This window comes from Meles meles, chromosome X, assembly GCF_922984935.1.
Source record: "Meles meles chromosome X, mMelMel3.1 paternal haplotype, whole genome shotgun sequence".
NCBI classification, from domain to species: Eukaryota; Metazoa; Chordata; class Mammalia; order Carnivora; family Mustelidae; genus Meles; species Meles meles.
In genome coordinates, this window is record NC_060087.1 from 90,152,202 (window position 1) to 90,296,380 (window position 144,179).

General features: G+C 42.1%; 1 protein-coding gene across 4 annotated transcripts; it reads left to right on the top strand.

The window, feature by feature from the left end:
* Positions 1–22,813: 22,813 nt before the first annotated feature.
* Positions 22,814–121,076, top strand: MID2 (midline 2). 4 transcript variants are annotated; one of them, XM_045996084.1, is made up of 10 exons: positions 22,814–23,034; positions 36,006–36,721; positions 49,748–49,843; positions 91,951–92,058; positions 93,457–93,605; positions 105,434–105,561; positions 106,529–106,762; positions 113,968–114,129; positions 115,601–115,808; positions 116,187–121,076. In XM_045996084.1, exons 2-10 carry the CDS (start codon positions 36,062–36,064, stop codon positions 116,587–116,589), a joined length of 2,148 nt encoding a protein of 715 aa, XP_045852040.1. In that variant the 5' UTR covers positions 22,814–23,034; positions 36,006–36,061; the 3' UTR covers positions 116,590–121,076. The 4 variants fall into 4 exon arrangements, with proteins under 4 accessions (XP_045852040.1, XP_045852037.1, XP_045852036.1 ...); XM_045996081.1 differs by lacking the exon at positions 22,814–23,034 and adding an exon at positions 23,142–23,180; XM_045996080.1 differs by lacking the exon at positions 22,814–23,034 and adding an exon at positions 23,231–23,651.
* Positions 121,077–144,179: the final 23,103 nt, after the last annotated feature.

Consider the following 144,179-nt stretch of genomic DNA (forward strand, 5'->3'; position numbering starts at 1 on the left):
TTTGAAGAGTACGGACCAGTTATTTTGCAGAGTGGGAATGTATCTGCATTTTCTTCATGGGAGGATTCAGATTATGTGCTTGTGGAAGGAACATCACAAAAGTGTCGTGTCCTCAGTAGGCACACGATGTGGATTTGTCCCATTACTGGCCATGTTAACTTTGATCTCTTGGTTAAGACTCCACGTGCTAGGTTTCTCCACTATAAAGTTATTTTTTCCTCTTATACTAATAGATATCTAGCAGGGAGACACTTCAAGACTATAGAAATATCTTTCTGCTCAAACTTTCTTCCACTGGTTTTGGAATCCGCTGATGATTCTTGCCAAGTGGTGGCCAAATGCTTCCCCCCCGGGCCAATTTTACCAGTTCTCCTGCACTTTTTTTATTGCTGTAAAGATGAGCTTTCCCTTCTTTTCTACATGTTCATTTCTATCTGTGTGAACTTACAGATTCCTATATTTTTCAAAGGGTTATCTTTTATGACGATACTTTATTTTAATGCTCACACTTTTCAGATTTGGCCAGCAGAAGTCTCTTCATGCCAGCTCTAGTATGAACTTGACCTGCTCCTCACACTTCTGAAGTAGTTTGTTACTTTCTTGCAGAAACAAGATATTCCAGGCTCATCTCATACTTTCCTTGCCCTAGACCTGAAATCAGTCATTTCTCCAAGGAGTCCTGTTCCTTTTGGTGAAGAATGTCATTGAAGAACCGAGGTGTGGGTGCGGATTGTGTTTGTTGCCTGTAGAGCTTCACAGTGGACAGAACTATGAAATAGATGTGTGTACACACACCTATACTCATATGCATATATGTGTATACCTGCAGAAATGAACTCCTGAGAGAGACACATGTCTCTTTCAGCATCTATCTCTGTATTAAAAACAATGAAATCACAGTGATGGTCCATTTCCAATTCAACATCATAGAGTCATTCTGTCCTCCTTTCCCACATTTTAATTTTCTTCACCAACAGTAAGCTATCTGACTCCCATTATCCACAATATATTATATCACTTATTTACCTACTATACTTGGACTTTGGTTCTACCAACTCACCAGAATGATTCTTGCCAAGGGCACAAAATTTTGCAATTGCTAAATTCAAAGGTCACTCTGGTCCTAATATTCCTTGACCTCTCCTCTGTGTCTGACTGTTGAAACTGCTCCTTCTTCTTTTTTTTCTGTGTTGTGTTTTTTATTTCTTTTATTTTTTGATAGAATATATATCTAGAACATATAAGTATACATTTATATCCCTTCTTCCCACAGAGCCAATGTGCACAGAATTGGGGAAAGGTTATGAACTTGATAAAGCCACCACTTGAATTTGCTAGTAATTCAGATAATCCTGAGTCCCCCAAATTTTGGAGTGTGGAAAACCCAAAGATAGTAGTTGTATTTATAGTATTGGGGGAAAGATTCTAGGACTACAAGATGCACAGTCCATGTTATGGGAAACTCCGCTCATGGGCATCCCATTACTTTTTGGTCTCAAGGCTTCAGGGTTATATCAGGACTAGGCCAGAACTTGGGAGACTCTGTGGTTTGAAGTGTTGCTAAGTCTTCTCTCAGTTTTAAGCGAGAAGCTTCCTGGACCTAGAAGCTTCCTGGAGGAGGGCTGGTTGGCACGGGGCCTGTTTGCTTGAGAGTTGTCATCCTATGTGGGCCCGAGTGCCTGCTGAGCTGGCGAGTGTGTTGAATCATCAAAACCAAAGCCCATAATGATAAGTGATGATGAGCATCTTTTCATTTGTCTGTTGGCCATCTGTTTGTCTTCTTTGGAGAAATGTCTGTTCACGTCTTCTGCCCATTTTTAATTGGATTATTTGTTTTTTGAGTGTTGAGTAAAAAGTTAAAAATAGAACTATCTCATGTTCTAGCAATTTGGGTATTTTCACAAAGAATTCAAGAACATTAATTCAAAGGGATACACATACCCCTATGTTTATAACAGCTTTATTTATTATAGACAAGATATGGAAGGAGCCCAACTGTCCATCGGTTGATGAAGAAGTGATAGCATGCATATATATGTATGTATATGTATATATATATTCCATTATATATATAAATATAAATTTATTCAAACATAGAAAGGAATGAAATCTTGCCATTTTGCAATGACATGGATGGAGTTAGAGAGTATAATGCTAAGTGAAATAAGTCAGTCAGAGAAAGACATGATTTCACTCATATGTGGAATTTAAGAAGCAAAACAAACAAGCCAAGGGAAAAAATAAGTGAGACTGAAAGACAAAGCAAGAAACAGACTCTTAACTATAGGGAACAAACTGACAGTCACCAGAGGAAAGATGGGTGGGGGATGGGTGAACTAAGTGATGGGGATTAAGGAGTGCACTTGTGATGAACCCAGGGTGTGGAAGTGTTGAACTACTGTATTGTAGACCTGAAACTAATACATCACTGTATGTTAAAACCCAAAACCCAAAACCAAAACCAAAAATCAAAGACCTTAAGTCACTGCATTCCCACATTTTCACTCTGGCCCTGATCTTCCTTGATCTCTTCTCTGTGTCTGACTCCATTGAAAGTCCTCCTTCTTGAAACTCTCCACTTCCTTAGTGCAGTAGGTAAAATAATGGCCCACCAAGGATGTCCAAGTTCCAGTTCCTAGAATTTATGAATATGTTGCCGAATATGGGGAAAGGGCTTTGGTGTGATTGAGATAAGGATCTTGAGATGGGGATATTATCCTAGATTGTTTCAGTAGACCCAATGTAAGCAGAAAGGTCTTCATAAGAGGGAAGAAGGAGAGCCGTTAGAAAAGACGATGTGATGACAGAGGCAGAGGCAGTGAAGGACATGTGACAATACTATGCTACTGGCCTTGAAGATGGAAATGACGGTGAGCTGAGGAATGCAGGTGGTCTCTAGAAGTTGGCAAAGGCAAGCAAAGAGTTTATTCCCTAGAGCCTCTAGAAAGAACCGGCCCTGTGGACACCTTGACTTTAGCCTGTGAGACCTCTTTTTGATTTCAAACCTCCAGGAATATAAGGTAATAAATGTGTGTTGTTCAAAGGCACAAAGTTTGTGGTAGTTTGATAACTAATAGAATAAAAATAGAAATATGGTAGTCCCTCCTTATCTGCAGGGGATATGTTCCAAGACTCCCAGTGGATGCCTGAAACCACAGATAGTACTGAATCTTACATATACTATGTTTTTTTTTCCCTATACCCACATCCCTAGGGGAAGGTTTAATTTATAAATGAGGCACAGTGAGAGTTACGACAATAATAATGAAACAGAACAATTATAGCAATATACTGTAATAAAAATTAAGGGAATGTGGTCTCTCAAAATATCTTAGTGTTCTTTCTTTTTTAAGATTTTATTTGTCAGAGAGAGAGAGTAAAAACAGGGGGAGAAGCACAGGGAGAGGGAGAAGCAGACTCCTTGATGAGCAGGAAGCCCGAGGTGGGGCTTAATACTGGGACTTTGGGATCATGACCTTAGCTGAAGGCAGACGCTTAATTGACTAAACCACCCAGGCACCCCTATCTTAGTGTTCTGTATGCAACCTTCATCTTGTGATGATGTGAGAAGATAAAATGCCTATGTGATGTGATGAAGTGAGGGGAATGACAGAAGCTTTGTGACATAGTATTAGGTTACTAATGACCTCACTGTATGTCAGAAAGGGGACTGTCTGCTTCTGGACCGCAGTGGACAGTGGGTAACTGAAATGGTGAAAGCAAAACCATGAATCAGGGAGGACTCCCGTACCACACAACAGCAATAGAAAACTAATACACTTAGCTCCACAACACTACGCTGTCCTGCTTTTCCTACTTCTCTAGCTGCTCCTCTTCCCTTCTTCCTGGGCTCCTTCCAGGGTTCCTCTTCTTCTGCCACCCCTTAATTGTTGATGTCCCCCCACTCCCGGGGCTCTGCTGTTCTCAGTCCGTCTGTCATCTTACTTGGTCTTTCTTCCACTGCACATGCTCATGATTTCCACGTCTGTGTCTTCAGTCTTTAACTCTCTTCTGAACTCCTCATCCACACATCCATTTGTCTCCTCAAGTATTTTGCTTCATTATTCTATAGACTCCACAAACTCAGCATGTCCCAGACTGATCTCATTATTCTTCCCCCATATTACCCCATCCTCATTTCTCCCAAAAGTCTTCTCCTTTTTCTACATCCCCTACCCCATATAGTGTCACCACCATCCCCATGTACCCCATCAGATTGACCTAACTCATCCTTTCTCTTTCCTTATTTGGTCGCAAAGTTCTATTCAAAGTTCTCAATCTCTTTTATGTTTGTGTTCTCTCTTTTTTAAAAAGATTTTATTCATTTTTTTGGCAGAGAGAGACACAATGAGAGCAGGAACACAAGCAGGGGGAGTGGGAGAGGTAGAGCAGTCTTCCTGCTGAGCAGGGAGCCCGATGTTGGGCTCGATCCCAGGAGCCTGGGGTCAAGTCCTGAGCTGAAGGCAGACACTGAACAACTGAGCCCCCCAGGTGCCCCTATTTGTGTTCTCTTTATCTTCCTTAATATACTGCAATTGTTTCCCAACAGCTGTTCTCCCTCATTCTCCAACCCCTCAAATCCAGCCTTCTCATAGCTACCTGACTAACTTTTCTAAAATAGAAATTTCATCAAGGCACTCCCCTATTTCCAACCACTCTGAGATGGCTCACGGCTTCTGGATAATGTCCATGTTCTTCGGAATGTCACATAGAGTACTTTGTGATCCATTCTTGGATAATTTCATCAGCCTCTCTTTATTCGACTCTACACTCAACATATCTGCCTACAATATTACCCATTCATTGCCATTACCATATTCTCTTTGGCCTCTGTGCCATTGTGCGGGCTGTGCCACCTTTCTGAAATGCCTTTGTCCCCCGAATACCTTCTACACTGCTTTCAAGACTCATCTTTCCCTGACTACCCTCCTCCCACTTCCACTGCCCATTAGGGTGCATCCTACATGCTTTGTAGCAGCTTGTATTGATCACATCTCAAGGCTTTGTGACACTTTATTATAATTGTTTGCTCACCTGTATTTCCCCTATTAGACTGCGGACTCCTTGAGGACAAGGACTCGGTATACATCAAAAAATAAACTCTCGGGGTGCCTGAGTGACTCAGTTGGTTAGACATCTGACTCTTGGTTTGGGCTCAAGTTATGATCTCAGGGTTTTGGAATTGAGCCCCACGTTGGGCTCCATGCTCAGCAGAGTCTGCTTGAGATTCTTTCCCTCTCCCTTTGCCCCTCTCCCACTCTTGTTCTCTCTCTCAAATAATTAAATACATCTTAATAAACTATCAGCCATAAAAAAATGAAATCTTGCCATTTGTGACAACATGGATGGACCTAGAGGACATTATGTTAAGTGAAATAAGTGAGAGAGAAAGACAACTATCATATGCTTTCATTTACATATGGAATCTTAAAAACAATGAAAATGGGCAAATAGATGAACAAAACAGACTCTTAGGTACAGGGAATAGACTGGTGGTTGCCGGAAAGGAGGTGGGTAGGGGGATGGGCAAAATAGATGAAGGCGATTAAGAGGTACAGAATTCCAGTTTTAAAATAAATAAGTCGGGCGCCTGGGTGGCTCAGTGGGTTAGGCCGCTGCCTTTGGCTCGGGTCATGATCTCAGGGTCCTGGGATCGAGTCCCGCGTCGGGCTCTCTGCTCAGCAGGGAGCCTGCTTCCCTCTCTCTCTGCCTGCCTCTCTATCTACTTGTGATCTCTGTCTGCCAAATAAATAAAAAAAAAATTTAAAATAAATAAGTCATGGAGATGAAAAGTACAGCATAGGGAATACAGTCAATAATATTGTAATAATGAACTGGCCGGTTAGCTCAGTTGGTTAGAGCGTGGTGCTAATAATATTGTAATAATGTTGTGTGGTGACAGATGGTGATTACACTTGACCACGGTGACCACCAAGTAATAGACAGAATTGTGGAATCAATACATTGTATGCTTGAAACTATCATCACATTGTATATTAATTATACTTCAAAAATAAAGGAAAAAACAGACTCTAGTGTAATGATTTGACTTACATATGACACCAATGGAAACCAAGCAAATTGCTTTGTGATCCCAGGCTTGTATCTTATTTTATTATATATGGATACATTGACAATTCCTTGAAATAAAACATAAGATTTATATATTAATTGTCATGCATTGTTGTGTAGTTGCTAATCCTCTCACTCTGTCCATCAGGACTTCATTTTCATTCTCTGAAGCTTACATTTCCTCAGAAGAAAACTTCAAGTCCCTTTCAAATGACTATCTTCAATGAACAGGCAAGTAATTTTCCACAGTTGCACATAACTGAGCTCTTCATTCTCTCCTGCAAACTTATCAGGAATTGGAGAATATGAGAGCCAAAGAAGGTTTTTAGAGGTTTCATTTTCCAGTGCTTCCCAACCCTGATAACTCATCCAAGGGATCCTGTAAATAAACAGATTGGCAGGTCCCGCTCCAGAGGTACAATACTGTATAATCTGAAATGGGTATAGAACTCTTGATGGGGTCTAATCACTCTGCCATTCTTCCTAAACTTGAATGTGGAATGTCAGTTGGTGGGTCTGGGTAGGGGTCCTGAGGTTCTGCTTGTCTAGGAAATTTTCCTGTAATACTATACTGCTGGCCCTTGGTCCACACTGAATAGCAAGTGTATTAAAAGCACAGAAGGGTGGAGTCAAAGAAACCTGGGTTCAAGTTCTACTTTTGCCACTAAGTTGTTAGGCAACCTTGGGCCCTTTGCTTCACTTTCCCAATCTTCAGTTTCCTCATTTAGAAAATTGATACAATAAGGCCTCATTGAGCTGTTGTGGAGATTTTTTTTTATGTGTACAGATTGACACAGATAGATTCTTTTGAAAATTCAAGCAATCTAAACAAATTGAGCCTTCTCTTCATCTTGATTATGCAGACTGATTGGAGAGAACATCTTTAATGGTACTGTGCCTTCCTATACAAGAATATGTCACTTTTTATTTAGGTCTTTTTTTTAATGTGTTATGAGACATTAAATGAGATAATGCTTTAAAAACACTTAGCGTGGTTCCTGGATGTTGGAAGTGCTCAATACTTGGTGACTTGTAGTTGTTGTTTTTTTTTTTTTTTTTAACATTTGCTTATGGAAAATTTCAAGCACATACAAAGTAGAGAGGATAATATAAATGACCCTCCATGTATCCATCACCTGGTTCCACCAATTATCAACACGTGGCCAATCATGTTTTTGTATACACAAACTCATCTCTTCCTCCTGGATTATGTTATTTTATTTTATTTTAAAGATTTTATTTATTTATTTATTTATTTATTTATTTATTTGAGAGAGAGAGAATGTGAGCAGGGGGAGGAACAGAGGGAGAGGGAGAAGGACAAGCAGATTATGCTGATTGTGGAGCCCAACCCAGGTCTGGATCCAAGGACCCAGAGATCATGACCTGAGCCAAAACCAAGAGTCAGACACTCTACTGACTGAGCCACCCAGGCACCCCTCCTGGATTATTTTAAAGCAGATCCTAAACACCGGTATCATTTCCTCTGTAAACACTTCAGTATGTATCGCCAAAAGACAAGACCTCCTTCTCTCTCTCAGTATGACCATTATGCCACTATTTTCACCTAACACTTTAACATCAAATCCTTAATATAATCAAATATCCACTCAGCATTCAAATAGCTCCACTTATCTCATAAGCATCTCTTTGAAGTTGTCTTGTTCAAATAAGGATATGAATGGAAGTTGTATTGTTGTTAGTATCATTTCTAGTATCATTATTTCTATCACACAAATATCCATCCTGGACACCCCACCCCCAGTGATGGGGAGCTTATCAGCTCCCACGGCAGCTCATTTTATCTTTGGATAGCATAACTACAAGTTTTCCGTTCAATATAAGGAAGAATTTCTGTATCCCCGTATCTTCCATCCACTGGGTCTTATGCAGGACAAATCTTTTCTTTCTTTTTTTTTTAAAGATTTTATTTATTTATTTGACAGATGGAGAGCACAAGTAGGCAGAGTGGCAGGCAGAGGGAGAAGGAGAATCAGGCTCTCTGCTCAGCAGGGATGTGGGGCTCAATCCCAGGACCCTGGGATCATGACCTGAGCTGAAGGCAGCTGCTTAACCGATTGAGCCACCCAGGCTCCCCTGCAAGACAAGTCTATTCTCTCTGACAGCCTGTATTAGTTACCTATGGCTGATGTGATAAAATACCACAAACCGGTAGCTTTAAACAACAGAAATTTATTGACTCTATTCTGGAGACTTGATGTCTGAAATCAAGGTGCTGGTGGGACTGTTTTCTTTGAAGACTCTGATGTCGAATGCTTCCTGGTCTCTTCCAGCTTCTGGGGGCTCCTGTTCTTTGGCCTGTGCCAGTGCAACTCTAATCTCTAGCTCCGTCTTCACAGGGCCATCTTCCCTCTGTGTCCATGGCCAGATTTCCCTCTTCTTATAAGAACATCTGTTGGATTGGACTAAGCAACTCACGCCATGCCAATATGACCTCATCTGAGCTAGTAGCATCTGCAAAGACTCCATTTGAAAATAAGGCTACATTCTGACATCCCAGGGATTAGGACTTCAACGAACCTTTTTTGAGGGGACACAATTCAAACCATAACAGAGCATTTCCAATATTTGAAGAAAAGCATCAACTCCCTTATAGTTTTCCCTTAATCCAGGTTACATCTCCCCATTCCTTCAACCCTTCCTGAGGTTTGGCTTTATTCTTTCCAAACCACTGGCATTTATTGAATTATCCGATTTGGCTCACAGATTGAAATGTTGTTGGGGCATAGTTTGACCATGCTGAATAGGCCTGCACTCTCTCTTTGCTGGCTCCATGTACTCTATTTCTATCACTGCAGCCTAGGTTTGAATTAGTACACCTCCCCCCGCCATCTCAGACCATATTAGGTGTCCCCCTTCTGTTCTTTGCACTTACCGCACTACATGACAGTTATTTGCGTGGAGAAGTGTTAAGGGTGTTGTAAGTCAACATTATGCGTCAACAGCGTATTATGGTCATAAAATAGCTGATCTGTCAAACGTTAATTGAGATTTTACCAAGTGCCAGACACTGTAATGGTGTGATGGATACAATTTTGAATAAAGCATGGTCTTTGCCCTCAGGAAACTCACAGGCTAGGGAAGGATACAAGCCTGGGAACACACATATTAGTACAAGAGTTGCAACAGAGACCAGTTCAGGACTCTTTGAAAGCATGAAAGACAGACTTTTAGTCCAGCCCAGGGTGGGGCATGTTAAGGGAAGCTTTCCTTGGGAACATCATGCCCTGGGATGAGTCTGAGGGGATGACAAGGAGTCTACCAGGAAAACGGGGCGAGCATCAGTGGGAATGGGCATCAAAGCAGAGGCTGCCATGTGGTCAAAGGCATAGAAGTATTTGGAGAATGTCAAGTTTGCAAGCTGTTTGGTATTGTTGAAACTTAAGCTGTGCATGAGACATAGTGGGGGATAGCTGGCAAGTTTGAGGAGATTTGAGTGGTCCTAAAGTAGCTTGGACTCCATATTGTAGGCAATGGAGTGTTACATGATAGTATTTGCACTTGAAGCTAATTCTGGTGGCTGTGTGGAGATGTGGACATGGTTAAAACTAGCAGCAGGGAGACTGGCTGCAAGTTTGTGACAGCTACTAGGTGTGTGATGAGTTGAGAAATATTTGAGAAGTTAAACTGTCAAGATTGGGTCAGAGTTTAGCTCTGTGGAGAGTGAGAGAGAGAGTGAAGAGGCAGAAATGACTTTGAGGTCTCTGGCATGGGGATGACTCCCTTCTGCCATCATTTGATACAGGGAATATAAAACATTGACAAGGCTTGAGGAAGAGATACTGGGTCTGGTTTTGGACATGTTAAACTTGAGGTACCTGTGGGATATTTTTAAGGCTCAGGGTAAGTTCTGTCCTGGAGATGTAGATTTGGGTGTCATCAGAACAAAGGTAAAAATAGAAACAATGGGAAAGGATGGGGCCATCAGGGAGAATCTGGAAAGTGGGAAGAACCAAGGATCGAGAATGAGATACTGGTCAACACCTACATGTTGATGGAGAAGGAGGATCATGCCAAGGACAAAGTAAGAATAGTTATAGAGGTGTGAAGGGAACTAGGAAAGTATGGTGTCGTGGAAACCCAAAAAAGAAAGAAGAGAGCAGCAGTGTTAAATGACACTAAAGGATTGAGTAAAGTAAGGGTTCCAGGAAAGACCTTGTTTAATGCTTTTCTAAAAATGAAGGAAATGCAAAGTTCTATTCCCATTTCCTTGTTCTCTCTACTGATTAGCCTCATCAAAGAAGGAAATCAGGTTCAGTTAACTCATTCTTAGTGACAACTGCCTCGCTTTAATAATCTGAGCATTCCAGAATGTTCATTAAGCAAATACTTATGGAGCACTTGCTGTACACCAGGCATTGTTCTAGACTCTGTTCCAGGTTTATCATTGGTAAACGAGACAGACAAAAATTGCTGCCCTCATGGAGCTTATAATTGAGGTGCACCATAGCTATGATTCTGACTCCAGTTCCAATGGGTGGAAGTTTTCCCCCACACCATCAAGTGATTCTTTGACATTAGCTGTGTATCCTACATTCAATGCAATTCTGACACTGTCTACCTGGACATAGTGTCAGAATCTACTGGTGAAGGGCTCAGTCCTACAAGATTGCCCTCTTCTGCACTTCAGATGCCAATCACAAGTCCAGGTTGTCTCCTGTGCTTCTGACCCATGGCTAGAGATGGAGGGTTCCAGGAACCCCCTTCTTTGGTTCATTTGCTCAGAACTCAAAGAAACATTTTACTTACTAGATTACCAGTTTATTATAAAAAGATATAATTTTGGGGGGGGGAGAATGCCTAGATGACCCAGTCAGTTAAGCATATGACTCTTGATTTCGGCTCAGTTCACGATCTTGGGATCGTGGGATTGAGCCCTGCATTGGGTTCTGTGCTTAGCATGGAGTCTGCTGGAGTTTCTCTCCCTCTGCCCCTCCTCCTGCTCACATTTGTGCATGTACTCTCTCTCTCTCTAAAATAAATAATAAATCTTTTTAAAGAAGATACAATTTAGGAATAGCTAGATGGAAGAGAAGCATAGGACAAAGTACAGGGGAAGCAGCACAGAATTTCTATGCCCTCTTCCATAGCCCAATCTCCCACATCAGCATGTGATCACCAGCCTGGATGCTCCCCAACCTGGTCTTTTTGCCTTCATATATAGGCATGATTGATTAAATAACTGCCCTTTGCTGATTGATTCAACCTCCAGCCCTTTCCCTCCCAGGAGGTCAGGGGTGGGGGAGGAGGAACTGAAAGTTCCAGCCCTCTAATCACAGGGCTGGCTGTCTTGGCAAGCAGCCCCCATCTTTAGGTGTGGTTCAAAAGTCATCTCATTAACATAACAAAAGACATATTTTCCTGCTCCCCTCACTTCGGAAATTCCAAAGAGTTTTAGAAGCTCTGTGCTGGACGCAGGAACAAAGACCAAATATTTATTTCTTATATTAAATCCCAGTATTCCAATAACATAATGCTTATGAGCTGGTTCTAGATCCTGGAATCACTACCTGCTAAACAATGTGACCACGTGGGCAAATTACTTAATTTCAGCCTTAGTTTCTTCATCTATAAAATGGGGACATGGAGAATTATTGTCAGGAGGTTATTATTAAAATTGAAAGAGCTAATACATGTAAAATGCTTTAAACAGTGCCAGGTGCAGAGTAAGAGCTCAAAAGAAAGTGTCTGTTATTATCCTGGTATGTGTGGGTGTGGGGAGACAAGTCAACACAAGAAAATATGTTAGTGATAACTGCAATGGAAAGAATTAAAATAGGGCAATTTGAAAGCAAGTAAATTCATAGTTTGATTTGAATCGTTTACTGGGAGACAATGATATCTGAGCTGAATTCTGTATTTTGTTAGCTATGTTCACAGTCCTGGCAAAATACACTCCACGTTGAGCACCTGTGGCCCTAGGGCCAAATCCGGCCCACAGCCTGTTTTTGTAAATAAAGTTTTACTGTTTATGCATTATCTATGGCTGCCTTTGCAAGGAGCTGAGCCATTGTGACAGAGATCAGATGGCCAGACAAAGCCTAAAATATTTAGTATATGACTCCACAGAAAAAGTTTGCCCACCTGTGCTTTTTAGGCAGAGGAAACTGCCAATGCAAAGGCCCTAGACAGAAAGATGCATAGGTATGAGGAAACAGGTAAGAGGAAGAAGAGACCAGTGGCCCGACAAATCCTAAAATATTTACTGTTTGGCTCTGCAGAAAAAGTTTGCCCACCCGTGCTTTAGGCAGAAGAAACGGCTAATGCAAAAGCCGTAGACAGAAAGATGCATAGGTGAGAAGAAACAGGTAAGAGGAAGAAGAGTGATATGAATCTTGTCTGTAATTTGCAAAATCTACTTTCTTGCTCCATTTGAAAGTAGTTCATCTCTAGTCTTGGAGGGTCTGGTACTGGCACTTCTCCTGTGTGTCCGATGATTTCCGGGTGACAGTAGTTCATTGATCTTAGTTGCAAGTTCTCAATAGCCTCAGGGAGTGACTAAGTCAGGCCAGAAGGTTTGAACTACTTTAGAGCAGCACTCTTTTTTTTTTTTTAATATTTATTTTTATTTGTTTATTTACAGCATAACAGTGTTCATTGTTTTGGCATCACACCCAGTGCTCCATGCAGTACGTGCCCTCCCTATTACCCACCACCTGGTTCCTCAACCTCCCACCCCACCCCCATCCCCCTGCCGCCCCTTCATAACCCTCTGGTTGTTTTTCAGAGTCCATAGTCTCTCATGGTTCATCTCCCCTTCCAGTTTCCCTCAACTCCCTCTCCTCTCCATCTCCCCATGTCCTCAATGTTATTTGTTATGCTCCACAAATAAGTGAGACCATATGATACTTGACTCTCTCTGCTTGACTTATTTCGCTCAGCATAATTTCTTCCAGTCCCGTCCATGTTGCTACAAAAGTTGGGTATTCGTCCTTTCTGATGGAGGCATAATACTCCATTGTGTATATGGACCACATCTTCCTTATCCATTCGTCCGTTGAAGGCATCTTGGTTCTTTCCACAGTTTGGCGACCGTGGCCATTGCTGCAATAAACATTGGGGTACAAATGGCCCTTCTTTTCACTACATCTGTATCTTTGGGGTAAATACCCAGCAGTGCAATTGCAGGGTCATAGGGAAGCTCTATTTTTAATTTCTTCAGGAATCTCCACACTGTTCTCCAAAGTGGCTGCACTAACTTGCATTCCCACCAACAGTGTAAGAGGGTTCCCCTTTCTCCACATCCTCTCCAACACACGTTGTTTCCTGTCTTGCTAATTTTGGCCATTCTAACTGGTGTTAGGTGGTATCTCAATGTTGTTTGAATTTGAATCTCCCTGATGGCTAGTGATGATGAACATTTTTTCATGTGTCTGATAGCCATTTGTATGTCTTCATTGGAGAAGTGTCTGTTCATATCTTCTGCCCATTTTTTGATATGATTATCTGTTTTGTGTGTGTTGAGTTTGAGAAGTTCTTTATAGATCCTGGATATCAACCTTTTGTCTGTACTGTCTTTTGCAAATATCTTCTCCCATTCCGTGGGTTGCCTCTTTGTTTTGTTGACTGTTTCCTTTGCTGTGCAGAAGCTTTTGATCTTGATGAAGTCCCAAAAGTTCATTTTTGCTTTTGTTTCCTTGGCCTTTGGAGACATATCTTGAAAGAAGTTGCTGTGGCTGATATCGAAGAGGTTACTGCCTATGTTCTCCTCTAGGATTCTGATAGATTCCTGTCTCACGTTGAGGTCTTTTATCCATTTCGAGTTTATCTTTGTGTACGGTGTAAGAGAATGGTCGAGTTTCATTCTTCTACATATCGCTGTCCAGTTTTCCCAGCACCATTTATTGAAGAGACTGTCTTTTTTCCATTGAATATTTTTTCCTGTTTTGTCGAAGATTATTTGACCATAGAGTTGAGGGTCCATATCTGGGCTCTCCACTCTGTTCCACTGTTCTATGTGTCTGTTTTTATGCCAGTACCACGCTGTCTTGGTGATCACAGCTTTGTAGTAAAGCTTGAAATCGGGTAACGTGATGCCGCCAGTTTTGTTTTTGTTTTTCAACATTTCCTTAGCAATTCGGGGTCTCTTCTGGCTCCATACAAATTTTAGGATTATTTGCTCCAGCTCTTTGAAAAATATCGGTGGAATTTTGATCGGAATGGCATTAAAAGTATAGATTGCTCTAGGCAGTATAGACATTTTAACAATGTTTATTCTTCCAATCCAAGAGCATGGAACAGTCTTCCATCTTTTTGTGTCTTCTTCAGTTTCTTTCATGAGTGTTCTGTAGTTCCTTGAGTACAGGTCCTTTACTTCTTTGGTTAGGTTTATGCCCAGGTATCTTATGGTTCTTGGTGCTATAGTAAATGGAATCGATTCTCTAATTTCCCTTTCTGTATTTTCATTGTTGGTGTATAAGAAAGCCACTGATTAGAGCAGCACTCTTAACCCCTCACAGGACAGTGCCTTCCTAATAGGTCTATATCAACAGAAGGCACTACCCCCATTAATGCCTTGTTTAAAATTTGAATCCCAGGAGCACCTGGGTGGCTCAGTTGGTTAAGCGTCCACCTTAGGCTCAGGTCATGTTCCCAGGGTCCTGGGATCTAGCCCCATGTTGGGCTTCCTGCTAAGCAGGGAGCCTGCTTCTCCCTCCTCCTCCCTGCTCCCTGTTTTCTCTCTCAAATAAATAAATAAAATCTTTAAAAAAATAAAAATAAAATTTGAATCCCACTCAACCTCATTTAACGGATATCTTTGAGTTGGAACTTATGGTCATGGATCTTAAGTAAACTCTCATTCATGTCTATTATACAGGTTATTCTTGGTTTTTGAAAGTACCCCATTTTGCATTCATGAAAGACCTACATTAGCCTCTGTTTTCACTAGCCAAAAAAACCAAACCAAAACAAAACAAAACCAAAAAACAAAAAACAAAACCTGAAGAGATGAAAATCAAAAATAGCGCTCAGGGCACCTAGGTGTCTCAGTCGGTTGGGTGTCTGCCTTCGGCTCAGGTCATGATCCCAGGATCCTGGAATTAAGCCCTGCATGGGGCTCCTTGCTCGACAGGGAACCTGCTTCTCCCTCTCCCTCTATTTGCTGCTCCCCCTGTTTGTGCTCTTTCTCTCTGTCAAATAAATCAATACAATCTTTAAAAAAAAGAAAAAAGAAAATAGTGCTCAGTGTTTCAAAACGAACCCTTATAGAGGCAGCATATATTCCCACACAGCAAGAGGGACACCGCCCAGCTCCTTCCCCTGGACCAACCCTCAGCATCTTAGCGCCAAGCCACCATAACTTTGAACCACGTCGTTGAACATCTGTGATTTATCTTGACTTATTTTGTGTGTCTGTTAGCAAGATGTGTCCTAGGATATCAGAAACACCTATGAGAGGTTATTTTTGGGGGCCTCTAAAAATTTTCCATATAATTTTGTGGTTGTTTCTTTGCCATTGCCCCTTGTTTGCCATTGCCATTTTGGGTTAAGAAAGGTTTTATAGGAGTGCTGTGCTTTCGGGGAGCAGGGGAGACCTATACATATCTATGGACCAAATATCGATGCCTATATATCTACAGCGATGGTATTTCCAAAACCACATTTTGAGAGATGTTAGTGTCCTACGAGATATTCATAAAAGTTCCATGGTCAAACATATTTGGGAAATGCTAAATAAAGCTAAGATAGGTTTTATGTCTGGCATTAATTCTTAAAGTCTTGATATGCTAACGGGTGCTGTTCACTGCTGTAGGATTTCCTAAACTTCTTTGTCTAAATCCTTTTTTTTCCCTTAGAATGCCTGTTACTATCTTGAGGGGCACTAGAGTTTCTTGAGTCAGTTTGAAAATTGCTGGCGGGTAGGTACTCGAGGCCCCGAGTAATGTGTCTGGTCTCCCAGCATGAATCTGCTACAAATGCACTAGTTCCGCCAAAAAGTCTTTCCATGTGTTGGATTCTCACTGCAGATTGAAGACTGGGGTAAATCTGTATTGGGCATGTAAGGGTGGTCTCTGGAGCACTATCTTTCTTGGTTACTGCCATTCATCCAGCAAACATTAGTACTTACCATGAGCCAGCTTCTGTTCCAGGGGTTGGAGATACCACACGAGTGATAGAGACAGACAAGGTTCTTGTTCTTGTGGAATATATGTGCTCATGTGCTCGTGTATGGAGGAGGACATATAATAGACACAGACGGTAATTTTAGCTAATGATAAGTGCCCTGAAGGAAAGAAATAGAATGTTGTGTTAGAGAATAATGTGAAAGGGTTACTTTAGATAAAGTGGTCAGGGAAGGCTTCTCTAAGGTCCTAAGAGAAGGACTTAGACAGCCATGTGGTGAGTAGAAGGAGTATCCAGCAGATGGAAGGGAACATGCAAAGTCCCTGGGGTCGCCAAGAGCTTGTGGTTCAAGGCATGTCAGAAGGCCACTGTGCTTGGATTGCAGTAAGAGCGAAAGCAGAACAGGGTAAGGTTGGAGAGGTAGGCAGGGGCCAGCTAATGCCATGTCTTAAGAGAGCGCATTAAGCAACCTGAATTTGATGCTAATGGCAGTGAGAAGAAGGAGTAAAATATCGTATTTCCATTTTAAAAAGATCACTTTGGGGGTCCCTAGGGGGCTCAGTTGGTTAAGCATCTGACTCTTGATTTCAGCTCAGGGCATGATCTCAGGGCGGTGAGATTGAGCCCCACCTCGGGCTCTGAGCTGAGTGTGGAGCCTGCTTCAGATTCTCTTTCTCCCTCTCCCTCTGCCCCTCCCCCTTGCTCGTGTGCTTTTTCTATCTCTCTCTCTCTCCAAAAAGTATATACATAAAAATAAATAAAAAGATTGCTCTGGCCACAGTACTGACTACAAAGTGTCAAAAGTGGAAGCAGGGAGACCCAAACAAGACTCAATGGGTTGAACGTTGGATGTTGGGGAGAGGAGAGGAGAGGGTGGCAAGGATGACATCCCGGTATCTGATTTGAACAGCCAGGTGGTGCCGTTTAATGAGATGGGGAAGAGTGGAAACCAAGAGCTCTCCTTCAGTCACATTAAGCTACAGCCGTCTGTGAGGTCTCCAGATGGAAATGTAAAATAGCCAGGTGGCTATGCACATAGGGACTCGGGAGAGATCTGAGGTGGAGGGATAAAATGGAGATTGTACTTAAAGCCGTGGGAGCAGAGAAGGTCACCCAGGGAAGGAGTGAGTGGAGATGGAGAACAGAGCCAAGAACTGAGTCTAGGGACACACCAACCTTTGGAGACAGAAGAGCAGGAGGAGGAAAGAACAGAACCTGAGGAACAGGCAGTGAGATGTAGAAAAACTATGGAGAATGTGGTATGAGGCCAGAAGCTAAGTGACCTGGGGCACTGGTTAAGAAGGCATGGCCAGGGGCGCCTGGGTGGCTCAGTGGTTTAAGCCGCTGCCTTCGGCTCAGGTCATGATCTCAGGGTCCTGGGATCAAGTCTCACATCGGGCTCTCTGCTTGGCAGGGAGCCTGCTTCCCTCTCACTCTCTCTACCTGCCTCTCTGTCTACTTGTGATCTCTCTCTGTCAAATAAATAAATAAAATCTTTAAAAAAAAAAAAGAAGGCATGGCCAGTAGGAACGTTTAGACTCGGGCCTGAAGACTAATTAGAACTCCAGGAAAGGGGCATCTGGGTGCCTCAGTCGGTTAAGTGTCGCCCTTAGGCTCAGGTCATGATCCCAGTGTCATGGGATCACGCCCCACCTCCGGCTCCCTGCTCAGCGGGGAGTCTGCTTTTGCCTTTCCCTCCTGCTCCTGAGTGCACTCTCTCTCTCTCTCTCTCAAATAAATAAATAAATAATCTTTAAAAAATTCCAGGAAACTATTTACCGACGTAATATAAACATGAAAGAATATGCGGGCCTTGTAACGAACAATTCAGATAAATTAAAAATTAATAAAAAGCAGTACCAAAATATAGATCAAAGGAGGATAAGAAAATATCAGGAACGTGCCATTTCTCCATACCGGGAACATATTTATTTTGAACCACTGTCTCTTAAGCCATGAAATGGCCGGTTCACAAGTAGTTTTAGAACAATGTCCTATTGATGAGCCTATGCCAAAGTACCTTTCTTCTCACCATCCTGTTAAGAGCCTCCTGGTTAGAAAAGCCCTTGGCAAACCTCTGGATTTCAGACAACTAGCTGTTTCTTTAGAGAGCAGTATGAAGGTTCCCTTCTGCAGAAGCCACAATTCTCTTCTGCAACAAAATCTCCCTTCTGTGATTTTTTTCCTTCTGAAACAGACGGAGCTCTGTGCTTCTCTCTGTAGAAAGTATCTAGAGTCATTCCCCCTCTCCTCCTCTCCAATTCTTAGCTGGAAAAAAAAGAGAGCCCATGAGCTGTCCCTTTCATGCTCTAGACAGTGGTGTGGTGAGTCAACTTCGGATTAATTCAATTCAACACCTCAAGCAGAATGTGTCAAACATCTTTTTCCCCCCATGGATCTGATTTATTTTAATAATAGGATCAACACATGTTCTATACCAAGGTAACCATTAAATAATTATAAACAAATAATTTCATCACATACTCCCAGCCCATTTTGCATCTCTTGCCAGATACGAAACATTTACTTTCATACATTTACAGCGATAATTTGCATAAAACCACTGAACATGGGGATATTTTCAAAGCCTCTGCTATGTGATGTGATTAGCAAAATCTCCCCCACCCCTCCAATCCCCACCCACACACACTATTAGTCATTCCTTTGAGTTAATACATTGAAGGCCTTTGTTAAAATTAAAACATTATCTACCAATAAAGAGACAAATGGAGTTATTAACATTTTGCTCAAATTAGTTGACTGAAATCCTTAATTAAGTAAGGTCTTTTGTGAAACGGACCCAGAAGTGGTTTTAAGTTTTGTTGAGGGAAAGGAAAGGTCCTGAATATGGGCTGGTATCTGGGGAGGGAAGGTGGGGTTCCAGCACTCTGCATGGGACTCTGGCCAGGGATGAGCTTGAAAGCACTGGAAACTCAGGTGGAGGAATGGGATGCCTGGGTGGCTCAGTTGGTTGAGTGTCTGCCTTGGGCTCAGGTCATGATCCCAGAGTTCTAGGATGGAGTCTCCCATCAGGCTCCCCGGTCCGTGGGGAGTCTGCTTCTGCCTCTGCCTGCCACTCTCTCTCTCTGATAAATAAAATCTTTTTTAAAAACTCAGGTGGAGGGGAGACTGCTAAAAAGTGAAGGAGAGGGTGGTATCTGAAGGATGGTAAAGGCCTTTAAAAGCAAATGTCCTCTGAAGGACTGTGCTGCCAAGAGCTAGCAAGCTTGGCTCGGTTGTCTGTGACCAAAGGGGTCACGTCTTCATGTTTTTGAAAATTCTCCAGCTCTCTGCAGAGATCATATCCAGTGAGGATAAAGAATTCTAAGGGATCAATTGACTTCTGACTCAACTTGGGGTTTTTCTGAGACATAACTTAAAACAATGTTTAACTACAAAAGAAATTCTCATTGCAGGATATTCAAACAGTTATAAAATATATAGACTCAAACCCAAAAAAATCCTCTCAATACCCACCATAATTCCAGGCTCCCACTATTTTTTGATGTGCTCCCACATTCTTTTCTGTGCATTTACTTGCATTTACATAGGTTAATGGTTGAACAACACAGAGGTTAGAGGTCCAGACCCCTGTGCACTTGAAAATCCATGTATAAATTCTGACTTCCCAAAAATGTAACTAATAGCTTAACATTGAGCAGAAGTCTTACTGCTAACACAGTTGATTAACATGTATTTTGTATGTTATATGCATTATATACCATATTCTTTTTTTTCTACATTTTTATTAAGTTTTTCTTTTAATTCCAGTATAGTTAACATACAGTGTTATATTAGTTTCAGGTGTACAATAAAGCCGGATTTCTTAAAGAGTATTTATTTGAGAGACAGAGCACTAGTGGAGGTGGGAGGAGCGGAGGGAAAGGGAAAGAATCTCAAGCAGACTCCCCACTGAGCACAGAGCCCAGTCATGGGGCTTGATCTCATGATGCTGAGATCATGACCCAAGCAGAAATCAAGAGCCTGACACTCAACCAACTGAGCCACCCAGGCACTCTGGAAATACAGCTGTATTCTCAGAGTAAGCTAGAGAAAAGAAAATGTAATTAAGGAAATCATGAGGAAAATATGTTACAGTACTGTACTATAAAAAATATCTGTGCATAAGGGGACCCACGTGGTTCAAGGTCAACTGTATATTTGTTTTCTTACACAAATACAATGATCTCTACCTGTTCTGTATATGTCCTTGTTCTTTTAATTTAAAAAGAAATTTTATTATGGTAAAATAGACATCACATCAAATTTACCATTCTAACCATTTTTGAGTGGCAATCAGTATATTCACAAGGTTGCGTTAAGTCCCACCACTATCTAGTTCTAGCACTTTGTCATTATTCCAAACAGAAACTCTGTAGCCACTGAACAGTTAACTCCATATTCTCCTCTCCCTTCAGTCCCTGGTATCCTCTGTTCTATTTTCCTTCTCTATGCTCCTTGTTCTTTTAAAATTGTTTTTGAAAAGGTAATACAGGGACATTATAAAAAATGCAAGCAGTACAGAAGGGCGTATACGATGTTAAATACTTCCTCCTATGCTTGACCCTCAGGCAACCAATGTAATCAGCTTTTCACAGTTGTAGCAAACCATACAACACTTGCTGTTTTCATTTAACAACCCTTGAGAGAGATAGGTATAAGACATACATATAATTCGTCTTTATTCACTTCTCCGTTATGCTAAGATCAGTTTCCTTCTGACTCAGCTTTTGAAAAAATTAATTTTTTTCTTGTGGCAAAAACCCACATGACATAAAATCCACCCTCTCCACCGTTTCTTAGTGTACAGTGCAATACTGTCAGCTACGTGCACATTGTTGTGCAATGGATTCCCCGGAAATCTACCCCCATCACGCCCCACCACACATACACCCCAGTCCTACATGACGGAAACTCCACATCCATAGAACAACACCTCCCCACTGCACCCACCATTCGATTTTCTGTGTCTATGAGTTCGACTATTTTAGATACCTCCTATAAGTGGAATCATGCAGTATTTGTCCTCCTGTGACTGGCTTGTTTCACTCGGCATATGATCCTCGAGGTTCATCCATGTCCTAGCATATGCCAAGATTTCCTTCCTTTTCCAAGGCTGACATGTACATGCCTCATTGTACTGGATGTATATGCCACATTTTCTTTATCCTTTAATCTGCCCCAGGGCATGTAGGTTGCTCCGACCTTGTGTCTCGTGTTAGTAGTGCTGCAATGAAGGTGAAGGTGCAAATCTGTCTTTGAGATTTTGCTTTCAACTCTTTTGGCTATAGTTCCAGAAGAGGGATTGCTGGATCATATGGTAGTTCTATTTTTAATTTTTTGAGGAACTTCCATACTGTTTTCCGGAGCAGTTGTATCATTTCACACTCCCAGCAACAGTGTACAAGGGCTCCAGTTTCTCTAGATCCTCGCCAACACTTTTTACTTTCTGTTTGTTGGGTTGTTTTTAAAATAATAGCCATCCTAACTGGTGTGAGGTGATACCTCATTGTGGTTCTGATTGGCAATTTGCTGATGATTAGTGATATTTCGCATCTTTTCAAATGCTTGGCCATTTGTCTATCTCCTTGGAAGAAATGTCTATTCAAGTCCTTTGGCTGTTTTTTAGTTGGGTTATTTGTTTTGTTATTGGGTTATGGGAGCTCTTTATATATTTTGGATACTAACCCCTTATCAGACATGTGGTTTGTCAACAGTTTCTCCCTATTTGCATCTTTTCATGGTTAATTCTTCTGCCATGCAGAAGTTTTTAAGTCTGATGTAGTCCTACTTGTCTCTTTCTGCTTTCATTTGCCTGTGTTTTTGTGTGACTCATTAACTTTTATTTCTTTTAGGGTCAGATTTTTCATCAGGATAGCCTGGTTGTGATTTTTGTCTTCGTTTCCACCTCAGTGCTCTCTAGCACATTGTTTAACAGGGGTGTTGGCTAATTGCTATTGGTTCCCTGATGGGATACTCCCAGAGCTACCTTAATTTTTTTGGACTACTTCCCATGCACAGTAATGGGAGGCTTATGTGTGTGTGTGGTGGGGGAAGGTGTTTCCTTCATTTTCTCCCTTTATCTCCCCCCTTTTATCCCATGTTAGGTGTAGAATCTCCTCAGGGGCATCGTCCTTCTTTCCTCTCCCATCCTTTTTGTGAGTGGGGTGGTGGTCTCTGAGCCAATAACAGGTCAGCTGACAGGCTAACTCCAGACCAATGAGGCTTCTGGGTTCCAGATGGACCAATTAACTTTTTAGGGACATCATACCTGGATAGCTGGCATCTGCCCCATTGTCCTCTTTAAGCACCCTCTTGTTTTGCCTATCAAGGATTTGAATATGCAAACGAAAAACTACTTTCTTGTGTTTCGTTTTATTTTGTTTTTAAATTTTGGTGGCTTTAATCCATCCCCACAACTTCTGCCCAAGGCCAATAAAGCACAGGCATTCTCCCTTTGTAAAAAGAAAGAGGGGTTGGGTTTCCTTCAATTGTCTGCCCTTTTCTGTCTCCTCCACTATTTTTGTTTTACTCTGTAGTTAACTTTGCCTTAAAGAAGCTTCATCTGAGGACCAGTGCAGTGGACCCAGGCACTCTCTTCTCATTGCCAGTTGCAATGGCCTTTTCCTTGTTCTAACCTGGTGGCTTGTGGGACCAGGGGGCTGGCGGGTGGGAGAAGAGTTTGGCCACAGTCTTCCTTCAGCATTTCACACACATTCTGCGCTCGCTCGCTCTCGCTCTCTCTCTCTCTCTTTTGCGCGCGCACACACACACACACACACACACACACACACACACACGCCCGCTCGGACCCCTCTCGGCGTGTCTTCCTTCAAGATGACAGGGCGCTGGAGAAAAGGCTGCTGGAATCAGCTGGTAGGTACAGTAGTAACCCGAACCCCACCCACCCGCTGCCTTTGCTTGCTCAGGTTTCTCCGGTCACTCCAGCCAAGGGAGAAAACATGTAAACGCGCCTCCGCGGGAGGGGCTGGGGGAGCTGGGAGCCGCGGGGGCGGCGGAAGGTGAGCCCGGGAAGGTGGCCGAGCGCCCCTGCTGCCGGGGACCCTTCCCAGTGGTCCCTCGGGGCGCCAGCTCCATCCCTGTTTGCCCCCCACCCCCCTTTTCGTAGGGATCGCCTTTTTTTTTTTTTTTTCCTCTGCGGCGGCGGAAATGACAGTGTGGTGCTGCCGCGGTGTCATGGTGCTGCCCCTGGACTAAAGGGTGAAAACTCTTAAGTTTGGCTCGGGAGACCCAGCTGCGGTAGCGTCGCGGCCGCCGTGCTGTCCCTGGCGGGGCGCGCAGGCGGGCGGATCCCGGCTGCTGCGCGGCGGCGGCGAAGGCGAAGGCGGGCGGCGGCCTAGAGCAGCAGCGTCGGCGGCGCGGCGGCCCCAGGAGCTGGCGCCGGAGCCCGAGCCAGCTCCCGGCGGAGGCAGGCGAGCGCTGGGCGCCCTCGGGTGCGCGGAGGAGATGGCTGGCACCCCAGAACGCTATGGGTAAAACGCGCCCCCTCGCCGCGGCCGCGGGAGCCAAGCGCCACTGCCCGCGCGAAGCACGGCCCGAGCTCCGGCTTCGGCTCTGGCCGCCTCTCAGGTGCCGCCGGGGCCCGACGCGGGCCAAGGGCTCCGGGGCCCGGAGGGGCGGGGTGACGGGGCCCGCGAGGTTCGAGGTGGCGGCAGCGGCGGGGCGGGGGCCGCGGGGGCCATCCCTGGCCTGGCCCGGGCGCCCGTCGCTGCCCTCTTGGGACAGAGTTTGCACTCCGGGGTGCGGGGCGGGGGCGGCCCGAGGCCTCCAGCGCCCTGACCGGCCCGGCGCAGGGCAGTGGGGCCGCTCCCCCGGCGCCGGGGCGCGAGTCTGGGAAAGGGCACCGCCGCCTTCCCACGCTCCGGCGGCCCGCAGCCTCCGCGGCCCGGGCGGCGCCCCGCGGCCGGCCCTCCACCCCGCGGCGGCAGCTGCAGCAGCGGGGAGATGCTGCGGACACCCTGCTGGCGGGGAGGCCCGGAGAAACTTAATCCCTTTTCTGCCAGGGAAGCGATCCTCCAGTCTTGGTCTGGGTGGTTCCTTATTTCTGGCCTAGCTGTGAAAGCAGCCCGGTGGGGGAGAGGGAAAACTTACATATGTCCAGAGGACAGACTGCGACCGAACAGGGCAGAGGTGGGGTTTTTCCATTCCTGGCTCGTAAGAATTAAGTAAATAACGGCGGAGTGGATTTACAGAAACATTTTTTAGTGACGTTAAGGTTTAGGTTACTTAGTACTTTGTAGAGCGTTAGTTCTTGGAGGCGTAGTTGTTGTTGTTGTTGTGTGTGTGTGTTTTGGTTTCGCAGAGCAGGAAATTGGGATCCTGGTGTCCTTAGTTTCTTCACTTTCTCTCTTGCACACTCCCCTACCCGCCTTCGCGCTCAGCTCACTTGCCTTCTTCCTGCGTCATCACACACCTACCTGCCCACCCAGATGTCCCACCAGAACCCATCTGTCCCCCGTACTGCCCCCCCACCAACCTGTGCACTCTGCCTGCCGCCCGCCCAGCCCTGCAGCCTCATGCTTCTCAACCGGTTTGCCTTTTTGACGATTTCTGAGTGTGTGGCCAGTGGATAGTGATGGTTGTGTGTCGGTGAGGAGGAGCCCTATACAGGAATATATGGAGACTGTGTAAATAGACAAATGTGTGTGGGTTGATTCCTTGGGTTCTGGAGTTGGGCCATAAAGGACTGCCTTTAACCCTATTCTGTTCCCTCCCAGTACTCTAATCACTTCTCTGGCCATGTTCCAATAGAATGGGAATGCGGAATAGGGAGCTTCCCTTCCCTCCTTCTGTCTTAATCCCAGCTGATTACCCCAACCCTCAGGTCCCCCTTTTCACCCCTCTTCACTCATGCTAATTGCCCTAAGGGGGAGACAGTCTTGGCTATTTTTATATATTCCTGCCCAATCAATTAACTTAATACAGATATATAATGTGAATTAGATTTTTCCTGATTGTTCCTCACAACTTGATTTATGTGGTTGAAATACAGGTCTAGGAGTCAGGACGATAAAAGAGTTTGTCCCAAATCTGATGTTACATTGGCTTTATGGCCTTAGGACATCCCTATGACCTTTCTTTCATAGTTGATGCACTTGTGTAAAAGGCATAATATTGTGTGCTGGGTATTGTGAGTCTCAGCTTGGTCCTTTGAAGACGAAAGGGTTCTATAAACCCTCAGCATTACGCTTTTCAAATAAAGTACTTCATTTACCTTTTATTGGGATAATAGATTGACTGTGTGTAAGGAGGAACCCTAGTTTACTGGAAAACTTAACTTTCCATTATTAGCCCCCCTGGGAGCCAAATCTGTCACCGTACTCAGGACTCCTTTTTTGTTGTTGTTGCTCCTAAGGCCTGTACAGCTGAATGAAAACATGCATAAAACTAGGCATGCAGAGTAATGGTGATTATTTTAAGTTGAGGTTTGAATCATATCTAATGTACTCTAACCTAACAGTTCGAGTCAGACTCATTTGAAAACATAACCTCACCCATTTTTAGCTTATATGGGGGCAGTTAGTTAATTTCTACTGAAAAGCAGCATAAGTAATTTTAGGCATCCAATATAAGCATGATTAGCATCTAGCAACGTGAGTCAACAATATTTATTAAGCACCTACAATGTACAGAGTTCCCTGCTGTGTAGGCTGAGGCCCCAGTCTTGGCCTAGAATTTTGGCCCTTCTGCTTATTTGAGGCCTGCTTCCTTACTTGCAGCTCCAGGAGTAGGACAGGGAGGAGCAAGGCAGGGGGAGAGGCTAGGGACATGAAGGTGCGATTGTTTCCCTCCCTCTTTCATGACCACTAGACTTCTCATTTAGCATGTTCTACCTTGCAAGGCCACCGCTGGGAAGCACTGCCACAAATCAGAGTGACTGGATTGCTTCATGAATATATCATCTGAACAGTGCAAATTGATTTAGATGAAATTGGTTTAGTTAATCCCTCTAAGTGCAGGGCAACTTGCTCCAACTTGCAGATCCTAAAGCCAGTGGAGTCTCATAATTGCATCCAAAAATTGCTCTGGGTAGTGCGCCCGTCTGTTCCCTCCTCCCTCCTCCCATAAAACCTGCTGACGCCATGGCAGTTGAGAAGAAGACTGCAGAAGGAGTAGGTCTTTACCACTCAGCAAACCTCATTGGCTTATTGAAGAGGAGAGAATGTCCTCTTCATACTCTGTCTCTTAGCCCTCAGATTCTCTCTTTCCCATCCAGGGCACAGAGCCCTAAACAGGATGTGAGGGCAGGGCTGAGGCACAGAATGTGTCTTGAATGGCCATTTCCAGAGGCACCTGCTTGGCCTCTTGTGTGTCTGTCATCCAGTCTTTATGGATCTTGGCAACTCCCTAGCTGTTAGGCTATGTGACTCCGCTGCTAGAAGAGGCCAGGGGGTGCTCCATTTCCATTTAACGTTTGTTTGTTTGTTTTGGTCTTCTGTGCAAAGGGGAAGGCACTGTATTTGTGAAACGCCTCCTTACATCAGCTGGCGATCTTGACTTAGAGCATTGCATCGTCAAAATAGGACGTGGAACGGGTCAATCCTGGATATACGACAGTTCAAGGAGAGTTGCCCGTTGTCCAATTTTTGATGACTGCAACACTGGTACCCAGGTGGCATTACTGTAATCTCTGTACTTCAGGTCTCTCAAAAACCACTGGGTTCATCACCGCGCAGTGTAGAGCAGAGACTAGAAAAGTATTTCTCAGCTGGCATAATGGATCACGCTAACAAGTGAGAAGACCGGATGAGTGATGTTGAGACCAGAAATTCCAGCTCCTGTTATCCTCCCTGTGCAGACTGCTTGCTGGTCCCCTTTTCATTTCCCCTCTCTCCCAAGGATCGATATGTTTTTCCATTTCCATGAATGAAAACTCTGCTCAAAGTCTTCTGTCGGCCCCAGAGGTCGGTAGATTTTTACCACCGTTTCTCTTTTTATATCTTCACCTTCTCCATGACCATAGGCAGACATAATCTTTTCGATAGTCCATCTCCCAGCTCCTGTATTTCCCCTAGAAATCCTGTGAGCTGCTCAGGCTGCTAGATGGGTTACAATGTGGGTGGTGGAGGGGTTTTGAGCAATGTTCCAACACCCCGTCACTCCCTTCTTCACGCGGGGTTCACCTGAGTGCATGCTAGGGTGTTGGTTCAGTCTAAGTGGGTTAGCGAAGTATCATTAGTAAGACTTGTCCTACCTGGGTTCTTGTCTCCCCACAGAGCTCTGACTGCTTGACCTCGGGCTTTGTCTCAGCCTCTTTCCTGCAGGTCAGACTCCTCTGGTTGATGAACAGCGTCTCCAGTCTTTGGATCTTTTCTCTAACAGAGACCAAATGATCTGATAACAAACTCATTATGTAAACTCAAATCCTCCTGAAACCAAAAATCACAGGATTTATAATTCACCCGGTTAGGAGCATAACGTCTGGCCTGGGAGATGATGCTAATGTAGGATGGTGATGTGTGTGAATGTATACAGCTTAGAGATAGAAAAATGGTTTACGGTCCAGAATCCTCAATTGCTTTGTCTGTAGCCCTTTGTTTGGTGTTGCTAGGCTCCATGTGATTCCCCAGGGAGCAGAAGCTTGATTTCAAATAGGCTTCTGTTCTCTGTCCCTTGTCTCTGACCTGAACTTGGGGTGCTCTCAGCCTAACATTCAACAGTATGCCCTACATACACATATTGCCAGTTTTATTCTGTAGGAGTGGGGAGGGCTGCCCGTCCAGGTGTGTCCCTGAACATTTAAACATTTACAAACATTGCTCAGGGTAAGAGAGCTTGGGAAAAGCAGTCCTAGAACAGATGGAAAGCTGTACTGCTAGCATGAGATAGATTAAGTTGGCTCTCCATTTGTTCAATGTTGTGACTGCTGGTGTATTCTGCATGAAGATAAAGGTGTTATGAATTGTACTTAGGATTCCTGTCAGTTATCCTGGGTTACCTTGGCAAATCCTCCTCTTGGTTCCTGAGATTAGTCTTTTGCCTTTGTAGCCAACGTAGGACTTTGAGTTCTGCTATTGTTATATTCACTGTAATGTTTATGGTGACTCTATTATATAAAATGGCCAATGGTTGGCTTTAGGAGCTAATGATTGTAAAGAAAACATCATTAAATCCACATGCTATAAAATATTAAGTAGGCTTTAATGATCTTTTAGACAGAAACTGGCACTGATGCTCTCTGTCAGTTAGTCATCAGCCTCCAGTTCTCAGCTGTCCTTGTGCGTGATAAAAGCTGAAAAGAAGAGAGACAGTTCTTCCCTTTGGGGGGACTCCAGTCTAACAGGGGAGACATATGAGCATAAGAAAGACCACAGACACATGGTCCTCCAGAAAACTTGCGGGGCAGTGTGACTGTTCTCCGTCATACCAACCGCATGTTTGGGAACAAATTTCCAAATGTTTGGGAACGAATTTCCAAGCATTTGCTGCTTTCCTCAATAGCTCGCTTTGTATCTGTCTGTCTGTGAGTGAATGATGAGAATGTCTCCCTATTTGTAAAGCAAGTTAATAATTTTATTTTATCTTCATGTGCTCCTCATAAGAGCCTGTGAGCTGGGGTAGAGCCAGTGTTTCTCAATCTACAGATAAGGAGGCTGTGGCCCAGACACTTTAAATGTATACCTAGGATCACTCAGCTAATTCAGCTTAGAGTCAGGCTATAACCAGGCCCTGTTTTGAGGATCAAGTGAGATAATGGCTTTGGAACCATTTTGAAACTATCACATGGTACACAAATATAAGATGGCTATTATTAGTTATGCTTACTGACCACCTAGCCTCTTTTTTCCTGGGTTTCTGTTTTTAGTCTATGTCCTTTTAGGGTAAGAATTCTATGCATTGGTTGCCTTTTGTGATCCCAAATGATCTTTTTTCCGCCCAGCTTTAGAGGGGTCCTTTCCTACTAAGATCATTCCAGGATTTGGTTGTCTTCCTTTTCAGTTCCAAAAGATGTTCTTGTTAATTCGTACCCCCCCACCCCCGTACTCCTCTCCCCCTCTGTTGTCCTGTAGGAACACCCATTATATGTTCCTTGAGGTACAACAGGCAAAACCAGCCACTGTCCTTCAGCATCTTGGTGTAGCCACAGGAAAGTAAAGCGTTTTGTTCCTTTCACGATGATGCCCTTCACTGGTCAGCCTTTCTTGTCACACCAATAATAAGATTTGTGTTTTGAGCAGCGAGTTTTCAATAAAGCCTCCGTGTCTTTCCTATGTGGGAACAGAGAGCAAGAGCTCTATAACAATTGGATGTCAGAACTGGAAAGCATCTTAAAGAGATCGTGTGGTGATTCTAGTTCAACTTGTATGACATTTACAGTTAGGGAAACATCAGATTAAGCTGGGACTCATTCTCTCATCCCCTAAGGCAGGGAGATGGGTTTGTAGTGTTTTAAGGAAAAGCTCATGGGACATTTATGTTAATATCCTGAAGAATGTTTATTTTCCATTAATTTGTTTTTAAAACAAGTCCTGCAGCTCAACTCAATTCTCATTCTACAGCCCAGAGGTCAGGCTTGGTTTCACACTCTCGGGTTTTTCTGTGAAGAAGAAGGGGATGTGTGTTTGTGGGGTGGGCGGGGGGGGGGGGGGAACCATGGTTCCTTAGGGAGGTAGTGAGAGCCCAGGGCCATGCTCTGCAGACCTGGGAGATGAAAACTAGACCGAATCTAAACTGCTGAAATACAGGAGCATTTAATTATGTTCAAATAACATTTGAAATAATAGAATTCTGGCAAGTGCAGATCACAGCCTTTCTCGGTGATCGGAGTTGACGGCATGCTGGATTTGGAGGGCAATGCCGAAATCAATCTTTCATTTTATAGGTGTAGAATGCATTATTTTTATCTTAACCACCTGCACGGAAGCTCCTCTTTTGTATTTCCACTCACTCACTCACACAGCCTTCTGATACCTTCTTATCGTTCTGTCTTATCAACCTCTGTTTTTTAGGGGTCTCCACCTGAACGGGATGCAAAGTGAAGATAAGGCAGGCAGAAACAGTTATAAAGTCCAGCAAGGGCAAATGCATAAACATACTAAATGATAGAGAAGGGAACAAATCAGTGTCTTCGGATGTGGGCATTTGTTTTTTAACATGGCAATTGGTCTGCCCTCCCAGGCGTTTCATCAGTGCATTTTTGTGACAAACCATAGTGTTTTCTGGCAAAAGCTTCCTGATTACCTGTTATCAGGTGGCACTCTATCGGGTTCACATCGTGTCTTTATTTTTAGCACACTCTAATTCTGCAGAGATCAGTGATTCACAGACTTCTGGAAGTTGCGACACTTTGCCACTGTTTCATTTTTGTCCTACGGCTTCCCTCTGTCTTTCTTAAAAGTATTTAGTGATATAGGAGCCAGGTATTTTTTTTTAAGGAGTCTCATGGTTTTTATTTTATTTCACTTTTAGAAATTTTATTTGTTTGAGAGAGAGAGAGATATCAAGGGAAGGGGCAGAGGGAGAGGGAGAGAGAGAGAATCCCAATCAGACTCTGCACCGAGAGCAGAGCCCGACCAGGGGCTGGAGCCCAGGACCCTGAGATCATGACCCAAGCTGAAACCAAGAGTCAGATGCCCAACTGATTGAGCCACCCAGGCATGCTTTGTGGTTTTTAAATGAATACAAATTGGCAACTGAGAACTTTCTGACAACCATTGATCATTAGAGGTATTCTAGGGTGTTGCAAAACCTAGACAGGAACTCACTGACCTAGAAAAACAATAGAAAGAAGTAATCCAGTAGGGTTTAGAATGAGTACATAGTTACATAGATGGCAGTATAGTATAGTGGTGAAATGTTTACACTTCAGGGTCAGACCTGGGTTTGAGTCTTTCTTTTTTTTAATTCAGATGTAATTCATGTATCATAATATTCACTGTTTTAAAGTATACAATTTGGTGGATTTTAATATATTCACAAATCTGTGCAATAATCACACTGATTCCTGAACATTTTCTTTGTCTTCCCCCAAAGAAACTCTGTACCCATTAGCAGTCACCACCTTTCCCTCCCTCTCTCCAACCCTTGGCAACCACTAATCTACTTTCTGTTCTTACGGTTTTGCCTATTCTGAGCATTTCATATTAAAAGAATCATACAACTTTTGGCCTTCTGTGACTGGCTCCTTCCATGTTGTGGTATGGATCAGTACTTTATTAGTTTCTTTTGATGAATAATATTCCATTGGACGGATATACCATATTTGTTTATCCATTCATCAGTTGACAGACATTTGGGTTATTCCTACCATTTGGCTATTATGAATGATGCTGCTGTGAACATCTGTGTACAAGTTTTTGAGTGAGCACATCTTCAGTTCTTCTGGATCATATGCTAACTCCACATTTAACCATCCGAGGAATTGTCAAACTATTTCCTAAAGCAGATGCAACATGTTACATTTCCACCAGCAATGTCTGAGGGTTCCAGTTGTTCCAAATCCTTGTTGATATTTGCTATTTTTTAAAATTACCCTCATCCTAGTGGGTGTGAAGTAGTAATATAGCCATCCCAGTGAGTACGAAGTGGTATTTCCGTGTGGTTTTGATTTGGCTTTCCTTAATGGCTAATGATATTGTGTATCTTTTCATATGTTTACTGATCTTTCATTTGTATATCATCTTTGGAGAAATGTCTCTTCAGATCCTTTGCCCATTTTGGGGGGGTCTTTTTTACTGTGGAGTTTTAAGAGTTCTGTGTATTTCTAGATAGTGGACCCATATCACATCTGTGACTTGAAATTATTTTTCCCATTCTGTGAGTAGTCTTTTCACTTTCTTGATGTCATTTGCAGCACAGAAGTTTTAAATTTTGATAAAGTACAGTTTATCTATTTTTTTCTTTGGTTGCTTGTGCATTTAGTGTAATGTAAGAAACCCTTGCCTACAGGCACCTGGGTGGCTCAGTCGTTAAGTCTGCCTTTGGCTTGGGTCATGATCCCAGGGTCCTGGGATCAAGCCCTGCATTGGGTTTCCTGCTCAGTAGGAAGCCTGCTTTTCCCTCTCCCATTTCCTCTGCTTGTGTTCTTTTAAAAAAAGGAAAAGTGGGTCACCTGGGTGGCTCAGTGGGTTAAGCCTCTGCCTTCGGCTCAGGGTCCTGAGATCGAGCCCCACATCAGGCTCTCTGCTCAGCGGGGAGCCTGCTTCCTCCTCTCTCTCTGCCTGCCTCTCTGCCTACTTGTGATCTCTGTCTGTCAGATAAATAAATTAAAAAAAAAAGGAAAAGAAACCCTTGTCTAATCTAAGTTCACAAAGATTTACACCTATATTCCCTTCCAAGATTTTGTAGTTTTTGCACTTTCACTTAAGTTGTTAATTTATTTTGAGACAATTTTTTGTATATGGTGTGAGGAGGGGGGGTCTAACTTCATCACCTTTTTCTTTCTTCTTATTTTTTTTTACATGTAGATATGCAGTTGTAATACCATTTGTTGAAAAGATTGCTCTTTCCTCACTGAGTGGACTTGGAATCCTTGTCAAAACTTACTTGCCCATAAACATATGTGTATATCAGTTTATTTCTGGACTCTCAGTCTTATTCTGGATTTGAATCTTAGCTCTGCTACTTGCAAATAAATCTGATCTGGGACAAGTTATTATTATTTGGGGGGGGTAATTATACTACCTACCTATTAGAGGGTCGTTGTGAAAATGAAATGAGATAATGCCCATAAAGAGTGTTATTTAGTACCTGGCACAGAGTACATGTCAGATAAATTTGAAGGGGGAAAGGTGCTTCAATAATCAGGGAAGTAGTGTAAAAGGGAAATAGTTGAAAGGATGTTGAAATATTAGGAGTGGCCAGAACAAAGTGGCCTCATAAATGAGAGATGAGATGAACAGATGTTTGAAGAAGTTGAAAAAAAATATTCAGTTCCCCAGTCTCGGCTACCACCATTGCTAGATGATGATGAAACAGAACAGAATAGAAATAGTATAGAAAAGTTACTTACCATGAGCAACAGATTGTAACCATCTTATATTATTCTTTATAGAGCTGAAATCAGTTAAGGTGGATTATTTCAGAGCACTGGTGTTTGACTTTTTTCTGTCAAGGACTCTTCTGAGAACATTTTGAATGCTGTGGACAACCTTCTTCCCATTAGAATGCATATATGATAAACACACGACATTCTTCAGACAGTTCTAGGAGGTTCAGAAATCCCTGGTTAAAAGTCCTATCTTGACCTTATTCGAGGCAATGCTGACCCATAGCATACTTTGCCAAGCTTAATTTCATAGCGAGGTTCAAGTGTCCCACTTACTGCAGAACAGTATTTACGGTTTCAGGGGAAACTCGGAGAGCTTTTCCTCTTGTACAGAAGAATTTGTATGGCTCCCTCCTAAGATTTAGAAGAGTACCACAAATGCTCTAATTGTTTTTCTATAGGTTTCAGCACGTAGAGGTCTTTCAGCAATGCTCCTGACCATCTGTCATTTTGGAGGGAGGCCTTCCTCAGCTCTCCCAGGTAGCTCCCAACACAGACACTGAAGAATGCAGACTTCTTGTTCTGGAAGAGAGAGTAAATAAATGCAGTGTGAGGTGGAGTTGGGCCTAGAAGAAAAAGATAGGATTCTGGAAGGGACTCGGAATGAGAGGAGGTTTCTGAGAAACCCAGGAGGACACAGAGAGACAAAAATAGAAGCGGAGACATGCTGTTTAGAAACCCACTTGCAAATAGTCAAGATGAACTTCAGTGAAGGAGGTGAGATGGTTGAAAGAAAGGTGTAGGGGAAAGAGCACAGGCGCTGGCATCAGACCGACCCAGTGTGCTGGGTATGTATGTTCCTGGTTGATTTATTTAGCAATCCTGAGCCCCTGTTTCCTAACTGTAATTGGGTATGGTAGTTCCTTCCTCACAGTCTTCCTGACAGAATTTATTGAAGTGATGTGTGTAAAGGGCTTAACAGTATTCAGAATACCGGAGGTACTCAATAAACGCTAGGTCCCTTCTTCCGACTTCTACTTTAAGGGATCCTTCATTTAATAATTACTGAATACCTATGTATGTCTGAGGCACCATGCTCAGAATAAAAATGTGAAATAGTTGATGCCCTCAAGGAGCAGGGAGAGTTAGCTGGAGACACAGATCTGTAAAGGAAATAAAACAGAATGTTCTGGAAGCCATCAGTGGCTGTGGCGATAAACATGTCAATGCGCGAACTCCTAGGTTTGTAGGCATGGGTGGTGATATTCACCTGATAGGGAAGACTGGAAGAAGAGCAGGTGTTTGGGGGTTTTGTGGTGGGGATTGGGGGGGTGGGTGGAGGGGTGGCGTAAATAACAAGTCCATTTATGGACATGCTGAATTTGAGCAGCGGAGCTGTCAAAGGGTATATTCCTGCCTGGAGCAAAAGTTGGAATCCATCATCTCCAGAGTCTCTTCCAATTTTAGGATTCTGTGATATAGTCTATGGCCATACCACCCTGAACGCGCCGGATCTCGTCTGATCTCGGAAGCTAAGCAGGGTCGGGCCTGGTTAGTACTTGGATGGGAGGATTCTGTGATATATGCACATTGTAATTGTTTTACCTTTTCCTCTCTATAGGTGAGTGCTGATAGAGACTATAAGCCACATACGGCCAGCCAACAATTTAGAAGCACTTGTAAATCATAAACCAAGACTGACCACGCATCTCATGTTTGAACGAAAGTGGTCATACAAATGTCTGAACTTACCAAACCGAGAGTGGCTGTTTTACAAAAAAGACTCTTTACTTTTATAGCCTGCTTTCCTATAGATTTCCATTAGATAGCCAGTTAGTTTAGTGCACGCTTAAAGGTTTGATTTAGAAACAGCTTTTAAAGATGCATCTGTTATACTTAGTGGCAGAATCGAAATTTTAGGCCTTGGTGAGGGTCTCCAATGATAGTGAGCTGATGAACAAAAGTTACTCAAAAGCCAAAGATGGCTTTTTCTCTTTTCTATAAATAGGATTAACATTTTCTGTCGATAAGACATATTTTTCCTCAGTTAGGTCTAGCTTAGAACATTCCTGTGTGTTGATTTTAATTAACAGAGGACCCCTGGCAGTATCTATTATGTTCAGCTCAGGAATGTCTGCGGAAGAAGAGAGAGATTGACCAAGAGATTAGTTTCATGTTAATCGGGTGACTTCTTTTACTCTCTGATGGCACCTACCGAAATGAAAGTTACCAGATCTGAAAATTTCTGGCTTCTCACCTTGCTAATTTGTATCTGGGTGTTGGTTTGCATCTTGTTACGTTTTAGGATGTCTGAAAAGACACATGGGGAGGTGTGCTTTGTAGCAGGCCTGTGGCCGCTCAGTGGGTGTGTACTAATAAAACCCAGCGGAAACCACAAGATAATGCATCTTCATTATTGATCCACAGCTACTGATGAGTAAGTTGCAAAGTCACAGTCCCTTCTCATTGAGCTTGACGAGGTGCAAAGCTTGCTTGACATAAAATACAGAATGGTACTGGAAAATGGGGATGGAGAATTTCACAGGGCCTCAGGCTCATCATAGTCCAGGACCAGAGATACCAGTGGATGATATGTGAGGGATGGCCTGGTGTGGGTATTGTGAGCTGGAAAGTAGTCTTAAGCAGTCAACCAGGATTCAGAGGTGGCCACGCAGTTCTATTTATTAGCACAGGAGCCTAAACTCGGGCATTTGTCGAAAGCAAGGCTTGAAGCAGGGGGCAAAAGGGTTTTTGATTAATTTCCAGCTGGCTTTCCTCTTGCTCCAGCGTCGCTCGGGGAATCCAGTGTGCCGAGTCTCCGCTGGTGAGCGTGGAACCAACGCTCTAACCATGTTTCCTTTGGAGACGCTTAGTGACTCCTGCTTTGTATTCCTTGCAGGTGAAAGCCCAGCCTCTGTGGTTCTTAATGCCCCAGCAGGATTATTTTCACTAAAGATGGAAACACTGGAGTCCGAATTGACCTGTCCAATCTGCCTGGAGTTGTTCGAGGACCCCCTGCTGCTCCCCTGTGCCCACAGCCTCTGCTTCAGCTGTGCCCACCGCATCCTGGTCTCAAGCTGCAGCTCTGGTGAATCCATTGAACCCATTACCGCTTTCCAGTGTCCTACGTGCAGGTATGTTATCTCGCTGAACCACCGAGGCCTGGACGGCCTCAAGAGGAATGTGACTTTGCAGAACATCATCGATCGCTTCCAGAAGGCTTCCGTCAGTGGGCCCAATTCCCCAAGTGAGAGCCGCCGGGAGAGGACTTATAGGCCCAGCACGGCCATGTCTAGTGAGCGAATTGCTTGCCAGTTCTGCGAGCAGGACCCGCCAAGGGATGCAGTGAAAACATGCATCACCTGTGAGGTCTCCTACTGTGACCGTTGCCTGCGGGCCACACACCCCAACAAGAAACCTTTCACCAGCCACCGCCTGGTGGAACCAGTGCCCGACACGCATCTCCGAGGGATCACCTGCCTGGACCATGAGAATGAGAAAGTGAACATGTATTGTGTGTCTGATGACCAATTGATTTGTGCCTTATGCAAACTGGTGGGACGTCACCGAGACCATCAGGTCGCGTCCCTGAATGACCGATTTGAGAAACTCAAGGTAAGGGATCTGGGAAATATCCCTTACACAGCTTGGTCTCTTTTTTATACATAGCCGTACAGTTAGCAAGTTCCCTAACAAAGCTAGGGCCACCTTGCCTAGGTGACAAGTCCATTAACTCCCAAGGTGCTCTCGTGAGGATAGCCTACCTACTTGCAAGCTCTCACTGGAACCTGTTTCGTCAGTTGCTTAAACCTGCTTTCATTCCTTCACCTCTGGCCAGTTCTGGTCTGGATGAGTAAAGCCCTTGGCCCCGCTCACCACTCCAGTAGCCCATCCAAGGAAACGAGTCCCTCTCTCCTCTGTCAGTGACATATCGCACACTACATATCTTTGTCATGATCTTTCCACCTCTTCTTTTAAGTATGTGAGTACCTGTGTAGGTGTACTATAATTAGCATATGTGCTGATATGCACGGCTATGGGGAGAGCAGTGGGAAAGCTGGGCGTGTCTCTGTGGAGGTGTCTGAGTGTTTCTCTACGTAGGCAGGAGATTTGTGTGGAGGACAGTAGTGTCTGTGTTAGCCCGCTTGGTATGCTAAAGAAACAAAGGCCTGGCATTGGCTGCCTGCTACTAATTGCTCTCAAGCCCTTAACGTGGGGCTCATTCTAAGCCTGCCTTAAAAAACAAAACAAAACAAACAAACAAACAAAAAACCCAGAGCAGAACAGCAGACCAAAAATTTAAAAAAGGAATTTTAGTTTACCAGAAGTCAGGAGGGATAATCCAATGTCTGAACTAAAACTTTAAACTGAAGGCAATAAATCTTGAATCCAGTATCTGATTTTGTGCCTGTGCTCGTTTTTGTGGGTTGCAGACTGAAGCCCTTGGTTGCAGGCCCTGCCTTGGAAATTCCCAGTCTTTCATTTGTGTTCTGTGGACAGAGTTTTCCGAAGTTGTCATGCCACATAGTATTTATGCACAAGACTAAGTGCCTATTTTATAAAACCCTATTGCCTCACGTTGATGTTAACAAATGTCAGCTCTGGCAAATTGTTTTCTTCCCGTTGCTTGCCCGCTGTGTGGCTTAACTGCTCTTAAGAAGGGATCTATTTAGGAGAAATTCCAGGAAAAATAAAATGTTTAAATGACTAACAAGATGGTCACCCCCAAACAGGGACTGGATATAGAAGCCAAGCCGGAAGGAAGACCCAGATAGGATGGAAGGAGGGCAAGAAGGAAGCGGGGATTTTCCTTTTGCCATGCCCTGAACAAGTCCTGGTAACTTACCTAAAAGTTTCATGGGGTTGGCGATGGTAGCAATACTCTGAATAAGATATATTTTCCTTACCCATAACTTGTTGCAAGCAGTATTGAGAAGTAGTCACGCTGACAGTGGTTTCTGACTTCTTCAATTTTTATTTATACCTAATATTTACAAATTTGTATGAAATTCACCATTTATCTGTGGATTTCCTCAAGGTGATATTCTCATTCCCTTCAAAACTATAGTGAGGAATAATCTCATTGATTTCAGTTCTCAGATGCCTGAGACGCTTGGCCCTGCACTTGTTCTAGCCGAAGCCTCACACTGTAATGTGGTATAAACTAAGACCTGGCGAGGTTAAGTGATTCGGTCAAAGTCACAGAATTGGAATGGGAACTCGGCTTCTAGACCCCACGTCAAGTATCCTTTCTGCTGTGGCCTGCCGCCGCTTTGTTTTGGACCTAAGTTTTGCCCATGAAATGTGATTTGCAACTTAACTTTATGCTCTGGCAATTGCACATTTCATGGGTCACAGATAAATGATTAACAGCATCAAGGAAAGGACATACTGTAGAGACGTACAGCTTCGTAATGGCAAGAGGTGGGGGGTGGGGATGCAGGAAAGGGGGGATATGGAGAGGATGGAGCAGTTTCTGCCAAATATTTGCAGGTGTTGGAACTATAATAAGGCATTGGCCTTGAGAAACACTCCAAACAGAAAACTCTGTATCCATATGTACAATGGAGATAACAAAAGACTGGATAGAATAAGCCTGTATCTGCAGAACTCCAGCTTTTTGAAAACATCCGAAAACACGAAAACACTGGATGATTGATTAGCTATTTGGCACCACACAGCCATAGCCCTAGTCCCCAGGGCTGGATGGAGCACAAAAGTATTTTACCAAAAGATACTTTGGTCTGTAACTAATCAGTAATCTTTGGAGAAAGAAAGGCCAGATTTTTGAATTGTTCCCCTTTAATTTTTTTAGGAAACGTGCAGAAAATTCTGATTATAAATTAAGTGGAAACTTTTTTTTTTGGCTCATTTTTGGACGGAGAGTGGAAACATATGAATCATTCCCAACCGCGTGGTTTGTTATGTTGTCTGGAACATCTTGGACTTCGGGGCGGGAGAGAGTATGTGTGAGTGTATATGTGTGTGCGCGTGAGTGTGTTGGATGTGTGGGGATCATTTTGGTTTGGTTTCCAAATGTAAAGGCTATGAGTTCTCCACATGAAGCAGAGAGGTCTGACTTTTAGTATCTCTGTATTTTCACTTCTTTGGGTTCATTTTAATTTAAAAGCATTTAGGATTATCCCCTTAATCTGCCAGATTCTTTCCCAGGGAGAAAGGGGAAAATTGATTGTCAGAAGCTATGGGGGAGATGGCCTGGAGCTTACTCCACTGGCCCTGAGAGGAGGATGGCAGTCCTACAGGAGAAGGGGAAGGAGGATACTACATATACCTACGGGTTTTACTTTCCAACCAGTAAGTGAAATAGTGTTTATTTGTTCTTTTAGGATCTGGAGCTTCCCCGTTGACCTTTATAACTACCCTTTCTGTACTAACCTCCCTGAGTAAGATTAGTGGTTTCTAGAATTTATTCATTCAATAAAGAATAAACACACTGGTATGTTATAAGATGAAAGGTCAGAATAACCAGAAGCCAGCCTGTCTTCTTAACATGTGCTCAAACTGGATGACAGGGTTTGGGATACTTACTATGGTTTATTGTCCTTATTTAGTTGTCCATTCTAACTACATGTCCTTCCGAAGGCCACTAGTGGTTCAATTAATTCTTCAATTCCAAATAATAATTTTCTTCACAGTAGAAAGGCCTATCAGAGTCATTATTTCCTCCGTCCCTTCTCTTTCCATGTGCTAGTCCCAATATATATACTTTTTTTAAAAAGATTTTATTTATTTATTTGACAGAAAGAGATCACAAGTAGGCGGAGAGGCAGGCAGAGAGAGAAGGGGGGGAAGCAGGCTCCCCGCCAAGCAGGGAGCCCAATGCGGGGCTTGATCCAAGGACCCTGAGATCTGATCTGAGCCGAAAGCAGAGGCTTAACCCACTGAGCCACCCAGACGCCCCGATCCCAATATATATTCTTAACTTGTGATATTGTGCTGCATTTCTATAAAAATGCTTCACATGTTAGAGTTTTCATCGGCCCACAAGTTCCTCTCCTTCAAAGAGATCGATACTGTTGCATTAATAAGTGTTGGCTTTATAAAAAGAGGTCACATTTCAATGGTCTGTATTGATGACAGATCTCAACTCCACATTCTAAATCCTGTACAACTTGATTCGTGTGCTGCCCATCTGTCTTTCCCTGCTACCACTCTCAGACATGCTACCTTCATCTGCCCAGACTAGCCTCTTAACCGTCTCCTAAACACACCACTCCTTCTTTTGGGTGACTCCTAACTTTGACCCACGCTCTTTTCTTGACCCACTTAGGAGTCCTACCCATTCTTTAGTCCCTAGCTAAAACCCCATAAGGTCCACTCTAAAACACCCCAACTATCCCATGAATTCTTTGAGGCCAGGCACAGTGTCTTTTATTTCTTCAGTATCCTCCTTCGTGCCTTGCATACACAGTATATGCTCAAGGCATCCAAGTGGACGGAATCTTTATAACCGATCTGCGGGAAGTATACCACCGGTGTCTATAGCTTGCTTTAGCTCTCATCTTGTAAGATATCAATCTGTTTCGCCATTGTGACTACTTCAGAGGTCTGGAAAAAAAAATCTCCCACGGACTACTGATAATGTTAAAAAACTGAGTGCTTGCAAAAGTATGGCATGTCCTTATTTTAAGTGCCTATTCATTTGGATTGCTGGATTTTCCAACTGCCTAACCCTATGGTGACATCTGTATAAATCAGATGCGATTATTATAATTCTCTTTGAGAGTGATGTCTTCACATTTCCATGCCCATAGCCTGCCAAAAATATAGCTGATGAAAACCAGGGGGAATAGAGGAATTTCCTGAAAGGAATAAACAAGCACATTTTCTTTTTTTCATTACATTTCCACAAATTCATTACTACAAATAATTCTTAAATGCAGTTACATTTACATATCAGGGATCTTGTTGTTATAAAATATTACTTGGCACCAGAATAAGCTTTTTGTTATGGGAAAATAAAGTGTGCATGCGTGCACACACACTCACCACCCCCCCACACTCACGGAAAGAGAGGCTGAGACGGAGAGAGCTAAAGATTGCTAGACAAAGAGAAGGGAGATATGAGACTTGGAGAATGTTCAAAGGAAAGTCACAACGAGAGTTAAAAGGTTGGAAAATATGATATTCTAGAATCTTATCAGAGTTGATTACTTGCCTTTCTTCCTACTCAGTCACTCTGTCATCCACCCACCCATTCTCACTCAGCCATCACCTTCTCCCAGTCATTTGTCTGCTCACCCACTCGACACCCACTTCTGTCTGCCAAGACAGATACCCTCTCAACTTATCTACCACTGGGCATTTGACTGTTTCAGAACCAGCATGACTATTAATATAAGAGAAAGAAAGAAATATCTTTATGAAAGCCTGGGTTGAGAGGAAGTATATTTGCATACATATGTATGTGTCACCATATATGAGTGTGTGTATTTCTGCGTGGCTAAGCAGCTGAGAATGCCTCTGTTTGTTTGTCTATGTGTTTCACTGTGTGTGAGGAGGAGAGAGCATCTGTGTTCATCTTCTGTGGGTGTATCTGTAGAGAGGTTGGGTATGAGGATGCCATGAGCATAAGGCCATAAGCATGGTCCCCCTAAGAAGGGTCATGGCCTCAATAGAATCTATCCTGAGACTAAGGATCTCCCTAATAAATGAGCCATGTCATAAATTCTCATGATAAGAAGCTTCAGTGAAGCCAGGCTGGGTTACTGTAGGTGAGGGAGCAGAAAAAGTTACTTCTCCATTTCACCCACTTAGGTATTGAACCACAGTAGCAAAATATCATATAAACAAAGTGTTTGGGTCCAGATTGGCACTCTCTATGATATGGTGGTGGACACATAGGTATGGGGTTGAGGGTAATTAATATCTGGCATGGAGTTTCTAAACTAGCTAAACTAGCCTTCAGCTCATGATCATAAGATCAGTCTTGCTTATGGATCTGGCTTCTCTGTGCTCTTTCCACAACGTGCTCCCCACTACTTTAATATGTATCAAATCTCTACTCATTTTGTGGGGGTGGGAGATAAATGCATTTTATTCCATCTCTGCTCCAACTGTGTGCTAAGACTTATCTGAACTCCTGTTTTTTTCCATCTAATAATTATATGGAGTCTCTGGCTGTGTTCTCACATAGTATTAATGTGTCAGATGTTTTCTATTGTTTTTTTTTAATTGGTTTGAGAGCAGGCTTAGCAAGTGGATACTCCTATTATCTGTGCTCCCATCTCTCTGTTTTTGTCATTTCTCTTGTTCTAAGTCTTCTCCTCACCAACATCTGCAAGGAGCTAACAGTTGTCAGTCCGAGCACAATTTACAAAATGTTGACTCAGAGATTGCTTCCTTGGTGGATGAAAATCCTCTCTATTCTTATTGGGAAAAGAAACATATTCCAGAAGTATAATATAGGTGAGGAGGGATGAAGGAAAGAATAATTATTAAGCCCAAAGAAGCAAAGTTGAAAGGGGGAAAATGTGATAATAACACACAAGTTCTCGAATGGTTGATGTAATGAGGTAATGTCTTGTTCTTTATCTCCCCTGAAGACAGGACAGATAGAAACTTAAACTGTAGCACCAGGGATCAAGGCCAAGGATTCATTCATTCATTTAACAAACAATTCATGAGCACTCACTTTGTTTACTGAACACTGTTCAAGTCATAGCGGTAGGAGCTGGGGACACAGGAAATCAGGCACAGTCACTGCCCTTGTAGAGTTTTGAACTTGGTAAGAGAGACAGATAAGTACATCAGACATTCCAAAGCAGTATGGTAAGTGCCATGACAGAGGTGTGTGCAGGATGGTAAGAAGCGCAAAGGAAGACTCAGGGAAAGGGAGTCATGGAGCTCAAAAGAGGGAATCATGAATGAATTTGTTGGAGAGAAGGGTCAAACTGGAGACCGGGAAGAACGATGGACGGGACTTGGTGAATGGCTGACTGTATGGTTACAGATGTTGGAGAGTTAAAAAATGACTTTGGAGTAGGAGATGACTTGAAGAATAGTGGTACTGGGGATAGAAATAGGGAAATTTGGAAGGGGCTAACTGTTTGGGTGGGATGATTTGACTTTAGCCTTCAGTTTGTTATAATCATGGGTCATTCAGCATTCATTCATTCATCAAATGTTTACCAAACACCTATTAGATGCCAAGTACCAGAAGGGATGTTGGGGTTACATTGATAAAAGAGCTCAGTCCCAACCCTGGTGGAGTTTTCAGCTCAGTGTGGGGAGAATGATAGTCAAGGACACAGTTAGAAGACACTGTGGTGAGTTCTGTGACAATGGGAGCACAAGGAACAGAGAGAGAGCATGGGAGGGACATCTATCAGAAGAGACTTTGGGCGGGTTTTAGGATGCCCAGTTGGGGAACGGGGATGGAGTAAGGGGCAGGAAGGGCTCTAGCAGAAAGAAAATAATTTGCTCAAATATCTGGAGGAGGGAAAACATGGTATTCTCAGAACTGCAAGGGCAAATGTTCTAGAAGGAGTTGAAATTCAGGCCTTTGTGGTGGTTGAAAGATCAGGGCTAAAGATGTAGACTGAGTGCCTTCAGCGTGGAGGCAGTCATTCAGTGGTGAGCTGAGTGAGGGCCTAGGATTTATCCTTGCAGCACACTCAGGGTCTAGAATGAAGACACAAAGGAAGAGCATGGGAAGGAGGAAGGAGAGGGTGTGCACAAGGGGCAGGAACAGAAGAGGAATAGCTCAGGTAAAATACAACATTGAGGACTCCAGGAAAGGAGAGTCAGCTTTGGTTCACTATTCTGTTACCCAAATAATACCACTGGATTTAGGTTTTTAGTACAGGTTTTCTTTTAGAAGGTCCAAATAAAAATTTACACATTTAAGCTAGAGATTTAACCATGCAATGCCCCTGAGGAGAAGGGAAAACAAAAACACATGAAAAAACGCAGGATGGTTTGTGTAGCATTCCTGATAAGGGCACTAGGGGAGGCATGGGTGTTTATGGAATGGTGTCAGAACATTCTGGAAAGAAGAGCGATGGCCACCTGGTTCACCTGGCTTGAGGACCAGTCTGGCTATTCTCTAATGAACTTCAAGTATTGTAGACCTTGTGGATCCAGTATATCACCTGTATCTCATTTTGGGACATAGCCCGTGTCTACACAACAGCAAATAAATGTTTGGGGAAGGAACACACTCTGACAGAAGGGTGTGGGCTTCAGTTGGTAGACCAGATGGTGTGTTCTGCTGTTGAAAGGCCATATGTAATTGATACATAAAGTGACAGACTGAAGCAAAAGCAAAGTAAGTATTTTAAGAGAAGCAGTTAAAAAAGGAAAGCAGAATGTGACCCCAAAAGTGTGCTAAGATTTTTGGTTACTGGCTTTTGGAAGAGCTAGGAACATCAGTGAACAGACAGCATGTCAGAAAAAAAGAGCATGTCGAGAAATAGTAATGGGGTCACTGGCTCAGATCATTTTTAAAGATGAAGCTGTCTTCTGTGAGTTGGGAAGGCTCAAGGTTTGGGGTATATTGGCCTTTTTTCCCTTCCCTTCTCTTCCTGCATCCCCCAAAGGTCAATTCCCACATCAAAAAAATTGGGATCTTGTGTAGATTTAAATACTGTTCTCTCGTGCCTTTTAGAAAGCGAAAGAGTTTGCAGGCATTCGGTGGCACTTCGACAGGTTTAAATAGCACAGTCAGGTGTCACCCCTTTTTAGGCTTCAAGACGAGTGGTGTCAGGTAGGGGTGTGTCAGTGTGCTCACCTATGTGTGAATACACGTGCCTTCATGGGGCATGACAGATGGCAATAGTGGTCGAGAGCATGTGCCGTCAGGGGAACCTCTAGCTTTAATGACGAGGCAATGTTTTGACGGATAGCTTGGTTTCTTGAGGGAGCCAGTGAGAAAGTTATCTGAAACCACCTGTGTCTAGAGACATGGAAAAAAAAATAATAAAAACCAGCAATTGAAAAAAACAAACAAACAAAACAAAACAAAAAAACCCCAGCAATTGGGGCGACTGGGTGGTTCAGTTGGCGAAGCCTCTGCCTTCTACTCAGGTCACGATCCCGGGGTCTGGGAATCGAGCCCTGCATTGGGCTCCCTGCTTAGTGGGGAATCTGCTTCTCCCTCTGCCCCTCCCTCATGCTTGTGCTCTTGCTCTCTCTCTCTCAGATGCATAAATTAAAAAATCTTAAAAAACAAACACCCCAGCAATTATTTGACAGGGTTAAAGAAGCCATTTCTTTTTATGGGATGCTGTCTGGAAGACTAGGCCATGCCCAGTATCTCAGAAATGGCCAGCATTCTCCTCTTTGTGAAGGGTAGAACTGAGCCCAAACAGGCCAAGTCTACATGATACAACTGCAGCAGAACTTGGATGAAAAACCGGAATGGGTGTGGACCGTCAGTTTAGCTCTCTTGGGCCTTTTAAAACCTTGGTTGCGTTGCTAAGAACCGTGTACAATTCCATGGAAGCTGTAACGGTGTCGTCATCTGGAGGTGACCAGGGTCTCAGTGTCGTGGTGCAAATGGCTTCTCTGACCCTCACACAGGGGAAGCACAGAAGGATCCAGAGGTAACCTCCCGCGGCAGGAAATGGGAGCTTCATCCTGCTTCCCTGCCAACCTCTCGTCCCCCCCACCCCATTCCCCCCCCTCCCTGTTTCCTCCCAGCACATATCTTCATTCCAATCTCCCCTGCCACTCTGGCTGTCTCTTTGTCGTGTTTCAGCTGTTTTGAGAAAGCTACGCTAATGAGGCTTGGACAGAGGGAGCCGGGCCCAGGGATTCACTGGACGAAGCAAGAGAAGAACAAAACAAACCTGTGTTTCAGAACCAAACCACAGCAACACAACAACAAAAAGATGCGTTTAATTTTCTATAAGCAGACTGTGTACACACACACACACACACACACACACACACACACACACGTGTTCTCTTGGTCTACTTAGCCAGAGTACAGGCAAGAGAATTACTTGGCCAAATCAATGCAATCGTTCGAGCCTAGAGTAGCCCCAAATTTCTAGTTCTAAATGATTTGCCAGTGCCAGGCATGATAAGGAAGAGTGAGGAAACGGAATGCATAATTGCAGCAATTCTCTGCTTCCCTTTGCATATGTTCATTATCGAGAATCAATTCCAGTTTGAAGGGAGGCTTTCATTCCTTGCAAATGAAGAGGAAGTGAGTAAGTAAATGTTCTGGGTTTTCCTCAAATTATGTCTCATAATGTAAGAAAACAGTGGCAAAAAGCCATCAACAGATGGTGTTTTCATTAGCCAGAGATTTATTTTTCCAAGCATTTTCATATTAATGAAGTAAGGTTGAAATTAGAGTCATCTTGTCAGTTCTCGTTCTGCGGTGTTAAAATGGGCTGGCTTTCTGCAAATTGCTAGGGGGCCTGAGCAAAAGAAGCATTTGCCATGTTGTGACAGTAACCCCAAGGTCCATAGTCAAACCAGACCCCAAATTATGGGTTCAGCCCTAATTTTCGTTTTCGGTGGCTTTACAGAAGCTGCGAGTTTTGGTGGTGGGCCATAAATGATGAACACACAGCAGGGACCCTTAGTCTTGCTCAGCACTATGAATTATGTATAGGCTATTAGTTTCACGACAAGTGTTGCAACAGGTTGCATGGACTTGTTAGAAAACACTTTCCCCATGGAATCCTGTGCTTGAATGGAAAAGCATTACAGTTTGAAACGCAGATTACTAACGCTGTGTCTACTCTGAGTTTATCAATCTACATCACCTCTACCTTCTTGGTCCGTATCGTCAATGGTGAGACATTGATCTGGGAATCTGGACCTCTGTGCTAGCAGAAGTTTTAAACTCATGGGGCCCATTGCCAATTCCCATTGTCTAACCTAAGCTGGATCGTTTCATTGAACCATAGCTCTGTCTTAACACCCCGCCCAGCCCCAGCCCAGATTTTTTTTTAAATTTTATTTTATCTATTTTGGCAAAGAGAGATCACAAGTAGGCAGAGAGGCAGGCAGAGAGAGAAGGGGAGGCAGGCTCCCCGCCGAGCAGAGAGCCTGACGTGGGGCCTGATCCCAGGACCCTGAGACCATGACCTGAGCGGAAGGCAGAGGCTTTAATCCACTGAGCCACATGCGCCCCCCCCCCCCCCCCGCCAGATTTTTGAAGAGGAGTCCACGCTTGCCACCTCCACGTCGTCACTACTGAGGGACTCCCTGCGTCTGTTCCTTTTCGCATTTGCTTCCAAACCCCACTGAAACGCCTTTTTCAGGGGTCACTGGTGACTTGTAATTACCAAATCCAACTGCTTTTACTTAGTCCTCCTATTCCTTGTCCTCTCTGCGGAGTGGACAGTGACAAGTCCTTTCTTGAAACGTTGTTTCTCTCGATTAACCTCTCAGCTTGGCCCAGACCTGCAGTACCAACTGCCTTGTACATGACAGCTTCCTCTTAGCCAGTGTCCCTGCCCCTAGGCTCTCCTGTTTCAGTCTGCCCCACATTACTGCTGGTAGGTTGAGTTCATAAATGTGGCCCAGATTACACCATTGTCTTGCTCCAAAGGCTTTGGCAAGTCCCCACTGCTAGAAAATAAAAATAGGCATAAACTTCCTACCTAGGCTTTTGAGACCTTCAAAACAGGACCTCCAGCTGCATTTCCAACCTTGCCCCCCCCCCCCCGCTTGTACCCTCTGTTCTAGCCAAATTCAACCTCTCTTCCCTGAGCCAGTCTTTATACTTTATTCCCTCTCACTCAGGTTATTCCTTGTCCATAGAACATCCCGTCCTCCTCTTTCTCTGTTTGCTAAAATCCCCCTTGTCCTTCAAGACCCACCTTTGCTTCCCCTCCTCTTTCTCTTGGAATTCACTGCCCCCTCACCAGAGCAGGTGCTCATTACCTTTTGTTGTATTCAATCTCTGAACTTAGGCCATTTCTTTTTTTATCTCATGACATCTACTTAGCTTAGAGAGCATGTCCACATCAACAATTGCTGCCCTTCTTTCTCCTTTCTTCACTTGGTTTAACCTTGCTAAGGAGAAGGCCACGGATGGAGATGGTTGGGGAGTCAAAGAAGCCAGGGGAGACCCTGTGCCCAAGCCAAGAACAGTGGAATAAATGGGGAAAAATCACTTCCACGGGAATAAAGCCAAAGAAATCAAGGGAGATCTGGCAAGAAGGGAAGCAAAGATTAAGCTGGTTCTCATAATCCAGTTTGAGAACAAGGGAGATCAGACCGCCCATCCTAGAAATACGTATGTCTATGGGAAGACATTGTCTGGGATGGACTCATGGGCCAGTGCCAAGAATACTAAGCCACACACAGCTACTTAGTGGACAAGAAAGGGGCCAAGTACATGAGTCCTCTCCCTGTTCCCCCACTTCCCTTTGCCCCCCACCCCGCCCATTCCCCCCTATCAAAAAACATGGACTTTGCGCTATGGAGACAGCAACAAAGCAGTGTACACAACCAAGGGAAGGAATGTTTGCAGAATAAGGGCCAAGAAGATGGGGTATTACATTTGGAACAGACTTTGTGGGGGTGTTGGGGTGGTGAATAAGAGAGAAGTGGATTTTGGGACTGATTCTAGAGGAGAAGCAGCCACCAGAGCCAAAGACTTGGGAATGGGAAGGAATATAAAAGCCCATTATCAACCCAGAGTGACTAACATTCTGTTTTCTTTTTTTTTCCACATAAGGAATGGGAGGGAGTAGCTTGCTCAACGGAAAATACACTAAGAGTTCTGAGTACTGTTGTACTTCTGTTATTTTGAAGAGATTTGTAAAGTGCTTGTAATGTAGTGAAAGGATCTATGTCCCAGTAAGCAATCCTAAGCAATGGGTGTCCTACCTTGATACACCAGGCCTCAAGTTTTGAAGTCTGTCGTCTCCAGGGGCTATTCCTTAGGGCCAAAGGAGGGAAGCTGTTGAGATACAATGTTCGATTTTGATGAATCTCACAGTTAAAATACCATCTTTTTTTTTCCTGAAAGAACCTACTGATAAATCTCAAATGTTTCCAAGAAAAAAAAAAAAAAGAAAAAAGTCATGAATACTGGGACAAAGCTGTTACCAAAGCTAGAGAACTGGGTTCTAGTCTCAGCTTTGTCATCTACTAATTACAGGACAGCAAAGAACACTTTGCTCCCATTCTGAAGCTCAGTGCTCATCCGTAAAATGCTGATGTATCCTACCTCATGGATTGTTATGGTTATTAAATGAAATTGCCTAGCATAGTGTCTGCAAATACTGTTTGTTCAACAGAGTTCCCTTAGTCTCCTCATCTGTAAAAGAGAGGATAATACCTCTTCTCCTTATGTCCCTGGGTTACTGTGAAGGCAAAATGAAATACTTTGAAATACTTTAAAAAGTTAAAAATCTTGTAGAAAACATAAAGTTGTCTTAATATCATTAAATTCCTACATCCACGAAGTCATCAATGTCATCTTTCCTGCAATAACGAGCCTGGAGCAAATGCACAGTGTTATGAATTAACACCTAGGAGAGTGCTTGGCCCACAGCAAGTGCTCAGTGTCTCTTTGAAATGAGTCGGTTGATTGTCAACTGACTGAATGATCTCCACATTAATATTGGTTCTCAAGCTCACTGAACGTTTTTTATTTTTTCCCCTCTTCCCTGTTTCCCTCTGGCTTCCTACTCTCATCGATGGCAGCAAACTCTGGAGATGAACCTCACCAACCTGGTTAAGCGCAACAGTGAACTAGAAAATCAAATGGCCAAACTAATACAGATCTGCCAGCAAGTTGAGGTATGTAATGGAAACTTTTGTGATTCTTTCAGGGGACCCGGATCAGGTGATCCTTGGGGTATACTTGAGTCTTGTCAAGAGTGTAGCTCAGCCATTTGGAGTGAAGGGCTCAGTGATAGTCCTGGGAAGTCTCATTCCCTTAGGATGCTTGTTCCAAGAAAAATGGCAGATCGCTATTGTTTAAACAGAAATAGATGGGTGGGGGCGATGAACTGGGGAGACAGCAGTCCGGGGGGTAATCCATTCTCCTTTCTAAGCGGCAGGCAATATGAGAATCTAACATGCAGCATGTTTCTTCTCTCATCAAACTGGACATCTTAGCTCCCTAAAGAGATCTCTGGGGTTTCACAGTGGCAGCTGGGAATCCTGGGTCCTTGGAGTAGGGCGAGGTTTGTTCCAGGCAGTATTGTGTCTCTGAGAGTACTTATCAGGACTGCTTCTTCTGTTCCTAGCCTGTCCTCCCTTTGTCCCCATGCACCTCACTTGGTCCTCATTCATCACCATCCCACTTGGTCTTGTCAGCAACAAATGCTCTCTCTGTTCAAGTTGTCTGTGAATTGTAAAGTATCATACCAGTCTAAGGTTTTCGAAACCTGTTACCTACATCAGGGCAACATCAAAGAGCAGAGCTTCCAAGAGGAGTCAATCTTTTCATCAGTTCAGTGGATGTAATGAAAGAAAGATGTTATTTCTCTCTTTTTCTCAAGAGCACGGGACCTCAGCTATAGCATTTGGGTTTGTGTTGGTTTTGTTAGAGGTAACCGTAAGGCTTCAAGTCTAAAGTGGGTCGGATAAAATGTTATAGCATTCTTCCTGGGCAGTGATTGTATGAAAAGGTTTCTAATTCTATTTACAACCTCATGAACACTGCATCAGGGACTGATTATGTACTATACAGTGGCTAACTAAGCTTAATTTTTTTAATTAAAATTAATTAATTAGAAAAAAAGAAATGCAAGGCCTGAAGACATCCAACTAGGAGTGCTTACTGGTATAAGACAATTCTTTTTCTTACTAGAAGATTCTCATACTCCCTTATAGAAATCCTTAGGTAGGATTTACCTTGAACCACCACATTTATCTGTCATACAGGAAAGCTTAGAACTAGATCATGAGTGATTGTATGAAAAGGTTTCTAATTCTATTTACAACCTCTTGTCAAGAGTGTAGCTCAGCCATTTGGAGTGAAGGGCTCAGTGATAGTCCTGGGAAGTCATAGCACCACTCTCCTCCACAAACGGAGTGCCCAGCAGGGATTAAATTGTTACGGTAATTAACATACAATCACTGCCCAGGAAGAATGCTATAACATTTTATCCGACCCTCTTTAGACTTGAAGCCTTACAGTTACCTCTAACAAAACCAACACAAACCCAAATGCTACGGTAATTAATTAGAAAAAAAGAAATGCAAGGCCTGAAGACATCCAACTAGGAGTGCTTACTGGTATAAGACAATTCTTTTTCTTACTATGCTATGTGGAGGGGGTAGAGGACACTGTTAAACTCAGGGGCGAGATTGCAGAAATGTAGCAGGACAGTTAGAAAGAAGCCCAAGGAATGGAAAGAAAGAACCCTAGAAAGAAGCCCAAGGAATGGAAAGAAAGAACCCTGGAATGTAAGTTACAAAATACGGTTCCAGTCTTGACACTGCCATTAACCGGTGATATGAATTTGAGTAACTCACCCAGCAACTCTGCTTCAGGGTCCTTACCTGTGAAAATAAGGGATTCAACTGACTCCCTGACTTTCTATGTGTCTTCCAGATTTCACGGGTCATGATTCTGCGAGCTACATTTTTTATTCTCTTCTTTGGTCTTTGATTTCATTCTTTACTGCGTGGGGAGAAACAAAACAGAAGGCATTTCAGAGTGCTTTTTAGCTACTCAGACTCCCTCTCTGTTCCACTCTATCAAAGCTTCTGATTATGCTGTCAGATTAAAGTGTAAGAAACCCACACTGGTGGAGAGACAAGGAAGTATTGTAAGCAGGAGACAAGATAAGGGATCCCTTGGCTTAGAATTCTCATGGCGGAGGGTGGGGTAACAGCTAATAGTGAATAAAACGTTGTTAGAAATTATAATTATCACCTTCCTCATTCTCATCAAAAAAACTATTAAGTATAGTGTAAGTCGTAGTCAAATTAGCAAAGTAAGCAGTTTGTTTTCATTGCTTATTGCCCTGAGACCTCTCTGACATCTTATCATCCCAACCCTGGGAAGTTGATCACTCTGACCAGCCTCACCCAGACAGAGCCTGATTCCAGCCCTTCCCCGCCCACTGCACCCGCCAGACCTTTGTATTCAGGGCCCCACTCTTTTCAAGCAGCAAGGAGGAGCTAGTCTCATAAAACAATGCATCCTTGTGTTAATAGAGGAGGACTCATTCTGGCCCTCTAGGTAACAGGGGATGTCTTAAACAATGCCTTTCTGAAGTCGGTCCTCGGGCTCGAGCCTTGCAGGAGATGACAGCAGTGCTGCCAGGTACAAACCAAATGGGAGGGGAGAGCAGTCCCGCGATGAACCAGCCAAGGAGGGGCTTAAGAGGCTCCCTTAGAGATGCTTGTTAAATCCTTTGCGTAGGCCACTGTCTGCTCTGCCACGCAAAAGGTCACCTTTTGCCAATACTTGCTTATGCACGGCTTTGTACCAGGTACAAAGAAAACAGCACGGGCGGGCACAATATCTGCCTTCGGATGGCTTACACACTGCACAAATCCACCCCGCTACGAATATACATGTGCGGGCAATAGAGACAATGGCATAAAATTGGTAACCGACGGTTGCCAAAGAACCATGAGATCCGATGTTACACGTCAAGGGTGAGAGTGTATTTGGGGAGTTAACTCCATAGGCCCTCCAGTTTAGGATTCTGTCTTTGACAGGAAGCCCACAAGATGGTTTATGGAAGAGCATGGCTGTGTTCTATGACATCATCCCTTCTGAAAGGTTAGGGATGTGCCCTAAACTTCCCCATAATAATAGGGTGAGTCCAGGGTACTTATTATACTAATTCAGCACAGAGCCTGTGTGTCCAGCAGGCTTTGGAACAAGCCCCGGAATTAAAAGTGCAGTTAAAGAAGGGAATTGAGACTTCATAAATGCTTCTAAATACTTTACACAATGAAATAAATAGTAGGAGACGGGCTGTCATGAGAACCAGACACTAAAGGGTGATGTGAATTTGTGTGTGTGTATATGCGTGCACGCACGTGTTTGTGTGTTTGGCGTTTTATCGAATCCAGCTTTGTCTATAGGGAAAGACTCTATTCACAGTGTGAACCAGGCCTTTCACTTTGGGCGGGGGTGGAGGAGACCAGCTAAGGCACTTCTGAGAAAACTGGAATAGGCTATTTTCCTGCCAAACCTGTTCCCCTTCCTTATTGTCTGCAAATGTTTTTGTCTTAGATTGACTTTTCATAAAGGGGCTGTAAATACTGCTTCTCTCCTGGTTCTTTCTTCTTGTTCTCTATTCTCCCCAGAAAGTAAACAAAGCTGCAGTCTTCCTATTATTACAGAAACAGAGATTAGGATCACCACAGATTTTTTTAGTTGAATTCCTTAGTAAATCAGCCTGTGGAAGTTGCTGCCCAGCTTCCAGAATTCAGGGGATAGGTAGTTGGAAACTATTTTTTGGTTGGGCCTAGAGAGCATGGGAAGGAGGCAGGAGCAGAAGGAAGACTCCTTTAAATTGGGTAAGGGAGGGCCATGCTTTGACCCTCCCCCCACTCTGGCCACTTGATCTCTATATATAGTTCTTTGTCCTTTCTCATCAGGCATCCTTTGTTTACATTTCCAAAGGAAATCTCTGTTTAATGCATAGCCAAGGGAAAATGTATACCAACAGATGAATATTTCCTCTTGGCTTCCAAGACTGCGCTCTTTTGTGAATAACAAGCTTTCCTGAAAATATCGAGGGGAAGAAAAATAGTTAAGTATTTGGGGATGGGTCAATGGACAACAAAGCATTTCTTGAGCCAATACTACGTACTTAGTGTGGTGGGCAACTTGGGAACTATAAAAGAAACATATGCTGTTGCTGGCCTCCAAGAACTTTTGAGTCTAGCTCGGGAAAATACAGTTTCTAGTAAAAAAGAGGAGTATTTGGGAAGCAGCATGCAGTGTAGGGAGTGTAGCCTTTCCATTTTTACTTCTTTCGTCTCCTCGGTAAGTTTCAGGGCACCGAGCCGACGAAAGCATCTTCTTGGATATTTTGTGTGGCATCTGTTTTCAGCAGTCCAGTGGGTTAGTCCATTCTAGAAGTCCCATGGGCAGATTCATTTCTTTCTGGTCCTTCTGAAGCCTTTTAAGGAGCTGGGTGGCTTCCCTTAGTTCAGTCTTCACCTCATTTGCTTTCAGAAGTCTCACTGTAGATGACTCGGTGTTCTCCACCCTTTCTGCCCATATTGTGCGGTGACAGGGTATTTGGTTTGGGAAGGGCAAGAAGCCTGACTGCTTCTCCAAGCATTTAAAAAAATAGGTGTTTGAACAGAAATTAATTTTTAAAACCACACTTCTGTGGATTAGTTCAGCAGATGCTCCCTAAACATTTTAGAGTGGTCGAGCTAGGAGCAAGAATTAAATCGAAAGCATTAAAGCACAAATCTATTTGTTGGAAGAGTCTTCTCCAAGCCCTGAGGACATGATGAAATGAAGGAGTGAGGAGAGGGAAGTCAGTGTAATCAGGGAAAATCTCACAGAGAAAATGCATTTTAGCCAAATGTTTAGGGAGGAAAGATAAATGACTCCCTCCACGGAGACAGAGAGCAGGGAGGTATAAAAGAGCCTGTCGTATGGGCAAAATGGTATGCTGTGCCCTGGATGGACACTGGGTGGGTAGAGATAAATAGGAAACAGTCCCTGTCCTCAACTCGAGGGAACTTACCTGACAGGTAAAATGTCCAATACGAAGTGAAGTGGTAATTATTGCAACAAAGGTAAGTGTGAGATGACAGGCTAGCATGGAGAAAGAAACACCCAAGTATGCCCGAGGGACTTAGGAAAGACAGCAGAATGGAAATTAAAAAAAATTGAGTTGTCTTGAGATAAGTGTAGAATTTTGCCAACGAGAGTGAAGTTAGGTGGTGAAAGGGACCCCATGGAAGCACACAGAAGGGTCACGAGCACAGAGCTGTGTAGAGCACATCTTGGTGAAGCTAGAATGTGAGAGGGGAGACTCATTCATTGCAAGAGGTGAAGAAGTAGCTAGGGCCTAGATAATGAAGGGTCTTGTTGGCTTTGTGTAGGTATTTGAACTTGGTCCTGAAGACTCTGGGGAGCAATGGAAGGATTTAAAGCAGGGGAATAACCGGACAAGACCTGCATTTCAGGATTCCTCTGGCTGTAGCAACCCCCCCCCCCCAGTGGAACAGGGGTCAAAGATCAAAAGTGATGGCAAAGTGACCAGTTACGTGGCTTTTACTGATGCAGGGAGGGACCGAGGTAGTGTGGTAGTAGCGTTAGGGAGGAGGGGATACATTTAAAACACTCCTGTATCAGTATTACTTGGTGATCAGTTAGATGTGATGGGTGAAAGGGTGAGAGAATAGTAGGCTGATCCCCAGGTTTCTGGCTTGGGTCGCTGAATGGATGTGTGGCCTTTTAAGTAAGTCAGGAAATACAATTGGAGGTCTTCTTAGACATGAGAGGTTTGTCGCACTGTGAGCCGGATAGGTAAGAAATGCCCAGTAGGCAGCTGGCTGGATCTGGAGGTCAGGAGAGAGGTCTGGGGAAGTGAGAAAGACTTAGGACTCATCGGAACCTAAGTGGCACATAAAGCCATGGAGAAAGTTGAGAACAAGAAGGCCCAGGACAGATCAGCTCAACAACAAGCTGACCTTCCCGAGATAAGTGGAGAGTGTGGAACTTTTTATGAGATTACTGATGAATGGTGTACCTTTAAAAAATTTAAATATCAGAGGGGCAGTTGGGTGACTCAGTTGGTTATATATCTGACACCTGGTTTTGGCTTAGGTTGTGATATCAGGGTCATGAGATCGAACGCCATGCTGGGCTCTACATTCAGCAAGGAATCTGCTTGAGTTTCTCTCTCCCTCTCACTCTGCCCCTCCCACCTGTGTGCTCTTCCTTTTTCAAAATAAATAAATCTTTTTAAAAAATTTAAGGGTCGCCTGAGGCTCAGTTGGCTTAGCATCTGCCTTCAGCTCAGGTCTTGATCCTGGGGTCCTGGGATAGAACCCCCACATCAGGCTCCCTGCTCAAGGGGGAGTCTGCTTCTCCCTCTCCTTCTGCCCTTCTGCTAGTCTCATGCTCATGCTCATTCTCTCTGTCTCTCTCTCAAATAAAGAAAATCTTTTAAAAAATTTAAATATCAGAAGTAAATAATTCATTTGTGGAAATAATCAACATTTTAGAAATTGCCTTTGTACAGACTATAATAAATAACACTTAATGAAGATTTCCTATGTTCCAAGTAAGCACTTTATATATGGAAACTTATTTCATCCTTCCAACAACTCAATGAGGAAACACTATTATTACTCCTGCTTTACAGGTAAAACATTGAGATATAGGGGGATTGAAGTGATTTAGCAAGGTCATGCTGCTAGGAGGTAACCGAGTGGGGTTTGAATTCACATGCTTTCACTCCAGAGCCTGGGTTCCTGACCACCCCCCTGTGCTTCCTTTGACAAAGCCAAGGCAAACACTGCTTGATGTTTCTTGTCCATCCCCAGTGGTTCCTGGCCCATCATGAGGATAGTTTGGAGTGAGTAAGGGGTGTGAGTGAGGTATGGGAACACCAGAGGAGAGCAAAAGAGAAATGAAAAACAGAAGGGAGGAGGAGCACTGGCAAAACAGAGGATCAAAACAGCAAAGGAGGGGCGCCTGGGTGGCTCAGTGGATTAAGCCGCTGCCTTCGGCTCGGGTCATGATCTCGGGGTCCTGGGATCGAGCCCCGCATCGGGCTCTCTGCTCCGCAGGGAGCCTGCTTCCTCCTCTCTCTCTGCCTGCCTCTCTGCCTACTTGTGACCTCTCTCTCTGTCAAATAAATAAATAAAATCTTTAAAAAAAAAAAAACAGCAAAGGAGGAGAAGCCTTCAAGGTGTGGAAGGTTTGATAGAGGCTCTGCAGTAGTGGCAAAATCATACGGGGAGATACCATTAGTGACCTCTAAGAGAGAAGGCTCAGCGGAAAAGCGAGGATGGAAGACAGACTCGGAGAGGTCAAGGAGAAAGTTAAGTTTTAAGGAAATGCAGATCACCAGGAGTTTGATGACGAAGGTGAAAAAGAGAAGTAGAGTGTTGGTTATCAACCTTTTGAAGTGCAGGAGAATCCGACTCACAAACACACATGTAAGCTCTAGTCGTTTATTCTGTGACCCGGTAGCTGCTAGCAGGAGTCACCAGGTCCACTCTGACTCACACCACATGTGCCTCATTTCCCTTTCTCACTCGGCTTCCAGCCACCTTTCCAACCCAGGGCCCTCTTGCCTAGCTCCAAAGACCCAGTTTCTACAATTCTATCCTTCCAGAAATGGTACATAGGTTCTTGGATGCAGCGCGCCCTGATAGCTTTGGAACTGGACAGATGGGGGTCCTGCTCGCTGTCGTAACCTTGGGTGTGTAACTACTCCGTGTTCGGTTTCATCATCTGTAGAACCTAGACTAATCCCACCTTAAAGGGAAATGTACTACATGCAATGCCGTTGCCACGGTGCCTGGGAGAGTCAAGGCTCAATAAATGGTCGTAGTAATTGCTGTTATGGTGAGAGGAGTAGAAGTAATAGTTGGAGCAGCTGTCAGCTGTTGTAGTACTGAGTGGTATTTCTGGGCACCACTCCTTTGCCAGAGACTCCTCTCCCAGACCTCCAGACTTCTAGAGGTATTTATCTTTATTTCTGAGGGTGGGGAGGACAGTGATTCCCGAATGCTCACCACCAATTTCAAATTTAATGTACATGAACTAGAATGCTCCTCAGGAAGGGCGGTGTAGCAAATTGCAGCACTAAAAATGTCGGCGATCTCAGCCATACGACCCTATTCAATAACCCACCCGCATCTCCGCAAACGTGGCCCAGTAGAAAGGGTTCTTGCGCTCCATAAGCTGCCCGTTTTCAGTTACCAAATTAAATTTTACTTAGTGGGGAAAAAGTCCCCCGACCTTCTGCAATATTGAAGGGAGTCTTTAATTTGATACTTAAGTAAACTCACCCATTATCCTGCCCAGATCCCTCTCGATTACTGCCTCTAAGCAAAGACAAAAAGAAAAAAAAAGTTTTAGGGAGGGGACACATACTTTCCTTTCTCATGGTTTTAAAACGAGAGAGTTCTTTGGGATTTTTAAAAGGTTTAGTAGCCAAAATGTTCTGGATTTTTGTGAGAGATCACAGAGCAACTGGAGCCTACTTAACAGCTCCCGAGGATGATTTGGGCTACTAGCACCTGGTGAGAATAAAATAGCTATTTTGAAACCAATGTGGAATTATAGATGGAAAAAATGATTTCCACGAGCAATGAAAAATAAGTGCACAGTGACCTAGTCAGTCCATTCATTTATACCACTGAAATGATTAATTCAGAGTATTACGTTGAATCCTGTTAAGTATATGGTAATTGACATTTAATATAGATGAAAAACTTAAATCAACTGCAGAATCCAAGGTGTGGGCAGAGCCTATTTTTATACTAGGAAAGCAAGCGTTTTATAATTTTTCAGTCATCTAAAGTGTTCCATTCTTTTTCAAACATACTTTTTGACAATTCTTGCTAAATTCCAGCAGAATAAAAAATTCAAGGATGTGAACTGCTGCGCTTGAAACATTTGGAGAGTATGGACACATGGCAGGTTGTAAGGCTAAAATGGGTTAGATTAATATTGTTTTTCCTCTCCTCCTGCCCCACATCTGTAGGACATATAAGCTGTCTGGTGGAGTCATGTTTTCATAGTCAAAACAGTTCATAGAGGCACGCACTCTCGTTCTGTTTTTGCACTTTCTTTGGTGCAGTGAAGCTCATTTTATAGCCCCATTTCCCATCTGCTGCCTTCCTCCTCCAGTTCCCATTTCTCAGTGTGCAAATTCCAGGTTACTCACCAAATGACCAGAACACCTGCCTCATTTTGGATCCCCACTTGGCTCCGCTCTTTGCCCAGCCCACCCAGGTTCCCCATTTCCGGCATGCCCTTGGAAAGTTGGTGGAATTCTAATAATTCAAGAGAAAGTCCTGTCAAGCCCACTCTGTACCTTTAAATGTTTCCAGTTCTACCCCTACCTACCTCCATTCTTTCTTGCCTCAATGTAACCCCCCCAAAACCAAACCAAACCAAAACAAAGACAAAAAGCCACCACCATGACAACAGACATGCACATAGCCATTGAGATACCATTTCTGGGGGTGCCTGGGTGACTCAGTCGGTTGGGCATCTGCCTTCTGCTTAGGTCAGGATCTCAGGGTCCTGGGATTGAACTCCAAGTACAATACCCCAATGCCTGCAAATACACAGATTTCCTCAGAAAAAAGAGCGGGTCCATTGTCACTCTTAATGGTGGACTCCTGTCCTTTGGTGGAAATTATTGAGAAGTGCACATATGCCCAGGGAATCAGCCACACCTCAGCCCTTGCCCGCTACTCCTCTCAGATTGTATCTCCCATCCAAGTTTACCCCATTCTCAGGCAGTTCTGGAAGCTCTCATTCCTGCCAAGGGCTTGGTGTGCATTAGCTCATTTAATCCTCACAATAACCTGGTGTGGGAAGTACCGTTACGATTCTCAGTTTGCAGCTGGGCAAACTGAGGTCCGGGGCAGGTAACTAATTTGCAGAAAGTCACAGATAAGTGGCAGAGGGAGGGTTGGCATCCGGCCAGACTCTGGAGTCCCCACTCTTATAACCACATGCTGTACTGAAAGTGAAGCGAAAAAGCTGACAAGATTCGTCAGTCAGTGGCTCTATGTACCGCCTTTTGCACGTTGCTGATTATTGTGCTTAAGATCAGGGTAAGGATAGATGTCTATCTGCATAACCAGTCTTGGTGTGTTATGTGAGTGTGGGTCCATGTGGGAATGGCCTGGTGTGTATCTGGAGCAGTATGTGGGTGTGCCTTTAAAAAAATTATTTATTTATTTGAGAGAGATAGAGATAGAAAGAGAGAGAGAGAGAGAGAGAGAATGAGAATGAGTGGAGGGAGGGCAGAGGCAGAGGGAAAAACAGGCTTCCCACTGAACTAGGAGCCCGATGCAGGGCTCGATCCCAGAACCCTGGGATCCTGACCTGAGCCGAAGGCAGATGCTTAACTGACTAAGCCGCCCAGGCACCCTGGGCGTGCCTTTCTTTGTGGTGATACGCTTTCATAGAGCATGCCCATGATCTTATATGCCTTTGCACTTGTTATATGCATCTGTCTGTTTTGTAGATCTCGTGTGTGTGTGTGTGTGTGTGTGTGTTTTGGGATGATATTGTTAAGAGGGCATATGTGGAAAGAAGAACGTATGTCTAGTGAGAGAATTAGTGTTTAAACTGGGCCATGAGGTCCTCTTTGATCTCTGGTGGTTGTTGTCGTTTTTTCCCTCAGAGAGTTCTTCACAAACCCTTGGTATTTTCCACATAAAGAAGGAGAAACCTGGACACAACTGGAGGAGATTGCTTTTGTTTTCCCCAATTGGAAGTGTTGTCTCTTGTGTTCAGAGCAGGTTTCTCCTCTCCTCTCCTTTATATCCCATGCCGGTTTCCAGCTTCTCCTTAGCAACATCAAAGGCACGAGACAATCACTGGCTTTGGAATAATTTATAAACCAGTAAAGCTTTAGCTACAAAATTGCATTGGACCAATGGGAGTCCATGTCCTATAGAGCCCCAGAGTTCCACCTTTAGCTCCTCCACGCCCACTCTGTATCCAGGTAATTGCGCACTGGCACAGATCAGCGGGCAGAGGAGCACACGAGGACGTCTTCCTAGAAACATGTCAGGTGGAGAGGCAGTCACAGGACATGAGGACGATTAGAGAAGGTGAGAGGACAAGGCAGGAGAGGATCAGAAATGGGAGGTAGTAAGAGAGTATGTGAAAACGAAGGGGAAAACAATCACAGTGTGCCAGTTTACTACCGAGTGCACACACAATGGAATTCTTGCCAAATTTGTGGGGTGTTGTAGCATCCGAAGAGCTCTGAATTTTCTAGCTTCCTGGGGCTATTCTGGGATTCTGATTGCCACCCAGTCATCAGCCAAGGAATACGAACTATTTTAAGAGGATTCCATTGGCTTTAGAATGAAATGGAATCTATGTTATATTGGTAGCATAGAGAGAACATTTATATTTAAGAAGCAAAAAAGAAAAAAAAATCTGATCTCACACATGAGTAGGCAAATTGTATATTGTCTGCAAGCCAGGGAGTAGAATTAAACATCTTCATGCTTTCATACTCCATTTCTGTCAAAAACAGGGTATTGGCAGCAAACCATGTGAAGAAAATCACTGACCTCCAGTAAGTCCATGTTTAATGCTAACTCACTGTACAGCCGCTAACCCAGTAATGTGTCCTTAGCTCAGTAGGCGAAAGTAAATGACCTTCCCTGGGTTTTGGTGTTTATTATTTATGGTCTTTTAAACAGCAGCTACCCTTATAGAGAGTCAGTAAGCCCTATGTCACCTTTTCCTCTGTGAACCTTGATCAGAAGGTATTTATTAAACTCCACTGCGTGCTTAGTTAGTTTGAAGTGCTGGGGACTAGAGCAGGTACGTAAGTCACTGTCTTTGTCTTCAAGGACATTATCGAGTGTGAAATTGTGTGATACCAACTGCACGTGCTGTTAAGAGTTCAGAGGTGGGGCACCTGGGTGGCTCAGTGGGTTGAGCCTCTGCCTTCGGCTCAGGTCACAATCCTGAGGTCCTGGGATCGAGTCCCGCATCGGGCTCTCTGCTCGGCAGGGAGCCTACTTCCCCCTCTCTCTCTGCCTGCCTCTCTGCCTACTTGTGATCTCTCTCTCTCTCTCTGTGTCAAATAAATAAATAAATAATCTCAAAAGAAAAAAGAGTTCAGAGGAGCGGGAGGTTGAAGAACGCTAACATGATAGTCCCTATATCATCAGTAGCCACTATTCCCTGATACATAGTATGTGCTCTTGTGCTATGTGCTTCATAGACATTATCTCATTTCATCCTGTCAGCTACCTCTGAGATAGGTACTGTCATTATCCCCATTTATTTCAGATGAGGAAATGCAGATAACTAAGTGACTTATACAATGGATGTGATGGCACATGAGATTTAGAGAGGCAGGGAGAGACCCGATCACAAAAGACCTTAAGGCTCCTGTTAAGAAGTTTGGAATTCATCCCAAGGTTAGAGGAAAGCCAATTGAAAGTTAGTGTGAAGCCATTTCAAGCATGGGAATAGCCTGTCTTTAAAGAGATTATGCTGCCGGCTGCTGGGTTAAGACCACATGGAGAAGATTCAAGTTCAAAGATGGAGGGACCAGTTAGGTGGCTGTCATAGCACAGTGCCTGGTGTATATATAGTAGGTACTCGGTGCACATTTGTTGGGTGGATGGACAGTTAGGTGGATGGATGGGTGGATTAATTTAAGGAGATTTTAGAGGACAGAACAAGTGAAGTAACAATAAAGGATAGAAAGGGACAGATTTGACTTACATTACAGAAGTAAAATGTGTGGTATGATCCAATGATCCTTCATTGGATATAGGGGATGAGAAAGGGGAGTTAAGAACGATGTCCAGGATTTCTGAGGGGCCAGCTGTGCCATTCATTCATTTAAAGGACATTAGAGAAGAATCGCATCTAAAGGAGAAAGATATGGGAAGGAGTTTAGGATGGAAATAAGGATAAGCAAGGCAAATAGGGATCTTTTGGGGGTGACAGAATTATCCTAAAGTTGGATTGGGGTAGTGATTACATGATTCTGTAAATTTCCACCAAATCATTGAATCTTCCCCTTAAAACGGGTGCACTTTGTGGTATGTAAATGATATCTAAACAAAGATTTTAAAAATTAAAAAATAAAAGATAAACAAGGCACTGTCATATAGATGGTATCGAAGCCTTAGAAGTGGGTGAGATCCCGTAAGGGAGTTTGTGTATTAGAACTCTCAGAATACTGGCATCTTAAAGCACAGGCAAAAGGGCTGGAGTGACCAGAGGATAATTAACAGAATTAGGGCCATGGAACCTGAGGGAAGAGAGTATAATATTTACAGAAGAAGTAAATGAATGATCTTTTTTTGTTTTAATGAGAGGAGAGACATAAATATCTTTAACTTCCAGTGGGAAGGAGCCACTTGACAGGGAGAAGTTGAATGGAGGAAAGAGAGGGGAAGATGAATCAAGCAATGACCGGGAGAGGATGGGATGCACAGCACAGGCAGAGGAACGAACTTTCTAGTAGGGGACGAGAGATCTCACTTCTTTGTAATAGACAGGAGGGAAGGATGGTTTAGGAGGCAGATATGTTTGTTTATTGGTTTGTTGTGAGAATTGGAGGGAATTCTCTAGGGTGAATTCTTTTTTCTTTGTGAAGAAAAAAGTAAAATCATTTGCTGTGTTTTTACTATAAGTGAGAAAGGAGGTGGTGAGGATGGAACTTGGAGGACTCTAAGAGTCGAATCCACTCTTGTGGATCAAGAGAGAGCTGTTAAGAGAAATAATAGGATCAGTAGGAAACACTGGGAGCCCATGTGAAGCTGAACACTATGAACTGATTTATTTGTTTGCTTGTTTTATATATTTTTTGAGAAAGAGCATGAACGGGGGGTGGGGAGAGGGGAGGAGCAGAGGGAGAGGGAGAATCTTAAGCAGGCTCCACACCCAGCACAGAGCCCGATGTGAGGCTTGAGCTCCTGACCCTGAAGTCATGACCTGAGCCTAAATCAAAGGTTGGGTGCTTAACTGACTGAGCCCCCCAGGGGCCCCTGGGCACTGTGAATTTAAAGGGGAATCAGTCTATGCTTGTGTGATCAGCATATAGGTCACATTTAAAACCATGAAAACGAAAATGCCCAGGGAGAGTATGCTGCTTAGGTGAGGGGCGACTAGAGATCGATCTACTTATCTATCTATCTATCTATCTATCATCTATCTAATGTATAATTATATTAGTGATATAAACCTTTTATGTCACCTGTGTTGTGATTTTTTTTTGTTTGCCATTTATTTGCTTGTATAGCTTTTTTTTTATATTTATTTTTATTTGTTTATTTACAGCATAACAGTGTTCATTGTTTTGGCATCACACCCAGTGCTCCATGCAGTACGTGCCCTCCCTATTACCCACCACCTGGTTCCTCAACCTCCCACCCCCACCCCCACCCCCCCGCGCTTGTATAGCTTTTGTATTTTTTTTCTTCTGGCTTGTGGAGGAAGGTCTCCCCTCCCTAAATTTCTTTTCATATTTTTAGTGAGTTTCTTTTTTTGTATTTCAAGTCTTTAATAGATCTGGAGCTTATTTTAGGATATAAGGTTTTGCAGCTTATTGTAGGATATAGAGTTTTGTTTTCCTCCAGATAAATAGCTACTATACCAAGATCATTTATTCATATGACAGTCCTTATCCCATTGAATGGATTTGCCACCATTGCCTTAAATTGCGTTTCCATATGTACTTGGACCTATTCTAGATTCTACTCTGTTCCACTCATTTAATTTGATGTTCATATGCCAATACCTTGTATTTTCATTATAGTGGATTTATGGTAACTTTTTTTTTTTCCATTTTATTTATTTTTTCAGCGTAACAGTATTCATTCTTTTTGCACAACACCCAGTGCTCCATGCAAAACGTGCCCTCCCCATTACCCACCACCTGTTCCCCCAACCTCCCACCCCTGACCCTTCATGATTTATGGTAACTTTTAATATTTGGTGATATCCACCACTTCTTTGTCATAATTTTCTTGCTATTCTTGGATATTTTGTTCTCATTCTCTGCATGAACTTTAAAATAATTTTATCCAGCTACAAAATATACTCAATTTGGATTGTGATTATCACTGAATTACATTTATTAAGTTTAGGAAGAAATGATGATAAATTTTCCCAATCAGGATCATGGTATATCTCTGCATTTTTTGTAAGTTTTATTTTGGGGAACTTCTCTTGAATATTTTATTGTTTTCCTCAAATAGGTATAGCAGCTTTCTTACTAAATTGATCCTTAGGCATTTTATGATCTTTTAAAAAAATTAACATATAATGTATTGTTTGTTTCAGGGGTACAGGTCTGTGAATCATCAGTCTTACACAATTCATAGCACTCACCATAGCACATACCCTCCCCAAATTTCCATTACCCCGACTTCTTATCCCCCCCCAACTCCCGCCAGCAACCCTCAGTTTGTTTCCTGAGATTAAGAGTCTCTTATGGTTTATCTTCCTCCCTTCCCTCTAGGAACCCCCCCACGCCTTGCCTCTCAAATTCCTCATATCAGAGAGATCATAAGATAATTGTCTTTCTCTGATTGACTTTTGTTCCTGTTGTGAATGGGTTGCTTTTCTATTTCCATTTAAAACAGCATATGGAGAAAAGCTCTTGATTTTATGTATTTTCTTATATACAACAATCTTACCAAATTAAGTCTCTTAACTTAAAAAAAAAACCCCAAAAAACAAAACAAAAAAAACACAAGCAAACCTAGAGTCTCTTAGGCTTATCTGAAGTACTTATTTCTCTTTTAAGCCAATATTTATACCAATTATTTAATTTTCTCATTTTCTTTTGCCTCAGCTGAAACATTAAAACACTGCTGAATGATAATGGTAATTTCAGTATCCTTGCCTTATTCATGATCTGGGAAGGACTTTAGCATTTTCCCCATCTAGTATGATGTTTTGGTATTTTTTTAGCATATTTAAAAGTTATGATTTAGGTAGAATTTTTATTTGGATTGGCTGCTTAAAAACCACCATGGTGGGAGTCTTTACACCATGGAAATTAGCAAGCACTACAAACAGTGGCTTTTTTTGAGAGTGAATTATTAAATGTTTACCAGCACACTGTTGTCTATGAGTATATCCCCTTTCCATTGTCAGTATTGTGCTTTTTTTTCTGCTTTCCTTTCTCTTTTTCCATAATCAGGATTTTCAAATTTTCAAAATTTCAAACTGCTCTTGATTTTAATTATTCTTTGTATGACAGTTTCAATTTGATTCTATTAATTTCAGCTTTTTAAAAATGAAATCCTCTCTTCTGATTTCTTTTCATTTATTTCATTATTTTCAAGTTTCTCTTAAGTTGAAAAATTAACTCATTTATTTTCAATCTTTATACATTTTCCTGAGTAGAGCTTTAACTGTATCCTGTTGATATTTTATTAAGTGTGTTTTTTCATTATTTTCTATAAAATAAAGAATTTCAGGTTTGATTTCCTCTTTGATTCTAAAATTACATAGGGGTGTGGGTCTTAATTTCCCAGTGATTAAGGATTTAAGGGTCTATATTTTTGTTATTTTCTTATTTTACAGGATTCTGATCAGAGAAGATAGACTATAAAATCTCTACTTTTAAGAATCTATCTGTGTTATATTGTTCTTTGTGGCTAAGTACATGATCAGTGGTCAAAGTTCCATGAATAGAAGAGAATAAGGTATATTTTCTATGGGATACAAAGTTCTAGATAACTTTTACATTGTTTTATTTGCAGATTTTTTAAAAAAAAATCCTCTCTATCCTTGCTTATTTTTTCAGTGTGAAACCTACTTTTCATCTGTTGATTTCACACTGTATTTTTTTGTCTTACCATTTCTCTATTTTTAAGAATATTTGTTTCCTAGAAATACAACTGACAGTTTAAAGCAAAGGCACATTTTTGAAGTTATTATTAATACATATTGTCAACAATCTCTGCTCGCCAAGGCAATTTATACTCCCACCAGAAATGTACAAGGGAGCAGATGGGGCTTTCCTAAGTTTTCCTCTGCCATGCTGTTGAGGAATGCTACTGAATTCAGTCACCTACATTTGCCTTTTTTTTTTTTTTGTCCTCTCTCTAAGAGAAAAATTCTTGGATGCCAGGCAGTAGTTGGGAGCTGAAGCTCCCAATGGATTAGGGTTAGGGTCAACAGAACTCATGGATGTCATCTGGTAGGCCTCGTATTCCTATAGCAAATAAAACCATTGAGTCTTTAGGGTTCGGGTTGCCTCAATACAGAAAGAGGTCAGAGAAATCAGTGGTTTTGATTAAGCAATTAAATATCCCCATGTTGGCGGCGCCTGGGTGGCTCAGTCAGTGAAGCATCTGCCTTCGGCTCAGGTCATGATCCCAAGGTCCTGGGATAGAGTTCCATGTCTGGCTCCCCGCTCAGCAGGGAGTCTGCTTCTCCCTCTGCCCCTCCCAATGCTCGTGCTCTCTTTCTCTCTCAAATAAATAAATAAATAAAATCTTAAAAAAATAAATAGCCTCATGTTGGTCTTTAAGTAGCTCCCTCTATAGTTGCTGCTGCCCCACACCTGAATCCCTGAGACTCTGACTGTCTTTGTCCTGTCCAATAACTGACTTTTTCTTCTTCTTTTTTTTTTAAAGATGTGATTTATTTATTTGTCAGAGAGGGAGTGAGCAAGAGCGCAGGAGCAAGGGAGCATCAGGCAGAGGGAGAGGGAGAAGCCGACTCCCTGCTGAGAAGGGAGCTAGGTGCGTGTCTCGATCCCTGTACCCTGGGATCATGAGCCAAAGGCGGTGCGTAACTGAACGAGCCACCGAGGGGCTCTGACTGATTTTTCTAATATCTCTTTTAAAACTTGTTTTCTGGGACACTGAAATTCCTAATGCTTCACGAATGAAGGAAAACTTCTCTACAGAGATCTGTATTTTCACAAAGGACATACATTCTGACAGTAGAATTTTAAGGGTCAAAAATTCGAGTGGAGGCAATGCATGGTACTGATGGAGTCTTCTTTTTTTCCCATTGTATAACAGCAGTATTTAATTATTCTTTAGAAATATGCATGGCCTTTGAAAACTCAGTATTAAATTCTTCTTCATAAAGTATCTGAGTCAAACAAGTCAACTGTAAAAGCACATTTTTAAATATAATTCAGAAAATATAAATATGGGGCAAGCCTTAGATGAATGTTATTAAGGAATTGTTTATTCACTGTGATTATGCAACAAAACATCCTTTTATTTTTGAGGCACAAACTGAAGTATTTAGGGGTGAAATGATATACAGTGTTTTGCATTTGCTTTAAAATACTCCAGCAAAACAAGGCGAGGGTGGCTACAAGGCATTTCCTTATATTCTCTGGTTTTGAATACGCTTAGAAAATTTCATAATAAAAATGTTTAAAATGATAATAACAGCATCACCACAGCCGGTAAAAAACTGCTAAAATGTATAAAGAAAGCATCTTTAAGTTTTCCCTATCCTCTCTCCATCAAAATCGTGTATGGCCTGGCTTGTTCTTTGTCTACCAAATCCATTTCTCTCAAAGTCACATTGTTTGAAGCTCCTCGAAAGAGAAAATGTGATGCCAGGGAAAGAGCCAGGTGTGAGAATGAAACCACACTACTGTCCAAAGGCACAGGAAATTGGCTGCTGATCAACCCATCCTTCCTTAGAAAATGCATTTGGCATCTGGTGCTGGAGATGTGCGATCTGAACTCAAAGAGATCATAAGCCTGAATCCCTGCAGAATATTCACGTTCAGAACAGGGTAGATGAAATTAGCTCGCTAGTCAAGTAAGGCCACCCCAGCCCTTTCGGTTCTAGATGAGATGAAGAGGAATGATTTATAGAATAGAAATAATTTCTGAGTAATAACTTCAGGCTTCACATGACTTAGAGTCATATTTGCACACATGCTTACAAGTCACAAGTTCCCAAACTGTCTCAATTAACCGATAAATGATTATGGAAATTTCCACTGTAAACAGTAAATCATCAAGAGTTGAAATGCCAGCCAACCTATTTTATAGTCAGAGAAGTAAATGCACACATAAATCAAAGCCTGAACCTCAGCTTTCTGGCAAAGAAGAACTGCGTATTTCCAGACTAGAGCAGCAAGTTGAGGTGGTGGAGTGAGGAAGGGCATCTGTATTACTTAACTACTAACTATGGTCCAGGTTCATGCTAAGACCTTTATCTCTATTTTCTATTTGATTCTTACAACAACCTGCGAGATGGGTAATAATTATTTCTGTTTCACTCAGAAGTGGGGGGCGGCTCAGAGATGTCATTGACTTGTTTGAGGTTACTCAGCTTGTAAGTGTCAAAGCTGGAATTCAGACTCACTTCTGCTTGAATTCAAATCCAGAGCTTTCCACTCTACTTTGCTGCCTTCTGGGAGAAAAAGGTGCGGAGAAGAAATGGAAATTTAGAACACGAAAATCCTCAAAAAGAAAAAAAAGGAAAGTGTTTTTTTCCCCCCTCAAAACAAAACAAAACAAACAAACAAAAACCCCAACCCAAAAAACCAGTTACAGTTACAAAAAAGAGTGATCAAAGGGCAGGCTAACTTTGATGGTTAGAATGGAACAGGAAATCTGAAGGAGCCCTGGCCTTGGGATTAGAAAAACTGGTTTGGGTTGTAACTCCATCACTTGCTAGCTTTTATGACTTTGATAATTTACTTTTACCTCTCTGGGTCTTGGTTTCCTCATTCATAACATGCAGACAGTAATGCCTGTCCTATCTATCTCATAAGGTTGTTAACAGAGATCAAATACAGAGATCAGACCTATCCGAAAGCGCTCTCTAGGCTAAACCACAACAACCTGCACAGCTGTAACAACTCCACTACTTGTAGTTACTGATTTCCTTGATTAACAGTAACAACGGATTAAGCTCTTTGGAATTTCCCAGCAAGTTGAGGTTCCTCGTCCTTTGCTTTGTATTTTCTCTAGAAGCTGCTGGATTTCCCCAAGTGAGGAACTGAGCCCGGAGCCCTAGGCAGAAAGTAGAGACCCAGAGTAAATCGCACTCTGTGCCCCCCTAGACCCTCACCATTTATATATAGGTGAGTGTAGCCTTTTGTCTGAGCAAGTGTGATGATGGGCACACAGATCTGTCTGCTTTGTCCTAGTGGCGGTGAAGAGAGATTGTGAATTATAGGCATTATATACACAGAAACACACACACACACACACAGAAGCCTCTGGACTTCTCACCATGAGACAGCATTCATCTGGCTGGGATCCCTGGATGGGCCAGTGGAGCTTAGGGTCGTATACTTCCACAGCACCACAGTCTGTTCATAGTTTTGACAACTGCCTCTCATCCTTCCTCGTCAATACACAGGCAGGCTGACTGGTGGGTTCCCTGCTCTGGAGAGCAGGGATTGGATGTGGGAAGGTGCCTAGTCATCAATGCAATAACAAGCATTTTAATGAGCCCCCAAAGTGTCGAGCTGTACTGTGCTTGGAGCTGAGAGTGCAGGACGCATGGGTTCCTTTCCTTCCGGGAGCACCGCAGAGGAGACTAAAATGGAATGTAATTACAGCATTATATTTTTATACATGAGGGAATGTGTTAGGTAGCTTTTTTGCTTACATACCTATTTCTTCTCGACTCGACCTAATATCTTTTGGGCTCTGAGCCTGGGGCATTGTGTTAATTATGGGGGAACCCAGAGCAGAAAAACAGAATAACAAGCAGGGGCCAGCCAAATTTCTTCCCAGCCAAGGGTGTGAAATGTAATTGGTGTTTTGTCAGAAATCAACATTTGACCTCCTTCCTGGCATCAGCCCCTGCTCTGAACGGAGGGAGTAGATGATGGTCTGGCTCCTGGGAGGAAGAGAGACCATCTTACCTTCTGAGACTGGGCAGACCCTGTCCAGCAGTGTGGAGGTAACTGCATTTGGGGACAAGGTCTAGGTGCTTAAAGTGTGAGGAGAATAAGAAAAGGGACATGGCAATCTCAGGGACAAGCAAATCGTGACCCAGTATGTTCCAGAAAACAAAAGCAGACATGGAAACCGGATAAAAATAAACCAGGTGGTGAAAAAGTGCTAACCTGTTCATTCTGCAGGAAAACCCCAGAAGCTACAGTCGTTATAGCAAGAGCAGTCCCAGTCGTCAATATCGCGATCATAGTTGTAAAAACTGAACCAAACAGAAACGACTATTCGACTAGCTGTCACGTATCAGAAAATGTATTCGGTGCTTGACATCTGTGATTTCATTTAATAAGCATATGCAAAACCCTTTGAGGCTATTGCTAGTACTGTCCTCAGTCACAGAAGGGGAAACTTGGCCTACCCACTCAAGACCAAACAGGTGGCTGGTAAAGCGGCAGAGCCAAGAGGCTAATGTTAGGCTGTCTGACTTGAAAGCCCATTCTAATGATCGCCAGTTTTAATTTTGGGTTTTGGTTCAGTAAAGATAACCCACCCCCGCCCCCCAGGACTCCCAGGGACCCTTCCCAGAGAAACCCTACTCCCTCCATTTTGTCTCTTTTTCTCTTTTTCTCTCTCTCTTCCCATCCCTTCCAAGATAACCTAACTAAGAGCTCTCCTCAGGATTCCTTGTGACCCTATGGGGTCCTTATGGCTTTTCATCATACGGACCCCTTAGCTCTAGTCTTTGTCCTGACTCATGAAATACTTAGGACCACTGGACATATGTCCTCAAGACATTTTTGTTACCTAGTCATGGAGTTGAGTATTGTGCGGAGACCTCCTTCTTGTCTTGGGGCTCGTTCCTGGTTTTTCTCCATCTTTTCCCGCTATCCCCCACTCTTCCACTCCACTCTTCCCTTTCAGCTTGAAAGCAATATAGGCCTTGCTTGAGTTACTTGTACTCTTCCACTCGGGCCCTTGCTTCTTCTAGTGACCATCTGCCTTTTCTGAACATGGAACAAGTTTTTTTTTTTTTTTTCCTTTCCTTTTGTCATCCAAAGTCCCCTGTCTCAGAAAGAATGATTTCTTTCTCCGAATATGCCCTCCTGGACCTTACCTGTCAGAGTGTGCCTGTCCCTGGCCCTCTGGGTTAGAGATTCTCAGTTCTGTGTATACAGGGAGTACCAGGGTGCTGAGGCCATTTCCCAGAAACAGAGGTCTTGGGGAGGAATGCTTATGTCATACTTGAGTACAAAGAGGGGTTAAATGCTCCCCACAGTCTAGTCTGGGGCTAGAGAAGACATAATCTTTAAATGGCTTGACCCTGTTCTCCTTCCCTTACATAATTCTATAGTGGTGAAAGGCAGTGACAAGGAGGGCTTGGGGGAAAGCCCTGGACTAGAAATGAGGAAACCTGAGTTCCACTACTGACTCTGGCACCCAGTAGCTACATGAACTTGGGCAGAGCAACCTGCACATACCCCTTACACAGTCTACTCTGCTGTATTGCAGTGACCTGATGACAGCTTATTTCCTTGTTGACCTGATGACAGCTTATTTCCTTGTTGGCCTCTTGGCTTCTTGAAGACAATGGCCATGACTGTGCCACATTCATTACAGAAACTGCAGGTCCTAACTAGTCTCCCTGACCCATTCTGGCCTCTTCTAACCCATTTTCCACACTGCTGTGAGCATGAGCTTTCTAAAATACAAAGCCCGCATGTCACCCCCCACCCACCATAAACCCTTCAGTTGTTCCTCATCACCATTAAGATAAAGAAGACCCATCGTGATCTGGACCTTGCCTGTGTCTCTGGCATGCCCTTCTACCACCTGCCCTTTATCCTGTGTTCATTCCACAAACACGTAAGTGTATTTCTGCCTTGGGCCAAGCATTGGGGACACAGTATAAACATGGCACCTGTCCTCACAAGACTTACACTCCTCTTTCCTGCTGGCTGAGTGCTGCTTGTCTTTTAAGACTCACCTCAGGCATTACCTTCTCTAGAAAGCAATCACTCATGCCCTGTACCTTTCTCCCTAGCTCCCTACTCAGGTTCAGGTGTTTCTCGCTTGTGTACCTGGAGTGCCCTATGCACACTTCCATCATAGCACTTCTGTGTACCAATTAGTCTCACTATCAGATTGTAAACTCTGAGAGTGGAAACTGTGTCCTGTCCACTTTTTTATACCCAGCACATGGCTTGGAACACAGTAGATATTGAGAAGAGATAAATGAATAAACAGTACCCTCTGGTGGCTAGCTGTTACAAGTACCACCTTTTATGCATTATGCAAATGGATAAACCACAGGCAATTACCCAAAAGAGGTCATTTTTTCTTTCTTTTAATATTAGGTGAGGAACTATTTTAGAATGTGTGGTCTCCTAGGACCTAGGTTGTTGTCCCAACGTCTTTCTAAGTCATTCATGATGCAGCAAATGATATGTAAATGATGGAACAAAATGACCATTTTGAGTAATTGGCTAAGAAGAAAATATAAGGGAAATTTGCCTTATGCAATGAAGAAATGTAACCTGCTCTACAATTTTTTATATCTTTATTTCAGGGCCCACATTCACTTATTCAGTTAATAAACATTTGTTGAGTACCTGTGCGGTGCCAGGCACTATTCTAGGTGTTGGGGATAGAGTAGTGAATGAAACTACGTCCTTAACCTTGAGCTAACATTTTGGCTGGGGGAGGCACACAACAGCACACACATAAATAAAATAAATTTTATGTATTTATTTGAGAGAGAAAAAGAGAGAGAACATGAGAGGGGAGAAGGTCAGAGGGAGAAGCAGACTCCCCATGGAGCTGGGAGCCCGATGTGGGACTCAATCCTGGGACTCTATGATCATGACCTGTGCCAAAGGCAGTTGCTTAACCAACTGAGCCACCCAGGCACCCAGCAAATACGTTTTTATTAAGGGTTATATGTTCTGTGGAGAAAGATAAACTAGGAGAAAGATGCCAACCTAGGTTGCTCCTGACTTTGCTTCCCCTCACAATCTTCCCCTCACACACAACTAAAATCAATTCATGAACAGGACCCCATTGAGACAATCCTAGAATATGGGTGAGAAGCTGAAGCACACTTTTGCTCCATAGAGATCCAGATAGACTGCATTAGAAGGGCGAGAAGTGGCTACACATTGACCACATTGCACCTCCTTCAGCCTTAGTGCAGCACAATGCAGAGGTCTCCCCTGAGCCGCCAGTTCCTCCAGTGGGAAAAAAACCCACTGGGGATGCCCATCTCCCCCTGACATTGTGGTTCACTTTGTGAGAACCCCTACTCTGATTTCACACCATGGGGATTGCAGGAGTATCTTTGGGCCTCAGCCACTGGGGATCTGACAATGATGGAGAAGACGGAGTGGATTGCAACAACTAGCATGTATGGATCTTGGCCCAGACAGTAATCCCAAGAGCAGCACTGCTTATCTACAGAATCAAGTTGGAGAAACACTCTAGTACCCATAGTACATTGTCAGGTGCAGATCTAGATTTGGATCCTCAAACAAGGAGTTTTGACAGCCCTAGAGCCCAGTTTGTCCACGCCCAAGCAAGGAGCTGAATCATAGTCCCATGCGCTGTGGAGAGTGTTTTCCAGCCCCATCCGACCAGAAGGGCTGGTGACAATGCCTGGAAGCAGCGCAGCCCAGTGACACTTGAGCAGAGAGGCGAGCAGCAGAACTGATCACCCCCAGGACAAAGCTAGTCCTGGACACAAAGCATTCTGTATGTAAGGGCAGGGCGATTAATTCATAGCTAAGGCTGAGGGTAGCTCCTGGTTCACCTAATGGGAGAGATGGGGAAATTGAGAGTGACTTGGAACAGCCTCTCCCACTCTCTCCCAGGCAAGGGAACTGAGACATAGTCCCACCCACCATGAAGAGCATCTTCTGGCCCTTTCTAGCCAGAAGGGCTGGAGGCAACTCCTGAAAGCTGTGCAGTCCAGCAGCACTCAAGCTGAAAGGCAAGTGAGCAGAACTGGTCATTATCAGAATAAAGCCGGTGGCCCTGTTCAGTCAGGGAAGTTGGGGTGTGGGTTGGCTTGAGTTAAAACAACAAAGAGCTTTCCTGGCTTTAGAGCTGCTTCTCCTGCTGTGCCCAGTGAGGGAATCTAACTCATAGCCCTGTTCATCACTGAATAAAACCTTCAGATTGTCTGGCCAGGGAACCTAACCAGAGGACATGGGAAGCTGCATAGTCCATTCAACAGCTCTCTATACAGCGGCACTTAAATAGAGAGCACAGCTAGTGAGTTTCCCCTTCTGCAGAGCAAAACCAGGGCCTCACCTGACAAGGGAATCCAGTGCACACTCATGCCTGATTCTGGCCCCCAAACAATAAGCTGTACAGACCCTGGGCCCTGGGCTGCTTCCTTGCCAGGGAAGGGAAGTTAATTCATGTCCACATCCACTAGTGAATATAGTACCCAGTCCCAACCATCTAGTACTTCTGACCAGATAATCCAGGTGACAGTGGAACCCACTCTTCAGCCTCGCTTGGGTAGGGAACAAAACCAGCAATTCTATCTAGCTGTTCCCAGCCAGTGGCACACCCCCTTCCTATCCTTGGAGCTCACGCTATTGCGTCATCCAAAAATAGTCCATAATAGCAATCCCTTCTGCCCAAGGACATTAATAGCAGATGCCCAGAAAACCTGAAGGGAGCTAACTGGTGAAGAACTATCTCTGCGAAAGCAAATCTGTAAAGTTTGGAAGAGAAGCTCAATTACTTAAATGCACAGATACAAATGGAACATATCAGGGATCGTGAAAAAGTAGGTCAATATGACATTACCAGAGGAAACTAATAAAGCAGTAATTACTGACCCTAAAAAATGGAGATTATTAACTCTCGGGCAACACATTCAGAATAATCCTATTAAGAAAACTTAGTGAACAACTACAAGGAAACACAGACAAAACTAAATGAAATTAGAAAAACAATGCATAAACAAAATGAGAATTTTGATGAAGAAATAGCAACCATCAAAAAAACCCCAAACAGACAGAAATGTCAGAGTTGAAAAATATCATAACTAAACCCAAGTATCCAATAGAGAGTTTCAAAAGTAGGCTTGACCAGAAAGAGGAAATTATCAGTGATCTAGAGGATAGGACATTGTAAATTTCCCAGTCAGAGGAGAGAAAAAAAATGTGAGAAAGTGAGGAAAACCTATGGGAATTATGGGACAAAATGAAAAGAAACAATTGTCACATTATGGTGAATTATGGGATAATATGAAAAGAAACAATATTCACATTATGGGAATTCCAGGAGGAGAAAAGAAAGAGAAAGGGAAGAAAGTATATTTAAAACAATAATGGCTGAAAATTTCCTAAACCCAGGAAGAAATGGACATACAGATCTATGAGGCTCAGAGGATCCCAAATAGGTTGAATCCAAATAGGACTACACAAAGACACATGATTAAATTGTCAAAAGTCAAAAGAAAGAATTTTAAAAACAGTGAGAAAAAAGAGAGACAACTACATATGACTGAGCCCTCCATAAGATTGGTTGATTTCTCAACAGAAACTTTTTAGGCCAGGAGAGAATGGAATGACATATTCAAAATATTGGAAAAAAATAACTCTTAACCAGGAATCCCAAACCCAGCAAAGCTGCTGATCTTCAGAAAAAAAGACAAGATAAAGACTTTCTCAAACAAAAGTGAGGGAGTTAATTACCACAGACCGGCCTCACAGAAAATGCTAAAGGGAGTTCTTTAACTGGAAGTCAAGATATGCTAATTAACATAATAAAAACTTAAAAAGTTACCATAAATATCACTAGTAATGGTAGAGATAGCATCATGTTAGATTCTGCAATATGGTAATAGTAGTGTTTAACTGTGGTGTATATTAATACTTACATAGGACTTAGGTATGTGCAATACTTACATAATAATAGTAGTATATAATAATACTTACAACTAATTTAAAAGTTTTAAAAAATGAACATAGTAAAAATAACCATAAGTACAATAATCTTTTATTAGTTACACAATATTTAAAAAAATGTAAATTGTAACATTAGTAACCTGAAATGTGATGTGAGGAGAGGTAAAAGTATAAAAATAAATAAATAAAATAAATTTTATTGAAGTTAAGATTTTATCAGTTTGTAAATATTATAAATTTAAGATATTTTATGTTAGCCTCATGTTAACCACAAGGGAAAATCCTGTAGTAAATAAACAAAAGAACACTATAGAGAAGTCAAGTCATACTGATACCTAAAAGACATCAAAACACACAGAAAGACGACAGGATAAGAAACAAAGGAAAGGTGATCTGTAAAACAACCAGAAAATAATTTTTTAAAATGGCAATAGTAAGCCCTTACCTGTAAATAATTACTTGAAATACAAATGGATTCAATTCTTCAGTTAAAAGACAAAAATTAGCTGAATGGATTTAAAAAAATGAAAAAACATCTTCCTATAAGAGAGACTCACTTTAGCCTTAAAGACACACATCAACTGAGAGTGAAGGGATGGAAAAACACATTCCCAAACAAAGCAAGTGTAGCTGTAATTATATCAGACAATATAGACTTTGAACTAAAAATGGTAAAAAGAGACAAAGAAGGTCATTATATAATGATCACTATATAAAGAAGATATAATACTTATATTTATGTGCCCAACATCAGAGCACATAATCATATACAGCAAAAACTAACAGAGCTAAAAGGAGAAATTAACATTAATACAATAATAGTTGGGGACTCTAATTCCCCTCTCTCAACAAAGGATAGATCATTCAGACAGAGGGTCAATAAAGAAACAGCAGATTTGAACAAGATTATAGACAAAATGGACCCAATAGAAATATACAGAACACTCTATCCACAGCAGCAGAATACACATTCTTCTCAAGTACACAGGGAACATTTTTTTGGATAGACCAAACGTTAGGCCAAAAAACAAGTCTTAGAAAATTCAAAAAGACTAAAGTCATACCAGATATCTTCTCTAACCATGATGGCATGAAACTAAAAATCAACAAAAAGAGGAAAACTGGAAAATTAATGAGCACATAGAGATTAAACAATGCTCTCCTGAACAACCAGTGGATCAAAGAAGAAATGAAAAGAGAAAATAAAAGTTGCTTGAGCCAAGAAAAATGGAAATAAAACATACCAAAATGTGTAGAATAAAATAAAAACAGTTCTAAGGGAGAAGTTCAGAGCATTAAATGTCTATATTTAAGAAGCAAGAAAGATCCCAAATTAAGAATCTCACTCTGGGTGCCTGGGTGGCTCAGTGGGTTAAGCCTCTACCTTCAGCTCAGGTCATGATCTCAGTGTCCTGGGATCAAGCCCAGCATCAGGCTCTCTGTTCAGCAGGGAGCCTGCTTCACCCCCCCCCCCCGCCGCCTTCTCTGCCTGCCTCTCTGCCTATTTGTGATCTCTGTCAAATAAATAAATAAGTAAAATCTTTAAAAAAAAAAAAAAGAACCTGACTCTGCACCTTAAATAACTAGAAAAAAAAATTATGGCCAAAGTTAGCAGAAATAAATAATAGAAAGGAAATAATAAATATTGGTGCAGAAATCAATGGAATAGAGAACAGAAAAACAATAGAAGAGATTAACCAAACTAAGCATTTGTTCTTTGAAAGGATAAACAAAACTAACAAACCTTTAGCTCGATTAACCAAGGAAAAATGAGAAAGGGCCCAAATCAACAAAAGTATAAATGAAAAAGGAGACATTACAACTGATACTACAGAAATTTGAAGGATCCCAGGAGCCTACTGTGAGCAACTATATGCCAACAAACTAGACAACGTGGAAGAGATAAAGAAAATTTTAGAGACATACAATTTACTGAGACTGAATCAGAAAGAAATCTGAACAGACCAATTACTAGTAAGGAGATTGAATCAATAATTTAAAATCTCCTAACAAAGAAAAACTCAGGACCAGATGGCTTCTCTCAAATTCTTCTAAAAATTTCAAGAGGAGGGAATACTTCCAAACTTATTTTACAAGGCTAGCATTATCCAGCTACCAAAACCAGAAAGGAAAACTACAGGCCAATATCCCTGATGAAATAGATGCAAAAATTCAATAAAGTACTAGCACACCAAATTCAGCAGCACATTAAAAGGATCATACACCATGATCAATTGGGATTTACCCCAGGATGTAAGGATAGTTCAACATTTGCAGATCAGTCAATGATATATATAGAAGGAACATATCTAAACATAATAAATGCTATATATGACCAGACCACAGCTAACATCACATCCAGTGGTGAATATTTGAAAGCTTTTCCTTTAAGATCAGGGCCAAGACAAGGGTGCCCATTCTTAGCACTCCTATGCAACATATTACTAGAAGTCCTAGCTAGAGCAATCAGGCAAGAAAAAGGAAAGGTATCATAATTGGAAAGGAAGTAAAATTGTATTTGCAGATGACATGAGTTCATATATAGAAAATCCTAAAGTCTTAGCCAAAAAACTGTTGGATCTAATTAATGGATTCAGTAAAGTTACAGGATACAAAATTAACATATAAATTGTAGGAGCATTTCTATATATTAGCAGTGAATTTTCTGAAAAAGAAATAAGTTGATGCCATTAATAAAGCATCAAAAACAATAGAATAAATTTAACTAAGGAAAAAGATCTCTACTCTGAAAACTATAAGATATTGATGAAAGAAATATAAGAAAACAAATAAATTTAAAAAGTATCCCACATTCATGGATTGGAATAATTAATATTGTTAAAATGTCAATATACCAAAAGCCATATATAGATTCAATGCAACTCCTTTCAAGATTCCAATGACATTTTTTACCAAAGTAGAAAAAAACACTCCTAAAATTTATATGGAATTACAAGAGACCCCCAAATAGCCAAAGAAATTCTGAGAAAGAACAAAATAGGAGGCTTCAAACGTCCTGATTTGAAGCTATATTATAAAGTCGTAGTCAACAAAACAGTGTGGTACTGGCATAAAAACAGACAAAGAGACCAATGGAACAGGGACTCGAGAGCCCAGATATAAACCGAAGTATATACAGTCAGCTAATACTTGGCGAGAGCCAAGAATACTCAACGGAGGAAAGACAGTGTTTTCTATAAATGGTGCTAAGATAATTGGATATTTAAATGTAAAAGAATGGAAGTGGATCCTATCTTCTATCACAAAAATTAACTCTGAATAGGAGCACCTGGGAGAGCTCAGTCGGTTAAGCATCCGACTCTTGATTTCAGATCAGGTCATGATCCAGGGTTGTGAGATCAAGTCCCATGTCCAGCTTCATGCTGGGCTTGGACTCTGCTTAAGATTCTCTCTCTCCCTATTCTTCTGCCCTTCCCCCCTCCCTCTCTAAAAAAATACCTCCAAATAGATTAAAGACTTAAACATAAGACCTAAAAGCATAAAACTCCTGGAAGAAAACACAGGAATAAAAGTCCTTGATATGTTTATGTGTGACTTTTTAAAAAAGATTTTATTTATTTATTTGACAGAGAGATACAGTGAAGAGAGCACAAGCAGGGGGAGCAGCAGGCAGAGGGAGAGGGAGAAGCAGGCTTCCCACTGAGCAGGGAACCAGATGCAGAGCTGGATCCCAGGACCCTGGGAACATGATCCAAGCCGAAGGCAGACACTTAATGACTGAGCCACCCAGGAACCCCCTTGATATGTATATTTGTGACTTTTTTTGGATATGACCTCTAAAGCACAAGCAAAATAAATAAATAAATAAATAAACAAGTGGGACTGCATCAAACTAAGATGTTCTACATAACAAAATAAACCATCAACAAAATGAAAAAACAACCTGCAGAATGGGAAAAAAATTGCAAAACATGTTTCTGGTAAGGTGTTACTATTCAAAATATATAAAGAACTCATCCAACTCCATAGCAGAAAACCAAATAATCTAATTAGAAAATGGGCAAAGGACCTGAATAGACATTTCCCCAAAGAAGATATACAAAAGGCCAGCAACTACGTGAAAAGACGCTCTGCATCACTAGTCACTAAGGGAATATAAATTAAAACCACAATGAGATATCACCTCATGACTATTAGAATAACCATCATCAAAAAGACGAGGTAGCAAATGCTGGTGTGGATGTGGAGATAAGGGAGCCCTCTGTGTGCTGTTGGTGGTATTATAAATCGGTATAGCCACTTTGGAAAACAGTACGGAGGATCCTCAAAAAATTAAAAGTAGAATTAGCTACCATACGATTCAGATATATTCTGGAAGTATATCCAAAGGGAATGAAAACCCTAGCTCAAAAAGAGATCTGCACCCCCATGTTCATAAGAGCGTTATTTACAACACCCAAGACATGGAAACAACTTAAGAGCCCATCAATGGATGAATGGGTAGAAAAGTTGTGGTATATAATGGAATAGAATATTATTCAGCCATAAAAAACCTAAGGAAATCCTATTATTCTTGACAACACAGATGGATCTTGAAGGCATTATGCTAAGTGAAGTAAGTCAGAGAAAAAGAAACACTATATAATCTCACTTGTACATGGAATCCCCCCAGACCCCCAAACTCATTGAAAAAGAGATATGAATTGTGCTTACCAGAGGCAGGGGATGGGGGCAGGGGAAATTGGAGGAAGGTGGTCAAAAAGTACAAACTTGAACTGTTTGTGTCAATTGGGCCATTTAAGTGTAATAGTAAAAGACTAGCTAATGATAACAATGCATCTTAAAACCTTCAGAAGGAAAGGAGAATGATTTGTGGACTATTTGTTTTTCTGTGTATGTGGCAGTTTTAAGTTATTAGGTTTTAAAATCAGTACTTTTTAATGGAAACAACTTGACCAAAAATCTGTCACAGAATTTTGAAACCCATTAAAACAAAAGCTTAAGGAGAAAAAGTACAAACTTCCAGTTGTATGATAAATAATACCAGGGATATAATGTACACGTGATGACTAGAGCTGATGTTGCTGTATGATGCATAGGAAAATAGAGTAAATCCTATGAGTTTTCCTCGCAAAGAGAAAGGTTTTTTTCCCCCTTTTTTATTTTCTTATTATTCTACCTAAATGAGAAGATGGATGTTGGCTGAAACTGTTGAGGCAATTACATATATTTCACAATATATGTAAACCAGAATGTCATGCTTGTATGCCTTAAACTTTGACAGTGATGTCTGTCAATTATTTCTCAATAAAACTGGGAAAAATAAACTAAGGTACAGAATAGAGTGTGAGATGAGACACCACTTGAGCAAAGGACTAAATACATAATAGTTATAACTTCAGAGAACTATATAAATGTTGGTTTACCAGACCTGCCCAAAACACTATGGGACTTTTGGAATTTTCTAAGTTTTTTTCTTTTAGATTTTGAAAGAAGTTTAATTTGACATAGAAGTTGCTAAAATAACATAGAGAGAGTTCCCACGTATGATTCACCTACTCATCCCCAGTGTTAACATCTTACATAACGACGCAACTACCACAACCAGGAAATTATCACCGGTAGAATATTCTAAGCGAACTATAGACCTCATTCAAATTCCACCAGTTGTCACATGCCCTTAACTTTTTGGGGATGGGGAGGTTCCATCATTCCATAAATTTTGTCGCATGTATAGATGTGTGTAATCACTATCATAATTAGAACAATACAACTTCATCACCCCCAAGGAACTCATTTTTGCTACCTCTGTATCTACATCTGCCCCTCTGGCAACCACTGATCTGGTCTTCATCACTGATAATTTTATGATTTCTGGAGTGTTATGTACATAGAAACATACAGTATGTAGCATATTATGATTGACATATTATAATTTGCTTGTGTCATTCATCAGAATGCCTCAAGATCCATTCACATTGTTGTGTGTATCGATAGTTTTTAAATTTTTTTATTGATGATGTTGCACAATTTGTGTATCCATGCCCCCACTGAAGACCATTCCAGCTTTTTCCAGTTCTTGGCTAATACATGCAAAGGTGTTGTGAACATTCATGTACGTTTTTTTGTGTAGACATGAATGTTCATATTTCTGTGGTGAAATCTGGAGTCTTATATGTCTTTTTGTTTTTAAAGATTTTATTTAGTTATTTGAGAGAGAGAAAGGGGGATCATGAGAGGGGGGAGGACCAGAGGGAGAAGCAGACTCCCTGCTGAGCAGGAAGTGAATGTGAGACTCGATCTTGGGACTGCAGAATCATGACCTGAGTTGAAGACAGTCGCCCAACTGTCTGAGCCACCTAGGTGGCCCTAGAGTCTTATGTCTTTAGAGGGGTTTATAAGCAAGTGTTGTGTTTCACAGAATGAGCAGTAGAGTGGAGGGAACACAAAAGACATGGCTTCGGGGCGCCTGGGTGGCTCAGTGGGTTAAGGCCTCTGCCTACGGCTCGGGTCATGGTCTCGGGGTCCTGGGAACGAGCCCTGCATCGGGCTCTCTGCTCAACGGAGAGCCTGCTTCCTCCTCTCTATGCCTACCTCTCTGCCTACTTGTGATCTCTCTGTCAAAATAAGTAAATAAAATTAAAAAAAAAAAAGACATGGCTTCAACCTTGCTTTGTCATTGATCAGTAGTATGATGTTAGGTAAACCCTTCTCTCTAGGACTCAATTTCTATCTGTAAAATGAGAGGCCAGGAACCTATGATTTCTTTAGTCTCTCTCTCTCTCTCTCTCTCTCTCTTTTCTTTTTTTGAGAGGGAGATGGGATAGAGGGGCAAAGGGAGAGGGAGACGGAGATAGGGAATTGTAATCAGGCACAGAACCCAACATGGGGCTTGATCTCATGACCTTGAGATTCTGACCTGAACCGAAATCAAGAGCCAACTGAGCACCCCCCTCCCAGGTGCTCTTCTTTAGTCTTTTCTACATCTAACTGTTCTGTGGTTCTGAAGAGAAAGAAAGGAGGTTTCTACATCATTTCATATGGGATTTATAGCCATGCACATAGAATACCAGCTACAAGCCTAGATTATATCTCTCCCACTTTTTTCTAGTATGTTCTATATAGTTACCTTGTGCGAAAAGAGTATGGGGATAAAAGTAACTAATCTTAATGCGACAAAGGCTTGGAAGTCTGAGCCCTGAGGAGAAAGGACTCTAAATGTCTATTCAGGTCCTTTGCCTTCTTTCCCTTTAAACTTACACAGAATTGCCACATGGCACAGAGTCATTCCTAAGTCATGTATATGGAGCAAATTGTCCTCTCTCTGTTGCCAGTACTTTTATTAGTTAGACTCAGGGTAAAATAAACATGGAATATGTGTGTGTGTGTGTGTTCCATATATATGTATGTGCATTATGTATATTTTGTAAATGTTACAATATATGCATTTTTATATTGTATTTTTTTTTTCAAAAAGTCAGGAGGTAATTACACAAAATATTTGCAATGGTTAAGTCTGAGGGATGTGATTATATTGAGAGGCAATTCTGAGAAGCAGAGAAGCATGTGTGTGAGCATAGTCTGTCTTTCTGCTTCTCTCTCTCTCTCTCTCTCTCACACACACACACGCACACGCACACGCTCACGCACACGCACACTGGTTAAAATCATGGAACAAGAGCCAGACAGCCTGGGTGCGAATCCTGACTCTGCCAGGTACTGGTTATATGATCTTGGGCAAGTGACATAACCTCTGTGTCTCTCAGTTTCCTCTGTGGGATGGCAATGATATTAATAGCGCCAACTTCAGAGGGTTAATAAGATGTAAATGAGTTAAAATATATGAAGCAATTTGAACAGTTCCTACTGCATTGCAGGAAGTGTGTCTGTCAGTCGATTTCTGTGTCTGTCACTTCTTGAGATGGCCTGGCTGCCACCACCCCATCCACAGGGCTTTTCCAGCTGCCACATTCCCATTCCCCACCCAACTCTACCTGCTAGTACCCCTCACCCACTCCTCTGCCAAAAAAAAATTAACTCAGGCACTGAGGCAGTAGCTTGATTAACTCTGCCTCAGTAATTTCTTTTGCCCCCTAAGCTGTAGTTACTCCAGTCCAGGGGACTAAAAATCCTATTAATAATTTTGCATAAATTGAATTAAATAAAAAGAGAGAAAAAATAATTTTGCATATCCGCTAGACCTTTAAGTGATCATCGTCTTCCCAAATCTAAAGAAACAGATAAAATCCATTTGAAAAACAGCCCCCCCCTTCATTTAGCTATTATGTAAAGCTGGCAGGAACATCTTTGAAATGTTACATTGCTTTGCTTTAGAAAATGAAAAAAGAAGATTGTCTCATCTTCCTCTTCCTTTCATACATTTGAACCTTCCTCCTACAAAGGGCTGTGGTGGTGGTGATGGTAACTTGTGTGTGTGTGTGTGTGTGTGTGTGTGTGTGTGTGTGTGTGTGTGATATCCCCCTAGTGTGATCTGGATGAATACCTTAGCTTAGATGCTGCTGTAGTCGGTGCTACATCGGCTTCATAAACATTGTGGATTCTTAGTTTTTCCCCCAGGCTTACTGAGATATAATTGACATATAACGTGGCATAAGTTAAGGTGCACAGTGCGATGCTTTGATCTACATGTATATTACAAAATTATTACCACGATAAGGTTAGTTAACACGTTCACCACCTCACATAGTTACCTTTTAGGTCTGTGTAGTGAGAACATTTAGCACCTCTCTCTTAGCAATTTTCAAGTATACAACACAGTCTTGTTAACCAGAATCAAGGAATCTATCAAAGCTGAACTCATGGAAACAGAGAGAACATTGCATTTTCTTGAACGCATCGTTTTAAGAGAGTAATGAATTCTTTACAGCACCGTAAGGTGACAAAGCTGTTCATAACAACTCGTTGATAATCCATCAGATGTCCAATTTACCTCCCACTTTCTCCCTTCTCATCTCCTTTGCACAGAGAGTGATTTTCCCACTTCTTTGAGTACTGTGCTGGCTTTTCCTCTCCCCCTTGTTCTCAACGAGGGTGTTAACTAACAATGGTTAACGTGTTACTCTAGTTTTAAGATCCTGACATTTTATCTAGGTACATGCAATGTCTCAAAATGACAGCTCAGCTCTCCGTAATGTATCTGCGACCTCTGTTTCTAGCCTTATTTCCCTCCCTTGCACCTGTTAGGCTGATCTGCTTTATCCAAACATCGTCTACTTTCCTGGCTGCACTGGTTCATGCTCTTCACAGCATTCTCTCTGCCTAGAATTCTTTCCCTTTAAACCCCATTTCTGTGTGCCCAAGTCTTGCTCATCTTTGAAGACCAGCTCCACTACCTGAAACCTTCCCTGATCTCACCCTGATTTCCCAATGCCACAGGCAAAATTAGTTTTCTCTTCTCTGTGCCCTCATAGAGCTTTGTTTGTGTTCTGTTACATTGTTTGTTCTGCTCTACCGTAAACTGTAATTAGCTGAGTTCACACTCATCTCCTCCATTAGACTAAGTGCCTCAAAAGCAGAAGCCGAGTCTTTTTCATCATTCTGTCCCACACAGTGAACCCCCATAGACCCTAGTAGTACATAGAGTAGGCCCTCGATCAGTGCTTGCTGATAACAAATCCCCCAAATGATCTTTAATGCTGGCATTTCAAAATCTTCTGTGGCGGGGGAGATCTCCTTCAGACAGAAGATCTCAGGAATGAGCTAGGCTGGCATTGACCATACAGTGGAGGACACCGAGATGGAGATGCCTACGAAGTGTTCTGTCCATTACCACATAAATGAATGTCACCTGACTCTGGCTATAGAGCTCGTCCACAACTTCATCCATATTGTCCCACCTGACCAGGAGATCTCAGTTCCTTCTGAACTCCTGGGCAGTGCTCCGAAGGGCTGATGGATGGGACTGAGCCAAGAGGAGGGGATGAGTGAGGAAGTTTCTCATGTGGTTGAGTTGGAGGGAAGACTGATGCACTTTGAACCCAAGAATAAAAGACCTATAGAATGGGCATGTGGGAGATCCCCTAAGAAACTATCAAATAAGCTCTCCAAACGCAGCTAAGGGTAAAAAGGTCTGGTCCATTTACATTTCAATAGAGAATAGAAACAATTACCTAAATACTACTTTTTTTGCAGCCTCTTAAGCCTTTGCAACTTGTGGCTTTTGTGAACTCCCACGTATTTATTTCCTTGTTAAAAACCATCAGTAAAATCCTTCTAATGGGGGCGCCTGGGTGGCTCAGTGGGTTAAAGCCTCTGCCTTCAGCTCAGGTCATGGTCCCAGGGTCCTGGGATCAAGCGCCTCATCTGGCTCTCTGCTCAGCAGGGAGCCTGCTTCCCCCCCCACCTGCCTCTCTGCCTACTTGTGATCTCTGTCTGTCAAATAAATAAATAAAATCTTAAAAAAAATAAATAAAATCTTAAAAAAAATACTTCTAATGGGACGTGTGTGTCAGTGTCAGGGAAGGGAGGAAATTAGGGGAAGAATAGGGCTGACTGTGGGTTTAATCTTTGGGCTGGGAGGTAGGAAGGAACTTTGGGAAATGGTAGGGTGGGCAGTTGGAGAAAAAAGTGCGAGTCAAATTCTTGCTGCCTTTGGGAAGAAAGAAAAGAGCACAGAGCAGAGCAGAGGACCTGGAGACCTGACAAGAGAGGCTCCCTAGTGCTTAGGCCTTGGAAACCTTGTGCTGAGACTCAGTCTTTGACATCAGCAACTGCTTCCTGCCCCTGAAAAAATTGCCCTTTTTAGGGGATAGAGAGATTTATCTATTACTCTACTGGTATTTTTTGGAGAGGGTAGGTTTTTCCACAGATAAAAAGCCTTCTTGTCAAACCCACCAGCCCAAACCAAAGAGCAAAGGCCAAATAAAGATTTGGAATCTTTCACCAACCAACCAACCAACCAACCAACCAACCAAAAATGCTTATCAAGATAAGCCCAGTTGTTTTCAACTAACGGTTAATAAGCAAGTGAAATACATCAGTGCATTTTCAAGGAAAACTGCAGAAAAGGAAAACACCAGGACTTTCAAGTACCTTCCAAGCAATTTGAGATGTTTTATTCACATCATGAAGACAGTTTTACCCTGGAGTATTTCCTTTTCAGAAACTACTCAAGGAACCTGCTCTTTTGGGCTGCTTCTTGACATGGAAACATTTTAATGTCACTGCTTTACCTTTAGTTTGGGATTTTTGCCTCTTCAGCCAAATTTCTGCTCTACTACTTGTGCCTGGCTGTTTGATTTCACTGTCCAAACCCCTCCCTAGCTCCCTTGCTTCCGTCTACATTTTCTCCACAAAATGCCTTTACTATAGTCCATTTTCTAATGTTTGTCATTCTTTTTGTGCTTTTTCATTTTACTAAATCAATCAGTAAATATTTGTTGTGTGTAAGGCATTGTGCCTGTTACAGCAGGAGAAACAAAGTGACATAAAAACTTTCTTCAAGGACTTCGCTGTGAATTGAAGAATTTCCAGCCAGGGAGTGTATCTCATATTTGACCTTTCCATTGGATTCCTGTTACTCTCTTTGGCTAGGTCCTGTTGACATCACGAGAGTTTCCTAAATCATAGCCACCCCCCCCAGCTTACCATTACCCCCAATCAAATCAATCCCAGTTCAACTCTTTAAAAAAAATGAAAACTCGATGGTTGCCAGAAGAGGGGGGGAGGGGGCGGGAGATTGAGTACATGGGTGAAAGGGAATGGGAGGTACAGACTTCCAGTTATGGAATGGATAAGTCACAGGGAATGAGGGGTACAGGATAGGGAATATAGTCAGTGGCATTGTAATAGCATTGAGTGGTGACAGACGGTAGCTAAACTTGTGAGCACAGCATAAAATTGTTGAACCACTGCATTGTACACCTCAAACTAATGCAACATTGTGTGTCAGCTATACTCAAATAAAAACATATATTTATTTTAAAAATTCATTCTCTCACCATCCTACCCTCCAAAAAATATTTTCAAAGATGCCATATTGCCCAATGAATAAAGCTCAATTTCGTTGGCTTGGTTCAAAATTTCCCTCTCTTTTACCTTTAAAATCAAAGTCCTGCCCATCTTTATGGCTCAAGGCCCACTTCATTCAGGCATCTTTTCTCCACTTCCCCACCGAGAGCTATCTCTGCCTTCAATTTCTGGAGATTATGTTCTACATCACTCATTGGTATGCTGCCTTGACTAGTTTGTTTTGTATGCATGTGGCTTTTCCCCATTCAGATTGCAAATTTATGGAGTGCAGGGCCTGAGCATAATGCATTACACACAAAAGGTGCTTAATACATGTTTGATGATGAAGACGGGGATGATTTTTCCTGATTTCAGGGTATGTATAGGATGGATTCTAAGGGTGAATGGCTAAAGAAAGATTCTGAAGGGAGGGGAATGAATTAATATGGCTTTTACAGTCACAGTCCAAAAGGGATAAGGACTTCAACTTAATGATTCTTTGGCTGGGAGCCTTGTTGTATTGCCAGAATTTTAGTGAGTTTGAAAAGAAAAGGAGGGGCAGGACTTTGGGACTGCTGTGAATTTATGTAGAGAATGAGAGAGAGGTAGAAATCAGAAGTAACTGAACCTGAGTAACTTCAATAATGATAGTAGCATTAGCCAAAACAAAACGAAAAAGAAAGAAGGAAGAAAAGAAAGAAAGAAAAAAGAAATCAGAGGTGGAAGCCAGATTTAGAGGGGAGATGATTTAAATTTTTAAAAAGATTTTTATTTGTATCTCTCTCTCTCTCTCTCTCTCTCTCTCTCTCTCTCTCACACACACACACACACACACACACACACACACACACACACCAAGCACAAGAAGGGGGAGCGGCAGGTAGAGGGAGAAGGAGGCTTCCCACAGAGTGCAGAGCCCCATGCGGGACTCGATCCCACGACTCTGGGATCATGATCTGAGCCAAAGGCAGGCACTTAACTCTCTGAGCCACCCAGGTGCCCGATGAGTTTGTTTTCAGACATACTGAGTTTAGGGTAACTTGAGTAACCAAGTGGACATGTCTAGCAAGCAGTGAGATACTCCCTACCTCTATTCAATTCCATGCAACAAATATTTACTGAACATCTGCCATATGCCAGTCACCATGTTGGAGAGACAGTCAAAGAAGACACAAGCCCTGGCCTCCAGAACTCATGTTTGAGTGGGGAAGACAGACTAGTAAATGCCTCTGGCATAAAGTAGTAAATGGTATAATTGAAATGTATATAAAGTGCTATGAAGATATAAATAGGGGACAAATTGCATCCAAGTGGGTGAGAAAAAGTTACAGAAGTGATGAGTTTGAGCAAGGCCTGGAAAGAAAAAGTAGACGTTTGTTCAATAAACAAATAGGGAAGTGGCTTTCCAAGTGAAAGAAGTCTCAAGCCAAGGCACAGATCACGGAAGTGTGGGGCATTCTAGTGATCTGAAATGACTAAAGAGAATGGGATGACAGAATAAAGATGGATGGAGCAAAAGAAGTAACTGGTGTCAGAGGCTGGAAGCACTTTGTTACACTAGCCTGTGGAGGCGGTCTGGTGCAATGGTTAGAGGTGTAGACTCCAGTGTCAGACTCCCTGGGTCCAAATCCCATCTCTGCCACTTAATAGTTCTGTGATCTTGAGTGAATCCATTAGTCCCTCTGTGCTCAGTTTTCCCACCTGTAAAATGGGGTTGATGGTACCTGCCTCGTAGGATTGCTTTGATGGTTGAGAGGGCTAGTATGTATAAACTGATTAGTGTCCTGCCTGGCATATAGTGAGGATATGTAAAGGTCAGCCCAAAGGTGAAATGGCAAGAAACAGACCACTACACCATTGTGTACTACACCTCCTGCAGCTTCAAAAGGAAACTACGGGAACTAAGTCTCCAGATACTCTAAGCACACATCCAGGGAACACTAGGTGAATCTCTTCTCACTGGAGTGGGAGTTTCTCGAGAGGGTGAGGTTCTCTGCCTTGAAATGTAAATCCAATTTAGGAAAAGTGTGAACAGCCTGAGTGGGGGAAAACTCGAATGGCCAGAGTGGGACTGTTGACTCACAGTAAATGGGAGCTCTCATTATGGTATTCCCTCCAGCAAGTGGAAATAAAACAAAATCAGGCGGTGACACCACACGCATATTTTATTTCAGTTGAGTAAGAAACAGAAAATTGGCCAGCAGAGGATGAGCGAACATGCAGCAGGGTCCAGTGACAAGTACTTTGCTTGGCTCGGAGTTTGTAAAGGAATCCTCTGAAGGGGGCTAGCAATTGGAAATGCAGCCCTACCTTGCTATGAAGCCTATCTCGCCCAGGAGTTCGGATGCTCTCAAGGAACCCATTGTCTATTCCTCAGCTTTCTAGACCTCTGCTCCAGCACTCCTGGAATAGACTCTTGGAATGATTGTACTTCCCTGTGTGACTGCAAAATGGAACTGAACCTTGTCCACCCACCCAGCTGGCCCTGGGGTTTCGCTTGACAGAACCGGGTGTGAATGCTGGGCTTACCACCAATAGCTGTGTGATCTTGAGTGAGTCACTCAAATTGTCTGAGCTTCAGTTTCTCCATCTGTGAAATGGGAACAAAAATGGCTCCTCTATTATGAAGGTTTATGATAATTACATGAAAGAATTTATCTCGAAAGTGCATGGAACACTGAGTGCTTAAGAGTTGTAAGTTCATCTCCCTTCCTTTGCCTTTATACTTAGGCCACCCAAAGATCCCTGCTCTCATTTTAGTCCTTCTGGGGGCTTCCTCCCATCTAATGTCCAGAGTAGTAGAGAAGGGAAGAAGAAGAAATCAGTATATGGAAAGACGGTGAAAAATGGCGACTCTTTTTTCAACCCCTGTCCCCCCCACCTCTGACTTTGTGGTAGAGATATTTTGATGTAGCCAGTATTCCCAAATGGGAAAGGTATTCAGATTCTGGATGGCCGAAGGTGAGAAGTATCTGCTAAGACATCGTGACAACTCTACGAAAATGTATCTACACATGCGTATATTTACTCTGAACTCATGGCTGTGCATTTGTATGTTTTAGGATGAGATGGGAACAAGGAAAATTGAAAACGTTTCATTTTTAAGATGGTAGAAATAGATTGTTGTAATGTTACCTTAATATTGTTGTGCCTATGGAGAGGGAGCCACTTTTCCTGACATACTTAATTCTCCTTACCCTCTTTTCAAAAGAACAACAGGAGGAAAGGGTGCTGGAGTAAAGGGAATTATACAGTGGGAATAACATGCCCCCATCTCATCTGTCCTTCTGCCCAGCCTTCCATTAACCATCATGATCTACCAGAGGCCGGAGAGCTTCCTGTCTGTGGTGCTTCAATGCCCTTGCATCATTAATATCATCATCTCTACCCTTCTTCTAGGAGTGGATCTTATGAGGGAGGTATGGAAGAAGTTCTGCATGCTTAGCGTCAATCCGAACCTTTGAGAACCAGCAGGGGGCAAAGGCAGAAATCACTGTGTAATATTCTGGACTTTCTTGGCAGGTGAATACTGCTATGCATGAGGCAAAACTCATGGAAGAATGTGACGAGCTGGTAGAGATCATCCAGCAGAGGAAGCAAATGATCGCTGTCAAAATCAAAGAGACAAAGGTAAAGCATGGAGCTTCGGTGAGGCCAAGGCAGAGTTGACTTTACAAATATCAGAGTTTCATCCCGATGATTCCAGTTTGAACTTGGATCGTGAAAGTAAGAAGAAATGGGGTTAGAGGGAGGGAGGCAAAGAAGAAGAAATGTTTGGCCTAGTGCTATAAACCTGGTAAAAATGATGAGTTCTGGGGTATTGGAAATGCTCTATACCTTGACCCGGTTGATGGTTACATGGGTGTATGTATATGCAAAAAAAAAAAAAGTCATTGAGTTGTCCACCCAGAGGTGGGTGCTTTACTGTAGGTATGTTATAAGTCAATCCAAAAAGAAAAAAAGCGATGGTAGAAATATGGGCCAGAATTACGGAAGGACCATGCGTGCTACTATAAGGACTTTGCGCTTATCCCCAAAGGCATTGGGAAGCCATCCTAGTTTCTTAGGAAGGGAGAGAGTGATCGATATGGAAGAAGTAACCAGGGTGGATCCGAACAGGATGACACTAAAGTCGGGGAAGCAATCTAAGAGGCTTATGGAATGATTCTTGATAGGAGTTGATGAAGACCTACACCAGGGAAATGTCAGCACAAGTGGAAGGAAAGGACAGAACAGGAATTCCTAGAAAGGAAATGATGGAAATCCTCGACTGCTCCACTGTAAAAGATGAAGGGAAAGAGAAGACTTCCAGGTTTTTAGCTGGGAACTGAAGAAGCAGGGTTAAGATCAGGTTTGAGCCTCCATGCATCTGTATGGTTGTAGGCATATTGGTCTGCTGGTCAGTGTAGTGATTATAAGCTCATGCTGGGTATACAATGTGAGGATTATGAGAGTCTGAGGTGATGATCAATACTTTGTGCCATGCTGGGTGGTTCCAGCCAACGCAGGAACTGAAATTCCCGAGAACACAGATCTGTGAACACGCAGGTGCTCTTAAGAATATGGAGAGAAAGATATTCGTTGGAAGACAGAGCGTCATAAAGAACAAGGAAGTACTTTTTATTAAACAGGGCTGTGAAAATATATCGACCATAAAATGGGTCGATGGCGGTCCTTGGGTGGCAGGGCTTCCTTTGATACTTTTTATTTTCTAAATACTCAACAGTGAGCATGCACTCTTGTTCTAATCAGAAAAATTAACGTTTTTGTCCATGAAAAAGAGGAGGCAGAGGACCGAGAGTATGTGACTGTGTGCGTTGCGGCCTAAGTAAGCGGGCTGTAGGTGGGAGGAGGGGCTGGCAAGACATAGATGGTGGGGTGAGAAGGTGAGTGGTTAGTACAGGGACCATGGGATATTAATAGGCCTTATTTTTAGCATTGCTGCAGCAGATCTCCTTCGTGTTGCTTTATCGTTTTTAATTAAGCCCTGGATGTTGAACTCATTTTTCTTCTGCTCATTCCTTTAAGGTTATGAAACTGAGAAAGTTGGCACAGCAGGTTGCTAATTGCCGCCAGTGTCTTGAGCGCTCAACAGTCCTCATCAACCAGGCTGAACATATCCTGAAAGAAAATGACCAGGCCCGGTTTCTCCAGTCTGCAAAAAATATTGCCGAGAGGTGAGCTTCTTCTCTTCTTTTCTCCAGGCCTGCTCTTAGGAAAAGGGTGCAGCTGGAAGTCACTGAATTCTGTTTGGGCACCTACATAGCAGCTGCTGCCCAAAGATCTTACCAGATAGTTTTACTAAAGCCACAGTGGTAGCCTCTGGATAGCTTCACCGCTTCTCCAGTGCACAGCCAGCCACATTCCCTAGGGAACTAGGGAACTAGCTAGGGCTCTGCCCCAGATCTCTGCTGCCCATTCAGTGTTGGAGTTTTCTTTTGTTTTTTGTTTGTTTGTTTGTTTTTAAGATTTTATCTCCTTGTCAGAGAGAGAGAGAGAGTGAGGGAGGGAACACAGGCAGAGGAAGAGGCAGGGGGAGAAGCAGACTCCCCGCTGAGCAGGGAGCCCAATGTGGAGCTCGATCCCAGGACCCTGGGATCATGACCTGAGCCAAAGGCAGACACCCAACCGACTGAGCCACCCAGGTGTCCCAATGTGCTGGAGCCTTCTATGTTGGTGTTAGCATAGGGGCAGAGAGACTTTTGGCCACAGGGATAGGTGTGTGCCCTCTCTGAGTCTTTGTGCAATTTTTATTCCTTTCATTTAGTTATCTCTCACACAGATGGATAGAGCAGTAATTCTTAGGCTTTTGTTTTTAATCAGTCATCCCCTTGAAAATGTGATGAATGTCCTGAGCCCTCTCCTGAGGGGAAAATGCATGTTAGATACCTACATGTAGAATTTTGCATGTGATTCCAGAGGACTCATGGGTCCTTCAAAGGCCATCTATACACCATGTGCAAAGAATCTGAAGTCTAAAGTGGAACATTGCTCAGTAGAGTCACTGAGGCTTTAAGGGACTACAGAGACGTATTAGGCAAATTTGGCCTCCTTCTCTTGCTCTCATTTACTGAAGGCTTTGGCTCCATGTACACAGTATTCCTTCCTATTGCTTCTGCCATCATTCTGGGTGACCCTGGCAGCTTCCACATGGCTGACCCCATCTAATGGGCTCCTTGCCATCCCCTCCTCCAGTGACCCTCACCTCTGCTCCCCTTCATCTACCTGCTTCCATGGCTCCCATGCTGAACCTCGCCATCAGTCAGAATTACACTGAAATCATAAATTAAACCCCCCACCCCGTGTTCTAGCTACAACCTCTGTACTTAAAGTTGATTGGTTTTCTTCCAGACTCTTTATTCTTCAACTTCATCGGGATCCCTAAGACCTGACTGCTACCTACCAGCTACCTACTGTCTTTACTTCTTTCTTTGGTCTGTTGAGGGTCTGTGATTTCTCACGTCAGCTGCTCAGTCTTGTTGCAATGTACCCACTTCCCTAGTCTTTTTATCATACCAACCTGATCGAACCCCCAACCCTGAACCAGCCCAGCTCTTTCCTTTTTCTTTTAAAAAATATTTTATTTATTTATTTGGGAGACACAGATAGTGAGAGAGAGCATGAGCAGGGAGGAGAGGGGCCTCCCATTGAGCAGGGAGCTCAATGCAGGACTTGATCCCAGGACCCGGGGATCATGACCTAAGCTGAAGACAGATGTTTAACCGACTGAGCCACCCAGGTCCCCCTCTTCCCACCTTTTCCATGTCTGTATTTGAGTTGCAAAACCCAGCTAGAGGAAAACCACATAACCAAAGAGGTTGGTATTATCACACCACACATTTATAGCTTCTAATCTCACTGGTGCCCCAAAATCTTTCTGTGTCACCTTGCTCAGCTTTCTTTTTGCTTTGTCTCCCTAATGACTATTTCAAGTGTTCTGTATTCAACTCAAAAATTCCAACCTTGCCACCTTCCCCCTCATGCTCAGCAAATGACTTCACATCCTATTTTAAAGAGTGGCAGGTATGAAAGGACAAAGGACAAAGTTCTCAGCTTCTCAAACCAAACTGCAGGGCATATCTACATCCACATCCACGACTTTTGCCTGCCCACTCCTTTTTTTTTTTTAAAGATTTTATTTATTTATTTGACAGAGAGAGACCACAAGTAGACAGAGAGGCAGGCAGAGAGAGAGAGAGAGGGAAGCAGACTCCCCACTGAGCAGAGAGCCCGATGCGGGACTCGATCCCAAGACCCTGAGATCATGACCTGAGCCGAAGGCAGCGGCTTAACCCACTGAGCCACCCAGGCGCCCCCCCCCCTTTTTTTTTTAAGTACGCTCCATGCCCAGTGTGGAGCCCAAGGTGGGGCTTGAACTCACAATCCTGAGATCAAGACCTGCTGAGATCAAGAGTCCGACGATTAACCGACTGAGCCACCTAGGTGCCCCTTCCTTTTGATTATATTGAATTATTTGTGTTTTGGCCACATGCTTCCCTTTTTTCCCGTAGCTTCAGTTTCTCCATTTCTCTAGTTGACTTCATATCCACCTTTAAACTCACTCATGTCTCTCCTATCTAAAAAATATAACACCTACAACTTTCTCTTCCCTTATACCCCCTCTAGCTATTGCTGTATCCATCTCTTTCCCGCATAGCAAACTTTTTCAAAGACAGTGCCATGTCCTCACCTCTGACTTATTCTTCTCCAACATTAAAAGTTATTTATACTAAAGTAATACTTGTGCATAGTTTAAAAATCAAATATTACTAATAGTCATATTGCAAGAAAGAGTGATCTCCTCACCGCTGATTTCTGTTCTCCAATAAGAATAATATTGAGCATTGATTCTGTGTTGAGCATTAGTCTAAGCCCCTGCAAGTATTAACTCATTTAACCCTCACAAAAAAAACCCTCATGAGATAGATGCTATTATTATCCCCATTTTACAAGTGAGAGAATGAGGCTTAGAGAGGTTATGTGACTTGCCTACCATGACCCAACTAGTAAAGGATAGAGGCAGGAATCAAACCTAGGGAGTTTAGTGCCACAGTCTACACCTTCCCAGCAAAGCCAAGAAGTTTCAGCTCTGTTAGGTATTTCTGTTGGCAAGGCCTTTACATTTCTAAATCACATCCTTGTATTGCTATCCCCCCCTCCCCCGCCATTTTAGACATTAACAATTGACTTCTGCAAACCTGGAAATTTTTCAGCCATCATTTCCTCAAATAGTTTTTAGAAGATTTTTTTCTTTATTAGAGAGAGAGAGAGCGCGCACGCGCATGCATGCACGGTGAGGGGCAGAGGGAGGGAGAGAATCTTAAGCAGACTGTGCACTGAGCACCGAGCCTGATGCGGTGCTTGATCTCACCACCCTGAAATCCTGATCTGAGCTGAAACCAAGAGTTGGATGCTTAACTGACTGAGCCACCCAGACGCACCCCCTTGAGTATTCTTTATGCCACCCCTTCCCTTCTTATGCAGACTCCTATTATATGTATGTTAGGCTCATTGAAGTTTGTCTCAACTCACCGATGCTCTGTTCCTTTTTTAGCAATTTTTTTCTCTGTGTGTTTCATTTTGGTAGTTTCTTTTTTTTTTAAATTATCTTTATGAGATATAATTGACACATAAAATGGTACGTTTTTTAAATTTAATTTTTTTCAATGTTCCAAGACTCATTTATGCACCACACCTAGTGCCCCATGCAATATGTGGCCTCCTTAATACCCACCACCAGGCTCACCCAACCCCCCACTCTCCTCCCCTCCAAAACCCTCAGTTTGTTTCTCAGAGTCCACAGTCTCTCATGGTTCATCTCCCCCTCCAATTTCCCCCAACTCATTTCTCCTCTCCAAATCCCAATGTCCTCTGTGTTATTCCTTATGCTCCACAAGTAAGTGAAACTGTATGATAATTGACTCTCTCTGCTTGACTTATTTCACTCAGCATAATCTCCTCCAGTCCCATCCATGTTGATGCAGAAGTTGGGTATTCATCCTTTCTGATGGAGCCATAATATTCTTTTCTTTTTTAAAAAAGATTTTATTTATTTGAGGGAGAAAGACGAAGAGAGAGAGAGATAGAGAGACAGAGAGTGGGGAGGGGCAGAGGGAGAAGCAGACTCCCCGCTGAGCAGGGAGCCTGACCCGAGCTCAATCCCGGGACTCAGAGATCATGATCTGAGCCAAAGGCAGATGCTTAATAGACTGAATCACTCACCTGCCCCTCATTTTGACAGTTTCTGATATATCTTGGCATTCACTAACCTTTTCTTCTGTAATGCCTACTCTGCCATTAACCTCTCCAGTGTATTTTTCATCTCAGACATTGTAGTTTTCATCTCTAGAAGTTCAGTTTGGTTATTTCTATAATATCCATATTTCTACTTAAACGTATTTAGCCTTTCCTCTAGCTTTTGAATATATGGCATGCAACACTAACTCAAAAAAGATGTATATACCCCTATTTTTATTCATTATTTATAATAGCCAAGAAACCTACATGTCCATTGATAGATGAATGGATAAAGAAGATGTCTCTCTCTCTCTCTCTCTCTCTCTCTCACACACACACACGAGCATGCGTGCACACACAGGAATATTACACAGCCAGAAAAAAGGATGCGATCGTGCCATTTGCAACACCATGGATGGACCATGCAAAGTGAAATAAGGCAGACTGAGAAAGACAAATACCGTATGATTTCACTCATATGGAATCTATAGCAAAACAAAACAAACAACACCAAAACAAATGAACAAACAAAAAGCAGAATCAGACCTACAAATATTGAGAACACACTGATGGTTGCCAAGGGAAAGTGGGTGGGTGATGGGCAAAATGGGTGATGGGGAGAGGGAAATACAGGCTTCCAGATATGGAATGAAAATAAGTCATGGGAATAATAGGTACAGTATAGGGAATATAGTCAATGATAGTGTAATAGGCTTGAATGATGGCAGATGGTAGCTACACATGTGGTGAGCAGAGCATAACATAGACTTATGGAATCATTGTGTTGTATACCTCAAACTCGTGTAACATTGTATGTCAACTATACTCAAAAGAAAATTAAAATCAAAACATGGACAGAGCATGGAATACAGTTATCATAATCGTCAGAATGTCTAATTCTAACATCTGTTTCAGTTCTGGGTCAGTTTTAATTGATTGCTTTTTCTCCTCATTATGGGTTGTGTTTTTTTCCTTCTTTGCATATCTGATCTTTTTTTTTTTCTGGATGTCAGACATAATGAAATTTATCTTATTTGGTGTGGTATATTTTTTTATTTCTATAAATATTCTTAAGCTTTGTTCTAGGACATGGTTAACTTTCTTGAAAATAACTTGATCCTTTTGGGTCTTGTTTTTAAGACTTGTTAGGTGGAATCAGAGCAGTGTTTAGTCTGAGTCACATTTTCTGTACTAGCAAGGCAAGACATTTCTGAGTACTCTTCTAGGTGCTCCATGCATCATGAGATTTTCCAGTCTGGATTGTGGGAACAGACTCTATTCCTGGCCCTTTGTGAGGACCAGGGATATTTTCCCTCTCATCCTTTTTAAAAAAAATTTTTTTAAAATTTATTGATTTGAAAGAGAGCGAGAGCACAAGCAGTGGGAGAGGGCCAAAGGGAGAGGGAAAAGCAAGAAGCAGACTCCACTGCTGAGCAGGGAGCCTGGTGTGGGGCTTGATCCCAGGACCCTTGGATCATGACCTAAGCAGGAGGCAGACATTTAACCAACTGAGCCACCCATGCGCACTTCCCTCTCTTCTTTTAAGGGAGCTCTTTTCTTGGCCTTGGGCAGTTTCCTCACATGCATGTATTGATCAGTATTTTGTTGAATACTTAGAGGGGAACCTTCCAGAGGTCTCCAGAATTCTCTCTGTGCAGCCTTCTCTCTGGTACTCTGCCCTGTGAACTCCAGCCAACTTAGTCTCTTAGACTCTCAGTGTTCTTTTTTTTTTTTTTAAAGATTTTATTTATTTATTTGACAGACAGAGATCACAAGTAGGCAGAGAGGCAGGCAGAGAGAGAGAGAAGCAGGCTCCCCACTGAGCAGAGAGCCTGATGCGGGGCTTGATCCCAGGACCCTGAGATCATGACCTGAGCCGAAGGCAGAGGCTTAACCCACTGAGCCACCCAGGCGCGCCCCCTCTCAGTATTCTTAATTACAGACATCATCAAGATCTTCCTGATATCCCCTTCATGTACTATTTTACTCTCTTAATTTTGTTGGAACAATTTTCCCCATAGTCTTCCAAGAAAGAATACATGGGAAATAAATTTTCAAAAACTTTTTGTTTAAAAAATATTTGAAATTTATTTTCACATTTGCTAAGTTGGAAATAGATTTCCCTTATAATTTTGAAAGCATGGCTCTATTGTCTCCTAACTTCTAGTGTTGGGCTGAGAAACCCACTGCTATTTTGATCCCTGATGTTTTAAATGTGACCTATATTTTAACATTTGAAGGTTTTAAGGTCTTATCTTTAATCCTGTTTTTCTTAAAATTTTCCAAGATATGCCTTGGTATGAGTCTTTTATCATTCATTTTTGTTGGGCACTAAGTAGGTCTTTCCAATCTGGAGCCTAGTGACTTTTCATTCTGGGAAGTTCTCTTATATTATTCACTAACAATTTCCTCCCATTTATTTCCTCTCTTCTCTCTTTCTGGGACTCTAATTAGTCAGAGGTTGAACATTCTAGATTTTCTCTCTGATGTTTAAAATCTTTCATTTCCTAGTTTTCATGACACTGTCTTCTTACTCTATTATCTGAGATGTTTCCTTAAGTTTTTATCCAGTCCTTCTATTAAAATTTTAATTTCAACATTCTTATTTTTATTTATAAGGGCTCTTTCTTGATCTTTGCTTTTATTTTTTTTAGCATTCTGTCCTTGCTTTGTGGATACAAACTATTTATCTTCTTGAAGATCTGGACAATCATTTAAAAATTTCTAAGCTCTGCATTGTTTTGGTCTCCTCCAAGTTCCTTTTCTTTATTAGTTTGTTTTAGTTTCTGTCTTTGCCTACATGTTTGGTAAGCTTTCGGCTGCCTGTTTGAATTGACGCACTAGAGGGTGACTGGAAGAACTGAGGGGATGGGAACAGTTTGTTCCTTGGTGAATGTCACTATAGGATAAGGTGGAATGCCAGATTTTTACTGAGGGGACCCAAATTTCAGTTCTGTAGGTGTTTTCTCTTCAGTCAGTTTCACCTAGAAGGAATCTACCAATCTCCTGCTTCTGATGGGGGATGAGGGGGACAAGGCTGGCTGCCACAATTCTGGGAGCCAAGCAAGAAAAGGTGGCTGAGGGTTTTAAGACTGCTTTTGATGCAGCGTCAAAGCTCTGCAGAAACTGAGCCTCACATCTCCTGCCAGGACAAGGGAGGAGTAGTCTCTGGTTGAGTGGATCTGGGGTCTAGCTATTCTTCCTATAAACTTTCAACTGTTGGCAGCACAAAATCAGCTTGACGTTGTTGGCTTCCTGACCCAGCTTTCTCTGGTCTGTTGTTGGTTACCGCTCATGCATCCCTTTCTAGCTTCCAAACATTTGCTGACAATCTCTTATTGCTGGCATGTCTTTTTCCATTCTCTTTGTCTTTGTGGGTTTATGACATTTTATTCTTTGACTGTCATTTCAATGGTATTTAATGAGAGCAGAGATAAAACATAAATTTAAACCACATTATTCAATCATCCCCATTCACTCTTCAAGTATCTGAAATGTCTTCTGCCACTACCACACTATTCCGTGTGTTCTTTCTGAGGTCACCAAATGGATACTCTGTTGCTAAATCTAATAGACGTTCCTTTGTTTTATCTAACTGTTTCATCTTCCTTAATCGCTCAATAGGGGCACCTGGGTGGCTCAGTCCTTAAGTGTCTGCCTTCTGCTCAGGTCATTGATCCCAGGGTCCTGGGATGGAGCCCCACATCATGCTCCCTCCTCCGAGGAGAGCCTGCTTCTCCGTCTCCCATTCCCTCTGCTGTGTTCCCTCTCTCACTGTGCCTCTGTTAAATAAATAAATAAAATCTTTTAAAAAATCACTCAATAACCTTTGTTCCTACTGACAATGATTTGTACTTGAAATTTCTCTGCCCTTAGCTTCGGTGAACACTTCTGCTTTTCTCCCTACCTACTGAGTTTCTTTTGCCTTTGGGAGCACATCGCCTTTGATCTATTCCTTTAAAGCTATTGTCCTTATGATTCTGTTTTAGGCTATTCTCTTTTCTCTTGAGAATCATCTGCCCAACCTCAATATCTTCATCAGTGGTTTCTCACAGGGTCTGAAATTTTCCCCCACCAATAATAATTGTAATAATCTATTATGGGCCAAGACCTCAGTTAAAATGAAATTCCAGCTGGGAGAGTATTCCTTCCCCCTTACAAATGACACTTACCATATCGTCCTTGAGCGATAACTAATGTTGTTTTGCTTAAACATATTAAACACACACACACACACACACACATGCACCCCGGTGCCATTTTTACTCATCCTTAACTTTCAGCCACTGTTAACATTTGGGAGTATAGTATCCCAATATTTAGATATTTATTTTTAAAAGATTTTTATTTATTTAAGAGAGAGAAAGACAGTGTGTGACTAGAGAGGGGCAGAGGGGAAAGGAGAAGGAATCTCAAGCAGACTCCCCATGGAGCATGGAGCCCGTGGTGGGGCTCGATCCCATGACTGTGAGATCATGACCTGAGCTGAAACCAAGAGTCAGATGCTTAGCTGACTCAGCCGCCCAGGCACCCCTAGATTTAATAAATATTTCACAAACAGAGGGTCATGCTGTATATACTTCATTATACCCTATGTTTGAAACTTAGCAATATATCATGAACTTGTCCCTGTCATTGAACTGATTTTCAGTGGCCTTGTAGTATTTCATCTTTTGATGTATTACATTTACTTAGCTCAGTCTCCATGGTTAGAGAGTTAGGGTACATATGGTATGTTGAATGCCCTTACACCTCAGTTGTTTCCTTAGCAATAAATTTATGAAGTAGAACTGTGATGTCAAAGAATATTTGCATTTTAATTTATGTTGGTATTTAATGCCAAACTTATCCCCAAAATTTGTCATCAGTTTCAGTCCTAATAGAATATGTATACATTATCTCATAACGGCATAAAAAGCTCCTATAATTGTCATTATTTATAATCTTCAATGTAATCTCTTTAATTTACATTTATTTGATTCCTCATATAGTCAGCTTTTAAATATACTTTTTGATATTTTATTTATTTATTTGAGAGAGAGAGTGAGAGAGAGAGAGAGAGCATAAGCCCCGGGAGAGGCAGAGAGAGAGAGAGAGAGAGAGAGAGAGAGAAGCAGGCTCCCTGCTGAGTAGGGATCCTGATCCCAGGATGCTGGGATCGTGACCTCTGAGCCAAAGGCAGATGTTTTACTGACTGAGCCACCTAGGTGCCCTGGGCTTTGAAATATATTTGTTGCCTATTTGTTTTCATGTTGTGTGAATTAGCTTTCTGTTTTATTTGTCTATGTTCCTGTCACTACTTTCCTTTTTGCTTATTTGTAGATACCTTAAAATCTGTTTCGCCTCCAATTTTGACCCCTTCCAGCCCATCTGTACAGACAGAGCACGCTTCCTAAAACATAAATTCGAGCATCACTCCTCAGCCGAAAGTGGTTCAGTGGCCCTCACTGCTCTTTGGATAAAGTGCAAACCTTGTAACGTGGCCCACAAGGCTCTGTGTGATTTTGCTAATTCTGCAACCTTAAGGCTAGAGAGAACACACAGAGCCACATAGTCTCGGCTTACCTAACTCCTACGCATTGTGTAGGTCACTGTGTAAAATGAACTTCCTCCTGGGAGATTTCCCTTAGTGCCCAAGTCCCTGACAGGGGTGTCTTGTGTATGGTACAGTCTCTTTGTAGTGGCATTTTTATTGCCTATTTAATATCTTTCTCCTCCACAAACTGAATATTGTGAGGGCGAAGACCACAACTGTGTGTCTCCAGTGTGCCTGGCACAGTGCCTGGCACATTATTTGTGCTCAGTGAGTATTGGATGGGTGGATGGGTGGATAGATGGACGGATGGGTGGATGAACGGAAGAAAGAAGATTGGGGAGGCCAGGAAGAAATTTTATGAGCCAATTTTCTGCCTTAACTCTTGCCCTATAGGGGTTGTTGTCTTCTTACTCATTGAATCCTGAAGACTGGCCATTCTATGTAAGACCTGAAGATTATAGTGTTAGTCTTTCATATGTTTTTCCTGGCCTATAGCTTATTCCTAAGTCATCTCTATTTTCACAAACAGCTAAGAGCTCTTGTTGGTGGACGTGTAGCTGGGTGTACGTGTATGAATATTTGTTTAACTTCTTAATCCCTTACAACTAATTCACCTTAAAAGTTTCCTCTCTCTGGGGCGCCTGGGTGGCTCAGTGAGTTAAAGCCTCTGCCTTCGGCTCAGGTCATGATCTCAGGGTCCTGGGATCGAGCCCCGCATCGGGCTCTCTGCTCAGCAGGGAGCCTGCTTCCTCCTCTCTCTCTGCCTGCCTCTCTGCCTGCTTGTGATTTCTCTCTGTCAAATAAATAAAATATTTAAAAAAAAAAAGAAGTTTCCTCCCTGGTATTCTACATTCAGTGCCTCTTCCCTTTATTCTACCTGCATATTGTTGCCAGATTAATGTTTTTTTTTTATTCTGTTATTTGCATGTTCAAGGATCTTCATTGGCTGTGATTCAGAAGGTCTGTCATAGGGCCTCAACATGTGTGCTTTGGTCAAAACTGCCCAAGAGAATTCTGATGTGTTATCATGGTTAAGAATTGCTGAAGCACAGGGGCGCCTGGGTGGCTCTGTGGGTTAAAGCCTCTGCCTTCGGCTCAGGTCATGATCTCAGGGTCCTGGGATTGAGTCCCGCATCGGGCTCTCTGCTCCGTAGGGAGCCTGCTTCCTCCTTTCTCTCTGCCTGCCTCTCTGCCTAGTTGTGATTTCTCTCTGTCAAATAAATAAAATATTAAAAAAAAAAAGAATTGCTGAAGCACAGAAGAATTTACCTTAAAATTTTTTTTAAAGAGCTATCTAAATTGGTTCAGGGTATAGAGCTTAGAATCCAATGAACATAGGTTCAGTTATATTTCTTTTTTTTTTCTGACCCTTACTGATTGTGTGACCTTAGACAAGTTACTTAAGCTTTCTATGTGTCATTTCTTGTTTACATTATATCTTATTGTCATTTACAAAATGGAAATAACATCTACTACACAGGATTATGGCAAGAGGTAAATTAAATAATGTATGTAAAGTGCATGCATGGTCTCTTCTGTCTACTAAATGCTCAATAAATGTTAGCAGCTGTGTTGTTAGTCATTCATTATTCATTTAACAATTGTTTATTCAGCATGTGTCCAATACTGTGTTACGGACCATGGAAGCTGTGAGAGGTACAAAATAGAAACCCTGCTCTTGAGATGCTTAGAACTAACTGGGGAGGTAAAAGTAGCAGAGCATTATATAATCATAGTAAATAGTAATAAAATTAAATGCAAATGTCATAAAAGAACAAATCAAGTACAGTATTCAGGTGAAGGCTTGAACTCAGCTCAGCCCCAGCATGCTGGCTTGTTGATTAGCATAAAAAAATAGAGAGGAAGAAAAAAAAATCTCTCAAACTGCTCTTACCAAGCCTTCAGAGGTCTAGTTTTGATGCTGCCTGCCAGATGGAAAATGATGCAGACGGGAAAAAATCCTGTACTTACTTCTCAAAATTAAGACAGGATGGGGGAGTGTGTTTGCGGGGTGAACATATGTGAATAAATATGGTATATCTCTTAATTTGTTCCTGATGATTAAATTTTAACTGGTTTCCATTGGAAAATCACAGATATGATATTTTCCATTTAACGATTCAAGCCCTCCGAGTCAGATATATTTTTGCCTTGTTGAACCAGGAATCAAACATTGGATAAAAGTTGCAAACTGATTTTGATGTATATTGATGCACTTTTTCTCTTTTCCAGGGTCGCTATGGCAACAGCATCTTCTCAAGTTCTGATTCCAGACATCAATTTTAACGATGCCTTTGAAAACTTCGCTTTAGATTTTTCCAGAGAAAAGAAACTGCTGGAGGGGCTAGATTATTTAACAGGTGTGAAAATACTGTGGTTTCCTTCCCATTTTAATGCTTGTCTTTTGGTGTTCTCTTACTTTAAGGTAATCAGAAAAGGACCATATTTGTAATGAAAATGCTTTTATATCTTTTAAGATAACACATGTCTCTTTTTAGATAGAATATACTTTAGCTCATGTATCAGAAAAGAAAGATGATGTGTCAGATATTTCTGGGGGCAGATGGGAGTACCATCATACCTAAAGGTCAAGAAAAAAGAAGACATTGCTGATAGATTTCTCCTTATGAGCTTATCAGTAATATATTGTTGCTTGTTGTTGAAGGGGTTAGAACTCAGGTGGCAATTATGGAATACTAAAACATGTCCCGCTTGGATACGTGTACTGTCCAAATGGTTTTAAGGAAATTTGAGGAACTAGCAGATTAGGATGAAAAAATGTAAGAACTGTCTGGCTTGCAGACAATTTTAGGGAATGAGGGATGCAACCAGACTGTGAAAAATTCTTGCTACCTTCAGGATTATTGAATGGTCACTTCCCGAGAAAAATACACACATACAATAATTAGGGATTGGTCATTATTTTTGTTAACATATTAAAATAACTGTCATTTACTGAACAACTACTTTATGCCAGACACTGTATATTCATTTTGTAGTATAAGTATCTACCACAAATCTGTCAGGTAATGGTCATCCCTTATTTCACAGATAAGAGAACTCGTATAATTGGCTCTTGGCCATCCTACCCAGAATATATGATAAAACTTATTTTAAAATAAAAAGAAACAGGTAGAAGGTCCTGCAATAAGAAAACCACATGACCACGGGAGGTCTCGGCACTTGGCTTCCATCGAACACATCTCGTTGATGAAGAGAACCTCCTCGCCACGAGGTGTTGAGTTGGGAAGCAAGAGTGACAACTGTTAAAATTCCAGAACAGAGAGAGTGTGCCTTCCTCACCTTCTTTTCCACCTTTCCTTACAGCCCCAAACCCACCATCTATCCGAGAGGAGCTCTGTACTGCCTCCCACGACACCATTACAGTCCACTGGATCTCAGATGATGAGTTCAGCATCAGCTCCTATGAGCTTCAGTACACCATATTCACTGGCCAGGCTAACTTCATCAGTAAGTCATGGTGTAGTTGGGGCCTGTGGCCAGAGATAAGGAAATGTAAGGAAGCAGTAAGCTGCTCAAGATTGGCCGGGGCGCCACGAGGCAAGTGTTTGTAAGACATGTTAGGTTGTTGAGTATAGTGTTTCTCATAGACAGTGTAAGCTCCCCAAGGGCATTGCAAAGACCGTATTGCTGGGTGGACAAGCAAGGTGTGTATTTCCTTGCTGGGGGAGTCACGGGGGCCACTCCCACTTGTTTATGTAATCCCTAGCCTTTCCTCAGTTAATCCATGTCACTCTGCTCATCCTGAGTCAGAACCCAGTGCAGAATTCATTCCTGGGTAGCCACGCTACTGTCATTGCTGATTCTGTGTGTATGAACATCTCTCTCCTCGGCTCTTCTTCCACTTCATTAACATGATAAAATACATCACGTTCGAGGATAACTGCTTCCTTTCCCGGACCTATTTGTGTCTGCGATGGTAGTGATAAGTTTTCTGCCTCTGTCACTGTCCCCCTTCTCCCCCTCCTCTGAGAACGACACCAAATACAAAAATGTGGCAGTGGGCCATGAAATGAAAGCTGTTTAAAAAGCAGTCACTGAGCTCACATGTTATGGTTTCACCTTCTGGTGAATTAGAGCAAGACCAGGCAGAATAGAAACTTGACTCATCGATGGCCAGATAAGAGACCCAGTTGCGAGTTCCCCTCCCTGTGCTGGGGAGAACTGGAAAGCAGAATTAAAACTGGATTCAAGACCAGAACTGATTCCCACCCTAAGGTTCACTCTAGGACTCTCGCCCTAGTCCGCAGAGCTGCAAATTAGTATTTTCTTTTACCTTTGTACGTGTGTGTGCATCTATGTCTCACTTCGCACACAGGCCCACATGAGAGGAATTTTCCCCTCGACACCAGTCCAATAGGCTTCCTTTTCCTGTTTGGTGCCCATGCTGGGCCACAGGGTGGGCTGGGGAGGTGACAGGACATTGCGGGTCACACTTGAAAAACACTTGCCTCGTGCAGCTCCCACCTAAGCCACTGGGTAGCTGTACTCCTAGGTGTTTTATTCAACTTGAGGAGTCACAAACCCTGAGACCTCCCTGACATGCTTTCCTGCACTTGTCTCTCTCTCTCTCTCTCCCTTGCTCTGGTGAGTCTTACAGCCAGCAACTGAGCTTCTCCTTCCTGAGAGGGGTAGAGCAGTGGTCTGCTGGGAGCCGAGCCATAAGTCCAAGCGACAAAGACCTGAAGGCTCTGCTCTCCATTTTCCAAAGATATATAGCCCTTTGCAAAGAAGAACTTAAAGGATGATTCTTAATGGCGATAGGATCATGGCGCCTTCGGATTGGAAGGAACCTTAGAAGTCTTTTAGGCTAATCTTCTTCCCTTCTACTAGACACCCAGTGGATGACTGTCCTGCCTCTACTGGAACATTTCCAGTTCTGGTGATAGGTAGCTCACTTCTAACAAAATAACTCATTCTGTTGTTGTGTTGTTGTAAATCATTGTCAGGGCTTCCTTAAAGAGGGCCTAACCCTTCCTCCTAGTAAATAACAGTGACGACAAGAATTGATAACGTGCATTCATTTTGTCATTTATAAACACTCCCACATAGATCATCGTGCTGAGTCCTCATGGCTTCTTCCCTAGCCTTATGGCATAGATGATACTAATTCTGTTTTATGGATGAAGAAGCTGAGGTTCACGTGAAATGAGTTTCCCAAGGTCACAGAGCTACAAACTGATGGAGTCAAGGTTTGAACACAAGCCTGTCAAACTTCAAGTTTAATGTTTCTTGAATGAAACCCACAGCTACTGATTAGTGCTAGTCCTGGCCTTTTGTGCCTCACTAACAAACCTGATCCATCTCTCCCATGACAGTTCTTCAGACAACTTTAGGTAGCTCTCATGTACGTCCCTTCTAAATTTTCTCTTTTCCAGGCTAAACGCCCTTAATTCTTTGAATTGCTCCTCATGTGAGGTGGTTTCAGGCCCCTTACTGTCATGGTATCCTTTTTAGGAACACACTGCTGTGTGTCAAAGTGCTTTATAAAATGCACTGTCTAGGGGCGCCTGGGTGGCTCAGTTGGTTAAGCACCCAACTCTTGGTTATGGCTCAGGTCGTGATCTCAGGGGCCTGGGATAGAGTCCCACATTGGGCTCTGCATTCATCATGGAGTCTGAGAGTCTCTCACCCTCTCCCTCTCCCACTTGTGCTCACTCTCTCTCTAAAATAAATGCATAAAATATTTTTAAAAACGTGCTCTCGAAAAAGTGAATAGAGTACTCCAAAAGTGATCTGACCACCCTAGCCCTGAACCTTTTTATTCCAGTAGTCACACTGACTACTGAGTGTTGATTACTGAGCATGTAGTCACTTGAAATCCCTAGGTCTTTCAAATGCTTGATTGTTTAAATTGAAATGCAACACCTTGAATTCATCCCTCTTCCATTTTGTCTGGTTAGCTTTGACTTCACATTCTAGCTTGCCAAAATCCTTTCAAATCCAGTTTCTGTCCTCCCAGCCTGTCTTCCATGTCATCTTCCAGTCTATTGGAATAGGATAGTGACAAGGGCAGGGCCCTGAGCAAAATTCTTCCTGGCAATGGGCAGATGAGACGAAAATATTTTAGGGGGCGCCTGGGTGACTCAGTAGATTGAGCCTCCAACCCTTGACTGTGGCTCACGTCATGATCTCAGGATCCTGGGATCGAGTCCCATGTTGGGCTCTGTCCTCAGCAGGGAATCTGTTTGTCCCACCTCTCCCTCTCAGTAAATAAATGAATAAAATCTTAAAGAAAAAGATGAAACTATTTTTTGGGGAATACATATTCATGAAAATTCAAGGGCCTAATTTTTTAATCGGTCTGGCCTACCTCTGTTTTGCCACTGTTGATTGAACCTTGGCTCTGAAAGTTGCTTTCCTTTGAGGTTTTCCCACATTTTCTCTTCTTAAACCACTTTGTTGAGATTTAATGGACATTCCAAAAGTTGTCCATCAACAGATCAATGGATAAAGAAAATATGTTATGCCCATACAATAAAATATAATTCAGCCTTAAAAAAGAAGGAAATTATATGCTATTTGTGACAACATGGATGAACTCGAGGGTATTATGCTTAGTGAAATAAGCCAGGCACAGAAGGACAAATAGGACCTGATACCATTTATATGAGGAATCTTAAAATAATGAAACTCCACATTTTCTTTAACTGGCCATTTCTTTCTTGTGGGCTAGAATTTTGTCTGGAGAAGTAGTTCCCCTTATTCTTCTTTTTGCTTTTCTTTCTTTCTCTCTTTTCCTTTTCCTTTTCTTCATCTATAACTATCTCCCCACCTCATCTAAGATTTGGAATGGTCACAAGCCAATAATGTTTCCGATGATGCTGTTAGCTGAATTCAAACAGATGTTTGGCCAATTGTCTTCCTCATTACTGTCTATCTTTAGTCTATTTCAGTTTTTGTGTTTTGCATTATGCAAGCACTGGCCATACCTTCTGTCTGAGCAGGCCGACTCTAACATACTGCCACAAAGATAAAACTTCTATTTCCTCTCCTTTTCATTTCCTTGCAAATGTTCTCCACCACACATTTACACTCAGGTTCATGGATTTCCATATTGTGGTCTTTCCCATTTGAGCCAGGTGTATACTTCCATTACCAGAATTCACTCGTTAACCCCATCTCACCAACTCTCAGTGACACCTAGAGAATTCTATATTTGCCTTTTCAAAATTTAGAAATGATTTCAAAATCACAGAAAAGTTGTAAGAGTAGCACAAAAAATGTCTGTATACTCTTTACCCAGATTCATCTGTTGTTAATATTTTGTCCCATTTCCTTTATCATTTGCTAGCATTCCCCATCTATTTCTGAACCATTTGAGAGTAAATCGCATACATCATTACCTCTGACCACTAAATTCTTCAATGTAGGTTTTCTAATAAGGAAACTCTTATATAACCACAGTGTGGTTATCAACTTGAAGAGATTTAATACAATACTTTTTTTCTGATCCCACCATTCATATTCCAATTTTGACAGTTGACCCAATAACCCCCTTTCAAACATATAAAAGACCTGATATTGTCCGTTAGAGTCAAGGATCAGGCATTGCATTCAATTGTCATTATCCCTAGTCCCCTTTAATCTAGAACACTTCCTCAGCCTTTCTTTGTCTTTAACGACATTGACCTCTTTTTAAAAATGCCCTTTTATTTCTTTATTATACTGTCCCTTATTTTTAGGTTCCTCTGATGTTTCCTCATGATTTATATTCAGATTATGCATTCATGGCTGGAATACTGCATCGGAGATGTTGTGACCTATCGAGGACATCACATCTGGAGGCATGTGATGTCCACTTGCCCTTCGTTGTTGATGCTAATTTTGTTCAGCTGGTCAAAGACATTGCGGGATTTCTTCACCACGTAGTTACTATTTTTCTTTTTGCAACTAATAAGCAATCCCTGTGGTGATACTTTGAGACAATGAAAATGTCCTGCTTCCTCATCAAACTCATCACACCCCACTCCTGTTTTAGCATCAGTCAAAAATTCTTGCGTGTTCCAGTCTTTACCCTGATGATTGCAAAATGATTTTCCAAATGAGCACTCCCTCCCCCATTTACTAGTTGGCACTCTGCATTCTACTATAAGCAAAAGCCCCATCTTCTGTTTATTTATCTACTTCTCAGTATAGACTCGTGAATTCTTTTTCTTCAGTGGTTTATATTTCTTCACTGCCCTTGCTTATTTTGATGCTCAGATTGTCCAGAGTTAGCCAATAAGGGCCATTTAAGCTGACTCCTGGGTCCTTACATTTTCCCATCATTTTCTTGAGCACTTCTTTACTTCTAGCAGAACAGAAGATTCTAGGCTCATACTGACCTTATCCTGCCCCAGCCTTGAAATCAGTCATTTTTCTAAGGAACCCTGGTTCGTTTTAATGGGAGGATGTTATTAGAGAACAAGATCTGGGTACTAGGAACATACCCATATACCCACGTACACATACCTATGCACACGCATAATATACAGACACATACCTAACATACGTCTATATGGATGCACATGTGCGTGCGTGCGCACACACACACACACACACACACACACACACACACACACACGTATAGAAATCACGAGTTCATACCAGTACCTCCAATACCAGTCCATCCCCACAGGTTCTTTCTTGCCTTCCCCCACTCCATATTCGTACGTTCCAACTTCCATAGTGAGATTCCTGGCTCCCAATGACATCAACACATGTGCTCATTTGCTTAATCCTGTAATGTATCTAGCAGTTTCAGAAGCGCTTTGCCCGCACTATGACAGAAACAAACAATAGTTCAGGATTTGTTTTCAGTCCTCCTCCTGCCCCCTTCCCTTTGGTGTGGTTGTTTTTCATTGAAATGCAGTAGGGTTCATTTGTTTCAGCTTGTCTTCAGTTTTCATCCCCACTCTTCCCATTCGTATTGATTTAATTGTGCTTTTCTGAATTTGTAAGACAGTGTGTTTCCAAAAGGAAAAACAAGACAAAAAAGGTGTATTCAGAGAAGTGTCTTTCTTTCCCATACCTTTTTAATCCCGTGCCTATCCCTATCCCTTTTTTAATCCTGTCCCTATCCCTTTACCTGCCGACTTCGGGTCACACTTCGGGTCACAAAACATATGTATTGTTCACTTATTTGCCTTTATTTCTTGCAAAAAAATTAGCATACTATCCATGCTTTTCTGCAATTTGCTTTTTTCAACTAACAGTATAACCTGGAAACCATTCCATATCGGTTAATAGAGATCTTCCTCATTCTTTTTCATAGCTACATAGTACTTCATTATGAAGTTCAGTTTTTTGTTTTGTATTGTTAGGAGAATATCTGGAAGACCATTTATTTCCCTCTTTGTATTAAAATTCAACGTGCAATTTATGATTCATACTGTGAATTGGTACATGGATAACCAAGCCCTCCAACATTATTCCTGGCCCTTATCCTTCTCTTTTCATGAGCACCACTGAGCATCTTCACTGGTTATTCTTTCTAGAACATCTCTGTTTGCCCTCCATTGTGCTTCTTTTTCTGATTTTATTTGAGACTTTTTCCAACTTCCTACCAAATTCATTATAAAGCCCTCATGATCAGATCTTTTTCAAAACACTCATGATTATATTTTTTCTAAAATACTCATGATTATTTTAAATTTTCATCCTCACTAAATCCTTTACAAGTGCCGCATAGAAGGGACTACGTTCACTGCTTATTTTCCTTGCCCATTTCTTCACATGCTTTGGTAGAATGGTGGTTAAAAAGCAGTAAACTGATTGAAAAGCAGATAACAGAAGAGAGGAGCCTCGATAATTCACAAACCAGAGCGTCAACCCCTCTTTTACTCACAGTTAGCCAAATACATGTTTTTAATTATGCACATTTTTCTCTGTTTAAGTCAGTGTTTATGATCCAAAGAGTTTCAAAAGCAAAAACCTAGATCTCTGAGCTTGGGAAGGAAGAAGGTTCCAGGCCACAATGTGTTCCTGGACCACCCAACCTCAAATGGGTATTAGAACAGGGAAGGGGCAAAAAATGGGTAGTGTCAAGTGAGGAGATGGTAATGTTTGCTTTGATTTGCATGCCATCTCCTTGGCTTCCCTATATGCTACCTCGGAGCACAGTTAGTTTTGGGAGGAAGGGTGGGGAAGGGGTGGGAGAGATGAGCCATTAGCCCTGACAGCTTCGCTACCTTGCAGGGACAAAGCCATATTGCTGTCCACCACATGCATTGTCACGTAGTGGAGAGAACAGGACTAGGGTGAGAGACGAGGGTTACACTCAGCACATCACCATCTGTCTGTGGCCTTGGGCAAGTCACTTTTTTTTCTCTCAGTCTTAGTTTCCCATTTGTAAAGTGAGGGAAATAGGGTGTGTGGGTGTCCTGTTGGCTCTGAGATTCCATGTTCCTGTGCTCTGCCCAGTGCCACTCCATCCATAGCAGGCCAGGCTCAGCTGTCAGAGGACTGGGCCTTGGGTGTCAAGATGCAGGGACTCCATAAAATAGTGATGATTCTGTGACTTTTGTAGAGTGGCCATAAGGAGCCTGGCATGAGCCTAGCTCCATGGGAGAAAAGAGACAGAAGGTATCTCACTCTGTCTCCTGGGACACAAAAGAAAACAAAATGAAATATTCCTTTTTTTTTTTTTTTTTTGTGGTGGTAGCAGGTTGGGGGAAGGGTTAGCTTTTGATAAATTTTCAGTGTCCATCTCATCCTATTTCTATTACCTGCTGGTTAATGTCCTTTCTTTCCCCCCATTACAGGCCTGTACAATTCAGTGGATAGCTGGATGATTGTGCCCAACATTAAACAGAACCACTACACAGTGCATGGACTTCAGAGTGGGACCCGCTACATCTTCATTGTTAAAGCCATAAACCAGGCAGGCAGCCGGAACAGTGAACCCACCCGACTAAAAACAAATAGTACGTTGTGGTGATTCCGAAAGGAGAGCTCTGTTTTTCCCTCCATGCCAGGGAGTACCTTTAGCCTGAGCGGGGACCCATGGCAGTGCAAGACAGTGGAGGCACTGAGGAGAGGGGCTTTAATAGTTTATGCTTTGGGCACAGGGTTTGCTGGTGCCCTTGGGAAATGCATGAACACAGAGATACATGCAAAGTGCATGTAGTAGTAGCTGGTGTTTGGGGAGGGTGTAAGTAAAGGGTTTTTCTCTGCACCCCATCCCATGCTAGGGGAACAGTTTTGTTAAGACAAGACTATTGGGGATAATCTGGTAGAATCCATCTGCAGAGAAGCCATACCTTTTAGAAATGCTCCTGACCTAAGGGGACTTCCCAGACTTCCAACTAACTCAGCTTAACAAATAGTATTTGTGAGTAGCTGAAACAGTTTTTTCTCTGTCTCCCATAGCACGAAGATTGAAGGTAGGCAGTTCAGGGCTAGTGCAACAGCTAGTTCTGTGATGTTGTAAAAGACCTAAGCTCCTTCTCCCTTTGCATAGTGACATATTGTCATATGGCCACAATAAGGCCCTTGCGGCCTCCAGATGTCATATTTCCTTTTAAGATAGGAAGAGGGGGAGACAGTCGGTGCATACGATGGCTATCTCTTCTATTGAGAAAGCCTGGCACGTTTCTAGAAGTGTCCCCAACCCTGTCTGACTTCTGTTTCCATCTGCTTCCATCTTAATAGCCACCTCTAGCAGCAAGAGAGGCTTCGAGCTAGAGTATTTAGCTCTTCTGCCCTCTATGGTGAAAGTGGGGAAAAGAGAAAAAAGTAGGGAAGGGGGGTTATGTTTGCCAACAGCGTCTGTTACAGACCCATTTTGTATAACACAACTCTTGCTGTACCCAACAATTGGCTTCTAGTCATTTGTTTTATCATATGGTTATAAGAAATTCTAGGTTGTGACTAGTCCTACACAACAAATTCCGTCTCTGATCATTCCTGATGCATCAGTCACTCTAATGAATGTACCTAATCATATGTTATTTACAGCCCCATAGTAAGAGGGTAGAAAGATGGTCTTCACTGAGTTCTTCTTACAATTTTTTGTTCTGCAACCAACCAGCAATTACCTCATCAGCTCCCCTCACTTTGTCTCACCTCAAACACTCCTTCCCCTAGGACCTACTCAAATCCCAAGCTACCCACTGAAATTAAAGCAGAGTACAAAATATATTTGAGAGCATAAGAGCCTGAGAGCCTCCTTTTAATTTGATAACCTATCCAGGGGGGCAGCTTCTTCTTTTATTGAAAATGGTGGCTTCAGGCCCTACTTTCTTAATATAATCCAAATAGCAGCCAACTTGCACTGGCCCAAGAATGATCATCCTATGAAGAATCCCCTGGTAGTGATAGTCCTGGAGGACAGGGATGGCATTCTTAAATACTTCATCATGTGTTTTGTTTTTTCTTTCTTTCTTTTTTTTTCAGGCCAACCCTTTAAACTGGATCCCAAAATGACTCACAAGAAGTTGAAGATCTCCAATGACGGGTTGCAGATGGAGAAGGATGAAAGCTCTCTGAAGAAGAGCCATACCCCGGAGAGGTTTAGCGGCGCCGGGTGCTACGGGGCAGCCGGGAATATATTCATTGACAGTGGCTGCCACTACTGGGAAGTGGTCATGGGTTCCTCCACCTGGTGAGTGCATCCCACTTGTAGTTTTTCTCTTCCTTTGTTCCTGTGAGATTCCATTCCGTAGCATGAACATAGTACCAGTAAGTCAAGGTTAAAAGGCATGTGAGGAAAACCACTCCTAGAAAAATTGGCCAGCTTTTACAAAAGCAAAAATATAAAATCTTGGGAAATACACTGGGCTGGGGGTTGGAAATTACTGCAGCACTCTAATTGCTGACTTCCTAAAACTCTTGTGCTATCAACATTATGGGTATAAATGTAAACTATTTAGTAAAGGAAAAAGCATGCTTTAGATTTCTTATATATTATTCCATATGGTGCCTAGTACCACTGAGATCATTAATGCATGTGTATTTCTCTCTCCTTTCCACGGTCTCACAGGTATGCAATTGGTATCGCTTACAAATCAGCGCCCAAGAATGAATGGATTGGCAAGAATGCCTCCTCATGGGTCTTCTCTCGATGCAATAGTAACTTTGTAGTGAGACATAACAACAAGGAAATGCTGGTGGATGTGCCCCCACAGTTGAAACGTCTGGGTGTCCTTCTGGATTATGACAACAATATGCTATCTTTCTATGACCCAGCTAACTCTCTCCATCTTCATACTTTTGACGTGACCTTCATTCTTCCAGTTTGTCCAACATTCACAATCTGGAACAAATCCCTAATGATCCTGTCTGGCTTGCCTGCCCCAGATTTTATTGATTACCCTGAGCGGCAGGAATGCAACTGTAGGCCTCAAGAATCCCCTTATGTTTCTGGGATGAAAGCTTGCCATTAAGTTTCCAGAGAGCCTATAATTCACTGGCTCTCCAGTCCAGCAGGTTTTCCCCTCCTAAACCTCCGTTAGTGTCCAATATACAAAATACAAAATAAAGTTCATCTGAAGCATCCAAAATAACTAGATACTATAGATTTAATTTCTGTGCATTAACACTTGTATTTGAATTAATGTATTGAGTCTCTCAGAATGAATTATCTGAGTAGTCTGGGTTCAAGCCATTGGAGGAGAAATTTAGAGAATACCTCTCTTATCGTTGGAGAATTAAAAATTCCCAGTGATTTAGGAGTATAAATGATATTGGAAGGAATTAGGATAATTCTAAGTAAATAATGTAGAAAGATCTTCTGAACAAGGGGCTAGCCAGCCGGAAAGGTGTGCGTGGGTGGGGGCGTCAGCCTTTCCTAGCACTGGCCAGTTTGGCCAAGTAGAATTTTGAGGAGTCAAAGGATCACATATTATACGTAGTTTTTGATAAAAAGTCTACAGTTGAGGATTTATTATACAAAGAACATGTATGTGTATATATAATATATATATATATAAAATGAATAAATAATATATGTTATATATTCATTTTATAATTATATATACATAATAAATTTTTTGATTTGCTCATTTGAGTGAGAAATATACTGGAAGGGAAAATGAGTTATATCATCCATTTTTGTCCCCTAAAGGGAACATCATCAAAATCAGGCAACATTTCCTCCCCCACTCCATTCATCCCTCCCATTCTCCCTCCTGTCACACACACAGGTACATGTGCAATAATGACATAGGAGCTGGGAAGAGCTCTAAATTGGATTAGGAGAGATTGGGGGACAAGATTTCACAAGAGATGCTATTGCCAGATAGAAAATTGATCCAAGTAGAAGCACAGTTTCACTGAGGCTGCCTAATGGAGGAGGTTCATTTGAATTGTTAAAAGTTCCATCACGGAATGTCCCAAAGAAATAACGTTTCATTACTCTCAAGTACATACAGTTACTAGAATTAGGCTTTAAAAAAAGAAAAAAAAAAAGAGTTGCATAATGGATGTTCTTTAGGAACTTTATTTACTTAATCAGTAAGAATGGAGTTTTCTAGATGCAACAACAATTTGCATATAAATGTACTTGTATTTTCAGATAAAACACTTCTGAAGTGCTTTAGAGTGCCCGAGAACAGTCTGTTTGCCTAAACAGGTTAAAGAATTATTCCTCTTGTGATCTTGTTTACACTAGTCATCTGCTTATAGGACCCTTCCGTGGCGAGTGCAAATGTAACTTTAATCCCAGTTTTCCTCACTGTTATTGAAGGGCATCAAGTTTTATGGTCTGTGATTTTTGTCAGTCCCGCTGCAGGGACTGGGGATGTCAGAACCAGAGCTTTCTCCTTCCCAGGAGATAAGTCCACCTCGAGGACTCTATTTCTTGGGAGTTGCGAAAATATTATTTCTGTACAAAGCAGTAGCTGTTACAAGCCACCAGACTGGAGCCTTGGAACAATGCCAAAATGTCTCCCCTCTTCCTTCCAACAGCTTTGGTAGACGTATGTTCATTCGTTCATTCATTCATTCATTCATTCATTCAACAAACTACTAGATGCTGGGTACCATTCTGTTGCTGATGTATTCATAAAAACACAGTCCCTTGCTGTCAAATGCCTTACTGTTCTGTAGGAGAGACAAAGTAGCTATAAAAATCCCCTAAATAACAGCTTTGTATTGTTTATTCACTTAACAGGGAAAGCAGGACTGATGCGCATACAGATGGCAGGCTCAAACTTACGTTATCTAGCAGCAACATCGGCTTTTTCGTTGAAATAAACCGTATGTCATTTCTGCTAATTAGGAAAAGAGCAACCTCAGTCAGATCGAGCGGTGCGGGGAGCTAGCTTGCTGCCATGGACAGCTCATAGTCTTTGGACTAAAATAATCCTAGTTCTTCTGCCATTTCCTAGTGGTGTGACCTAGGGTAAGCACTTCACTTCTCTGAGCCTCTGTTTCCTCTTCTGTAAAATAATACCTACCTCACAAGGCTGTTGCAAAGATTTCAAAAGATAGCACATGTAAACTGCCTAGCACAGCACCTGGCACGTAGTGAAGTGCACAAGAAACATTCACTCCCTCCTCCCTGCCCCGGCCCCAGTACAGTGTAGCGGTGCTTTTAAATGGATGCCTTTCATTTCTCAGTTACTCTGGTCTCTCCTTGAGGGGTCGGCCCTCGGTTTTTTTAAAAAAAAAATCTATTTCCCCACTCCCCCTTCAGAAAACCTCTCACCGGCTCCCATAGCGTTCAGTAGAAGGTCCCATTTACTTCGGGTTTGGCTTTTCAGGTCCCTTGTTAGCTTTCCCAGCTTCAGCCTTTGCCACTTTTCCTCCTTCCACTTGTTATGTGAGACAAGGTCAACTCTTCATACAAGTTGTTCTCTGGGCCTGGAATAGAGACATTACTAACAGTTCTGATGCCCAGAGGGGACAGGAATTGTTCTTGCATTGAGGGAATAGTGTTAAAATGCTATAAATGCAGAACACACCCCCCACCCCAGTCCAATTCCTTTTACCTTATCTTTGGGTCTCCGCAGCTATTCATTTTTTTCTGCCCTTTACCTTTTAGTGGCCTGGGACAAAGCTTCAATTTCCCCACCTTACATCTGACCCTAGCCTAGACTACCTTTCCCCACCCACACCCTCTCAACCAGATTAACTCCTGACCACCCCCTAGACTGGGGTATGTTCTCTTCTGAGCTCTCATGGCACCCTGAGATTTTCCCCCACCCCCTTCTCAGCAATAAGCACCTTGTATAGCAGTGTTTTTCAACGTGTGGTCCTCAGACCGCCTGGTAGAGTCACCTTTGGTGTTTGTAAAAACAGTGATCCTAGACCCCACTCCTGATCTACTTAGTTGGACTATCTGGGCACATAAGTGGAATTTTACATTTTGAACAAGTTCCCAGGTAATTCTGATGCACACAAAAGTTTAATGTATAATAATCATCTTCCCTACTAGACTGTGAATACCTTGAGGGCAGGGACTGTGTCTTTTGTTGTTGTTGTACTTTTTAATACTTGGCATGGTGCGTGGAACAGAGTAGTTGCCTGACTAATGTTTATTGAATGGATGTACGAATGAACGAATGAATAAGCAAAGTTTCCCTGTTGTACTCTGATATCCATACCGGTGTTTATTTCCTGGGCAGGAAAGCTTGGTTACTTCTTCATTTGGGCTGTGTTAATATTATTTTGCAGATGTTCCAGGACTTATACATATAAATGACTATTGTCTGCCTCAGAAGCTCTTTGGAAGTTAACTTGGGGAATTGTTTAGAGCATGTGGCACCATTCTTTTCAAGAACTTTCCAATCTTTTCAAACTTCGTCCTCTGAAGGTGAATTTAAGTTTGGGCTACAGTCAAAAATTGCTCATAGCTTAACCTACTGAATAATGTAGGAAATTAATTTGGGTTTTGGGTAAACAGTGACATCTCTCAGACAAATAATGAAAAGTGCTTTCCACGAAACAACATGGTGGCAAAGTACTCTCCAGTGGGGGTGTGGTGATTCCCGGAGATTTCAAGGCTTTCGTAGATAGTGGCAATGCCAGAGACCTTAAGAGAAGTCATTGACTGGCTCTAGCTAGACAAACCCAGTTGGACAAAGGGAGTAAGACTTGTATTTAACATCTTCAAGGAAGGCGATGCCCTCAGTTTTCATTCTTGTTGCCCTACTCAATCTATTCTCCTACAATCTTTTCTGCTAGCAAATTATTCTTTCTGTCTGCAATTTATGCTTGTTTCCACTTTTTTATATTGTCTTATTGAAGAAAGCACAAAACTAATCAAAATAGAGTTAAACCTGTTTTGAGAATATGAAAGAAATTTTAATGCCACGTCGGAGTTGTGACTACTTGTAAGTAAGAATTGCTGCATCTGTATGTGTTTTTATCATATAATTCCATTGTGTAACTTTGGATGCAGTGAAATTCAGATTTCAGCAACATCATTTATGTGTTCTTCTCAGCTTAAATACACTAGGTGAATTTTCTAAGCTTCCATGGTTTACATATTTATATATGACTACCTGGATGGAGCAATCCATGGATGGACTTTTTGATAAGCTCAAATATTTGATACCCTTTCCTCTACAGAATGGAGAATGTGAGGCTGACAGATAAGAACCACTCCCATGCTTATTTCCATTCCTGAAGCCAATTGCAGCCTTGGAGCCATTGGCTGTATTTGGCTGTGTATTACAGGTTGGCCAGGTCGACTGCCATCAGGGCAGGTAAAACTGCCTTTTACCGTCTGGTCTGCCAGCTTCAGACATATACTGTGTTATTGTTGTTGGCTAGAATATTTATTAGACTATTGTTGGACTATTTTTTATCAAATATTTTATCCCAGACTTGTTTGTACTGGGAGCTCTGGACCAATAGTGTCTCTCCTAGTGACAGAAATCTGAGCATCTGTGGATTACACAGCCTCATCCTTCTAAAATATCCCAGCCATCCAAAATGCTATATTATGAATTAAATAAATATCTATGTATTCATGAGTTCTCGATTGTCTCTCACTGGAGTTTAAATTGGGGAAAGCTGAAAAGGAAGATGGCTATAGGTTACTGGAATTGTCTAAATGACTTGGGGGAAATCGGTTATCATTTAAAAGGTAGAGATTTGGGCAGAGAAGATCAAGGGAGTCTAGAAATTGGGATCCAATCATAAAGACTGGTTTCAGGAACAGTCAATAGTCAGGAAGACTAAAGAAATGAAGGTGTAAGACCCAAGAAGACATGCACATTATGTTTCAGGGATTGAGGCAGAAGGTGGGAATTAAGGAAGAACAAAGAAAATCCCATTGCTGGAACTTATTGGTTAAGGTCAGTTGTAGGGCCAGAAGTGACTTGAAACAGATTGTCAGACCAAGGGCCTATAGAAATGATGGCCACAACACAAGAAGATTAAAATAAAAGATAGACAAAAATTTGGAATATCAGGGGCTTATTGGTCTACCTGGAGAGCAACCTAGGCAAAGGCCAAATATGGGGCTATTACCCACAGGTAAGATTGTGTGTGTTTTGGGATGTGACGTTTGGAAAGTTTGATTCTATTTGATAGGCCAGGCCAGAGAAGATATGGGGTTCTTCATGTTCCCCTACCTGGGAATAGGGTTGCTCCTGGAGTCTCAGTGAAAGTGAGCCTGTGGGGCACCTGGGTGGCTCAGTGGGTTAAGCCACTGCCTTCGGCTCAGGTCATGATCTCAGGGTCCTGGGATCAAGTCCCGCTTCGGGCTCTCTGCTCAGCAGGGAGCCTGCTTCCCTCTCTCTCTCTCTGCCTGCCTCTCTGTCTACTTGTGACCTCTCTCTGTCAAATAAATAAATAAAATCATAAAAAAAAGAAAGTGAGCCTGTAACTAGGGGTGAGGTTTATAAAGGAGTAACAGAGTCCACCAAGTGGGTTGTTACATGGACAATGGAAGTGTATACAGCATGATAGCTAATGAGAATGACTCTCCTCTACTGTGAATTTCCAGAGGTATAGGATCAAGGTGGTCTTCCTGTAACTGTTGGGCACAATATGCAAATTACAATTGTGACTGGCCTGAATGGGTCATTCAGGAGGCATTCATTGTGTTCCCAGTATTCCTCTCATTTCTCTGGGTGGGGGGGCATACTAAGATGAAAATAGTATTCCTAACATTTATAATCTAGTGGGACATCCAATTCAATAATTCATCCCCGATAGTTTTTAACCTCTAAACTCAGATTACTCAGGTAGTTGAAAAAAGGAAGCCTTTACAGAAGACAGAGGGGTGAGAGTAGAAGCTCTTACCAGACTTGGACATAGGACATACATAGTAAATGCTGATTGAATAGAAATAGAACCTGATAAACAGAATGACAAGCAGGCCACCTTGTACACTGTAATTTTGTCTTAGGTGAACTTCACAGCACCACTAGTGTAATCCCTCTCAGGCATGTATCTCTGGCCCAGCATTCTCACAACTGCCTCTTTGTAACAGGCACCTGTTCTTTAAGGCTGGTCTTCAAAGGGAATAATTAGAAGAATTAATAGATTAGCCATCGATAATGTGCTAATGGAGGATGATGGGGAAAATTCAAACCTCTTCCAGCTCCTCACTCTACCTCTTCCTTCCTTCTCAGAAAACAAGAAAATGTTAACAATAACCTTCTAGAGACAGTATTTTAGTGGTCCAATCTGGGGTTTGACAAGTTGGGGGGGCGGTGAGCTATAGACTTATCAGGTTTGAAAAGGTCAGCCAGCAATGCTCTGGCAGGCTTGTTCGGGATATATTTGGGGCCAAGAGGTGTCTTTCAAATAATGGAATATAGATGCTTTCTCTACTTCCTGTTGGGTTAGCCTTGTCCACAGGATGCAGAGGATCTGCTACTTCTCCAGACAGATTAGAGTCCCAGAAAATGGAATTTGGGCTGGTTTCTCTTTCATGTCCAGTGGCAGGAAAAAGCCATTATGATCTACACATTTTTTTTGCCCAGCTTAACTCCCTTGGTGATAAGGAAGGGTGTTGTGATATGCCAGAAATGTGAAATTCACAGCAAGCAGCTGTCAAGCACACAAATCCAAGGCCTGACTTATTCAGCAGGTACAATGAATCATTTTTTTTAAAAAAATTCTTATTATTTACACAACAAAAGAAAAAGTAGTCAAAGGTTCCCACTCCTAGTGGTCCTTGTCCCAAACACCAAAAAGGATGACACTGAAAAAGGGGCCACAGGACTGCAATGGTAGTTTTGGGACATCCCTTTGCTAAGAAACCAATTTTAGACTGCAGCTAAGTGGCTTTATAGTATGTAGCTTTATTCTGAGAGGGATGAGTCAGGAAGTCTCTTATCTCATCAGATCCCTTGACGGCCTTCCAGGGGAAATGGGGGGATAAGGAGGTAGTGGGAGATAAGTAGCCATGGTCTTGAAGCAGCTCCTTGTAGGCCTCCCATCCTCTAGTGCCCTGGGAGGATCACAGGAATTCTGCCAAGACTTAGATTCAAGGTTCAAGCCTTTGCCTGCAGGACGAATATAGATCCTGTGAGGCTGCCTGGGTGCCATGGAGCAGTTGTTCTCCTATAGCAGCTAGCTGAACTCTCAGGTACCTTCCCTGGGGGGAAGCCAAAGGAAGCAAAGTCAGGGTCTGTTGAGGAACTCCTCCTCTCCCTCCCTTTTGCTGACCTTCCATTCATGTCTTTCACTCTTCTCAGTGTCTTTGGGGTGGGGATGGGGTGGAGGCAGGGATTAAAGGAATAACTGGGACACACAACCAATTTCAGACCCAGCAAAATTCAGTACCAAGGCCAGAGATTCCCAAAACCCAAGTCCTTTTCTGTTTCTGGCTTAGTTTTTCAACTATAAATTGAAATGTATGAGTAATTTCTAAGGTTCCTTTTAGCTCTAACAGTAGGCTTTCCCATAAATGCAAATTTTCTGAAATGTAGTGGTAGAAGTCAAATCTGCATACCTATCCCAAGAATGTTGGGACACCAGGGCAGATCATCAGGACTCCTGCAACTAGAAGAGAAAAGTGGGTAACATTGCTATTACTTTGGGACCTTCATCAGACTCCCTTTTGAGGTGATTGTACTCCTCTTCACACACTTCTTTTCACTCAGAGTTCCCATGCCAGACTCCCACACATACATTTGACACCATTATTTTTGAGCTTTCCACTTCAGCCTTCTTCCTTTGATTTATTCACTAACTGTACAAAATGCAGATCCTGCTTTAGTCACGTCTCAGTTTCAAATTTCAGGTTGGCTGTCTGACAGTTTTCCATGTGTCCATGTAGGCAATTGCCAAAGACATTCCACTTTCTAAGGGCAGAACAGGGCACTTGATACAGAAACCAACAGGGGTCCTATGTGCCACCTTCCCCAATCACAGCCATTCTTCCTTAAACTTCCACAAATATACTCTTTACAGGGAAGAGAGAGGGTCTTGGCACTTATCATGCAATTACTTGCTTAATCATTCACTGAACAAATAGTTTATTGATAGGATCTTTGTGTCAGGTGCTGGAGTTCAGTGATGACTGAAATACATCATCTCTGCCTTCCTGAGACTCACAATAATCTAGAGGGGAGACAGACTACCGATGAATGAAACTTTGTAATTATAGGAGCTATCACTGATTGCTTACAGTCTCTGACACTACTGCAAGCACTTGAAATGCAGTAACTAATTTAATCCTTCCAGCAACCCTAGGACCTAAAGACTATAACTGGCTCCATAGAATACGAAGAGTTAATCCCTGTGCCCTTGTCCAGACCAGTAGATTCCGTGGTGCCTGGCGAGCATCCAGTAAGGTTCCCAGCCTTAGCTGCCTCTGGCACTGGGGTAATCGAGTTTGAGGCCCAGCACCTCAGAAATGATCCTGGCCAGTGGCACCAGAATTTGGGGTTGACCAGGAAGGATTCCCAGGACTCTGCCAGACACCCTCAAAACCACCCCCGCCATGGCTTTCCCATTCTCTCCCCCCCCCCTTTCCAGGCCGGCCCCTCCCTCTGAGCCGCCTCTTCTCTGAGTCATTTACCCTTCCCCGCCCCAAAGACCTTGGCTCCGTAGCCCTTCCCTCTGGCAGGAAATTGAGGAAGGGCCAACTAGCTTTAAGAACCAGGTGAACACTTCCCAGCGGATCAGAAAGCCCCCCCCCGCCCCCCAATTCGGACGGGGTCGGAAATCGAGCGAGTTCCCGCAGCTCTGGTGGCTGGCTTCCCCGTCGCCTGAAAGCCCTGGTGGCCAAGCGTGGGAAGTGCCACACCCCGCCCGGTGTCTCCTGGGATGTGAGGGGAAGTGGCGGCCCAGTCCAGACTAGCCGGCAGGGCTGCCGCGGGCTGAGCGGAACGTGCCGGGGCAGGAACTCGCTGCGGGAGAAGTTGGGCAGCAGGGGAGGTCCGGCCCCGCCAGCCCCTCAGGATCCTGAGGTGTAAACGGGAGATGCGCGTGTGTGGGCCTACACGGGGAAGCGCCTCTGTGCGAGATTACTGGGTGTGGAGGCACGTGGAGGACACGCGCGCGTGCAGCCACTTAAAGGGCCGTATGTGGAGGTGTGCGTGGAGACTGGCAGCGCGCGCGCGCGGGGCGCGTGCGTGGGGGGGGCACGTACGTGGGGGTGCTTTCGTGTAGGCGTGCGTCGGGGGAGGGGAGAGCGGAAAGGACCGCTGACTGACGGCGGGGGGCGGGACTGACTCTGTGTGCTTGTGGGACTGAGGTAAGGCTATCAGGTCAGCTCGAGCAGACGGCGCCTAAAGTCAGGACTCTGTAACTTTTATTTTCTGAGGTGGGGAGGGAGAGAAGACATGACCCCTTTGGAAATCCGGGAAAACAGTTGACCGTTACCTGGAGGAAAAAAAAGAAGCAGCAGCAGCAGCACATGGTTTGCATGGTTTGCATGCAAGCAGCGAGGGCTCCTGGGCCCGTGGATGGCCATCCGTGGCCCCCAGATCATGGCTTCAAGGGGGGGAGAAACCTCATATAGGTCACCTTAGGATCTACCATCGTGTCTTTGGATTGTGTGAGAGAAGGAATGGAACAGGGGACTGAGCTGTTGCCAGTTCTCTGCGGGGCCGCCTCAGACTTGAGGTGGCTTCGTGGCTGGCTTTGCTGTGCCCTGGGTCTTGGTGCCCTCGGAGAGGGGTGACACGGCGGGGTCACTCCCTTCCCGCCTTGTGAACAAGTGCAGGCAGGGATCTCATGGCCATCCCCTAAAGCCGGGGCGCGGGAGGTGGGGGGAGAGCTCATCAGCCTTAGACCTGTTGGTGAGCGCCTTGCTAAGGTTGCGGCGCAACGACTGGGAGCACGCCCCCTTTGAGCCCCACCCAGGGTCTCGCCGGCCTGTGTGGAGTGTTGGAAGGACTCCAAAGTTGGCGCTTTGCGGGAAAAGAGGCTAGAAGAAGACAGGCGGGCTTGGGTTCTGATCCCATCTTTGAAATTAACTAACCTTGGGACCCGAAGTAGTTGACCTCACCTTCCCGGGTGTCACTTTCCTCATTTATAAAACGAGGGAGTAGCTCCCTGGGTTGTTGGAAGTGTAACCAAGATTACAATAAGTTTCCAGCACACGGAGGTATTAAAAAATGGCAGCAAAAGCAGAAATATATAGATTTCCAGAGAAGTTAAACATTTTATTCTGGAAGAGTGTATTAAACTGATGGTTTCCTTTTGGTCTCTCCTAGGCGCACTAAGCTGTGCCTTCTTCATACATAGCCCACCAAGCCCATTCCCTAAAGTCACACTCCTGAAGTAAGTGGGACTTTATAATTTGAATTCTTTGCAACGTTCAGGTAGATAATGATAAGCCCACTATCAGCTCTCACCTGGGTGGCTCCGTTGGGGTTGAAGCCTTCACACGTGCCCTCCTCCCTCCCATCTGTTGCAATCAGAGTTTCCTTTCCCTTTGAGTGAATAAGCAACCTACTTGTTTAGAGCACTGACCTTGATATCTGACAGATCTTGTTCACATCTCAGCTCTACCCTGTTCCACCACCTTCTGGTTGTGTGATCTTGGACAAATCACTTCACCTCTTTAAGAATCTGTTCCCTTAAAAAAAATCCTTTCCCTTATCTGTTAAGGGGACAGTGGTGGTCTTTACCTCATTTAGGGGTCATGAGAAGTTACAGAGATAATGCACTGAGAGTGGCCCATAGTAACTGCTCAGCAAAATGGCAGATTAAAAATGGTAAGAGTGGGGAGGCTGCTAATGAGAGAGTGGTTGCTGTGGTGTACCATTGAGTCTAGACTGGCTACAGAGTAAAGGGATGAGGTGGGAATGAGCTGCAAATGGGAGAAGTCAAAGGATGGGAGATCGTGATGAAAATGAGGAGTGGGTATTTTGAGCACCCAGAAGTAATAAGGGTGGGAGCTTGTAGCCAGAGATTGAGAAAGTGGAGTTCAGGAATTCTGAAGAGGAACAGTCCCATATTTAGCAGGTGGTCGGGAATACTAATGGCTAGAAATGGCAGGGGAAGTGATATGTGATCAGGGATTGTAGAAGTAGAGATCAAGGGGCAGTGAGGCTCCACTCTTGGATGAGTCATCCATAGTCATTGAGGTTGTTTATATGATGGCAGGGGTTTGAATGGAGAGGAAAATGGAGCTAGTGCCAAAGCCATGGTCCACCCTAATGAATGGGGAACAGTCATCATTTATTTCTCAAATATTTACTGAGCTCTTACTAGATGTCAGGATATAACAAGACAGACAAAAGTCCTGGTCTCATGGAGCTTCCAGGCTAGGGGGAGTGATAACTGGGAGTAATAATCCCACCCTATAAATAGAAGACTGCTGACTGTGAGAAGAGCTATAAAGGGGAAAAAACTGAGAAGTATAGAACTATATAGAACTATAGAACTGAGTTCTATAGGGGCTTACAGCAGGAGGACCTAACCTTGTAGGAAATGTCAGGGAAGGCTTCCCTGAGGAAGTGATGAGAAATGAAGGATCAATTGGGGTAGATAGAGGAGGATGTGGGGTGCGTGGAGAAAGTGTCTCAGGTAGAGGAAATAAGTAACATTTGTGGAGACCTGAAAGTAGAACATGTATAAGGGGCTTGAAGAAATGATAGGCATCTATGACTAGGGCATATTAATTAAGGGGGAAAGCTGAGGCTGAATGGCAAGCCTCCTTAAATATTTCAGGTTTTATTCTAGGAGCAATGGGAATGCTCCTATTAAAAGGTTTTGATTAGGTGAATGACATAATTAGATTTCTTTATTTGAATGTTAATTCTCCCCCCCCACTTTTATTGAGATATAACATTGTTTAAGCTTAAGGTATAGAACGTAGTAATTTGATATATGTATATATTGGAAAATTATTACAGTATTTCTTAATGCAAAACTGTTGCTCATTATAAAAAATAATCTAACAAAGAAGTATATAAATTGTGAAAGTCTAGTTTGTACTTGTGTGTGTGTACATTAGAATATATGTATGTATATATACACACATATAATACATGTATACCTTGTTGGGTTTGTATACAATATAATTATATATATAAAATAGAGCAATTGGCTTTTTCCACTTAACAGTGTGTCTTTGACTTTTTCCATGTCTTTATTTTTTAATTATTCGTAATATATAAGTACGTTTTCATGGTAAAAGATCAGAACAATACACAGGTATAGAGAGAATAAATTTTGAAACTTGCCTTTCCTGCTCCTTCCCTATTTGCTATCCCACCAAAAAACAAAACAAAACAAAAACAAAACCATCAACAGTTTGGTGAGTATCTTATGGGATCCTTTCCATGCATTTATATTATAAAAGAAGTACTTATACACATATAGAATTTTTTATATAACTGAGTCAAGCTTGTTATGCTGCTTTTAAATTTCTTATTTACTGACTTAATTCCCACATGATGCATGAACATGTACATTTTTCTTGTAAAGCATTAGAATTTTAAAGGGAAGGCTAAAAGCTTCTGTCATTGATTTCCTCCCTGGCCTTCCTCCTCCCTATTCAATGTTTGGCTTATTTTCTCCTAGACCTTTTTCTGTTCATTTGGAAACATTCTCTTTCCCTACCTTCCTCCCTCCCTCTCTCTGTCTCTCTCACTCTCTCTCTTTCTCATACACACGGAATATATGGTATTATTTAGTGTCATTAAAAACTATAAATTGTATCATGTCTATATGTATTGCTTTGCTACTTGCCTTCACTCATTATGTCTGAGAAATTTTCATATTAGTACATTATAAATCTAACTTTCTCTTTTTCACTGTTGCATAGTATTCTACAGAATAGGTAGGCTATAATTTGTGTGGCAATTTCCCCACTGACATGGTCATTTCCAACTTTTTTGCTAACATAAAATGTGGTGCAGTGTAAGTCCTTGTACATGCCTCTCTCTTTCCTTTCTCTACTGACTTTTTTAAAAAAGATTTTCTTTATTTATCTGAGAGAGAGAGTGCAAGTGAGCACGAGAGGGGAGAAGGTCAGAGGGAGAAGCAGACGCCCCATGGAGCTGGGAGCCTGATGCGGGACTCGATCCTGGGACTCTGGGGTCATGACCTGAGCTGAAGGCAGTCACTTAACCAACTGAGCCACCCAGGCATCCTCTCTACTGCCTTATAAATGCTATCTTTAGTCAATACTAGATTTTTATGCATAGTTAGGTTTATTTCAGGATTCTCTAGTCAGTTCTACTGATTCATTTATTTATACCTACATTCACAGCACATTTTTACTTTCTATAGTTTTATAACATGTTTAATATCTGGCATGAAAAGAACCTTTTTTCTTCAAAAAAAATTTTTTGTTATTCTTGCCTGTTTCCTTTTTTTATAAGGATATTAGAGTGAGATCATACCCATATAGAATCTTATTGGGAATTTTGTTGACATTGCATTGAGTTTGCAGATTTAACTGGGAAGAATTTGCATCTTTACATTGAGTCTTCCTTTTTATGAATAAATACAGCTCTCCATTTATTCAAAATTTAAAGTTCTTTAGTAATGTTTCATAATTTTCCCCATAAATGTCTTGAGAATACCTTGTTTTGGTCATTTCTAGATACTTTATAGTGTTTGTTGCTACTATTAACAGGATTTTTTCTTTCATTTTATAATTATTATTATAAGAAAACTATTGGATTTTGTATGAAATCATATGTGTCCAACAACTTTACTGAATTCTGTTTTAATTTCTAATAGTTTTTTCATTGATTCTATTGGATTTTCTAGGTAGACAAACAGATTATGTGCAAATATTGATAGTTTTGTCTCTGTCTTCAACCTGTATGCTATGTGCATTTTTTTTTTCCTGAATGCATTGGCCAGGACCCTGTATAAGATTTAATAGTAGCAATAATATCAGACATCCTTATCTCTCCCTTTAATAGGAATGATTCTAAGTGAAATAAATCAGAGAAAGACAAATACCATATGATCTCAGTCATATGTGAAATTTAAGAAAGAACATGGATGAGCATATGGGAAGGGGAAAATTAAAAAAGGAGAGAGGGAAACAAGCCATAAGTGACTTTTATAAACTTTTTTTAAAGATTTTATTTATTTGTCGGAGAGAGAGAGTGAGCACACGCACAAGCAGGCAGAGGCAGAGAGAGAAGCAGGCTCCCTGCCGGGCAAGGAGCCTGATGTGGGACTTGATCCCAGAACACTGGGATCGTGACCTGAGCTGAAGACAGTGGCTTAACCGACTGAACCACCCAGGCGTCCCAAGCCATAAGTGACTTTTAATGACAGAGAACAAACTGAGGGTTGATGGAGGAAGTTGGACCGGGGAACGGGGTAGATGAGTGATGGGTATTAAAGAGAGCACTTATGATGAGGACTAGGTGTTGTATATAAGTGATATATCACTGAATTCTACTCTAGAAATCAATATTTCACTATATGTTAACTAACAAAATTTAAATAAAAAAATAGGAATGCTGGGGTGCCTGAGTGGCTCAGTGAGTTAAAGCCTCTGCCTTCGGCTCAGGTCCTGATCCCAGGGTCCTAGGATCGAGCCCCGCATCAGGCTCCCTGCTCAGCAGGGAGCCTGCTTCCCTTCCTCTCTCTCTCTCTGCCTGCCTCTCTGCCTACTTGTGATCTCTGTCTGTCAAATAAATAAATAAAATCTTTTAAAAAATAGGAATGCTTCTAAAATTTTTTCAAGCATGATGCTTACAGTGAGTTTCTGGTACTTGCTCTTTATTAAATAAGTTTTCTTTAATACTCAACTTTTGGGGGGCTTACTTTTTAAAAGCATGAATGGGTATGAAATTTTGTCATTTGCTTTTTTACCTATAAGTTGGGCATGTAGGTTTTCTTCTTTAAATTGTTAATGCATTGAATTGCATTGATGCATTGATCAATTGCATTGATTTAAAAACTTCCAGTTATGAAAATTTTCAAACATAAATTACAGTAGAGAGTTAAATAAACCCCACATACCCGTAGTTCAACTTATATAGCCATCAACATTTACTGTACTTGGTTTAGCTATCTTCCTTTCCTCATTCCTGCTGGGATGTTTTAGGCTAATCATGAACGTCATCTGACTTCACTCCTAAATATTTTGGTATGCATCCCAAAAATTATAGCACAAAGGACATCTTCTCGTATAATCATAATGCCATTATCAGACGAATACCCGGCATATAGAAGATTTTTCTGATTGCCTAAAATATGTTTTAACCATTGGGGTTTGTTCCAGTTAGGATCCAACCAAGGTTAACTTATTGTATTAGGTTATATCTCTTAAGTTTCTTTCAAGTTTTTAAAAAGCTAAGACAGAGCAATACCTCCTCTTTTTTATTTCTGTGCCATTGGCTTGTTGAAGACACTTCCATTTGTCCTGTAGACTCTCCCACAGTATGGATTTGGCTGATTACTTCCTTGAGGTGCTGTTTTACTTATTTTTGTATTGCCTGTGTTTCCTATTTACTGGAAGTTAGAACTAAACACTTGATTATATCCAGGTTCTTTATTATTATTTGGTGAGACGATCTTGGGATTGGTACTATGTACTTCCTTTTACATAGTTTGCTCATCTTACTTTTAGTGATACTGAAAGAGAATTGAAATGGTGATAGTCTTATCCCTTCCATGTAATGTTCTCCATTATCTTTCCATCTAATGGCTTTACCATTCATTTGATAACTACTATCTGAATCAGTTATTTCATTAAGGGTTTCAAAGTAATGATTCTGTCATTCTTTCAGCATTTATTAGCTAGCATACCACTCTTTAAGAACCATCCTTCATCTACTACAGCTATTTGATAAGCCCAAAAATATAATTCCTATAGGAAAGACAGGATAAATGCTTAACTCTTTCCTTGTAATTGCCAATTTTCCAAGTAAGGAGTTAGTGCCTTGTTCCCCTTTGATGGATCTGTAAATGTTAAATCTTCCCTGTGTTTCTAGGATTAATCTATAATTAGTGATACATCTTTTTAAATGTACGATGGAATTTGAGGGACTAATATTTTACTTAGCAGTTTTGTATCTGTGTTCATAAGTGAGATTGCCTGTAGCATTGATTCTCAACCTGGGGTTGAACTACCCCTCTACAGGACACTTGGAAGTGCTTTAGTTGTCAGTTTCTTGGATTTCTGTGTGATAAGTCCTACTACTATTTAGTAGATCAGGACCAGGGATGCTAAAGGAAGAATTGTCTTACCAAAAATGCCATTAGCACACCTGTAAAAAATGATGGCCTATAGTTTTCTCATGCTGGTTTGATTTTGATATTAAGGTTATGCATTTTTATATCTAAGTTCATCAGTGAGATGGGTATGTAATTTCTTTCCTTTTATTTGTCAGTTTTGATATCAAGATGATATACTAGCCTTATAACTGTGTAGTGTCATTTCTCTTCTTTTACTTTGCTATGGAAAATTTTATTTAAATTTATATAAAGTTTGATTAATCTGTTCCTAGCTTTTTTGGGCTGGTGACTTTTGAAATAGATTAGTATCATTTCATATTCTTCTTTTTTAAAATATTTAAAAAAATTTTTTTATAAACATATAATGTATTTTTAGCCCCAGGGGTACAGGTCTGTGAATCGCCAGGTTTACACACTTCACAGCACTCACCATAGCACATACCCTCCCCAATGCCCATAACCCCACCACCCTCTCCCTCCCCTCCCCCCAGCAACCCTCAGTTTGTTTTGTGAGATTAAGAGTCTCTTATGGTTTGTTTCCCTCCCGATCCCATCTTGTTTCATTTATTCTTTTCCTACCCCCAAACTCCCCACGTTGCGTCTCCACTTCGTCATATCAGGGAGATCATATGATAGTTGTCTTTCTCTTTTTTTTTTTTTTTAAAGATTTTATTTATTTATTTGACAGAGAGAGATCACAGATAGGCAGAGAGAGTGAGAGGGAAGCAGGCTCCCCGCCGAGCAGAGAGCCCGATGCGGGACTCGATCCCAGGACCCTGAGATCATGACCTGAGCTGAAGGCAGCGGCTTAAACCACTGAGCCACCCAGGTGCCCAGTTGTCTTTCTCTTATTGACTTATTTCACTAAGCATAATACCCTCTAGTTCCATTCATGTTGTCGCAAATGGCAAGATTTCATTTCTTTTGATGGCTGCATAGTATTCCATTATGTATATATATACCAGAGCTTCTGTATCCATTCATCTGTTGATGGACATCTAGGTTCTTTCCATAGTTGGGTTATTGTGGACATTGCTGCTATAAACATTCGGGTACACGTGCTCCTTCGGATCACTATGTTTGTATCTTTAGGGTAAATACCCAGTAGTGCAATTGCTGGGTCGCAGTATCATTTCATATTCTTCTATGAATAATTGGCTTATTTAAGTTTTCTACTTCTTAGGTCAACTTTAGTTATTTATTTTCTTGGGAATTATCCGTTTCACCTAGATTTTTTAAGTTGTTGGTATAAAAGTTACACATAGTACTTTTTAAAAAAATATTCTATTTATTTATTTGACAGACATCACAAGTAGGCAGAGAGACAGGCAGAGAGAGAGGGAGAAGCAGGCTCTGTGCAGAACAGAGAGGCCGATGCAGGGCTTGATCCCAGGACCCTGGGACCATGACCTGAGCCGAAGGCAGAGGCTTTAACCCACTGAGCTACCCAGGCGCCCCACACATAGTACTTTTAAAATCATTTTTAATCTGTTTTTGTAGTTTGGCTCCCTTTTATTTTTATGTTAATTTGTGCCTTTTTAAAGTAATACTTGCAAAAATTTGTCCATTTTATTAGTCTTACTTGTTATCATTTTTAATTTTAATTTTTTAAAAAATTTTATTTATTTATTTGAGAGTGAGAGCATGAGCAGGGGTGGGGAGAAGCAGACTCCCTGTTGAGCCAGGAGGCAGATGTGGGGCTCAGTCCCGGGACCAGGGGGTCATGACTTGAGCCAAAGGCAGACACTTAACTGACAGAGCCACCTAGGCGCCCATAGTCTTTTTTTTTTTTTAAGATTTTACTTATTTATTTGAGAGAGCATACACCCAAGAGAGAGCATGAGCAGGGCGAAGGGCAGAGGGAGAGGGAGAGGGACAGGCAAATTCAGCACTGAGCTCAGAGTCAGACACAGGGCTCTATCCCAGGACCCTGGGATCATGACCTGAGCTGAAGTCAGTACTTAACCCACTGAGCCACCCAGGTACCCCTTTATTAGTCTTTTCAAAGAACTAGCATTTCCTTTTATTGATCCACTCTATTGTTTTCTTATTGATTGCTTTGTATTTCAGTAATTATTGATTTTTTTGTAGAGGTGTAATTAACAAACATGGTATTAGTTTCAGGTGTATAACATAATGATTTGATATTTGTATATATTGTGAAATGATCACAGTAAGTCTAGTTAATATCTATCACCATACAGAATTTTTTTCTTATGATGAGAACTTTTATTTTTTAAAGATTTTATTTATTTATTTGAGAGACAGACACAAAGACAGTGAGAGAGAACACCATCAGGCAGGAGAAGGAGAAGCAGGTTCCCTGCTGAGCAGGGAGCTTGATCCCAAGACTCAGGGATCATGACCTGAGCTGAGGGCAGACGCTTAACCGCCTGAGCCACCCAGGTACCTGATGATGAGAACTTTTAAGATCTATTCTCTTAACAACTTCCAATATGCAATTCAGTATTATTGACTTTAGCCACCATGCTGTACATTACATCCCCATGACTTGTTTGTTTGTAACTGGAAGACTGTGCCTTTTGACTCCCTTCACCCATTTCACCTACGCCTTACCTACTGCCCCTAGCAACCACCAGTCTGTTTCTGTATCTCTTGGCTAGTTTTTTTTTCCCCAAGATTCCACATATAAGTGAGATCATATGGTTTATCTTTCCCTGTATGACTTGTTTCACTTAGCATAATGCCCTCAAGTTCCATCCATGTTGCTGAAAATGGCAGGTGTTTGTTTGCAACCTTGGGAACTTTACTGATTGTAATATGAAATTGGCCCTATACATGGAGGGCAGGGAGAGACAGAAGGAAGAGGCAGACTACTTCAGATTTGTGGGTGGCAGTTTTAATAAGCAATGGAACTTACTATGAGACTTGTCTTGAGCAGCCACAAGAGGAGTAGATCTTCATACCTGCCCAAGAGAATTTTAAGTTTATATAGAGGCTTCAAGGGATTTAGTCATGTATACCATCCAGATGGTCTCAGCAACACCTTACTCTTCAAGGCTATGTCCTTGAAATAGCTTCTGGGAGCGGGGGGAGGCAAGTGGACTGCACATTTTAAGGATGGGGGAGGGAGTGAGGAGCCTCCAGTGGCCCAGGTCCCACTCATGGGTCAGCTGGAGGACACATCCTCTTGACGACTTCCTCCAACAGCAAGATTTCATTCTTTTTTTCTGCTGAATAATATTCCATTATCTATCTATTTATCTCACATTTTCTTTATCTGTTCATCCATCAGTGGGCCCTAAGGTTGTTTCCTTATCTTGGCTATTGCAAATAATGCTGCAGTGAACATTTGGGTGCATATATATTTTCAGGCTAGGGCTTTTGTTTTCATTAGATGAGTACATAGAACTGGGATTGCTAGATCATATGGTAGTTATATTTTTAATTTTTTAAAAAGATTTTTATTTATTTATTTGACAGACAGATCACAAGTAGTCAGAGAGGCAGGCAGAGAGAGAGAGAGGAGGAAGCAGGCTCCCCGCTGAGCAGAGAGCCCAATGCGGGGCTCGATCCCAGCACCCTGAGACCATGACCTGAGCCAAAGGCAGAGGCTTTAACACACTGAGCCACCCAGGTGCCCCATATTTTTAATTTTTTTTTGATTTTTAAGGATTTTTAATTTATTTTCATATTTTTAATTTTTTAAGGAGCCTCAGTATTATTCTCCATAGTAGCTGTACCAGTTTCCATTCCCACAAACTATGCACAGGGGTTCCCTTTTCTCCACATTTTCACCAACACTTGTTATTTCTTGTCTTTGTGATAACAGCCATTCTAACAGGTGTGAGGTGACCTCTCCTTATGGAATAATGATTGATTTTATCTTAATTATTTTTATTTCCTTTTGATCTTGCTTTTTAAATTGAAAACTCTTTCCATTTTTATAGATTTCTAATAAATGCAGTTAAGGCTATAAACTTCTCTGTTACCATGTCCCACAGGATTTTCCCCCTCAAATTTTACTATGATACTTTCCACTTATTATGATACCTAACACTTAGGTTCTAGCATTTTTAACATTTTGCTGTGTTTGCTTTATTACATATCTGTCCACTCATCAATCCATTTTATTTGTTGATGCATTCAGAATAAGTTACACTTCAGTTCACCACTGTGCCATTTAGCATCCATTTCATGAATCAGAGTTCAATATTTCTTTATGATTTTTTTTTTTTTTTATATTTTTTATTTATTTGACAGAGAGAAATCACAACTAGGCAGAGAGGCAGGCAGAGAGAGAGGAGGAAGCAGGCTCCCTGCGGAGCAGAGAGCCTGATGCGGGGCTCGATCCCAGGACCCCGGGATCATGACCCGAGCCGAAGGCAGAGGCTTTAACCCACTGAGCCACCCAGGCGCCCCTTCTTTATGATTTTTTAAAGATAATATTTACTTATATGAAATATAAGAATCTGTGTTCCATTGGATGAGTTTTGATAACTGACATAACCAAAGCCTCTGTCAAGAGGTTTCTATCATATCAGAGAATTCCCCTTTGCAGTTAATCCCCATCAGAAGTTGTCACTGTTCTTATTTATTGTGATAGATTAATTGTACACATTTTAGTAAATCATATAAATGAGATTACCCAGTACTTTCTCTTTAACATAAAGCTCTCTCTGCATGGTTCATCCTGTTGCTGTATCAATACCTTATTCCTTTTTATTGTTGAGTAACACTCCTTTGTATAGATAGACCACAGTTTGTTTATACAGTTTTGTGTTGATAGATACCCGAGCTGTTTCTAGTTTAGGTTATTATGAATAAAACTGCTATAGACATTCTTGTATAATTATATTTTGAATATATATGCACGTATATATATGTATATATACACATATGTATATATGAATGTGGAGATCTATCTATCTATCAGCAGGGAACGGTAAATATCTAGGAATGGAATTTCTGGGTCATAGTATAGGTATATGTTTTGTTTTATGTGAAACTGTCATATTTTTGTACCATTTTCCTCTCCCACCAACATCCTTATAGACATTTGGCAGGGTATGTCTTATTGTTAACCATTCTGGTGGGTGTGAAGTGGTACCTCACTGTAGTTTTTATTTGCATTTCCTTAATGACTAATGATGTTGAACATCTTTTCATGTGCTGTTGGCCACTTGTATATCTTCCTTTGGAAACAGTCTATTCAAATATTTTGCCCATTTTTTTACTGTGGTAAAATATACATAACAATATTATCACTTTAGTGATTTTTAAGTGTACAGTTCAAATGTACAGCATTAACTACATTCACATTTTTATGCAACAATCATCCCTATCCATCTCCACAACTTTTTCATTTTCCCCAATCTGAAACTTGTATTATACTCCTTAAGCAATTCCGCATTGCTGTCTTGACAGGGAGCAGTAAGTATCTAGGAATGGAATTTCTGGGCCATAGTGTAAGTGTGTGTTGGCCTTTTATGTCTGGCTTCCTTCACTTAGCATAATGTTTTCAAGGGTCATCCATGTTGTACTGTATATCAATACTTTTCTCCTTATTAGGGCTGAATGATATTTCATTGTAAATATATACCACATTTTGTTTATTGGTTCATCAGTCGATGGACATTAGGGTTGTTTCCACCTTTCTGCTGTTGTGTATAGTGCTTCTATGAGTATCCTTGTGCAAATTTTTGTTTAAATACCTGTTTTCAATTCTTTTGGATATATACATGGGAGTGGAATTGCCAGGTCATATGGTAATTGAATATTTAACTTATTGAGGTCCTGACAAACTTTTCCCCAGTGGCTGCCCATTTTATATTCCCATGAGCAATATATGAGGGTTCCAGTTTCTCCACATCCTTATCATTTTCTATTTCTAAAGTTATAGCCATCCTAGTGAATGTGAAGTAGATTATTATTCAGTTATAAATAGAAATGAAGTACTGGTACATGCTATAACATTGATAAACCTTGAAAACATTATGCTAAGTGAAAGAAGTCAGACACCAGAGACCATCATTGTATTATTTTGTTTATATGAAACGTCCAGAATAGGCAAATCTTTAGAGACAGGAAGTAGAATTGTGGTTGCTGGGGAACATGGGTTGAGGAGAATGGGGAGTGTTTGCTTAATGGGCACAGTGTCTTTTTGGGGTGATGAAAATGTTCTGGGATTAGATACTGATGGTTGCAAAACTTTGTGAAGATACTACAAATCATTGAATTGTATACTTTAAAAGGGTAAATTTTATGATACGTGAATTAAATCTCAATTTTAAAAAGCACAAATTTTAGGCCTGGAGGTAAGATTCGATGTCTGTTGACTGTAACTCACTCTCTGGTATAATTTTATGTCAGGGTTTTTTAGCTGCAGGCAATAGAATTTGGTTCTGAGTAACTTAGGCAAAAATATGGATTTTTGGAAGACTACTGGAATTGATCAAAACCAAAGGAAATGATGAAAAACAAGGCCTCAGGGAGGTCCAGAACTAACGAAGCTTGGAGTATTTGGGTAGCATAACCTCAGTCCTTATAAGTCTCCACTCAGGCTTTTTTTTAAAGATTTTTATTTATTTATTTGACAGAGATCACATGTAGGCAGAGAGGCAGGCAGAGAGAGAGGAAGGGAAGCGGGCTGCCCGCTGAGCAGAGAGCCCAATGCGGGGCTCACAGGATCCTGGGATCATGACCTGAGCTGAAGGCAGAGGCTTTAACCCACTGAGCCACCCAGGTGCCCTCCACTCAGGCTTTTAAATTCAGGGACGGAGAATCTGATTTTTCCACTAAGAGAGATGGGGTTTCTTATCAGAACACAGATCAGTGGACGAATGCTGGACAAACCAAATAAAAACTACCAAAGGAGGTAAGAAGAAGATGGATGTCTACATCCTAGTGGAGATGTTGAATAAGCCTTCAGATGTATAAATGTAGATTGCAGAGTAGAGAGCTAGACTGGGATAAATAATCAGAGGTTGTAAGGATGATTGAAATAACGGTCATTGTTCAAATTTCCCAGGAAGAGAGTAAGTGGCCATGCATCCCTCCAGCATCATATCTGAGGGCCAGAACACTTCTCGGAGCAGTTTGTAACCGGAGGATTATTTCTTTGTTTTGGAGGACACGATATTCCTAGTAATTGGGAAAAGAGTCCAGGGTATGGGACTATAACGCTGTGCTGGGAACATTCCATCTTGTAAGAATGAAGCTGTTATGTGGAGATTTTAATGGGATGTAACTTCTTGCTGCCAGTTCTAATAAATACCAGCTTATTTTCCCTCTCATATTTATTTATATTGCATTTGGCCCCTACTAAATGTTTTATGTATGTCATTTTATTTAATCCTCACAACACATTAATGAAGTTATTATTATCACCATATTTTACAGATGGGCTACTATAGTCTCAGAGTTTAAGCAATTTACTTAACATATTGCTAGAAAGCAGTGGAAATGGAATTTAAGTAAGGTCTACATGAGTTCAAAGACATTTCTACTCCGTATCAAATGATGTAGCAATGCCAATATTAGCTATGGTTTAGGATTATTGAGCTCCTGCTGTTTACCACGTAGTGTATTAAAGACTTAATATGCATTATTTCATTTAATGTTCATAAAAACCTTATAAGGAAAGTACTGTTGTTTTTCCTATTTAACAGTTGAGGAGTCTGAGGTTTAGAGATGTTAATTCAATGGTTGTCACATAGTAAGTGGTAGAGTCAGGGCTTTAACACTTCTGTTTGATTCCAAAGCCTGTGTGCATCACCAATACACTGTCCTCCATCAAAAATAACTGAATCTTAGAATAGTGGCTCTCTTCCCTGGCTGAGTGTTAGAATCACTTGGGGAACTTTAAAAAAAAAATCGATGCCAAACCTCATCATCAAAGATTCTGATTTAATTTATCAGGAATGCAGACTAGGCCTTGGATTTCTTTTTAAAAAAGCTTTTATTCATTCACCCAACTTATTCAACAAACATTTAATGTCTCCTGTATGCCAAACACTTTCTAGGCATTTACTTCCTAGCAAGATGGATCAGTTAGCTATTGTCACAATGATACATAACAACAATTATAAAATCTTAGTGGCATGAAAAAATTAAGAACTTACTAAGCACTTATTCTCACATTTCTGGAGCCCAGCCAGGATTCAGCTGATTAAGTAGAGTTTTTTTTTTGGCAACTGATTTAGGCTTGAGTGACTACTTTAATTGCTTCAGGATGGTGAGTAAACTGGTGTGGCTCTGCTTCATGCATTTCTCCTCAGACCACTGGACTAGCTGGCACTTGTGTCTCTCATGCCTCATCTTATGCCAGGGGTAGAATCAAGAGGGGATGTGTCCAACTGTGCAAGCATATTTCAAGCCCCTGCTTGAGTCACATCTGTGTATATTTCATTAGCCAAAGCAAGTTTGAAAGCTGAGCTCAAGGACAAGAGGTGGGGTGGGGAAAGCCTCACTTCTGTTGTGTGGACTTGCAAAGTTCATGGCAAAGGCTGAGAACTGGAGCCAATAATTCAATTTAGGTGGGAAAGAATAAAAATGAACAATAAGCGGAATACATAAGAAAATTACCAAGTGTGTTAGAAAGTGATAAGTAATAGGGGAAAAAATTCTAGAGGGTGATATGAAGGTGATTTTAATGTGCAGGTAGGACTGAGAACCACTGATCTTGTAGTGTTCAACCTGGAAAGAAGCCTGGGTTAACATTCCCTCAGCCATTGGGAAAACAACAAAACAGACTCAGAAAGTAGAAGAATCTTACTCAAGGTCCATAGGACCGTAGCTATAGAAATGGAACTAGGGCCTGTCTCCTAACACTCTAGACTGTTTCTCTTATACCATGGTATTCTAATCTTTGGTCTTAGAATTCTTTACTAATGGCACCAAAATGTGTTATGGAAAGACACAGTCATTCTTTTTTATCTTGACCCTAGACATTAGAGGTGTACGTCTAAATCCTGTGCTTCCTTTAGTAACCCAATTCAGAACCCAATTTCACATTTCCCATATTTGTACTGTTCAAAAGTTTACAGACATTCTACCCTCTTTTAGTGTTTCTCCTCCTCACGTTAAAGACTGTTGGTTTTGATCTATTTTCATGTGATCCTGTCGTCCCACCCTAGCAAGCTGCTTGCTTATTGGGCCTTCTTTCTTCCCCAACTCGGTAATGCCTTGAATAGTCTTTCTTGAATTCTTTTACTTTGAGCTTCCTCTAGGCCTTTCAGTCATCATTTCTGTTTTGGATTACAGTCTTCTTGATTTTCCAGAATGAACAGTTGAAATAAAAGAAAAGATATGGAAACTGCTTGTACTTGGAGTTTATTGCCTGAACAGAAAGGTGAGTAACGAATGAGGTAAGAGAGGGTATAATCTAGATAATCCTGATTCTTTTTTTCCTACTTTTCCTCATGGACTTTGGGAATTTATTTTGAATCTTTAACATTGTTTTGCATGTGTATAGGTATGTATATATTGAGATATTACATGGATACAGTATTTACCCATTAATAATCTCTTGAAAATGTCTCCACAATTTTTGTGTTTCACAAAGTGAGGAAAAAGAAAAGAGAAGAGGCAACTGTGATTTCTACTCTTTTCCACAATCTCCAAAGCATTTCTAATTCTAAAAGACTCAAGTCTCTCCCTTCAGTGTAAGCACAGATTTTCACAGGAGAAAGCACAAAAGAGCAAAGAGTGAAGATTGCTGGAGTCCTTCCCCTTGTGGCTGATTCCTGAGCTCCAAGGAATATTTTAGTTGTGGGGAATAGAAACTGTTTATCTTCAGCAGACCACTCACTTGCCTGTCCATTTCTGTGACATTCTAATATCTGCCTCTCCAGACTCTGCTTCCTCCTATCCACCTAACCACACCTTCTCCCAAGTATAAGTCTCACTCTTGCTTTTAAAGGTGTGCAAGTACTAAAAACCTATAGAAATGAGACTATGCATGCGTGCATGTGTGTATGCATGCACATGTGCCTGCATTTGTGTATTTCTGTCTATAGACCTATATATGTAAGTGTTTGGGTTGAGTGTATGTGTGTGTGTATTCAAATTGTAGATCATTGTTTACACCTGTCACACTAACTCAGCAATGCCTTATTTCTCATTAACAAGTTAAGCTCAGCAAAAGCTCCAACAGAAGCAATAGGCTAATGCTCTGTGGAAAGCAAAATATCAGAAAGAGTCACTTCAAATAATGTGTGCCCCGGGGCGCCTGGGTGGCTCAGTGGGTGAAGGCCTCTGCCTTCAGATCAGGTCGTGATCCCAGGGTCCTGGGATTGAGCCCCGCGTCTGGCTTTCTCCTCAGCAGGGAGCCTGCTTTCTCCTCTCTGCCTGCTTTTCTGCCTACCTGTGATCTCCGTCTGTCAAATAAATAAATAAAATCTTTAAAAAAAATAATGTATGCCCCTTTAAGTTAATGCCTAAAGAGCATATAAATGTAAATGTTTACACCCTAAACATATGTGTGTGTGAAGGTCTCACATTAGTTATAAAATAATTTTGTGGGTGAGTTGGAATAGATGTGAGGTAACTTTCTTCCTTGTATTTCTGTCTGGGGAACAGCAAGAATGGCTATAACAGTGTGACTCAAATATCTGTACATTTTGTGTTTTGATATGAAGTTGTATTTGTGCTACTCTTAATCCTAACTCTTTCCTCCCACAGCTGCTTCAAATTCTCAGGCTCCATATTCATGGAAGGATCTCACAGGTAGATGTTTTCTCTCTACTAGTCTCTTTTTGTTTTATGAAAAGTACGTCCTATAAGTCTGGCTTCTAATCTGCATTCCATTCCCATCTCTTCCCCCATATTCACTGGATAGCAACCATTGATTTCTTTTTTGGTAATATCTGTGAAGCCCCAAGCTGTCATAACAAATAGGACTTTTATATAATATACTAGCAGGACCACTGATGGTGGTCAGGCACCATACGTCCAGAGCTTTATGGCTAGAACAGACCTGTCTGCTTCTGGAGTGATCTAAATTGAGGCCAACAAGTTACAGCCAGTGGGCCAAATCAAGCCAGGGGCCGTTTTTGTAAATAAAGTTTTACTAGAACCAGCTATGCCCACTTATTTACATATTGTCTATGGCTACCTTCAAGCTAAGATGGCAGAGTTGAATAACTGCAACAAAGACCCAAAAGCCTAAACTACTTACAGAAATTTATAGAGGAAGTTTGCCAGCACTTACCTGGATTAGCATTCCCCAAGCAGTTCTACAGAGCACTGTTTTCTCGGAGATAATAATTTCGCTCTTAGGAAAGGGTTCTATAGTCATTTAAGACCAGAAAATGCTGGATTAAACCAAGTTAAACAGCCTTTTTTCCCCTTCTTTACTGTAGGCCATTTCAGATCCTTTCACATGCTAACGTGCATGGGGAAACTAAAAGGACACAAAGCATGCATTCCCGAAACTTATTTAACCACTGGATATCTTTTCCACAGCTCTCTTACTGATATCTTGCAAAATAGTGTT

Bases quoted from the DNA above. Each gene is read 5' to 3' on its own strand.
- MID2 (XM_045996080.1), top strand. The intron at 36,722-49,747 runs GTAAGGGATCTG...CATCGATGGCAG, and splicing joins ACCGATTTGAGAAACTCAAG to CAAACTCTGGAGATGAACCT. The intron at 93,606-105,433 runs GTGAGCTTCTTC...TCTCTTTTCCAG, and splicing joins GCAAAAAATATTGCCGAGAG to GGTCGCTATGGCAACAGCAT.